Source organism: Delphinus delphis, chromosome 15 (assembly GCF_949987515.2).
Source record: "Delphinus delphis chromosome 15, mDelDel1.2, whole genome shotgun sequence".
Lineage (NCBI taxonomy): Eukaryota > Metazoa > Chordata > Mammalia > Artiodactyla > Delphinidae > Delphinus > Delphinus delphis.
The window spans coordinates 12,154,256-12,283,628 of record NC_082697.1 but is presented as its reverse complement, the minus strand read 5'-3'; the positions used below and the strand labels follow the sequence as shown (position 1 = coordinate 12,283,628).

General features: G+C 42.9%; 1 protein-coding gene and 1 non-coding gene across 2 annotated transcripts; both read left to right on the top strand.

Annotated features, from left to right (window-relative positions):
- Window positions 1–26,198: 26,198 nt before the first annotated feature.
- On the top strand, window positions 26,199–125,600 carry ARFGEF2 (ARF guanine nucleotide exchange factor 2). Its single transcript, XM_060033449.1, has 39 exons — window positions 26,199–26,482; window positions 40,861–40,891; window positions 41,554–41,677; window positions 48,888–49,034; window positions 49,974–50,153; window positions 50,512–50,746; window positions 62,007–62,075; window positions 63,704–63,855; window positions 67,531–67,661; window positions 68,845–69,079; window positions 69,709–69,808; window positions 70,526–70,665; window positions 71,942–72,050; window positions 72,766–72,949; window positions 74,691–74,802; window positions 75,375–75,580; window positions 77,972–78,056; window positions 78,160–78,331; window positions 79,312–79,463; window positions 80,532–80,660; window positions 81,678–81,836; window positions 85,509–85,656; window positions 86,792–86,891; window positions 88,785–88,825; window positions 88,928–89,097; window positions 91,672–91,823; window positions 99,852–100,024; window positions 102,231–102,391; window positions 104,304–104,434; window positions 104,584–104,713; window positions 107,796–107,931; window positions 108,785–108,923; window positions 109,032–109,086; window positions 110,266–110,380; window positions 113,510–113,640; window positions 117,433–117,601; window positions 119,224–119,362; window positions 121,241–121,358; window positions 121,912–125,600. Exons 1-39 carry the CDS (start codon window positions 26,362–26,364, stop codon window positions 122,086–122,088), a joined length of 5,358 nt encoding a protein of 1,785 aa, XP_059889432.1. The 5' UTR covers window positions 26,199–26,361; the 3' UTR covers window positions 122,089–125,600.
- Window positions 118,451–118,523, top strand: TRNAR-UCU (transfer RNA arginine (anticodon UCU)). Its single transcript has one exon. It is a non-coding gene; the product is annotated as a tRNA-Arg (tRNA).
- Window positions 125,601–129,373: the final 3,773 nt, after the last annotated feature.

The window sequence follows — 129,373 nt, the reverse complement described above, 5'->3', positions numbered from 1 at the left end:
TGTATGACAGACTCTAGGTCCATCTACCTCACTACAAATAACTCAATTTAATTTCTTTTTATGGCTGAGTAATATTCCATTGTATATATGTGCCACATCTTCTTTATCCATTCATCTGTTGATGGACACTTCGGTTGCTTCCATGTCCTGGCTATTGTAAATAGAGCTGCAATGAACATTTTGGTACATGACTCTTTTTGAATTATGGTTTTCTCAGGGTATATGCCCAGTAGTGGGATTACTGGGTCGTATGGTAGTTCTATTTTTAGTTTTTTAAGGAACCTCCATACTGTTCTCCATAGTGGCTGTATCAATTTACATTCCCACCAACAGTGCAAGAGGGTTCCCTTTTCTCCACACCCTCTCCAGCATTTATTGTTTGTAGATTTTTTGATGATGGCCATTCTGACCGGTGTGAGATGATATCTCATTGTAGTTTTGATTTGCATTTCTGTAATGATTAATGATGTTGAGCATCCTTTCATGTGTTTGTTGGCAATCTGTATATATTCTCTGGAGAAATGTCTATTTAAGTCTTCTGCCCATTTTTGGATTGGGTTGTTTGTTTTTTTGATATTGAGCTGCATGAGCTGCTTGTAAATTTTGGAGATTTGATTAGACTTTTTGAGTTGCTATTTTATAAGCAAGGAATCTGGGGTTGAGATGCGTACCCAAGATCACCCACCTCTTCAATAGCTGGACCAGGATTCAAACTCAGGACTTTTCAAAAATTATTTTCATTACGATGAGGCTGTCTCTATAAAAGAGGGATCCAGGGCTTCCCTGGTGGCGCAATGGTTGAGAGTCCGCCTGCCGATGCAGGGGACACGGGTTCGTGTCCCGGTCCGGGAAGATCCCACAGGCCGCGGAGCAGCTGGGCCCGTGAGCCATGGCCGCTGAGCCTGCGTGTCCGGAGCCTGTGCCCCGCAATGGGAGAGGCCACAACAGCTAGAGGCCCGCGTACCGCAAAAAAAAAAAAAAAAAAAAAAAAAAGAGGGATCCAATTATACCCCCAAAGTTGTTACCAGCCCACTATGCCTTTCGTATGGTACCACAGAGAAGGCGATGGGTGTGTCTGTGTTTGTGTTTGTGCGTATGTGCGTGTGTGTGTGTGTGTTGAGAGTGAGTTTTAGGAAAAGGAAAATGGAGTTATCACTATGACCAGACTTGTGTTAGGAGCTTTGGGAAACATGATGTACAGAAAAGACCCTCACCCTCTGGTCACTTATAATTAAGCCAAAGAAACAAGGAGTCTCTCTTGAGGCAGTTGAACAACACGGCAGGATGTGCTAGCTGGCAGATTGGGCACCGACGGGACGTTTGCTCTGTCCGTCTAAGAGCTGAATGCTGGAGGACACGAGCCTTAACCACGTTCCTAGAAAATGGGAAAAATTTAGAGAAAGAATGAATCTTGGCCTGAATTGGGAACAGTGGTGATTGCTACACTCATTGGACTCAGTAGATGTGATGTGAGTGTGTCACCAGGGGGCTTAGTTTAGACCGGGGTCAGGGAAGGTTTCTTGAGGAACTGACCTTCAAGCAGAACCCTGAAGGCTGAGTGGGAATTAGGCAAAGAATAAGGGAAGAGAGAGAATGGCAGGTGGGAAAACCTTGAGTGAAGCCAGAGAGGGCTTGGGCATCAGAGGAAGAGAAGGATTCCTGGGTGGTGAGGTAGAGGGTGGGGATGGAGGTAGGGAAGCCATGTGGGATAAGGCCAGGCGGTTGGCAGGGGCGAGGTTTGCAGGGACTTGAGCTGATCTGCATTGCGAAGGCAGATAAGAGGGGAAACGTGTGCGTGACCACAAGCTGGTGCCAGAGGAAGACGGCACACATATGTGACCATGCAAGAATGGCTTCATGAGCATATGAGAGGACAAGGGCAGGGCAGCACATGGCCCTGGATCAGGGGAGGTGCTGTGTGAATCGTGTGATGATTCTGAATATGATTTCCTCTGGTCAGGTCTGCAGCTAAAAATTCAAGGTTTCAAAAGGGTGTCTTGGATAGCATAACTTAAGAAGCCCTTTGCATGGAGTTTGAACAAAGCACAGAAGAGACGAATTCTAAGGTGTTTGTGGTGTGGAATAGAGGAACAGGTCAGGGAGGGATTGGCATTTGGAAGGTGTCACAAGGTGACATCTGAGCTAGGTCTTGAGGAATGAATGGGAGCTCACTAAGCCAAGATGGGGGGGAACGACACAGCAGGCAGAAGGCACAGCAGAGGTAAAGGCAGGGTGTTCTGAAAGCGTCCGATGGGTGAAGGAAACAGGTTGGAGGGTGTGAACTTAGATTCCTGGTGGAGAGGGGCACAGGGAATGCTGGGGCTTAGCTGAGGGTAGGCTGTGCAGGGCGTCCCACACCAGGCACGAGAACTGGGAAGCAGCACGATCAGATGATTCGTAATAATATATCGGGCTCACTTCTGTGCTCTCTCACCACAAGGGACTAGAACGAGACATCTGGGGCCCTTCCCCCTCTTCCTCTGCACAAAGACACACCTTTTGGAGAGGTCAAGGTGGGAGATGGGGTAACAGATCCTGTAATCCTATCCCCAATCCCTGAGTCAGGAAGCCCTTTCCCCAGCAGGCTCTAGCCCAAGTCTGCTGTTAAGACAGAGGTTGGAAAACTGTTTTTCTCATCCACCTGGACTCAGGTGGGTGGGATGGAAGCCAACCCGAGTCTCTGGAGACAGTTCTCGCTGCAGGATTGGCCCTTGGAGGAAACAGATGAAACCCGATGCAACATGAAAGATGGCAGAGGTGGCCAAGTGCTGATCTTATCAAGCTAACTCCTCCTTGGAATCAAAGAAAGGGAATAGAGCTTTCCTTGTTTTCTCTCCTTTTACCTCTTGGTTAATTGCTGGCCAGGGGTCTGTGGGATAGGAGTTGTGGGTGACTCTCAGACTGTAATCTGGCCTGGGAGGTGGGCAGGTTTCCCAGCCATCCTGGATTTTTAACATTTTCTTGTTGGAAGTCACATCCTCAAGCAAACTATTGAACACCATTTAGGGGGAGGGACAGAAAAGGTAAAAGACTGTCTTTGCGTAAGAGGGGTCTATAATCTAGATAAAGGCAGGAAAAGAGGCACAGGTTCTTCACCTATCTCACTCAACTGTGAGCTCATTAGGAGCAAGGACCTAGTCAAAACCATACTGGCATTTGTCTCTGGAAACAAGGACATAATGGGGCTCAGTATATATGTCAGCTCATCCAGAATTCTTTCAGTTGTGAGTATTAGAAACCCAGCTCAGGATGGTTTAAATGAAAAGTGGGATGTGTTGATTTATAGAACCGAGAAATCCAGGGCTAGAATGACGTCAGGCATGGCTGGATCTAGGGGTTAATCAAAGTCATTAGGGTCAGACTTTTTTCCGTCCCATCACTTAATTCTTGTGCTCTTTGTGTTGGCCTTATTTTCAAGTAGATTCTTACTAAGTGGTGACTCTCGGTGGCAAGACAGACCTTCAGCAACCCCAGTGGAAAGAGTTTCTATCCTCCCAATAGTTACGGCAGAAGTGCCTGGACTGGATCTTGCTGGACTGATGTGGGTCACAAGCTGATTCCTGATACAGTCACTGGCCAGGGGAATGCAATATGCTGATTGGCCAAACCTAAGCCCCATGTCCATTTCATATTTTTTACATGAATAAATATGAAAGGCTAAAGATAGCAATATAATATTTTACATTTGAACAACAGAGCAGCTACAGGGGTTCTTTTTCAAAACCTACATCAGATCATTTCACTCCTCTGCTCTGAACCTTCCATCTCACTCAGAGCAAAAGCCCAAGTCCTTACAATAGCTCACAAGGCACTGCATGATCTTCACCCCTGCCCAGCTCCGATTCCTCAACTACTTCCTCTCCCACTAATCTCCCCTTGCTCACTACTTTCCAGCCAGGTTGTCCTCCTTGCTGATCCACAAACCATTAGGCATGCAGTAGCCTCGGTTTCTTTATTAATAAGATGGGGATGCTTGTAGGGGACATCTGACATTTTGTCTGCCCAGCATTCCTCGTTTTCGGGCACCTCTGTGACATCCCCTCACCCCCATGTGTTTCAGGAAGTGTTGGCCCATCCCAGATCCAAAAATGGACTTGTAATTGACTAATCAGAACATTCCAGCAGCATTCCAAAACCATTCACGGAGCTTGGTTCAGGGGTGGGCATGTGACCCAAGTCAATCTAATGAGATTCAATCCTGACACTTCCACTGGAATTATTAGAAATAAAAAGCTCTCTTTATGCTAATGTTAGAAGCATAATACAAGAATTAAGCCACAAGAGCTACCACATAGAGAGAGAGTGTGCTTGACAAACACCAGGGAAAGCAGCGCAGTGAGGCTGAGAGAGGAAAACCGTGTTCTGGTGGTATCTTTGAGCTCCTGGATTCAGCCATGCCTGAATCCCACTAGACTTAAAGTTACATGCCTTAGAAGATTCCCTTCTTTGCTCAGGCCAATTTGACTTTGGTTTTAGTCACTTGTAACCAAAAGACCACATTGAAGGGCTGCTGTTGTAAGGGTTAAAGGACATTGTGAATTATACAGCGCTTAGCACGGTAAGTACTCAAAAAAACAGGAGTAATTATTAGTAGTATTTTATGATTCCATCTTCTGCACACATATTGAAATCTGTTTCCACTTTTAAAACTTTTACTTAAAAAAGTATTTATAATTCTGTGTCATCAGTGCTGATAGTCACTTGGTACAAGTATGGCCACATGGGTTATTAGAACACTGAAATATTTTCATAATGGCTGGTAAACAGCACCACTCTGAATCTCCCAAGTACTCCCTGGATCTCTAGGACACACCCAACCCCTCTCTTGGGACTCTCCAGCCCATCCTATAATCTAGCACCTAAAGGGTTAACACCAGGGCTGGCAGGAGCCTCCTGGACCTGCTCTCTGACTAAGGCTACATATTTTTGATATCACCTCTGGGTAATCTATTGACTCTTCAATATGCATGCATTAAATGGAAACCCTAAATGATCAACAGCTCCACGAAATAAGAGCCTCACCCTCCATCCCTCAAATCACCAATTATTGTCAATTGTGTAACCTCGTCTGATCCTAAAGACACCAGAGACATAGTTTGGCACATTGGTGACCAAGCAGGCATGGACACCAGGCCAAGTAACTTTTTTCTCCCTGCCTGTTACCTTGTAGAGCTCCTTCCTTTATTCTACATGATGGTCATATTTGTGATTCCCAGTGGCAATCTGATATTCCTTTGTTTTAACACACGATGGCTGGCCTTACCCTTCCTTCACGGTGAGACATATGGTCCGTTTTTGTTCAGCTTTTCAAATTTTAAAAACTCACTCTGTTGGAAATTGAATTTCCATGTGGTGCCCATCTTTCTGGTAATAAGCAACGGATTTCCTTCCTGATTCAAACTTCAGTTTTGCGAATCACAAGACGCAGTTTAACTTTTCGTCTGCAAGTGATTTTTGTTGGTGCTCTTTGAAATAAGAATCCTGGTGCCCAATTGTGTAACGCTGCCATTTAATAAATTATTTATTTTGATTCTAAGTCCATAAAGGATTTAAAGTGGTTTTTAAAAATATGTACAAGATGAAATCAATACATGAGGGAATCAGGGAGAACAAAAAATAAGGAGCAGTATATCTGACAGGTATTGCACTCAGCTGCTGGTGAGAGAGACCAGAAATAACAGTGGCCCAAACACCACAGACATTAATTTTTCTCTTACATAACTGAAATCTGGAGGGAGGAGGTCCAGAACTGCTGTGGCAGCTCCACAGTAATTGAGGATACAGGCTCCTCCTAGCATCTTGCTTCATTATCCTTAGAATGTGGCTTCCGTCCTCAAGGCCACCCCGTGGTTCAAGATGGCTACAGGAACTCCAGCCATTGCAGCCACATTTAGACAGCAGGAGGCCGGGAGGGAGAAAATCCTGCAATCCCAGCTTTCTTTAAGGAGTTTCTTGGAAGTTCCAGCCCAAAACTTCTATTTATCTCTCACTGGCCAGAATTTAACCCTAGCTACATAGGGACCTGAGAAGTACGGTCTCTTAACCGTGCACGTTGCCACCTCAAATAAAATCAGGGCTTGGTTACAAGGAAAGAAGGGAGAATGGATAACGGGTAGGCCACTAGAAATCTCTGCTACAGATAAGAAAATGGAAGAAAGAAAGGAAGAGGAAGAAAGTAAGCTGGTTCCCAAAACTGCCTACAGTCAAGATGTCTCAGGTGTCTGGTGGCCAGGTTGTCTCCAAGCATCCTAGTGACGATGCAGAAAGGAATCTGTGGCTAAATACAAAGTGTGTTATCCAAGCAAAGAAAGCAAACCCATTGCTCAGAAAAAACAGACAAACAGACAAACAAACAAAAAACAACTGGGAATTCCCTGGATGTCCAATGGTTAGGACTCTGCGCTCTCACTGCCGAGGGCCTGGGTTCAATCCCTGGTCGGGGAACTAAAATCCCACAAGCTGTGTGGCCAAAAAAAAACAAAAAACAAACAAACAAAAAATCAAAAAAACAAAAAAACTTACCTTTTCCCAATACCGAGGTTGAAAAGAAAGTCTCCCCACAGGTCTTCTTGAGGAGACATGGGACATGGTGGGTAATATCCTTAACAATATTCCTGCAGTAAAGGAACAACACGATTCTGGGATTTGCTTCAAAAATTCAGGGCAAGGGAGCGAGTGGGAGTAGAGCTAAAACCAGATGGGCCATGAGTTGAAAATTGCTGGACTGGGTGCTGGAGACATGGGAGTGTGTTATGTGTTTTCCTTTACTTTGGTATATGTTTAAATCTTTTCCATAATAAAAAAAGATTTAAACTCTGCAATAGATCCTTTCTGACAATTGCTTTTCAAAACGTTCCTTTTAATAAACTTGCTTTAAGTTAAATTGACAGGCTGTTTCTATCATAACTATTCCCTCATTTTTTTTTTGGCTTTTTTATCTACTTTATTAACTTACTTTTTGACAGCTTTATTGAGATATAATTCACCTCCTGTACTATTCACGCTTTTAAAAGGTACAATTCACTGGTTTCTCACTGAGTTGTACAACAATCACCACAATCTAATTTTAGAATATTTTCATCACCCCCCCAGAGAAGCTCCATACTTACGAACAGTCACCCCCCTTTCCCCTCCCCCACTCCACGTCCACACTCAGCCCTAGACAACCACTTATCTACTTCCTGACTCTATGTATTTGCCTATCCTGTATATTTCGTGTAAATGGAATCATACAATATTGTTTTTCATGTGTCACTAGCTTCTTTCACCTAGCATAACGTATTCAAGTTTCATCCATGTTGTAGCATTCCTCAGTACTTCGTACCTTTTCACAGCCAAGGAAGATTCCATTTTATTGATATACCATATTTTGTTTATCCAATCATCCCCAGTTGATGGACATTTTGGTTGTTTCCAATTTGGGGCTGTTACAAATAATGCAGATATGAGCTTTCACGTACAGCTTTTTGTGCAAATGTATGTTTTCATTTCTCTTGGGTATATAACTAGAGGTAGCATGGCTGGGTTAAATGGTAACTCTATGTTTAACATTTTGAGGGATTGCTGACTGTTTTCCAAAGTGGCTGCACCATTTTACATTTCCACCGGTAATGTATATCAGTTGCAACTCCTTCATAGCCTCACCATCACTGACCATGGGCTGTCTTTTTTATTTTAGTCATACCAGTGGGTATAAAGTAGTGTCTTGTGGCTTTGATTTACATTTCCCTAATGATTAGTGATACTGACCATCTTTTAATGGATTTATTTGCTATTTGTATATCTTCTTTGGAGAAATGTCTATTCAAATCATTTGCCCACTCTTCAATTTATTGTTTTTTTATTGTTGGGTTGTGGGTGTTTTTTTTAATATATTCTGGATACAAGTCCCTTATTACATGTATGATTTGGAAATATTTTCTACCATTCTGTAGCTTGTCTTTTCACTTTCTTGATGGTGATCTTTGAAGCAGAGAAGTTTTTAATTTTGATACAATCCAATTTATCTATTTTTCCTCTTTAGTCACTTGTGCTTTTTAGGTGTTATATCTAAGAAGGTTCTGCTTAACTCAGAGTCACAAAGATTTGCTCTGATGTTCTCTTCCAAGAATTTTATAGTTTTAGTTCTCACCTTTAGGTCTGTGATCCATTTTGAATTATTCTCTGTGTATAATGTGAGGAAGGGATCCAAATTTATTCTTTGGATGTGAATATCCAGTGGTCCCAGCACCGCTAACTGAAAAGATTATCCCCATTGAATTATCTTGGCATCCTTGTCAAAAATCATCTGACTGTAAGAGTGAGGATTTATTTCTACTCTTTTGATCTGTTTCACTGATCTTTGGCCTTATGCTGAAACCACATTGTCTTGATTACTGTAGCTTTGTAGTAAGTTTTGAATTCAGAAATTGTGAGTCCTCCAACTTTGTTCTTTTCCAAGGTTATTTCAAGTTTTCTGTTTCTTCTTCTTTTGCGTACGCAAGCCTCTCACTGTTGTGGCCTCTCCCGTTGCGCAGCACAGGCTCCGGACGCGCAGGCTCAGCGGCCACGGTTCACGGGCCCAGCCGCTCCACGGCATGTGGGATCTTCCCGGACCGGGGCACGAACCCGTGTCCCCTGCATCAGCAGGCGGACTCTCAACCATTGTGCCACCAGAGAAGCCCCTCTGTTTCTTCTTGAGTCAGTTTTGTAGTTTATGTCTTTTCAGAAATTTGTCCAGTTCATCTAAATCACATAATTTTTTGCCACAGTTGTTCATAGTATTCCTTTAAAACTTTTTTATTTCTTTAAAGTTGGTAATGATGCCCCCTCTTTTATTCTTGATTTTAGTAACTTGAATCTTCTCCCTTTGGTCAATCTGGATAAAGATTTGTTGATTTTGTTGATCTTTTTAAAGAACCAAATTTTGATATCATTTATTTTCTCTATTTTTTCCTATTCTTTATATCCTTAATTTCTTCTCTAATACTTATTTCTTCTGCTTGCCTTAGCTTTATCCATAATATTTAAAATGTAGTGTTTTCTAAATTATTTTCCACAGGACCAAGAATATCGTTTGGTGAAGGAAAAGGATTTTTGTTATCAAATAGTTTTGGGAAGCACTGAATTTAATAATATTAAATCATTTCTATTTTTGTTTTTAACTATGGAGCTTCCCAGAAACTCTGCTATTTTTACTAATATTGTGGATTTCCAAGAGGGACTTTAGTATTCAGAATCTTCAATATATAGAGAGTTATTCAATGAGGAAACGTTTTTTGTAAAGTAGCCTTGGATTCTGGGATTTTGTGAAACTCTAAAGTTTCCTGAAGTTTTACCATGCACAGACTTTACATGGCTAAGATGTAGACTGACCATATAATTTACCATCCAAACCAGCACAGTTTTGAGACCAATGGGTGTGGCTACTAATAATTATGATAGAACAACGGGTGTAAAACCTAAACAATCCTGGGTTTTGAACCTGGACAGATGGCCTCACAACAGAGTCAGACAACCTGTGTTTGACCTCAGGTCCATCGTATCCAGTTGTGTGATCTCAGGCAAGTTGCTCAACTTGCCTGTCTGCTTTTGTTGTCTCATCTATAAAATGGGGGAAATTATAGTAGTACTTCCTTTGAGTTAATGCATATAAAGAACAGCTTAGTGAGGAGTCTAAAATTAGCCACTATCATCATCATCACCATCAACATATATCATTTGGATCTAATAGATACAGCCGAGATAGGGACACCGTCTTGTTTCACTGTTATATCTCCAGCACCTGGAACAGTGTGTGTGTGTGTGTGTGTGTGTGTGTGTGGCATTATACATTGCAGGTGCTTAGTAAATATTTCTTGAATGAATTCATGCCAATGAATAAATGAATGAATGAATGAATGAATGAAACAGGAGTGCAGTAGGGCTTTAGTTTAAGCATGGATGGCAATAGCAAATGCTGGCAAGGCTGTGGAGCAACAGGAACGCTCACTCCTTACTGGTGAGAATTTAATGCCGCTTTGAAAGACAGTTTGGCGGTTTCTTGCAAACGGAACCTACTCTTACCGTACAATCCAGCAATCAGACTCTTTGCTATTTTCTCAAATGAATTGAAAACTTATGTCTACAGGAAAATCTAACGTGGATGTTTATAGCAGCTTTATTCATAATTGCCAAAAACTTGGAAGCAACCAAGATGTCCTTCAGCAGGCGGATGGATAAATAAACTCTGGTACCTCCAGACTAATGGCTCTATGGCTCTGTAAAGAGCACCAATGACATATCTGGCACGGTTCTGAGATTTTAAAAACATAAACTCATTTAACTCTCACAACAACCCCTTGAGGTCGGTACTATTATTATCCCCATTTACAGATGAGGAAACTGAGGCACAGAGAGGCAAAGTCAGTAGCCCAAAACTCAATCAACTAGCAGAGATCAGAGCTAGGTTGTGAACCCAAGCAGGCTGGCTCCAAGGCCCAGGCTTTTTTTTTTTTTTCCCGATATGCGGGCCTCTCACTGTCGTGGCCTCTCCCGTTGCGGAGCACAGGCTCCGGACGTGCAGGCTCAGCGTCCATGGCTCATGGGCCCAGCTGCTCCGTGGCATGTGGGATCTTCCCGGACTGGGGCACGAACCCGTGTCCCCGGCATCGGCAGGCGGACTCTCTGCCACTGTGCCACCGGGGAAGCCCAGGGCCCAGGCTCTTGATTGCTATGTATTCTACGTCCTGTGTGCACAGTACTTTACAGTTTGCAAAATGCTGTCAGGCATGCACTATCTCATTTAAGCCTCACAACAACCATTAGAGGTAGGTAGGGCAGCTATTATTATCCCTATTGGGAGTGGCAATGAGGGGATAGCGAATGAGGAAACTGAAGCCCTGAAAAGGCTGGTGATTTGCCCAAAGTCACATGATACACAGAATAGGACCTAGAGGCAGATGGGCTGGGTTCAAACCCCAGCACTGTTACTGACTGACCACATGACTGTGATCAAGTTAAAGCATACCTCTGTGCCTCAGTTTCCCCATCTTTCTTAGCATTCTTATGAGGATTAAGGGAATTAATACATTGAAAGCACTTAGAAGGGTGCCTAGAACCTGGGCTGGGACCAGAGTGAGGCAAGTGAGGAACTTGCTTTGGAGCAAAATTTAAGGGGGCACCAAAAAACTCGGTGATTAAGATAAATGATTTTTGTAATACCATATTTTTTAAAAATTAAAATGAATGGAAAAAATCCATGATGGATAAAAATATCCAACATGTTAAATAGACAGGAGCAGTACTACAGACTTTGCCTCTTGTCTCAGGCTCCAGTAAGGCTCCACGTGGCACTGTTACTGATCCTGTCCATATAGAAAACGTTGGTATTTTGTTCATTATGGATTTTTTATATTCATTTTGATTTTTGTAAATACTGTATTATAAATACCATTTCTCCCAGTCATGGAGGCTTTTTGGCACCCCCTTAAATTTCACCTGGCTTGCTTCCACCTACCTAGCCCCAGGCTTGTTTTACATAGAGGAGGCATCCATTGCACGTTTGCCATCGTTATCGCTACTGATTGCTAACTCTGCACCACGAGTTGTTGTGAAGAGTTTTATAAATATCTATCAGCTCAACAAGAAGAATAAAAACCAGAAACAAAGTTGAAAACCAAGGAACAGGGTGGGAGAAAATATTTGTAGCTTATACAAGCAAAAGATTAGTGCCAAAACTATATCAGGAACTCCTACAAATTCAAGGTAGGGGAAGAGGATTAAGAGGTACAAACTACTAGGTATAAAATAAATAAGATGCAAGGATGTAGTGTACAGCACAGGGAATATAGCCAATATTTTATAATAACTTTACATGGACTATCATCTATAAAAATATTGAATCACTATGTTGTACACCTGAAGCTAATATACTATTGTAAATCAACTGTGCTTCGATATAAATAAATAAATTAACAAATAAATACCTTAAAAAAAAGAACTCTTACAAATTAATTAATTAATTAATTTTTGGGGCTGCATTGGGTCTTTGTTGCTGCGCGCGGGCTTTCTCTAGTTGCCACGAGCAGGGGCTACTCTTCGTTGCGGTGCACAGGCTTCTCATTGCAGCGGAGCGCAGGCTTCAGTAGTTGTGGCGCGCGGGCTTAGTTGCTCCGTGGCATGTGGGCAAGTAGGATCTTCCCAGACCAGGGCACGAACCTGTGTCCCCTGCATTGGCAGGTGGATTCTTAACCACTGCGCCAGCAGGGAAGTCCCACAGATTAATTTTTTTAAAGGACAAATGACTCAATACAACAGCAGGCAAAGGAGAGAAACAGGCAATTCACTGAAAAGGGAAAACAGTTGATCATCAAATATATGAAAAACTTGAATCTCACTAGTTATGAAATACAAATTTTGAAATTGATGTTATCAAACATTGGCAAGGATATAAGGACACGGGATTATAAACTGATAGCAGCCTCTTTGGAGGGAAATTTGGCATATCTAGTAAATTAAAATTACACACACCCTCTTGCTGAGCTATTCCACTTCTTTTTACCCCAGGGAAAAACATACCCACGTGTGCAAAGATGTTTATTGAGACTTTGCTCGTAACGGTGATAAATTGGAAACACGCTAAATGTTCTTCAGGAAGAGAGCTGATTTAAAAAAAAACAAACAAAACAACGTGATATGGCCAGCAACACCACTCCTACTGGGGGGCCCAGGTCTATGGCAGCATCTCCTATCACCAGCCCTGATCTACAGAAGCCAGCTCCCCTGAGCTTTCCACCACCAGATCTCTCTTGTGCAGGTAAGTGGAGAATTCCCTGGGCCCGTTTGCAGAACAGACTGGCAGGGCGGGGTTTTAGTGTCCTCACTCCTACAAACCTGCCGTTCTGGGTCTTGGCTCCCTTCCTGCATGGTCTGCTGGGGCAGTCCTGGCATTTCTACCACACACATGTTTTCAAGCTGCCCTTCTGGGAGCATATGAGCATCATCTATCTCCTGGGGATGTGCCAAGGTGTTAAATCACAGGAAAATACTCACAAATGGTAAACTCACTCATATGTAGTATCATGTTATCTCCCTACACTCCGCCCCGATCCAGCGCCCTCTGGACCCAGTCCATCCACACTCTCCTGACTCTGGTTGGTACACGTGAAACTGATTGTGCAGCCCCTTCAGTGTCTAATCCCCCTCCTCCCTTAGCAGCCCAGCACATCCCCAAGTCGGGCTGTGCTGCAATGTGGCTCTTGGAGATGGGGGTGGACGCTCTTGGTTGGACCTCCTTGTCTAGAAGTGTTCAAGAGAGTTTGGAAGTGTCCTCGGCAAGATGGTGTCAACTCCAGCCTCTGCAATCACACAGCCCTGGGTTCAAGGTCAGGAGCTCAGCACTTCCTAGTTGTGTGGACATTCACTCATCCTCTATGAGCCTCTGTCTCCCCATCTGTGAAGGGCAGGGAGTAGCACCGGCCTCAATGGGTCTTTGTAAAGATTAAGTGAGATAACACGCGAATAGCTCCCCACAGAGTGCCTGCCTGGCTGGGCTGAGACACTTAGATGGGCCCTTCCAAACTTGAGATTCTATAAATAGGCAGACATGCTTCCCAGAAACCAGTGGGGAATTGAAAGCAGTGTCAGGCATTGGGGGAGGGGAAGAAAGGGACTTGAGGGAGAAAAGGAAACGCACACTGGGTTCCGCTGCAGCTGCGGTGTGTGCCTGGGGTTCTCTCCAGATACTTCTCTGTTGTGGGTACCATCCTGTGCATTGAGGGATTAGTAACATCCCTGGCCTCTACCCACTAGATGCCAGTAGCACTCCCACCCCACTTTGTGACAACCTCGTATCCCCTGGGGAGCAAAGTAATCCCTGGTTGAGAACCACTGCTGCAAAATGAATTAAGCCTCCCAGTAAAACCGGGATAAAAACATGCTAATACCTGCCTTGTATGGCAGCGGTACAGATTGTGGTTATTATGATGTGTTTATTGAGCACTTACTACATGCCAATGTCTGTGCTGATGCTTGGCATTGCTCAGCTCACCTAATCCTCAAGCCCATCCTACTTGCCACTGCTATCCTTATCCTCACTGTACAGATGAAGCAACTACAAACTTCTCTCTTTTCTTCAAATCCAAATTCAACCAGCGCCTCCCAAAGGCCTGTTACGTGCCGGGACCTGGGGAGGTATTGTACCTGTAATAACCTCACTGGTTTCTGGGTGGATTCTGCCAAATGGGAGGCAGTGGCTGGAGGTTGGAGGATGAAAGGAAGGGAAGATCCAGAGCATTTTTCTCCTCTCTCCACCTCCAACAGCATCTTCAGCAGCTGCTGTGTCTCCAGCTCCTGCCTTACAGCCCCTCCCTCATGGGTCCTGGCTCCCGCTGCCTGTCAAAGCTTCCAACAGGTGGCCCAGGCTCCCACGCCACCGTTAATGCCAACTCCTGTCTTTTCTCTCCCTCTACAAGGGTGGCAGCCTCTTCCTTCTCTGGTTAATCACCGAGCTGCCTAATATGCCCTGTTTGCCTTCTCAGCTCTTCCATTACCCACATGACCAATTCCCTGTATTATATTCCCTCAGTTTGAATACCTAGAGGTGTTTCTGCTTCTCTGATTGGACTCTGACTGCTACATACAGGATCTGGTTTCCTTGCATGCTCTTAGATCAGAATATTGAGCTCTTGGCAACACATGGAGTATACCTCCTGAATACAAGAATAAATGTGTTTGATAAATGTATTAATCAGGACTCCTGATTGCAAGTGACAGAAAACCTAACCCCAAATGGTTTAAGCAGCAAAAGGGAATTTATCAGCTTATGTAACTGAAAAGTCCTGAGGATGTACTGATTTCAAGCACAGTTTGATCCGGGAACCCCAATGCTATTGTCAGCATGAATGTGGATGTTTACAGCAGTGAGAAAGGCCTATATAAAGTGTAAACTGCTGTGGGAAAGGCTATGAGTAGTATCCCAGTGGCTTTTTCTCCCCTTCTTCCTGAGTTAGGCTCGGGGCTATCTGGAATCAGACTACATTTCCACAAAACAAGTGATTTGGTGATCTACATAAGATGGTCTCCTTTTTATATTGCCAAGTAAAGACTTTAAGATAAAAGAAAATTAAAGAATTCTTTTCATCATTACTTCACAAAGAAAGAACATTTTAACCACCACTACCCGCCAAAAAGGGAAAGAGATTAAACTATTAGAATAAACAGCAGTTGTTTAAGTTTATAAAATTTTCACTACATTGTTGTTTTCCCCAAAGTACCATGAACTGGTTAAAAGAAGAAAGAACAAAAACAAACCAAAAAAACCCTCCTCATTGTCTAGCCAGTTTGTGTGTGTGTGTGTGTGTGTGTGTGTGCGCACACGCATGTAGCAGAGGGATGTTGGGTAACCCAGTTCTAGAAAATTCTGAGATTCATAAAAAGTGGTTCTTGCCCTAAGGAGCTTCAGGTTCCAAGAAGAAGAAGAAAAAAACAACAACAACAAAAACAGGATAATTGCTTTAATCGAGGCACAAGCAATAAGAGAACCCAGAGAGAGAAATTAGTCCTGGCTGTGGAAAAACCAGGTGGGGAGCAGAGATCTGAGTGGGCTGAGATGAATTCTATGAGCCCATAAGTCTGGGAGATAATTTTTACCAGACCAAAGAGAATCTGCAATTCCTAGAGTCTTGGTACCTTTAGGAGCAGAGATTCTATCGCCAAATAATCTCTTCCAGTTGGGGCATTAATGAAAACAGTGGGTGGGTTTGGTCCCCTCTCCTCCTGGGCCCCAGAGGCTCTGAGAACCATCACCTCTGATAGGATCCAGCTTGGAATTTAGCCTTAAAGTGCCTGCCAGTGCCTGCCAGTGCAGGTTTGAGAGGGAAGCAGCAGCCCCCAGGAGGGTCAGGAGATATATGGGGTCCTCGCACCATCATGAAGGACAATAAGGTACCTGGGACAGCAGATGTCAGAGGACTGGGCTCCGTGAGACTCTGAGACCCTGCGGCCCCCCAACTCGTTAAAACCCCTTGGAGAATTCGGGGGCATACCGGGCAGTTGTAGGCTGAACTCATTATGAGGAGGAATTATCCTCTTAGCTTTCCAGTCCCACAGCTCACTGCTGGAAGCACAGAAATGAGAAAAGGCAACAAAAGAGAAGGTCCTAGATGGCGGGGGTGGGTGGGGGGGGTCATAGGGAGTATCAGGCAGAAGTGTCAGGGAATCAGAATCAAACCTGACTGATTTTCACGTAAGACTGGCAATGAAAATAAATAAGGAAAAGTCCCCAGACTTTGTAAGATGGGCTTATGGAAAATTGTGGTGAGAGAGATTTTTTCTGATTAGCTCTGGGGAATAAAATAAGCCGGTACCACACTCACACATGACATAGCTATTAGATGTTCTTCTGGTGCCAAGGTAGCGCATGAGAATGATTCTAAGGCAGGAGGAGGAAACAAAAACCTTTTTCCCTCCTTTTTTTCAGGAGGGGTGGAAAATAGGACCAGGTGGTGAGTCTAATCAGAACATTGGCGCCCTCTTATGGCCAATATATAAATTGCATGAAGGTTGAGGATGGAGGAGGGGTGGAGGGTCTTCTTTCCCTTTTATGAACAGAGAAATGTTAGATATACTAAGACGTTTCAGAGAGGCTGGCATTGCTTAAGAGGAATGTCCACTGGAAGGCGTACTCTTGGAGTTGGAGCCTACAATACCCTTCTCCTTCTGAAGCCACCTTTTCCTGCGTTCCCTGGCTTGGTAAATGGCCTCACCACCAGTCTGGTTCCCCAAATAAGAAAGCTGGGGGTCATCCTAGACACCCTACTCTCCCTCATCCTCACATTCAAGTAGTTCCTGAGGCCTGATCATGTAACCTTCTAAACTGGTCTTGAATCTGCCTGCTTTTCTCCACCTCTCCTGCTGCGGCTCTGGTCCAGGCCACCAACCCCTGTCAGCTAGAAAACAGCAGAAGTTTTCCTGTTTTGAGTATTCTCTCTTTGATCCCTTCTAGCAGGGTGATCTTTCCCTTTGTCATCAAATTATTTTTGATTAAATAACTGTTCTGGTTACCGAGCTACAGACCAAATCACCTCAAAACTTAGTGGCTTAAAACAATAATCATTACCTCTCTTTGTTTCTGTGGGTCAGGAATTCGGCAAGGGTGTGGTTTGGCAGTTCTGGCTGGAAGTTTCTTCTGTGATTGCAGTGTGACAAGGACTGCAATGACTGGAGCTGGGACAGTGGGAGCCAGAGCAGGTGGGGGTTGGAGGGGCTCAGCATCTTCCTATCTCCACCTGGGCTCTCCACATGGGCTGCTTGGGCTTCCTCACAGCGTGGTGGACTCAGGGCAGTGTGCCTGATTAAATGGCAACTCAGGGCTCAGGCACAAGCGTTCCCATGAGCAAAGCGGAAACTGAACCACTGTTTATGATCTAGCCTCAAAAATACATAACATCACTTCTGCCCTACTCTATTAGTTGATATAGTCTCAAAAGCCCACCCGGTTTCAAGGGTTGAGGACATAGATCTCACCTCTCAATGGGAGGACTGTCAAAGAATTTGTGGACATATTTTAAACCTGCCACAAGAATTAATACTTGGTAAAAGTTTAAAATATGATACAGATAAGGCTTCAACCACCCCCCCCCCCACATTAGTCTATGTGTTTATTATCTGTTTCTCCACATTAGAAATTTAGCTCGATGAGGGTAAGGACTTGGGCATTTTGTTCACTGCAGTGTTCCCAGTGCCTACAACAGGGTTCGAGAACCACAGGGTGATAGGACAGAAGGAAGTATCTGTTGCACTCCTCTCTGCCTAGATTAGGCCAAGGCATCCTCCACCATCCAGCTCTCTCCCTCCTCTGTGGCTCTCCCAAACTCCTGCCCCAAGTCATTTAGTTGTATACTAAGTTGCCACATCTTAAAACACAGTGCCCTATAGAGATGAGCTCAGCTGTGGGAGCCTGGGAGCCTGGATTCAAATCCCAGCGCTAATGTGAACCTGTGTGTGACCTTGGACAAGAAACCTCATGAAGCCTCAGTTTTCTCCTCTGTAAAAAGGATGTACTATTACTACTTATCTCCTGGGGTAGTGTTGAGTTAACTTAAGAAAAGCGCTTAGGGGGCTTCCCTCGTGGCGCGGTGGTTAAGAATCCACCTTATGGATTAAGTGGTTAAGAATCCACCAATGCAGGGGACACGGGTTTGAGCCCTGGTCTGGAAAGATCCCACATGCCCAGAGCAACTAAGCCCGTGCACCGCAACTACTGAGCCTGTGCTCTAGAGCCCGCGAGCCACAAGTACTGAAGCCCGCGTGCCACAACTACTGAGCCCGAGTGCCTAGAGCCCATGCTCTGCAACAAGAGAAGCCACCGCAATGAGAAGCCCACGCACTGCAACGAAGAGTAGCCCCCGCTCGCCGCAACTAGAGAAAGCCCATATGCAGCAACGAAGACCCAAGGCAGCCAAAAATAATAAAATTTTTTAAAAAAAGAAAAGCACTTAGGGACTTCCCTGGCAGTCCAGTGGTTAAGACTCTGTGCTTCCACTGCAGGGGGCGCAGGTTCAATCCCTGGGGAAGATCCCACATGCCGCTAGGTGAGGCCAAAAAAAAAAAGCACTAAGAATAGTGTGGCCTGGGGGAAGTAGCATGTGTGTTATCCACTATTAGCTCTCATATTTCTGCATTGTTAGTTATTTTTCCAGTATATTTGCTTTATTTTTAAGACAGCTTTGTTGAGCTTTAATTCACAGATCATACAATTTACCCATCTAAGGTATACAATGGTTTTTAGTGTATTCACAGACTTGTGAAACCATTACCACAATCTAATTTCAGAACGTTTTCATCACCCTCCGAAGAAACTCTGTACGCATTAGCAGTCATTTCTCATCCCCCTCTCTCTCCAGGGCCTGAAAACCCCTAATCTACGCTCTGTGTCTATGAATCCGCCTATATCCATGATATTTTTTTTCTTGTATTGTTTCCCCTTGACTGTGTCTTATTTTCCACCCCCAATTATAATAAAGCATAAGATCCAGAGACCCTGTCTTCTCCTCTTTTTTGTCTCATCCTGAACTTCAAACTGTTCTTCACCCAGTGGGTATCTACTGATAAAGTAATAAACTGGTCCTTTGAGTGAGAACAAATACAGAGCAACTACTATGTGCCAGGTAATGTGCTAGGTGTTTTATATATACATTGACTTATCCTCACACAAACCCACGAGGCAGGCACTGTTATTATCCCCACTTTACTGATAAAGAAACTGAGACACAAGAGGGTGAGTCACTTGCCCAGAGTGACACAGCCAGCAAGTAGGCAAAGTCAGAATTCCAACCCAGGGACATCCCTGGTGGCGCAGGGGTTAAGAATCCGCCTGTCAGTGCAGGGGAAACGGGTTCAAGCCCTGGTCCAGGAAGATCCCACATGCCGCAGAGCAACTAAGCCCATGCACCACAACTGCTGAGCCCGGGTGCTGCATCTACTGAAGCCTGCACACCTAGAGCCTGTGCTCTGCAATAAGAGAAGCCACTGCAATGAGAAGTCTGCTCGCTGCAACTAGAGAAAGCTGGTGTGCAGGAACGAAGACCCAGTGCAGCCAAAAATAAATTTTTTTAAAAAAAAATTTTAAAAAAGTAAAAAAAGAATTCCAACCCAGACCATTTGTATCTGGAGTCTGCACTCTTTACCATCATCATACTTTCTCTTTTGAGGCCCTTTCACTTGGAAGGGCCATCCTTGTCCTTCTGATTTATCTAAAGATTACCTGTGGGTATACATGTGCCATGCTTTTGGCCACTCTGTCTATATTTGGGGGATTTCCCACCTCAAGAGTGGAAGGCAAAGCCAGACATGGTCTCCAGCCTCCCTTGCAGCAAAGGGGCTGGCACGTGGTCTTGGCTCTGCTAATCAGCCACACCCACACCAGCCTTCCATTTGGAGGTGAGTGCCTTGAAGAAGGCCCCCCTAAAATCCATCAGGTAAGAGTAGCAGAGAGGCCTGCAGCTTGCAGAAGTGGGGGTCCTGGAAATGGCATCCCATACCCAACCTTGGCCGTGGAGCCTGTACCCAGGACAGCGGCAGTGGATCTTTCTGGTACAGCCCAGCAGTAAAATATAGACATTGCGTCCGGCTGCAAAGCCTCCAAACCTGATTTTCTGGCCCTCCCAGAGCGTCTATTAGCTTCTTGGTATATTTTAATAAAACACTTTTCTGCTTAAATTATCTGGAGTGAATGCTGTTGTTCACAATTCAGAACCTTGTCTGAGACACTCACTGTCTGGGTATTAGTTTCTTCCTGCTGCTATGACAAATTGCCACAAACTTAGCGGCAACACCAGAAATTGATCACCTCACAGCTCTGGAGGCCCGAAATCTGAAATGGGTCTCACTGGGCCAAATTCAAGGTGTCAGCAGGGCTGTGTTCCTTTCTGGAGGCTCTGGGGGAGAATCTGTTTTCTTGCCTGTTCCAAATTCTAGAGGCAGCCCAAGTGCCCTTGGCTTGCGGTCCTCTTCCATCCTCAAAGCCAGCAAGGGCATCACTCCGACCTCTGCTTCTGTCATCACATCTCCCTTCTCTGGCTCTGACTCTCCTGCCTCCCTCTTTCACTTATAAGGACACTTGGGATTATATTCAGCCCACAGAGACAATCCAGGATAGTCTTCCCATCTCAAGATCCTCAATTTATACAGCTGAAACTAACACAACATTGTTAATCAACTAGACTCCAGTATTAAATAAAAACTTAAAAAAAAAATCCTCAGTTTAATCCCATCTGTAAAGTCCCTTTGGCCATGTAAGGTTATATTCACAGGTTCTGGAGATTAGCATGTGGGTGGGTATCTTTGGAGAGTTACTGGTCTGTCTACCACCGTTGGGTTCCCCAGAAACTCATTCATTCTGAGATAAGGATTTGGATGCACATGGTTTATTTGGGAAGCGTCAGTAGGAGAGAGGGGAAGTGAGACAGGGGAGGGGAGGAAGCCACAACAGGGTGTGTGGCCAGAGTTGTCTCTTCATCACTGGGTAGCTCTCCCCAGTGTGTCAACCCACTGGCATTTCTGGCGTGCCCTAGGCTCAGCCAATCACACATATGGGTCCAGGGAGAGCGCTCAGGCCGAGGGTCCGGCATATTTAAAAACAAAAAATACCAAAACAGCATGTAGCAGACCCTGTCAGTGCTCCAGACGTTTGCCCTGGGTACTCACCTCTTCTGGCTGCAGGAGGCTGCTTTGCATAGGCCATGGGGCTTGGCCAGCCTGTGAGCAGGACACAGTATCAGAGCTGATGCCCCCAGAAGCAGCCCATAGTCAATGACGGGTGAGAAGTTGGTGAATGGATACACTTGCTCTCCCATCCCTTGGCTGGGATAACTCTGAGACATGCCTACACTGGCTCCCAGAATTCTCCGATGGGATGGAACCCCAGATGCCCTCGGTGATGACGGGCTTGATAGCACTCCTGTGTTGGCTGCATCCCCACTCCTCTGCCGCTGTGTCCTGGGATCACCTCCCCAAACACACTTGAATCCTTGTCTTGGGGTCTTCTTCTCAGGGAGCCCAAACCAAGATCCAGGGACAAACAAACAATAAAACCCCACAACTGTGGTGTCAAATATTTACATTGGGCAAGTGAACACTTTTTTAGTGCAGCTGGACACAGGGACACAAGCAAGCAACATACAATTGCTGTATACATAACCGCCTTTGGAGACAATCTTGAAAATCTACATTTGAGGCTTTTCCTAAACATGAGGCCCCAACCAAATGGTGCTTCTGCCTCGAGCCCCCTCCCCAGCCATGCCGACAGGCATCGAGGAGGCTGCACTTGGGTCTGGCCTTAAAGTAAACATGGAAAATGAATTTGTTTCCAGGGGAGCAGTGAAACACAGAGGCACTGTGGGAGCAGGGGGCGGGGGGTGGTCATCCAGGACGGCTGGGCTTATAAAGAGGCTGTGTATCATGGGAAGAAGCCAGACTGGCAGCTGGAAAGGCAGACTGCAGGCACAGCTACAAGGGCCTTAAATGACTGGTGCTTGTTACCAAGTCAAGACATTACTCAGAGGAAAGCAGGAGTCAAAGCAGACAGTGTGGGCTGCCAACTTTATCCGTTAGACTAGGTTCAGCTGCAAGAGATAGGGAACTGAAAATAAAAGGTGCTTATTCTATCTCATGTAAAAGTCAATGGGTCAGCACCCCAGAATTGGCATGGCACCCCAGAGTTGGCATGACTCTCCCAAATGTCAGGGACTCAGGCGCCTTCTCTCTTGTTCTGCTGAGAAAAACTTCTATCCCAAAGATCGCCTCCTGGGTGCAACGTGGCTGCTGGACAAAGTGCGCTGGGAGGAGGATGGCTAAACAGAATGCAACGTATCTCATTAAATTTAAGTTTCAGGTAGACAGCGAATTCTTCTAAAAATATAACTGTGTCCAAATTATTGCATGGGACCTACTTATACTAAAAAAAAAAAAAAAAAAAAAGGATTTCTTGTTTAGCTGAAATTCAAAGTAACAGCTATAACAAATGACCCCAAATTCAGTGGCTTAAAGCAACACAAATATAGGCTCTCACAGTTTTGGAGGTCAGAAGTGTAAAATGGATCAGCAGGGTGGTGTTCCTTGTGAGGCACTCAGGGCACTTGTTTCTCTGCGTTTTCCAGCTTCTAGAGGCTGGCGTGCCTCGGCTTGTGGCTCCACAATCACTCCAACCTCTGCTTCCGTCAACACATCTCCTCCTGACTCTGACCCTTCTGTGTCCCCCTTATAAGGACTCTTATTATATTGAGCCAACAAGATAATCCAGGATAATTTCCCCACCTCAAAACCCTTAACTTAATCACATCTGCAAAGCCCCTTTGGCCCTCTAACATAACATATTCACTGGAGATGAATTAGGATGAGGATAACTTTGGGCACCATTATTACACCATAGAAAAACAGAAGTTGTGCCCCCAAATAACCTGCTGATTAAATGACTAAGTTCTGTGGTCCCTAATCCAGCTCCCTCCCTCCCTGCATTCATTCATTCATTCATCCCATAAGTAGTTATTGAGCACTTCCTATGTGCTCTGGGCGTAAAGCTGTGAACAGAACAATGTCTCCACCTTCACGGATGCACACTCTACCTCCGTTAACTATTCTGAATTGAAATTCATAGATAATGAAACCTTCCTATGCACATAATTTTTTGGAAAATATAATGACCTAATAAAGATGAAACAAAAGGAAAGCAATGTGTAATTTGTAGATTTGATTTCAGTATATAAATGTTTAGGTGCTATTACACTAAGAGATATAATGAATCAGTCAGCTGCTAGAACCTAAAAGTCAAATCCCCTGGATTACAACAGCTGCAAATGCAAGGGTGCCATTGGGGCAACTCAAATACCATGGCTGGCCTAAATGGTGGCAATGTGGTTTTGAAACAGTGAACAGCATTTGGTAACGTTCCAGACAAAATACAGTTTTCCCTTGAATTATAATCACAGTTGCATTCCTGGAAAATTCAATATATATTAAAACCGCACCAGAAATGCTTTGTGTTTTTATGTAGGTTCTAGGCTGAGATCATTATCAATAGGTTTTTTCACCTCCAGGAATGTCTAGTCCAACCAAGTGGGACATGTGTAATTCTTTGCTATCTGGGAATGTCCAGCTCTCTGCAGGATGTAGACAAGCATTCCTGCGCCCCCCGTCATGACAATAAAAATATTTCCTCCACAAAATTTTAAAAATGTCCCTGGGGGTGGTACTGCCCTCAAGGAGAAGCAATGATGGAGCATAACCGAGGTACATAAGTCAAGCCCTTGATGGGAACAAAAAGGAATCCAGAATGGCCTGAGAGTCCTGACGAGGAGGAAAGGGGGAGAGAGATGAAGCCAGAGAAGTCGGCCACAGTGAGGTACTTAGACTCAATTCCAAGGACAATGGAGAGTGATGGGGAGTCACTGTAGGGTTTTCAGCAGGAGAATGACATGGCTTGACCTTGTCATGGGGGGATGGCTCAAAACACCTGTTAGTCAGTGGACTGCACTGCTTTCTTCTGCGTTTCACACGTTCATTCATTCACTCACTAATTCATTCAACACGTGAGGACTGAGGAGTGTCTCAGTGATGTATGTATTGCTGTGTAACAAGCTACCCCCAAATGTAGTGGCTTAAAATAACAATCATTTGTTGTTTTCCACGAATCTGTGGGTTAGCTGGGCAGTTCCTCTACTGGTCTCACCAGGGTTTCTCAAGCTGTTGAATTCAGCTGGTGGGTCAGCTGGGGGCTGGGCTCAGCCAGGCGTGCTGGGATAACGGGCCTCTCTCTCCATGGGCTCTTTCTTCCAGATGCTCCTGCACCTCTGAAGACCTCATGATGCCTGGGTTCTGGAAGAGCACAGCCTCACTCCCACCACATTTATTGGTCAAGGCAAGTCACAAGAGGGTAGAGAAACAGACTTCACTTCTTTCTTTCTTTTTTCTTTTGAGATAACATTTATTCATTGAAGTACAGTTGATTTACAATGTTGTGTTAATTTCTGCTGTACAGCAAAATGATTCAGTTATATATATATATATATATTCTTTTTCATATTCTTTCCATTTTGGTTTATCACAGGTTATTGAATATAGTTCCTTGTACTATATGGTAGGACCTTGCTGTTTATCCATCCTATGCAGACTTCACTTCTTAGCAGGAGTCTCCAGACAGCAATGGAATTTATGGCCATGAAACCTTCTACCTAGCTCCAGAAGAGGCCCTGGGGATGCAGTCTGCTTCTCTGTGGCCTAAACCCTAGTCAGATGACAAACAAGTCAACAAGTGAAAAAGGTCAGAAAGTGCTGTAGGGAGAGAGGGGCTACTTTAAACACAGTGATCAGGGAGGGCCTCCCTGAGATGTTTGAGCTGAGACCTGAGCATCTGAGCATGTCTGTGTCAGAAGTTTCCAGAGATTCCAAAAAGACACTGCCCTTGCACACCCAGCAGCACCATGGCTCCCTTGGGGGAGGTGGGCAGTGTGAAAGGAAGGGCTCCAGTGGACAGCACAGAGTGGGCCAGAATCTGTCTCCTTACCCTCATTGGCAGGCTGTGTGACACTGGCCATCTCTGTTTCTTCCCCCTGTCTGATGCCCCCAAGTGTCCCCACCTCGCACACTGCACTGGGAGGAACCACGGGTTTATGAAAATAGATGGATACACTCCAGAGGGAGGTGCACTCGGGATGGTCCTTTCTGGCAGCACCACGCACAGATGTGGCACTGGACACACAGAAGTTCACTGGACTGGATGCCAGGAGTCGGGTCTACTCCAGGGTCAGGAGAGTTGTGTGGAAGGTGTGTGTCTTGCCACAGGGGTGGTGAAATCCCATTTCTGGAGAGTGTGCATGAATACACCTCCTTACCATCCCTCTCTCCCCCGCCCTTTCCCTCCACCCTCCACGCCCCCCTCCTTTGCTCTCTCCCTCTCCCAGCCTGTTTCCTTGCCTTTCTCGCCTCCTCCCCCTTCACCTCCCTCCCGCACCATTTCTTTTTCCATTCTGCCTCCCTCTCCTCCTAATTCCCCCCTTCCCTTTCTTTCCCTCCCTCTCCTCCTCTTTGTTCCCCCTCTCCTCTGCTCTGCTCCCCAACTCTCCTCTTCCTCCCTGCTCTCTCCCTATCTCCCCCTCCCTTTCCCCTCACTTCTCCTCTTACCTTCCCGCCTCCCCTCCTCTCACGCCCGCCCCCCCTCCAATCCTCTAGCTTCCTCTCTTTTCTCCTCACCTCCCCTGACTCCCTAATCACCTCTCTCTCACTCACCAACTTTCTTTCCATCTTCTCTCTCTCCCTCACCTCCTCTCTTTCCTCCTCTTACTCCTTTAGCATCTCTCACTCTCTCTTTTTTTCCAGTCCTCTTGTTCCCTTTCCTTTCTTCCTCTCCTCCGATCTCCTCCACCTCTATCTCTCCTTCTTCATCTCTTCTCTGACCCTGTCATCCCCAATCTCACGTTCCTCATGGCCTTTCTCCTCACCTTCTCTCCTCACACTCCCATCACCACCCCTCCTGCCTGCCACCACCTTTCTTCCGTCCTTCACATGCCCTCCTGCCTCCACCCACTTCTACTCACCTCCCAACTTTGCCCCTTCCTTCCTCCACCCTCGCCCCTCCCCTCCTCGTCCACCAGGCCCCGCCCCGCCCCAAGCCTAGGCCACGCCCCCCAGGGTCACGGAGTCGACGGACGCCGTAGCGCCCCCTCCAGTCACGTGGTCACGTGACGCGCTCCAACATGGCGGCGCCGTGGGGCCGCGGCGTCGCTTCCTGACTGGGCGGCGCGGACGGACGCGGCTGGTGCCGGCGTGGACGCCGGGCCCTCAGCTTTGCTCGCCCGCCTGTTAGCGCCATCCGCCCGCGGGGCTTTTAGACCCCGCTGGGCCGGGGCCATGCAGGAGAGCCAGACCAAGAGCATGTTCGTGTCCCGGGCCCTGGAGAAGATCCTAGCCGACAAGGAGGTGAAGCGGCCCCAGCACTCCCAGCTGCGCAGGGCCTGCCAGGTGGCGCTCGGTGGGTGAGCCGCCCCGGCCCGGCCCCGCGCCGGCCTCCCCACGCCTGCTGTTACCCCACAGGGCCTCAGCCCGGCCTCCTGGGCGCCACTTCCCCACGACCCCGAGTCCCACCCTCCCGCCCTCCTTATTATACCGCGGGAGAAACTGATGCCCTGCCTGCTTGGGACTGGCCCAAGGTCACCTAGCAAGTTGGTGACAGCCAGGGCTGGCTCTCCAGCCTCCCAGCCCAGGGCTCTTGCCACGGCCCCTTGCCGTCCTATTTCCTGGTTCCTTCTCTCGTCACCTTCAGAAGCAGCAGCCCTTGCTCTGAGTTTTTTCTTTACCTGGGTTCTGCTGGTTGGAGTTACCCCATGTGAGCAGAGCTGCCCAACTGGTTTAGGGAAACTCCTGAGGCCTGCTTTGGAAGTGCCCAACTGGTGTATGTTTTCCTTTCATTTGGGGATCGCCCATAACTCCCTCCAGGAGGGAATGTAGAGGGTTATCCTGCACCTTCAGGTATTGTAGTGTTAAAGAGATCTGCTCTTTCCTTGCGGTCCACTCAAATAGAGGGTCTGTGAGGGCAGAGACACTTGTTTGTTTTATTCACCGCTGGATCCCCTGCATCTGCAACAGGGCCTAACACGCAGTAGATGCTGACTGAATGGACCCACAGATGATTGAAAGAGGGGAGAAGTCTGATTCATCTCTAGTTAAAACCTTGGTAGTTGATTCCATCATCAACATCCTATCTTTTAGTTTGTCACTCAACAAATATTTATCAAATGCCCACTGGGTGGCAAGCACTGAGGATACAATGGGGAATGAGACAGACAAGGTATTTGCCCTTACAGAGCTACTCTAATAGGGGAGGCAGGATAAGTAAATTTTAAAATGAATGAGACATTTTTTTGAATGCTAATAAATACTTTAGTAAAAGCAGTTTTAAAAAAATTATTTATTTTGTTTATTTATTTTTGGCTGTGTTGGGTTTTCCTTTCTGCGCACGGGCTTTCTCTAATTGCAGCGAGCGGGGGCTACTCTTCGTTGCGGTGCGCAGGCTTCTCATTGTGGTGGCTTCTCGTTGTGGAGCACGGGCTCTAGGCTTGCAGGCTTCAGTAGTTGTGGCATGCGGGCTCAGTAGTTGTGGCTGGCGGGCTCTAGAGCGCAGGCTCAGTAGTTGTGACACACGGGCTTAGTTGCTCTGCGGCATGTGGGATCTTCCCAGACCAGGGCTCGAACCCGTGTCCCCTTCATTGGCAGGTGGATTCTTAACCACTGCGCCACCAGGGGAGCCCTAAAAGTAATTTTTTCATAATTACCTTACTTCTGTAAAATTTTTTGTAAAAGTAGATGTGATAAAAAGGGCCTGAGGACTGCTTTCCATAGGGTGGTCAAGAAAGTAATCCTTTTTGAGGAGGTGACATTTGAGCCGAGTACTGAAAGGCAGGAAGTATTCACCACGTGGAATTTCAGGAGAAGAGAGTTCTAGGCCGTGAGGATCAATACATTTGACCAGAGTTGGCATCAAGTTAATTCATCACCCCAATGCCTTTGGTTTGGTATCTGTAAAAAGACCTGTTTTCCCTAACAAGTGACCACGTAAATGGAAAGTTTGCTTTTCTGTCACAGAGTTTGAGGTTACCATCACCTTTCTCCTTTCATTTGGTGCAGGGTACTCTGGGAGTCTTCTCTTGGGGCCTAGGAATGGGTTTGTGAACTTCGCATTTATTTCTCTGGGAAGAAGGCGGTGCCTCTCATCAGCTTCTCAGAAGGATCTGAGACTCCCTCAAGGATCAAGAACTATTGATACAAAGGTGGTTGTTGCTGAGAAAATCTGGAAACATACTAGTCCTGTGAAATTCAGGATCAATTAGAGGAATTTACTGAGACTTAGATTTGTAAAGCTTTTTTATTCAGGAAACCAAGGCTAACTGTTGGATATTGTTTTATCAGGAATGCAGGATAAGCACTACAAAGCAGTAGTTAGGCAAAAGCCTGGTACTTACAACTCTGCTTGGAAATCTGCCTGCATTCTATCCTCTCAGTGTTACTTTAAGTGAATTGTTGCAGAAGTTTCAAAATAGTTATTTGGCAGAGAAGTTTTCATTCCCCCTTCAGAACACTTAACATCAGATTTTCAGCAAATTGTATATCACTTTGTTGGAACGTACGTATAAAATCGTCACATGGATCATAGAGGGCCTTAACATTGAGAGCTTTTTATATATTTTTGGATCATGCCTTGTTGAGAAATTCAGATTTTTCCAACCCAAATTGTGGAATGCACATTCAGGGTTTTGGTAGTGAATTGTAAGAAATAGCCTATACTGAAAATATAAATTCTCCATTAAAAATATTTTTCTTGTCAAACAATATAGACGAGTTAAATAAAATATCCCATATGATGTTATTTAAGAAAAAGAAATAGCCGATAAAGGAAGTAATGTGACCACAGGTTAATTGAATAGCAAACTGTCATGGTGGCTCATCATCATCAAATTGAGTAATTATTACAAGGGAACCTATGTAAAGAGTTAGACTGGCCATCTTTTTTTTTTTTTTTAAGACAGTACTTGTGTGTCATTGCTGTTAAATAAAAATGACTGCAGAAGAAAGCGTATAGCAAAGTATCTGGTGATATTTCACTCTGCATCTCAAGGCCCAGTTTTGTGTCCAGTAAAAGTAGCTGAAACAAGCCTGTGTACGAAGCATTGCAATGTGGCGAGTATTTTAGAGATTGCCGTGTATAGATTATTACTCACTTTGATAAGAGGAGCTGTAAGTGACTGCTCAAAGTTGAAATGTTTGAACGATAGGAGCACTTCCAGCAAACAGCTTCTGTGACCTTCCACCAGTTGTAGCATATTAGAGGGAGGGGATCACGGATGCAGGGGCTGTGTAGTGTAGGGATTTGGAGTGTGTTCTGTGGACTCAAGACTGCCCGGGTTCAGATCCCTTGCCTTCTACTTGCTATCTTTGTGACCTTGGACAGATCTTATAGCTTCCTGATGGGGTTATTATAAAGATAAAGTTAGGGGGCTTCCCTGGTGACACGGTCGCTAAGAATCTGCCTGCCAATGCAGGGGACACGGGTTCGAGCCCTGGTCTGGGAAGATCCCACATGCCGCAGAGCAACTAAGCCCGTGAGCCACAGCTACTGAAGCCCGTGCGCCTAGAGCCTGTGCTCCGCAACAAGAGAAGCCACCGCAATGAGAAGCCCGCTCACCGCAATAAAGAGTAGCCCCTGCTCGCTGCAACTACAGAAAGCTTGCGCGCAGCAATGAGTAAATAAATAAAACAAATAAATTTATTTTTAAAAAAAGATAGTTGGCGTGTGCAAAAAACTTGACATGTAGTAGGTGCTCTGTAAAGGCTTGCTCTGTTATTTATTATTTTAAGCTGTGAGAAACCACAAGACACTCTAAGCACCCTGGCTTGATGTTAACTTAGGTTGGTTCCTCGTTCAAGAATGACTTATTGCTCTATTTGGTTTGTAGATGCAATAAATAGGAATGTAATTACACGAGTGAAAGGCTGTGTTTATTAGAGTGTTAACTTGCTAAGCTCAATGAAGACAAGAGTTGTTCCTTGTGAAAACAGTGATGATCAGGATGGAATAGGTTTGGAGTAATCTCCGGGATTCATCTTCACTAAATGCCAAATGCATAGGTAGGGTCTGCCCGATTAGAGGATCATGGCCTTCCAGCCTTTATTGAGAAATCAAAAGAGCCTGTGAAAGTATTCATCACCCCAAGGACATTGTTGCTCTTTACTTTCTTAATGAAGTTTTTATATATATTAATAGTCTTGAACCTTTCAGCCCTCCAGTTGGGGTACATAATTACATTTTTAAACCTCCCTTTCACAGAGGTTTTATTTAAGAGCCATTCTCTCACATGGTCTCTTTAAATTATATTTCTGTCCTTAAACTCTATCAAGTTTAGAGACTTGAGAAAATAAGCTGAGTGGTTTCGAATGGTGTGGAAAAATCTGGAAATCTCGAAAACTTTAACTGAATTGTTTTCACAGTAGTCTTCATATATGGTAGGAGATTCGGTATCTTATTTAATAATTTAATACCCACAAAGTGCCAAGTAGGGGCTGAGTGCTCTGTAATTGCCAGTTGTCATTAAACATACCTATGCTTTTCATATGAAATTGAGTGACTTTAATTTTTAGAGCAGTTTTAGGTTCACAGCAAAATTGCCTGGGAGGTGCAGAGACTTCCCATATTCCCCTCCCTGCCCGCCCTCGTGCATGGTCTCCGCATTACCAACATCCCTCACCAGAGTGGGACGATTATATAGTGACGATCCTAACTCTGACGCATCATTATCACCCAATTGAGTGAGTGACTTTTTTTTTTTATAAATTTATTTATTTTATTTATTTATCTTTGGCTGCATTGGGTCTTCGTTGCTGTGTGCGGGCTTTCTCTAGTTGTGGCGAGCGGGGGCTACTCTTCCTTGCGGTGCATGGGCTTTGCGTTGCAGCGGCTTCTCTTGTTGCGGAGCACGGGCTCCAGGCGTACAGGTTTCAGTAGTTGTGGCTCATGGGCTCTAGAGCGTAGGCTCAGTAGTTGTGGCCCACGGGCATAGTTGCTCCGCAGCATGTGGGATCTTCCTGGACCAGCACTCGAACCTGTGTCCCCTGCATTAGCAGGTGGATTCTTAACCACTGCGCCACCAGGGGAGCCCGAGTGAGTGACTTTTTTAAATCACATGTTATATAATAGCTATATGATATCAACCATGTACTAAGCACTTCTGTGTTTCAGGCACCGTGCCATACGCTTCACATGCAGTTTAGTTCTTACTATTATTATCCTCATCAAAGGCCTTAAGAGCTTGGCTGACGTGACTTAACCAGAAGCAGTGGAGCCAGGCTGTGAACACTGGCAGTCTGGCTCCAGAGCCCAAGATCTTAACTATTACTACCATTGCTCCTCCATACAAAAGTTCTTATGTTGTATAAAATACTCATTGGAGTCTTAAACAATCATTATATTGACAGTGAAGTTTCTATGCAGTGAACTTTTGGTGATGTTTCAGTAAGTAGAGCATTCAATAAGTAAAGAGACCGTATTTTTTGTAGTTGAATTTTGAGATGTAGTATTTGAAAGCCTCTAATCAAAAAGATCACAGCTTTTTCTCTGCAGCTTTTTACTGCTTATGTCTTTGGTTTAATTTACGGACTAACAGGAAGAAAGAAATGAAGTTAAAGAGCTGGTTTCCCATGAGTTTCATTTGAGGTATTATATCTTGCTGATTTATGACCTCTCTCTACATCAGCAGTAAACTCTTCTATTCATTCTGGAGTTGTGACGTGTGATTGATGTCCGTCTTTGGGTACGGCAGGCAAAGGGAAACCAAAGTTCAGAGGGCAACTTGCCTACATCTGCACATCCAGGTGGGCAACAACTACAACGGGTAGCTGACATATAAATCATAAAATCCACTTTTAGATTTGCTACTCTGTTTAATATACGGGATTTAGAGACATGTGGGTCATTGGTGATCTTAGCTTGAGCTGTTTTGGTGGCACGCTGAAGGTGAAAACCAGTCTGGAGTGGGTTGAGGTGTGAGTGGGAGGTGAGGAAATAGACCGTGAGCGCACGCAACTCCTTCCCAAGGTTTGGCTATGCTGTGAAGGGGAGGAGGGAGATGTGGCTCATGGGGGTTCTTTGGTTTTTTCTTTTTCTTTTTTTAAAGGTAGAAAAGACTCAAACTTGTTTAAATGTCATTAGGATGAAGCCAATTAAGGGAGTATATTCATAAATTTTAGTTGCATGTTAATATACAAAAAACATTCAGCATTCACATGTCCGTATAATATATGGTAAATGGCTTTTTCCTGCATACGATGTTGTTGTTCTTCTAACTTTGATGTGTTTGAAATAACTGTTCTCATTATTAGGAGGAATGTAAGTGCAAAATTTGAAAAATACCAAAAATATCCCTAAATTGTCATAAAGTAAGGCTTTCAATTGAAACACAAAATAAAACCTTTAATGTTAGCAAAGTCGGGTGTTTTGATTAGACATCTTGTTTATATGTGCTGTAGATTATAAAAATTTTGAGAAATAATAGGACTTGGGACCCTGACATTACTTTTTGTTGAAAAGCTTTATAGTGATTCTGCAGGAGGAGGTTCTCTGTCTAGAAGCAGCACTAAAAATTGAATTTTGATTATTGAAAAGCATTTATTTGTTGGATTGGCAGAAAATTCATTGGGAGCTGTGTTTGAAACTTTGCTTATTGATTGGTCTTGTGATCCTGGACTAATCATTTAGCTTCTCGGAGCCTTGGTTTCCTGGGATGAGAAAGGTGATAATGCCTGTGTCATAGGATTGTTGTAAAGGTTATATGAACTAACGCAATAAATAACTGACACCGTATCTGGCACCTAACAAATGACCTACTAAAATTCAGAGGCATTGGTGTTACCATATTTAAGGGAGAAGGAACTGAATACTTGTTCTTCCTGCCTCCCTTATTGGTTGGTTTATGGACATCTTTGCTGGTCTCTGACATTTCGACACTGGTGAGGCAAGTGGTTGGAAAAATTTAGAGCTCTGTCCTGTACTTGTAAATCTCAGGGGAAACCGTAAGCAGTGCTGGGGAAAACAGTGAGACCATTCTTTATGGAAAAGAGCAAACTTGTGAAAACGTGTGCTTAATCAGCAAGTACATGGAGTCTCCTATATAAATAGCTCAGAACTGTATTGAGTTCTTTTTCACCAGGCTGAGGGGGCCTGCCTGGAAAATACTTGACTTTCTTTCCAGCAAGGTTATCTTAGAAAATCCTTAACTGTTTGCGAATTCATTCCTGGCGTCTTCCTATAAGAAGCTTCTTTGGGTTTACCGTCTTGGTTGTAAATGAGTCTTTTAGCTTTTTTATTAGGTATTTCATTAGGTTTTATAGACTTGTGGGGAGAACAGCCTTCTTGTGCTAGGACCTAGAATTCTTAAATTTTCCCTCTGTCCTAAGGAGTAGTCAGTGCATACTTGTTCTCTATGTAGTCCTTCTGACTAAACCAGGGTGACATTCATTCAGAAGATATTTACTTGGGTGTCATACCAGGTGTCATGATGCAAGGAAAACAAAACAAACAAAGACCCTGTTCTCATGATGTTTGCAGTTAATGGGGAAGAAGGGGACTGTTCAGATGATCATGTCCTCTGAGTCATATTAATAACCTGACAACTCCTATGAAGGAGAGGAACCTGGTCCCACAAGGGGAGTGGACAAAGGGATGAAGGAAAACTTCCCTGAGGAAGTCTTGAGAGCTGAATGATAAATAAAAATTAAATAGGTTAGGGTGAGAGGCATTATGGCAGCAGGAGGGGGAACAGCATATGCAAACGCCCTGTGTCAGAGAGGAATATGACGGTTAAGGAAACTAAAAGATACAACAGCCTGTGAATCTGTAGTTACCTCAAAATTTTTAAAAAGCTTTAATAATAATTTTTTTAAAAGAAACTAAAAGAGGCCACTGTGTGGTTGCAGCATGGCAAATGAAGGGGGAGAGGTTTTGGGGATAAGGTGGGAGAGGTAGTCCAGGGTCCTACCATGCAAGACCTTGGAGGTTATGTTGAGGAGTTTGATTTTTAGACCAAAAGCAGTGAGATAACACTGCAGAGTTCTAAACAGGGAAGAAGGTGATGGGATAAACAGGTTTGTATTTTGGAAAGATCACTTTAGCCATTATGTTCAGAACATCTTCGAGGAAAACCAGAGGGACTGCCCAGGGACCAGTGAGAAGGCAGTTACCGTCATCCAAGGGAGAGATGCTGGTGGCCTGGACTTAAGTAGTGACAGTAGTAACAGAGTAAAGTGAATGTATCCCCACTTGTTTAGAAGGTAAAACTAAGAAAACCTGGTGATGGATTGGGTAAGAACACGAGAAAGTGGATCAGTAAAGCTGACTCTTAAGTTTCTGACTCACACAACTGGATGGATAGTGGTGCAGTTCTTTTAGATGGGGGTGGGAAGACCATCTAGGGAGAGGTGGGTGGAGGAGCTTGATCTGAGTTGGGACTTGGATGTGTTGAGTTTCACCTGCCTTTGAGCATCCAGTTGGACAGGTGGAATAGGAAGTGGATGGATGTACGAGCCTTGTGTTCATAAGGCAGGCCGGCACCGGAAATCGAGATTTGGGGGTCATCCGAGCCCAGGTGGGAATTGAAGATGCAGTTGAGGCTGCGAAGGCCTGTGGGGGAGAGTGTACAGAAAAGGAGAGGCAGGAGAGCCTGGGCCCGAGGAACCCTGGCCTACCTGGCTGGGCAGAGGAGGCTGAGTCTACCAAGGAAATGGAGAAGAGATGGGACAAGAAGCAGAGGGCAGATGAAAACGGGTGCTTATGAAGCCGGAAGTCAAGAAAATTTCCGAGAAAGTTTCAAGGAGGGGGAGGTCAGTCAGGCCAAATGCTGCAAGGAGGTCAGGTCAGATGGCAACTGGAAAATTGCCCATCAGATTTAGAGACATGCGGGTCATGGGTGACCTTAGCTTGAGCTGTTTTGCTGATGCAGTGAAGGTGAAAACCAGACTGGAATGGGTTGGGGCACGCATGGGAGGTGAGGAAACAGACACAGCTCTTTCCAGGGCTTTGCCTGGGGTGTGAAGGAGAGGATGGAGATGTGGATCGTGGGAGTTTTTGGTTTTATATTTTTCTTTGTTTAAAGGTAGAAGAGGCTTGAACTTGTTTAAATGTCATTGGGAAGGGAGCCAGTTAAGGGAGAGGTTAAATAATGCAAGAAAGAGAAAGGACAGTTTATTCATTCAGCAAATACTGAGTGCCTGCTCTGTGTCTAGGAATTCCTAGATAATGGGGATTCAGCAGTGAACAAAACAGACGGAAGTCTCTGTTATCACAGAGTTTATATTCTACTGGGGAAGATGGAGAATAAGTGAACTGATACAAAGTATGTCAAGGGTGATAAATACTGTGATGAAAAACTAGGAAAAATCGGTGTAAAGTGAAAAAATAAAGCAGGTAAGGTGGTCCAGAATCACAAGGAGGGCAGTTTTAGGTGGAGAGGGAAGGCCTCTCTGAAGAGGTGACATTTGAACAGCCATCTGAAGGAAGGGAAGAGTGAGTCTTGTGGATATCTGGGGGAGAGAGGGCATTCCAGGTGGCAGGAAGAGTAAGTGCAAAGGCCCTGAACAGGACAGGCAACAAGTAAGCTGGGGGCGGGGTGGTAGGAGGTGAGATCAGAGGGATAGCAGGGGGCCAGATGTTTTAGAGGCTTGGAGGCCAAGTTCAAGATTGTGAGTTTTTACTCTGTGAGATGAGAAGCCAGTGGCATTTTGTGCAAAGGAGCAGATGTTAATCAGATTTACGTTATGATGGTTATGGATAATCTATTTTGAGCAGATGTAATCTGATTTACATTTTAAGGGAATCCCTCTGGCTGCTGTGTAGACAAAGATGTGGGCCGGGAGGAAGGGTGAGAGCTGAAGGTGTGAGACCACTTAAGAAAGAGGCTCTTAGTCTAGGTGGGAGATGATGGTGGCTTGGTCTGGGGTAATGGGGATGGTCCAGCATATGAGAAGTGATCAGATTCTAGGTAGTTCCTCAGGAGGCAGTAGGGATGGGAGACTGCAGAGTTGGAGGGGCTTGACACTGTTTTCTAGCAGGAGAGAGTGCAGGCTGGGTACAGAAGTAGGTGAGTTTGTAGATTGGCCAACAGGAAGTTGAGGGAGTCTCCTCGTGTTGGCTTCTAATTTCTGCATGAAATAGGCTGCTCCATCGGTTGTGAGTAAAGATGAATGGTGATGACTAGGAGGGAGAGATGGGGTATTTGAAGAGAGTAGAGAAATGTGCAGTAGTCTTTGTGGAGAGTTGGAGGTGGTGAGCTTAACTGGCAGTATTTAGGGTTCCATTGTGGTTGGTGATTAGGGCCTTTATAGACCTACCAACTTGCCCTGTAGTCAGAGGTCTAGTCGTTAGGTGGAGACAGGTCAGAGGAGAGGGTCATATAATCTAAGTTTGGGATTTTGCCAGAAGTTAAGACTAAAAGTCAGAGAGAGTCAAGCCTATTGTTTGGCTGTCATTCAGATAACAATCCTGTAATGGGACCCATCCTGGAAAATGAAAAGAGGGGAAAGCTGACAAGTTCTTGGCCTTGTCAGGTCTGACAGGCCAAAGAAGGGTCCTACTGGGAGCAGTTAGTGGGTTATCTGGAAGGAAAGGAGGTTGTGGGCGGAGAACAGGCAGCAGCTAGAAGTAGCACAGTTCCAAACAGGGACAAGATTCAGAGTATGGCCAGCCACGCCAGGCTGACTTGGGGTGGAGGAGGAACTGAGGGTAGTGTTGGTTTGCATAGTAGAGAGGGGTATGCAGATCAGATGTGTGAGGGGAGGTGAAGGTTCCACGGGATGTCGTGGGGCTTTGGGGGGTTGACCGGGATGGCGTTGTTGAGCTTGGTCGTGGTCATTGTTGGACTTAGCTTGGGAGTGGAGCAGAGAATGTGAGCTGGTGCCAAAGTCATTGATGAATGGGGAGGTGTGACCCGAGGTTCCTAACTGACAGCGATGGCCAGGAAGGATTTCCCAGGAAGACAGCATGGCTTTTCAGGTGCAGCTGCCCCACCCGACTCAGGTCTGGCTCCTTTCCAGCCTGCTTATTTATTGCTGCTAATTGCCCAGTTGGCTGTTGGGAGAGCAGTGCATGTTAAAAGGCAGGGCAATAAACTGGAGCAAGTGTGCCCACTCCTCCTCCCTCACCCATCCTCCTCCTCTTTGGCTCTGGAGCAGACAGCCTGGGTGTGAATCCTGTAGTGGCACTTCCTACTGTGACTGTGGGCAGGTGACTTCACCTCTCTGTGTCCAGATTCCTCACTGTATATGGTTAGGAGATGAGTCTCTTGTCTTCCTGAGTTGTAAGGAGGACCAAATGGGCACCTGCCCCTAGCGAATGTCAGCAGTTATTATGATGATTTGTGTTCCACTGATTTTCTTCTTTCCCTTGGCTTTCCGTCATTCCACCGATGGCGCTAGAGATTTTATACTATTACTGACTCCTGTTTTAAGATAAGAGCAAGAGAACGGACATTTATTGACCACCTGTGTATGCCTGACACTGCCTTAGCCATCAATACTTTGGGTTTGTTAAAAGAATTACCTACACCCAACTGCCTAGTTACAGTCTCTGGAGCATATGGGGCTGCTTTTTATCATCCTCATTTTTTTTAGAGTAAGACATCAAGATTCAGGGAGGTTTAATAACCTACCTGGCATCATTCAGCTAATAGATGTCCATTTTCTTTCGGAACTTCCAACCCATTTCTTGTCTTTCACCACACCAGGCTATGTCAAGTGTTCTGTGGGACCCCATGCCACACACCTTTTCCCTGTTTGTTTTTTTTTTCCTTGCCTCTTTTTTTTTTTTTTTTTTGGCCACGCTGCATGCAGCATGTGGGATATGGGATCATAATTCCCTAACCAGGGATCGAGCCTGTGCCCCCCGCAGTGGAAGCACGGAGTCTCAACCACTGGACCGCCAGGGAAGTCCCCTGCCTCTTTTCAATGGAAAAAAATATTGTATTATCCAAATATATCTAGAAGCCACCTGTTGGGTCAGACTATATGGAACTACTACCCTCAAGCCGTTTCCAGCTTTCCTGTGGCTCATGCTCATCCGTCTCTGCCCCTGCCCTGGCCCCAGCCCCCACTAGCGCTTGCCTGGGTTATTAGCAGCAGCCTCTTGATTGGCTTCCCTGCTTCTGTGCTGTCCACCCTCCTCTTTATACTCAAAACTGCAGCCAGAGGGATCTGTCCAAACATAGGTCCGCTCAGGCCCCTCCTCCACTGCCCTCCAGGGGCTTCTCCTTATCTGGACCCCTACTGGGCCTTGTGGAGAGGACTTTTCAAATTTTTTTTCTTTAACAAAGAATGTTCTAGAGAGTGCAACAATTCCTCATACTTGTGGGAATACTTAAGTATAGATTAAGAAGACTAAAGGAAATCTGTGATCATGTGTTTTGTGAAGATCGCAGTTTCTTGGTCTTCTGCAGTAGGTACTGCTCACTGTGGAGGGCTATGCCCTGCCCTGCTCAAGTCACACTGGCCCTTGTTCATTCCCATCGGAAAACCGGGGTGCACCTTCCTGTGGTCCTGTCCCATCAGGCCAGAAAAAGAGGTGGGGGGATTCCAGAGCCTGGGTTGTAAATAGGCTCCCCGAGGCTGGATGAGGGATGTTCGTACTACAGAGCAGTACGAACATCACAGCATTCACGCTTTGAATTAATGATGCAAAACGAGTGTTTATATTGTTTCGCACTTATAGGTTGCGGAGTAATTCGACATGCTTATTTGAGAGCCAAGTTACCCAAGAGGTTACGAACACAGGCTTGGGAGCCTAATTTTCTGGGTTCAAGTCGCAGCTCCACCTCTCACTGACTTGTAACCTTTCTGGATCTTGTCTCTTCATCTGTAAGATATAGCAGAGTTTGGCCTCGAACCCTGGTCCTCTGGCTCCTTAGTTGCTCTTTATTCTTTGGCAACGTTTTGCTTGTATAAAACGGGGATGTTTTGTTTTCCTTGTGCTGGTCATAGTCCTTTACGCCCTGCAGTTAGTTTTCCACTGCCAGTGAATTTCTTTCTCCTTGATTCTTCCCTCTCCCTTAAGACAAAGGTTGCAAACTGGTAGTGTAAGGTCAGGGCAGCCTGCAAACAAGTTTCATTTGAGCATAATTTTTTTTTTTTTGGCCATGCCTCGCGGCTTGCAGGATCTTAGTTCCCTGGCCAGGAATGGAACCAGCACCCCCTGCAGTGGAAGTGTGGTGTCTTAACCACTGGATTGCCAGTGAAGTCCCTGAGCATAACTTTTTTAAACAGTTGAAATTACTTCCAATTACAGTTGGAGTTTTCACTTAAAATCCAGATTTTGACTTCTGGAAAAATCAGAACAACGGGCATCTCTGGGCTCAATCAGCTGGGACTGAGACTCTGCTGCACTCCATGCCCTGTTGGGTGGGGAGGGGGTCCTCCCTGCCCCTGATGTCTTACACCCACCTGTGTCTCTCCAGGAGGTTTCCTGCCTGGCCTCCATAGGTCTTTGATTTGATTACCCTTAGTGCCTCAGTGAGTAAGTAGCAATCCTGGTGATTGATTTGTCAACTGGTGGGTTGACACCAGTGGCATTCTAGAACAGACTATTTTAGAGCTCAGAGGTCAGCACAGACTCTAACAAATGCCTAATTGCTTCAGATACACTTAACAGCTAAACTTAACTCTAATAAGGTAACCATGACTGGAAGGAACCCTTGCATTTGAGTTCCGGCATCAGTGCCCCTCTGACACGTCACACGGTGACAGACAATATTACCACCAAGCAGAGTCTTGACATTATGCATGTTGATTTCTGCAAGCTGAAAGCTTGGCCACCAGCCTCCTGGGCTGGATTTCCCGGGTCACTCCCACAGCCTGGGGCCTCAGCTAGAGGAGGCCAGAGCTACTTCCTGAGTGGATTCTTGTCCCAGAGGAGCAGGAACCATGCCACAGAGCTCTCTTTAGCAGAACCTGTGTGTCACAGGCCTTGTGGTCCATGAGCGAAATGTTTGATATTAGTCATCTGGTGTTCCTCTTCTGTTTTCTTATGTGTGTAGTAAGAGAACATTGAAAGAGTGGCTTGAAGGTTAAAATTGCCACCTCTAGTGAGTCCAGTTACTCGGTTTTCACTTCCTAAAGGTCAGTCTAGAATAGAGTTGTCCAGGAAAAGGAAACTTGTCACTTCCAGAACTGTGTTCTGGGGTTGCTACGATAACTAATGCCATATCCAAACCACTGGCTCTCAAGAGATTGTGTGAAGAAGGCTGGCCTTTTGGAGGTTATCTGAATACATGGCATTCAGGTAGACATGTTTCACTGGCCTGCTTTGATAATACCGCGAGCCTGCCAAGCCTGACACGTAGGAATGCATTCGACTAAGTGGCTGTGGGGGAGTCCGGCGTGTTTAGATATAGGATGTTCTTGTCTCAATGGCACAAAATCTTGTTCTCCTGGAAATAAGATGATCTCTCTTTGAGACTGTGACTTCTGAGTGTTGGCACTATTCCATAACCGTAACCATGTAGTTGTTGTACCCTCCATGGTAAAGGTTTATAAATTAACTTTAATTCATAAAAATTATATATGACTTAGCACAATATAAATGTACTTAATGCCACCGAACTGTACACTTAAAAATAGTTAATGTGGTAAATTTTGTGTTACACATATTTACCACAATTTTTTTAAGTGCTAAAGAAAAAGTATGTATACTTACAGAAAATGTGGGAAAGAGAAAAAGATCATCATCCCCCTACTTAGATAGCTTTCAGTATTTTGTTATATTTGTTTTTTTTAATATACATATTGCATGCTCCTAACATGCCTTTCTTTCTTTCCCACCAGATGAAATTAAAGCAGAAATAGAAAAGCAAAGGTAAGCCTGGGCATGTTCTCCTTGCTGAAGTGCAGTATGAAGGGAGTAGTAGGTGGTGGCCGTGGGAACCCCTTTCTCTGCATGTTTTCCCATATTTCTGATCCTCAGGTGGCACACACTCTCCTAGCACAGCGCTGGGCACGTGGCAAGACTTTGTATGTGTTTGAACTGATACCGAGTTAACAGGTTACTGGCTCAACAACTGCATATTTGGAGGAAAGGATAAGGAAGGTCAAGTTAATGCTGTTGTACCTTCTCTTGACAGAAGAGGCAAAGCCCTTGTCTCTTGTATGTCATGCTTCCTCAGGCAGGAGGGCAGCTTGTTCTGTTAAGGGGCTGCTCCTCATCTTCATAGTAATGAAGCCAGTGAGTCCCATTTCAGAAATACAGCTCTGACGTGGCAGGTGCCAGGATTCAGTCCAGGCCGCTGTCGATACAGCTTGCTCATCAGAGACCTTGTTCTCTGCCTGTGGCCCCTTGGTGTTTTTTCCTAATGCATGTGTTTAAACTTTTCATTGTCTAGCCCCACAGATGCAGTTTGCAGGCACTTTTAATTAAATGATTGCAAGTGGGATGGGAAGTTAGAGTGGGGGGTAGGAAAAGCAAGCTCTTTTTTTTTTTTTTCATTTCCCCTCTCCGGCCCTCTCCTGCTTTTTTCCTAGGCTTGGTGCTACCGCACCACCAAAGGCAAACTTCATTGAAGCTGACAAGTATTTCCTTCCATTTGAGCTGGCTTGCCAGTCCAAGTCCCCACGGGTGGTCAGCACATCCCTCGACTGCTTGCAGGTACCATGTTTCAACTTGGTTGTATAAAGGATGTTCTCTCAAGCCACAGGTAGTCCTTTGCACAGGAGCTGTGCCCGTAACCTCCTGGTACTCAGAATGCTTCCGGAGGTGATGGAGAAAGGAGCATTTCAGCTCATTCTTTTTTTTTTCCGGTACGTGGGCCTCTCACTGTTGTGGCCTCTCCCGTCGCGGAGCACAGGCTCCAGACGTGCAGGCTCAGCGGCCATGGCTCACGGGCCCAGCCGCTCCACGGCATGTGGGATCTTCCCAGACTGGGGCACGAACCCGTGTCCCCTGCATCGGCAGGCAGACTCTCAACCACTGCACCACCAGGGAAGCCCTTCAGCTCATTCTTTATGGAGGTCTTGTGAGGGAGGGAAGAATGAGAGGTCTGACCTCTTTACCTAAAAAAGAATTCGTTTCTCTCGAAGTATTTTGTTGACCTCTCTTATGTATGTTTTCCTAAATGAAACCTTTAGCATTGATTGGAATATTTGGTACATATGCGGGTACATAAGATATTTAATGCTACTTCTTTATTGATGGCATTAATATTCATAATGCCAAGTAGAGAAATAGATATCATCGACTCTCATTATTTGTGGTGATGGTCTATAAAGTTGCTGTGAACACGGAATTAGCAAACCCTGAAGCATTGTTCCTGGAGGGAATACAGGGCTAGGTTCCTGTGAGCCTCTCTGGTCACGTGTTCATCAGCTGATCAGTACATAACTTTATTCTTTGTGTGTTTCTGTTTAAAGACACCTTATTTAATATATATTGTTGATTTGTTAGCATTGAACTTATAGTCAACAGCACTATGACACATGCCTGAACAAAGCTGATCACACGTCATTTCTCTGTAGGGCGCATCCTACAGAGACAGCACTAGACAGCACTTAGCACTGTGCATGGGGGCCATTTTAAATGGCGAAAACACCAACGAAAAGGACACTTAGCACTGTGCATGGGGGCCATTTTAAATGGCGAAAACACCAACGGAAAGGACAAAAATGTGAAAACCATGGCAATAAATAGATCACAAGAAAGACACTGTTTACGGTATGAGAGGTGAAACAAGAAGGCAGAGCGTCTCCTTGTTTGACCTTAGCCAGGAACTTGTGCATCAAGTGATTCAAATTTTTCACTGCGCTGCAGGTGTCCGCAAGTGACCACAAAAACGTCCCAAATATTGATTGGGGACTTACAAATTTTAGTGAGCGGGCAGTCACAAGTACAAACCTGTGAATAATGAGGATCGACTGTACTTAGGGCCATAAGTAACCTTGTTATAAGTTACTTTTTACTGGTGAAAAAGCAGCAGTGGAGAAATTAGGGTGACTTGTCCAATGACGTGCAGATAGTGAGGGACAGAAACAGGACTGCAACTTGGGCTTCTTAATTCCCAGTCCAGCATTCTTGTATTTTTCATAAGATCTACTCATGAAGCTTCCGGTTACCTCAGAAACATTTGTTTTTAACCCCAGTGGGCAACCTACAGCAATGAAAAGAGCTTGATAAATTTTAAAAAATACAGTGGAGAGAGCCACAATTTATCAGTACTTTCTAGAACAGGAATAGTGAATAGGTTCTATATTTTATTGCTTGGGAGCTGTGTTGAACAAATACCTGGAACCTCATCTGGATTTCTTGAGAAAGTGCCATGATTGATTGGTCGCATCTGCTGAGGAACAGGACCGCCAAGTGGCGGTGGGCATGCCACATCTTTGGCATCTCTAGTCTGATATTTACTCTATTAATTTCTCTTGTTTGATATATCTATACTTGAAAATTGGTGAGAGTTTCTTCACAGAAGCAGCTCTTCTAAATGAAAAGCCATTTTCTCATTCAGTATAATTCTGTACAGATTGTCCTATGTGGAACATGTAATGAGCCAAGCATTTTAAAGTGGCAGGCTCAGATCCTACTTCTATCCTGAAATATTTGTTGCCGTGAACATTTTCAGAGGAAATTTGGCATAATTAGCTGCTTTGTCCTCATGTTAAGGTTTAGTTTGGAAGCTGGTGCTGATAGTTAACATGATTGGTGTCCTAAACAATGCCAGTGTGTTAAGCACTCAGCCTGTGCTGGGCCCTGTGCTAAGTGCTTTGTCCCCAGCATCATGTTTAATCTTCCCAACAACCACCTGAGGTTCCTGCTCTCATCCTCATTTTAGAATCAATGAAACTGAGGCTTGGAGAATAAAATGACCAGCCCTGCCAAGTTCCCCTGGCCAGGCAGTGATGGGATTGGGTGGGTGTCTAGGACTTGTTTACCCCAAGCCTGTGTTTAATCAGGGGTCCTTAAACTATGCCATGAGCCAAATCTGGCCTCCAGCCTGCTTTGGTAAATAAAGTTTTATTGGAACATAGCTGCCTTAATCTGTTCAGACTGATATAGCAGAATACCACAGACTGGGTGGCTTAAACACGGGAGATTTATTTCCTACAGTTCTGGAGGCTGGGGGGTCCAAGATAAAGTACCAGCTGATTAAGTTCCTGGTGAGCCGTCTTCCTGATTTGTAAATGGCCAAGTTCTCACTGTGTCCTCACATGGCAGACAGAGCAAGCTAGGTGTCTGGTCTCTTCTTATAGGGCATTAATCCCATCATGAGGACCCCACCCTCATGGCCTCATGTAAACTTAATCACCTCCCAAAGGCCCCACCTCCTAATACCATCATATTGAGGGTTAGGACTTCAACATAGGAATTGCGGAAACAGAAACATTCAGTCCATAACACCAGCCATGCCCTTTCGTTGATGTATTATCTATATGGCTGCTTTCCAGCTACTACAGCTGAGTTGAAGAGTTGGAACAGAGACCATGTGATTTCACAGCCTAAATATTTAGCATGTGGTCCTCTACAGAAAAAGGCTGCTGACCTCTGCTCTTAACTATTACCCTGTAGTCTGGCCTCTTTAATTAAAAATATGCTGTGTTTTCCTGGAAGTAGTCTGTTTCTGGAACTCTGTGTATGTGTGAGTATGGTTTCTGATGGAAACATCGACGTCCTGCTGTACTTCAGCGACTTGAGTGCAGTACCTGTCTTGAGGCTTTTGGCATGTGGTTCACTCTCTTTTTCAGAATGGAAGTTCTCTGTAATTTGATAGGTACACTAAGATTTCTTTGGTTAGTATACAAAATGCAAAATGTATCGTCCTTTTTATGACAGTAGAAAGTGGCTGGGTGCTCCCTGGAATACTGAATGAAAAAATTCATTTCCTCTTGGGGTTTGTCCTTGCAAACCTGTTTGACTGGCTTTTCCCAGTGTGGGTGATGTGACTTCTGCCTTGGAAATGGAGGGCCAGTGTCTAGGAGTAAAGGTTGGTTTTGGCAGGGTTGAAGCCAGCTGCAGAGGCTGTGCCCTGGGCATTTTAAGGAGTCCCTTTTTGAGCATGGAGAGATGATGGGGTAGCAAAGGTGCTTCTGGGTTTGGTTTGCTGTGAGTACAGGGCTCAGCATTCCCTCCCCCACAGGGAGAAGCCCAGAGCCTTCCCTTCTCACTTCTCCCAAGTGACAAAGATTCTCCTTATTCCTTTTCTCCAGCACCTGGTCGCCACACGCTCCCCCAAGGCCAGGACTGGAGGAAGGAGGGTTAGTTCAGGCTTGCCTAAACTAGTGAGTGATCTTCAAGTTTTTCTGGGCACATACCAACCACAGAAATTATTTTTCAGAATATTCTCTCAGAATATTCGTATTTCTTCAATTATAAGACTATATACAGGTACTACTGTTATTAAATTATGTACATTATAAACAATACAAAAACAGACCTTTTGAAAGGGTAGGACAAAAAAGTAGATAGAAACAGACTTCTAATATTTTCTTTCTACGTAAGGCTGTAGGAAACCACTGGTCTGAGCCATCTGGTTCATACCACAAGCATTATCTTTTTTTTTTTTTAATAAATTTATTTATTTTTGGCTGTGTTGGGTCATCATTGCTGTGCACAGGCTTTCTCTAGTTGCGGTGAGCGGGGGCTACTCTTTGTTGCGGTGCGTGGGCTTCTCATTGCAGTGGCTTCTCTTGTTGCGGAGCACGGGCTGTAGCCGTGCAGGTTTCAGTAGTTGTGGCTCGTGGGCTCTAGAGCGCAGGCTCAGTAGTTGTGGTGCACGGGCTTAGTTGCTCCGCGGCATATGGGATCTTCCCGGACCAGGGCTCGAACCCGTGTCCCCTGCATTGGCAGGCAGATTCTTAACCACTGCGCCACCAGGGAAGCCCACAAGCATTATCCTTTATCTCTTATTTCTAAAAGACTTTGGATTTTTTAATGCACATTTTAAAATCTATTGTAATAATATAAATTGTACCTGACTATATTCTCTGTTAGAAATTTCTTTTAGAACTTTACAGATTAAGGCTGAAGGCCCTTGGACTGCTAACCCCAAACCCAGTTGCCTATTTAGGTGTATAATTTTCTCTCTCTTTTCTTTTCTTTCTTTTTTTCTTTTTCTTTCTTTCTTTTTTTTTAAACATAAGTGATATCATTTATGATATCATTTTTCTGTGGAGGACCACATGCTAAATATTTAGGCTTTGTAGGTCGTATGGTCTCCATTTCAACTCTTCAACTCAGCTGTAGTAGCTGGAAATTATATCATATATCATTTATACTTGTACAGATTTTTCTGTGGCTTGCTTTTTACACCAGTGTTTTTAATGCCAGAACACTACATGCAAATTGAGGGCATTCCTGTGGACTGATAAATGATGTGTTATGCAACCATCTTACTTATCCCTCCCCGTCTAGAGGGGCATTGACAAGTAGCATCCCTGTGCAAGCAGCCTCCTTGGACACAAGTATCAGTGAGCCAGCTGCCCAGAGGCCTCCCTCCTCTGCCCTTCTTCCCATCCCTGCTTCGCATCAGCAAAGAATAAGACAGGAACTTCTACTCTCCATCTCTGTCAGTCCCTCATGGTCCAAGCCACCAGCATCTCCCCCCTAGACAGCTGAGGTGGCCTCATCATGGGTGCCCAGCTTCCACTGCTGTTGCCCTCCAGCCTGTTCTGTACTCAGGAGCTGGGCGGAGCCTTTAGAAATGTATCCCATCATGTCCATCCTTTGCTTACACCTGCTAGTACTTTCTACCTCACTCACTGTGCAGAGCACCTTCCTCAAGTGAGCCTGCCAAGCACGCTTCTGCCTCTGTGAGAAAAAGGACTGTCTTATCACTGTTGTACCCCCAGTGCCAAGACAACATCCGGTACAAGGAAGGGTGAGAAGGCAGAACTAGAAAGACCCACAGGCTGCAGGAACTCTGCTTTCTTCCGGCCCTGCCTCACGAGGGAGTAAAATTATACTTAAAACCCTTTTCCATTGGAACGGTAACGTGCCCTTTAAGGAGGGCATAGAGGGGCGAATACTTCCAATCTTTTTTTATATTTGATGTAAACATCTGTAATTCACCTCCATCTTTGCTTTGCACCGTCAGTGTTGGGTTCTGTGGGGCCTGCTTTTCAGCATTCACATTTTAGGAGCTCATAGACCATCCCACTCATAACCCAGTACTCAAAACGGACTTGAGTCCATTAGGAGTAAGGAGTCAGCAGTGTCCAAAAGCAGAGCTCATTTACCAGGTGGCCGGCACCAGAGCTTATTTACCAGGCGGCTGGCGCTGCCCTCACTGGAAGCCCGCATGGGGAGCAGTGATGAGAGCAGATGAGGTAAAAGGCATCTGGACTTGTTCTTCAAAAACACACTTGAGCACCTCCCCGCCTCCGTCTGGAGCTCTCTGGGGTTGGTCTTGAGCAGCAGAGTGTGTGCAGGCCTCTCTTTTGCTCACTCGGTCACTTGATCCAGCAATGTCGTATTTGTGCTCTCAGTCACTCTCTTTCCATCTGTTTTTCTTCCTGCTTATTGAATGGCGGCGCTTTCGAGGCTAATGATGGGGAAGAGCCATTGAGAAACGGCATCTGGCCTCCGCAGGGCGGCGCATCTTCCTGTTGCAGTGGTGGCGGCACTGTGGATCGCCTCAGGAGCTGTGTCTCTCTGGGCAGGTAGATCAAGAATGTGACACGCCAGAAACCAAAAAGATAAAGAACAGAACAGCATTTGTCAGAGTCTTTACTAAGTCACTGGAAGCAGAGGGTGCCTTAGAATTCACAGATCCCAGAGGGCTTGTAGCAGATGAGTGGTTCTTTTTATGTGGTCAGCCATCAGGATAACCTGGAAGACTTGGAGAAAAACCGATTCCTGGGCTCCACCCAACAAGTTCTGTTAGAGGAAGTTTGTGTTGAGGTCCAGGAGTCTGTATTTGTAACGAGCTCCCTCAGGTGACCATGAATCTCAGCCAGGCTTTGAAACCATCCTGACCTTTGAGTTCCCTTCCAGCTCTCAGATTGTCCCTGACGAAATCCAGGTCAGGCGTGAGGTGGCCCAGGCAGGCAGGCGGCCCCTGTCCAAACTGATCTGTCACCTGACCGAGAGGGCATAGCTCAAGCAGCCTCATCTGAAGAGGCTGCCGCATGGGTGACATGCAGTTTGATAACGTAGGTACAGAAGTCAGTTAGTTTTTTTACTTTAATTTTTGGAATAGAAAATACACCAACATGGTTTGATTCAACATTCAAAAAGAATGAAAGCCTGCTCTACAAAATGTGTTAGTCCCACCCCTGCCTACAGCTGCTTAGTTCTCCCTGCGCTCAAGCAAACCATGTTATCATTAGTTTTTTATGTATCTTACTGTTAGAAAAAAAAAAAAGTTTTTTAGCAGCTTGAGATATAATTCACATGCATACAATTCACCCATCTGAGGTACACAGTTCAGTGACTTTCGTACATTGACAGAGTTGTGGAGCCCTCACCACAATCTAAGTAGAGACCATCTTATCCTCAGAAAGAAGCCCCGTTTTTGATCATCAGCAGTCACTCCCTGTTTCCCTGGGATCCCCCCAGGTCTAGGCAGCCGCTGACTACTTTCCGTCTCTATTATGTATAGTTTTTAATCGCTCCATTTTTTACACAAGTGATTTTGCGCTGGGGGCTGTTCTACACGTGCTTTTCCACCATTGTGGGCTCTTCTGCCATCGGGAGTCAGGCTGGATGCTACACTCTCAGGGTGGCTGTGCCTCCTGCACCCAGGAGAGCAGAGAGATCTGTGTGGGAACCGGAAGTTAAAGGCTGAGCCCACTGCCTGCCTCTTACTGCTGTGGGCGGCCTCAGCCCTGGCCTGGCAGAAACTTCTCATGTCTATGATTTCTGTGTTTAGAAACTCATCGCATATGGGCACATCACCGGCAATGCCCCCGACAGTGGAGCCCCCGGGAAGCGGCTGATTGACAGGATTGTTGAAACCATTTGCAATTGTTTTCAAGGCCCTCAGACCGATGAAGGAGTTCAGTTACAAATAATTAAGGTATTTCTGTCTGTCTGCCTGGTCTGGATTTTAAATGAGAAAGCTCATCGCCCTTGGGAATTTGGCTTTCTAATTTACCATGTGTTAGTTGTCTCAGGAGGTGCTGAGCTGGAACAGAAAAATGTAAGCATCACTTAGATCTTTTGTTAAGTGTCAGAACTGTTTAGCATGGACTGAGACAAGAAGAGTGGAACCAGGTGTGTTTTCAAAGTAAACAGTTCCGCTGATAACTACATAAATTGCTTGTGAATTAAATTGACTTCAAATCCTCTGCTCTTTCCCCTCGAAATTCTGGATTCCCAGACTGCCATTTCTCAGCAGGTCCTCGTGTTGATACTTTTATCACCAATTTGCCCCGTCCTCTTACCCTCCCTTTCCTTCGCCCTGTTCCATTTCTGCTGCCAGGAATGGTTTGGCATGGGGTGGTCCCATCTGCTTGTCAGAGAACCGATCAGGATGGGTGCGGTCAGTGTTTCAAATCTTAAATCCTGGATGTATTAGCTTTGTGAGGGAGCTCCCTGTTAGCCACACCTTTCCTGAAGCTCCCTTGAAAACCCACCAGGGAACTCCAAAACTGACCCTCCCCCCCATCAAAACATGTATATTTTGTGATTGGTGTAGGTGAGATCAAGTTGGAGCACTTTCCCTCCTGAGACAAGTCTGTATTTTTGCCTTTTTAAAAAGTAAGCTGATAGAAAGCCCACTTCAGCGCAACTTATGTACTTTAAATGACTTGTATTCTATGGAGTTAATAATTGTGTTTAAACTCAAAGCAGTAGGGGGTTGGTTTTTGGTACTAATCATCCAGTTTAGTTTGCAGAGCCATCTTCTTAAACCAAACCAAATTAAAAACAAAGCCAAACCGTGTAGAAAAGTTTGGCTGTGAGGGGATGGGAGGTGGGTGCTCGTGAAGGTGAAGGTTGCGGATTTCTGTTTTAGGCTCTTCTGACTGCAGTGACGTCCCCGCACATTGAAATTCACGAGGGTACTATCCTGCAGACGGTCAGGACATGTTACAATATCTATTTGGCCAGCAAAAATCTCATCAATCAAACCACTGCCAAGGCTACTCTCACTCAGATGCTGAACGTCATTTTCACCCGCATGGAAAACCAAGTGGTGAGCGGTAGCAGTTATCAGCTGCCGGGGGGCGGGACACCATCCCATGCTGTGAACTGTTTCATGTGTGGCCTCGGTGCTTGGTGAAGATTCATAGCATTTTAAAATCAATCCCTTCCTCCTCTGAGTTCTCTGCACTCTGTTTTTATCCTTGCTTTAAAAAGCAGAGAGAGAATCTAGCATGGGTTTTGAAATTTGCATTCAGAATTTGCTTTGAGTTTGCTGCAGGAATTTATTTCCTTTTTAAAATTCTATCCTTCTGTTTGGAAATTTTTTATGCAACAGGCTGGCGTATTTTCTGTTCCTTATCAAAATGCTGGATCCATTTAGATTGAATCCCTTTTTCGTTGCCTTTCAGTTGCAGGAGGCCAGAGAATTGGAAAAACCAATCCATTCGAAACCCCAGTCCCCTGTGATCCAAGCTGCAGCAGTGTCCCCAAAGTTCAATCGTTTGAAACAGAGCCAGGCACACAGCAAACCAACAACTCCTGAGAAGACAGATTTAACCAATGGTGAACATGGCAGGAGTGGTTCTGGAAAAGTGAGCGCAGAGAATGGAGATGTGCCCAGAGAGAGAGACCCGTCGCTATCAGGTACGGCCCATGCGCGTCCCTGTCCATCCTGTATCCGAGGGGCAGGTGAAAGAGTTGTCTGGAGTCATCGCAGGAAACCTCTGATAGCAGCTCTTCTATTTCTGGGCCTCCCCCTTGACTTCCCTTTCGCTTTTCTCTTACGAAACACAGCCAGTGAGGCATGGTGTCTCAGATCACTTTGTCAGTTGTGCACTTTTCTTTGGATAGTTCCTGGAATGTATTGATATCTAGCCACTGCTACTTGATGTCAACTTCAGTGCCGTGGGTTCACTTTGGAGCATTTGTCTCCCAGGAGTTAATCGTTTGGGTAGTTGATCGTTCAGTGTCTGTTTTATCTCCCAGAGGAGGACAAGGACCTCCTCTGTCTCGTATCCACAGGATCTCCGTGCTTTGCCCACTGCCGGACAGTTAGTTGCTATTTATGGACATCTGTGAAGGGAGCCAGAAGGTGGGTGGGTGGGTGGATTCATAGAGAAACAGATAAACAGGTAGCTTTGTTTTCTTCTTCTGAGACCAAGTACACTATTTGGTTGTGTTTGCTTTTTTAATTGAAAGATATATTCCACACCTGGTGATAGTCTTAAAGTAAGTAAAACATTAGGCATGAAATTTTGGACTGGGTTGTCATATATTTCTGAATGTTTGCATCTCTCTCTGGGCAATTTGTACAAACCAGATCCTAAGTTCATATATTTTTCAAGAATGTACCTTCTTGCCAAGTGATTCTGCCAAATAATTCTTCACTCTAGCTGACGGCTCTACAGTGAAGTATCTGACCCATCTTTTTTTTTTAATGTTTTTTTATTGTGGTAAAATTCACATAATATAAAACATACTATTTCAACCATATTTAACTGTACAATTCAGTGACACTAAGCACATTTCACATTGTTGTGCCACTCTCACCATCATCCGTCTCCCGAATTTCTCAGCTTCCTGAACTGAAACTCTGTCCCCATTAAACACTGACTCCCCATTCCCCTCCCCACCCCCTGGCCCCTGGCATCCATCAGTGTACTTTCTGACTATGAATTTGACTATTCTAGGTATTTCGTATAAGTGGAATCAAACAGTATTTTTCTGCACCTACTGTATATTGGGACGCATTTTTAAGGTTAACTTAATATATGTCTACAAACAGATTGTGTTGTTTTTCTCCCCGTGCTATACAGTAGGTTCTCATTAGTTATCTGGTTTATACATGGTAGCGTATATATGTCTGACCTGCCTTTATAATTGGTCTCATATCTTTTTCTGCCCCATTATTGGTAATGACGTCTGTTGATGGTATGTTCGCTACCAAAGAGACCATACTTGAGCAGTTTTTGTTCATCTGTAATTTACCAGTGCTTGGCACAGGTAGGAACAGACCAAGTGTTGTTGCTGGCATGTTGCTCTGTATCAGTTTACCCAAGGCAAGGATCAAAGAAAAAGTTGCCACAAAGAACTACATGTGTGTCTCGTGTGAACACTGTTGCAGGCTACTCAGTCCCACTGTCATGTGTCTTGGAAGGTGCTCAGGAAGTCCTGGCCCACCCTCTGTATGTGTCATCGTCTTTGCCTTATTAACTCTCAGGGCAAGGACCAGGAAGGTTTTTACTGTAACCTTTATCAGACTGTGCTCAATCAATCAATATTAATATTTAAACAGACTGTAGTAAGCATGGCTGTGCAGATGTAAAAGCAAGTCTCTCTGAGCTGTAAGAACGTCCTTCCACTACAGCCCATTTTCCACATGGCAGCCAAAGTGATCTCTTAAAAGCATGAATTAGATCACCACCACCCCTCTGCTTAAAGCCCTCTGATAATTTCCCATCCCGTCCCATTCAGAGTGAAGTCTATGCCTGCCCCATCCCCACGGCTTCCAAGGCCCTGTGTGGCCTGGCCCCACCCACCTCCCTACACCCTTCTTTTACTTCCTTTCCCCTTGTTTGCGATAGTGGTTCTGGTTCTTGAAAGTGTGGTGCTTGCTCTTGGTGCCTTCACACTTACTGTCCCTTCCTTGTCCCCCCCTTTGTCTTCAGGTCTCTCAGTTCTAACTGATCCCTCTCTCTGAAGCTCCCCATCACTCTGTCCCATCATCCTCTTTTATTTTCCTCATAGCATTTTTTTTCCATCCGTTGTAAGGTTGCTTTATTTTCCTTTTAGTCCAGCGGCAGATTTTTTAAATATATATAATTTTATTTATTTATTGACTGCATTGGGTCTTTTTTTTTTTAACATCTTTATTGGAGTATAATTGCTTTACAATGGTGTGTTAGTTTCTGCTTTATAACAAAGTGAATCCGTTATACATATACATATGTCCCCATATCTCTTCCCTCTTGTGTCTCCCTCCCTCCCACCCTCCCTATCCCACCCCTCTAGATGGTCACAAAGCACCGAGCTGATCTCCCTGTGCTATGCGGCTGCTTCCCACTAGCTATCTATTTTACGTTTGGTAGTGTATGTATGTCCATGCCATTCTCTCACTTTCTCCCAGCTTACCCTTCCCCCTCCCCGTATCCTCAAGTCCATTCTCTAGTAGGTCTGCGTCTTTATTACCATCTTGCCCCTAGGTTCTTCATGAACATTTTTTTTTTTTTAGATTCCATATATATGTGTTAGCATACGGTATTTATTTTTCTCTTTCTGACTTACTTCACTCTATATGACAGACTCTAGGTCCATCCACCTCACTACAAATAACTCAATTTCATTTCTTTTTATGGCGGAGTAATATTCCATTGTATATATGTGCCACATCTTTATCCATTCATCTGTCGATGGACACTTCGGTTGCTTCCATGTCCTGGCTATTGTAAATAGAGCTGCAATGAACATTTTGGTACATGACTCTTTTCGAATTATGGTTTTCTCAAGGTATGTGCCCAGTAGTGGGATTGCTGGGTCGTATGGTAGTTCTATTTTTAGTTTTTTAAGGAACCTCCGTACTGTTCTCCATAGTGGCTGTATCAATTTATATCCCCACCAACAGTGCAAGAGGGTTCCCTTTTCTCCACACCCTCTCCAGCATTTATTGTTTGTAGATTTTTTGATGATGGCCATTCTGACCGGTGTGAGATGATATCTCATTGTAGTTTTGATTTGCATTTCTGTAATGATTAATGATGTTGAGCATTCTTTCATGTGTTTGTTGGCAATCTGTATATCTTCTTTGGAGAAATGTCTATTTAGGTCTTCTGCCCATTTTTGGATTGGGTTGTTTGTTTTTTTGATATTGAGCTGCATGAGCTGCTTGTAAATTTTGGAGATTAATCCTTTGTTGGTTGCTTCATTTGCAAATATTTTCTCCCATTCTGAGGGTTGTCTTTTCATCTTGTTTATGGTGTCCTTTGCTGTACTGCATTGGGTCTTCGTTGCTGTACGCGGGGAGGGCTACTCTTCATTGTGGTGCATGGGCTTCTCATTGTCGTGGCTTCTCTTGTTGCGGAGCACAGGCTCTAGGTGCGCAGGCTTCAGTAGTTGTGGCTCGTGGGCTCTAGAGCGCTGGCTCAGTAGTTGTGGCACACGGGCTTAGTTGCTCCACAGCATGTGGAATCTTCCTGGACCAGGGCTCGCACCCATGTCCTCTGTATTGACAGGCGGATTCTCAACCACTGCCCCACCAAGGAAGTCCCCCTCATAGCACTTATTACTACCCCAAATCACTGAAGAGTTTGTGTTCACTTGCTCCTGGTCTAAGACCTTGGCCACCCTGTTTACCACAATATTCCCAACACCTGGTCTGGTGCCCAGCACACATATTCAGTAAATACATTTTTTTAACTTAAAATTCTGTTCTAACAAAGTATGCTTTACACCTAGTATATTGCTGTGGATTTTGTTGCCAGTATGATATACCCCGTGAGGCTTCTCCCAAGAACGTGGGCATCAGATTGCCTGTAGAAATCAGACCCAAACCTGCCAATGGTAGGTCAGAATGGAGGTGCACCGTCACCCTTACAAAGAGTGACTGGCTTCCACTTCTCCAGATGTGGCTCTAAAGAAAGAACGACACATCCAGCTCTCCTGCGGGTTCCATCCTGTGGAATGGCCGTCACGTAGCCACCCCTGGCTAGGCAGTCACTGTGCCAGGAGTGGTGCTTGCTACCTGGGTGCTCCACATACGTTGTCCTGCTTTACTGGGAACCCTTCCTGGGCCTTCTTGGGATAATGTGCCTCCCAGTGAAATATGTGTGGGTAACAATTCACCGACAGACCAGAGCATCTTTTTCCCCTCAGCAGTTTTTCATCCCAAGTTGATAAATCTACAATTTGTCAGTCTTATCGGCCTGAGCAAGAAGTGGATCAGATAGCTCTTTGTAAATTCGCAAAATGAGATTTCTGAGCCTGTGACATGCTAGCTTATGTGAATTTTAGGGCATGGCCAGCAGCCTTCCCTTGGGACCTCACCCCATTTGTCCATTCACACCCCTCCGATGGCCCAGCTATTCTCGTCAATTTTTTGAAAAACAGCTTGATTGAAATACAATTCACATTCCATAAGTTCAGCCGTTTAAAATGTACAGTTCAGTTCTTTTTAGTATGGTCACAGAGCTTGCAACAGTCACCACAATCAGTTTTAGAGCATTTTTATCACACCCAGCCCTGTACCCACGAGCAGTCACTTCCCCTTTTCTTCTAAGTTTATTTTTAAGATTCTGACTATTTAACTCCCAGCATTAGACTTTAGCATTTTTACATGTATACAGCTAATATGTAGCTGTTGTAGGTACAGAGTTACCAGTGTGTTCACAGATTTCTTAGCTCACTTTTTTCATCTTGCAACCCATTCTTTAAGGGAAAAACAACCCAACTCTTAGGTACTACAAAATAGAGAAAATGTATCCTCCCTCAGCTAGTGTGGAGGTTCTGATCAGACAGCCTGGGTTCAGATCATAACTGACCACTTAGTAGCTCTGTGACCTTGAGCAAAATCTTTAACCTCTCTGAGCCTCAGTTTCCTCATCTTTAAAATGAGAATACAACTGGTACTTATAGGTTTGTGAGAATTAATGAGAACAGTGTCTGGCACTTAGGGCTCTATAAGTGTTTGTTGTTATTATCTTTCATATAAGTTTCAGCTTAAAAAATGAGTTAGTTTAGAGAAAAAAATTACAAATATTTCAAATGGTAATCAGACTTGAAGTTAATGGGAACAGTGCAGTAGGATAACGTGAGTCTGTTTTCCATGTTAATGATACCAGATCCTCTGCTTTAGGAATTTTCTTATTTTTGTTGACCAGAAAAAAAAAGGGTCTGGGGAATTCCCTGGCTGTCCAATGGTTATGACTCCACGCTTCCACTACAGGGGGCGTGGGTTCAATCCCTGGTCGGGGAACTAAGATCCCGCATGCTGCACAGTGCTGCCTGGCCAAAAAAAAAAAAAAACTAAAATAGCTTTAAACAGACAAACAAACAAAAGTTCTCAGGCTAACTCTTTATCAAAACAACAAAATGTACCCACAGGTCCCCCTTCTTTCTGACTTGTTTTTGACACAGCCTGCTTTACAGGGAGGTTTTGCAGCTCATTGGTTTATAGCATTTTTATTAGCTGTGTAATGGACATTTATTTTGGGACAATAAGTTGTCCAATGTATTTCATACATTTGAGGAACCGTATTGGTGTGTGGCCAGAATGTGACAGCAAACAGCTTTATGCCTTGGTTTTTCCCTTTAGTTTTCTTACGCGTTACCAAATGCTTAGATGCTGGACATCACCAAAGCCTTGTTTCTAGGAAACAGGTGTATGTCATATTTCATTGTCACCACATGCACACACTTGCCCCTTCTAACTCCTGGTCTCCCTTCTCCCACTCTACTTTTTCCCTAGCATGTAGCAGAAAGTATAATTTACTTATTTATTATCCTAGCTAAGATGTAAGTACCATGAGAGTAAGGATCTTTGACTGACTAATTTTTATTTTTTTAATTGAAGTATAACTGACTTACCACCTGATATTAGTTTCAGGTGTACACCATAGTGATTTGATATTTTTAGAGGCGACAAACTGTACACAGTTATCACAATATTATTGACTGTGTATCCTGTGCTGTGCATTACATCCTTGTGACTTATTTATCATATAAGTGGTAGTTTGTGCCTCTTAATCTCCTTCACCTATTTTACCCCATACCCCACCCCCCCTCCCCTGTGGCAACCACTAGTCTGTTCTCTGTATCTGTAAGTCTATTTCTGTTTTGTTATATTTGTCCATTTGTTTTGTTTTTTATATTCCACATATAAGTGAAAACATAGAGGATTTGTCTTTTTCTGACTTATTTCACTTAGCATAATGCCCTCTAGGTCCATCCATGTTTTCACGAATGGCAAGATTTCCTTCTTTTTTATGGACTAAAGGACTCCTAGCCGAGTCACGCCCCTTCTAAGGAGCCTTCCTGGAAGCCTGTGCCATCTCCGTTACTTAGGCTTGCCCCTCATTGGCTAAAACTGGGTCACATGGCCACCCTTTCTACTAGGAAGGCCAGGAAATGTAGGCACAGCCCCTTCCAAAACAGAAATAGAGCTCTCTGAGGAAGAAGGATCTGAGTTAGGTAACTGGCAGTGCCTGCCTCAGGGGTTGTTGTCTAGCTGGCTAGGGAGGGGGTGGCAGCAAGGTTTTCTCCAATCAGAACCTAGTCAAGGTGTCTATCTTATTTTACTTGGGGACAGAGTCTGTGGAACAGGTAGGGTCTGTTACCTAATCAGTAACGGCCAGGTGGTGGCCGCTGGACTTCCCCGCAAACCAGCAAAACCAGTGTTTTTTAAGTGTACTCAGAACTTTGCAAGGATTTGATTTGATTTGGTTGTCCCACATTTTCACAGCAGGCTTGAAACTTAAACACAGCAGCCTTCTTGGTGGTCATTACACCATCCAGGAAAGCCTCTTCTGAGCCCTGCAGGCGGTCATGTCAGCAGGGGAAGCGGCCCAGGGTTCCTGTGTGGAGTCCTGCTGCTTCTGGGCCGCTAGTGGGATTCCTCAGCAACAGCGCCCTCTGCAGGAACCTTCCGCGGGAGTCTGGACTTCCTGACTCCCCACCCCTTCCTAGCCTGAGACTATTTTAATTTTGAATGGGTGCTGGTACGGATCCAGCCTGTCAAGGAAGATAGGTTAAACACTCTTATCCCTCAAAAAAATGGTGATCCTGATGCTGTTTAAATGGAAAAACAGCAGTGAAGGAAAGGGGAGATCCATGTTGAAATGGAAATTTTACTTTTCTCTGTAGGAGTGAAAGATAGTGAAGGCTTTAGCTAACTGAAAGTGCTTTCAACATGGCTAGTTGGGAAATTTCAATATGGACTTAGTCTCCAGGGCCAGGCAGATGGCAGAAACGAGAAAGCTTCTATCACCAGGGCATCGTGAATGTCTTAATGCAATTACGCTCTACACATAAAACACGCAGGCCTAAGAAAAATTAACGTTTGAGTGCTCTTCTTTTCAGGCATCATCTTAAACGCTTTACGTGTTTTATCTTATCCAGTCCTCACAAACCCTGTGAGGTAGGTGCTGTTGTAATCATCCTTGTTTACTGCTGAGGAAACCAAGGCTCGGGGCAGTTACTTAAGTTCCCACATTGGGAAGTGGTAGAGCGGGATCTGAACCAGGCATACTGGCTCCAGAGCCCTCACTCTCAATCACTGTGTTGAGGAACATTTTCTCTCTGAGGTTCTTAAAACACCCTACCCTGTCAGTCTTCCATTTTTACCGCTCTTGTCAGAGACATGCTACTAGGCATGTGTTCCTTTCCTACTCTCTGTGCTTGACCTCAAGGAGGATAGACAGTTGGGAGCGGCATGGAATGAGGCAGCAGGACATCTGCAGAGTTCATGCCCTGGCTAAAGGGGACAGCTGCTCCTGGTTCTAGCCGGTTGGGGCCAGTGTTACCAGATATTCTTTTTTTTTCTTTAAATAGAAGCGAGATCTGGATTTTTATGACATGTCTCCCAGTTTTTAAATGTTCACAGCTAATTCAGAAGTTTTAGAAAGCAGTGCATAGGCACAGCAAAGGAAACAATCAACAGAGTGAAAATGCAACCTATGGATTGGGAGAAAATATTTGCAAACTATATATCTGATAAGGGGTTAACATCCAAAATGTCATACAAGAGTAAAAAACCACAAATAAGCCCACTGAGAAATGGGTAAAGGACCTGAATAGACATTTCTCAGAAGACATACAAATGGTCAGCAGACATTTAAAAAGGTGCTCAACTTCACTAATAACCAGGAAAATAGAAATCCAAAGCGCAATGAGATACCACCTCATGTCTGTTAGAATGACTTTTATCAGAAAGAGTTGGAGGGGATGTAGAGAAAAGGGAACCCTTGTACCCCGTTGGTAGGAATGTAAGTTGGTACAGCTGTTACAAAAAACAGTATGGAGAGAAAAAAGAACAGTATGGAGGTTCCTCAAAAAATTAAAAATAGAAATATTTTATGATCCAGCAATTCTGTTTCTGAGTATGTAGCCAAAGGAAATGAAATCAGGATCTTGAAGAGATAATCTACACTCCTATGTTCATTGCAGCATTATTCACGATAACCAAGATATGGAAACAACGTAAGTGCCCATCAACAGATGAATGGAAAAAGAAGATGTGGTTATATACATACAGTGAAATCTTATTCAGCCTTAAAAAAGGATATCCCACCAGTTGTAACAACATGGATGGACCTGGAGGGCATTATACTAAGTGAAAGAAGCCAGTCACAAAAAAGACAAATACTGCATGATTCCATTTATATGAGGTGTACCTAGAGTAGTCAGATTCATAGAGATAGTGTAGAAAGTGGCTGGGGAAATGGGGAGATGTTTGTCAGGGGTACAAAGTTTCAGTTATGCAACATGGATAAGTTCTGGAGATCTAATGTACAACTGTGTGACCAGAGTTAACAGTACTGTGCTATACACTTGAAATTTGCTGAGTGTAGATCTTAAGTGTTTTCATCAGAAAAAAAAAAAGGAAAAAAATAAGGTAACTATGTGAGGTGATGAATATGTTAATTGTCTTGTTTGTAGTGTTTATTTCACAGTGTATGCATATATCAAATCATCAAGTCATACACCTTAGATATATATAATTCTTGTCACTTATAGCTCACTAAAGTTTGGGGGTGGGGGGAAGCAGGGTATAGGCTAAACAGTGCGTATCTGCAGACCAGATGTACCCGGCAGCCACCACTTCCCAGCCTCTGATTTAACTCATCAAGCCTGCAGCTCCTCTGATGAAATGTATGCATCAGGCTGATATTTCTTGGGTGTTGAATGTGTACAAGGGACTAACAGATTAGGAACTGTCATCATAATTCTGTTAAATCATAGCATAAGAGAATGTTGGAACTAGAAAGGAACTTGGAAATATCTAGCCATTTGTTTACCAAATCATGGCGTAGATGAGATCTTAGACGGCTCATAGGTGAATGGTTTTTATTTTAATAGTTGTATGTTTATTTTAACACGCATTCAGAAAGTATGATTAGCGTGTGAAGCCTGTAATTTTGTGAATGTTAGTTACTGTTTAAGGTGAGTTAAAGAGCACTGTTAAATATGTATGTATGTACCAAAATATCTACAAGTCCTTTCCTTAGTACCATTCCTTCAAATAAAGTAATTTGGTACCCCCCCCAAAAAAAAGTGTATGTAAATATGTGTGTAATAAATATAATAATATAAGTGGTGCACGAAAATGGCAAAAATTGTGAAGGTTGTGTGAGAATGACTGAAGTATGAGTAACACTGATGTAGACTAAATCATCTTACTTAGATGAAAAAACAGGTTTAGAAGATTTTGCCTGTGGCTGCGGACTTTTCTAACTTCCATTCAAGTTCTTTTTTGCCCTCTAAGAAAAGCATATAACATCAGTATTTTCCACATAAAGTTACTTACCCATTTAAATAATTATGATGGTTTTATTTGTCAATTAGCCCTCAGTAAAGCTGGGTGGTGGAGAATAAATAAATAGTTATGGTGAGTATCGACTGAAAAAAAATGCACAGTTGAGAATAAAAGTTGAGAATTATGTTTTATTGGTGGACAAACCTGAGGACTTAAGCCAGGACACAGCCTCTCTGCAGGCCTGCTCCGAAGAGGTCAGGGAGGAGCCAGGGTATAGAGGAGTTTTTGCAACAAAGACCAGGTAGTCGGAACTTCAAAATATTACTGTTAATTAAAGAAAACCAGATATCTCAAGTTAATGAATTGAGTACTTTTCTGTGTATGGGAAGATGCAAGAGTCTGGGCTCATTGAAGTCATTCCTTTGATGTGCACCTTAACTATCTGGGGCCAGTATACTGTGCTTTCCCATCCTGAGTCCCCTTAGGGTGCACCCTTTGGCGGTGGCTGCAGTGGCTGAGGGCGTGGTGTCATTTGTCTCCATCCTGAGTTCCCCCGGGGCTTACCGTAGGGGGCGACTCTGGTGGCTTGTTGGCTGCAACATCTTTTGTTTACTGATATGATATGTGGGGCAACATTTTTCTTTCACATGAGTTAAGTGCTCAATGAAAATACTTGGTGCTGCTTCTGCAGGATCTAGTGGACCAAGCACAGAACTCATAAAAATAGTGGCCTGATTGAAAATCCTCGTTAAGGAAGAATTTAAAGGGTTATTTTGGTTTTGTTTATTTAACATGATGGTCTTTTTGTCAGTGATGTTTTATAAATCAGTAATATTTGCTTCCAAAAGTCTAGTCAAGTGCTGTTTACTAGTTCTCCCAGAACTAGTTTTCTACAAAAACAACTGGTACCAAACCTCTTCCACTTAAACAGTTAACATTTTATAGAATAACTCAATTTAAAATTTAGTAAATTCTCAACTGTCACATTAGAAATCTCACGCTAAGTTCTGGGCTTACAGTGTGGGAAAACAAAGCAGCAGAAGGCATGTCATTTACCAGGGCTCTGTGGTACACGAGGTGAAGGGACAAGATGAAGCTGCTTCTTCTGTTCTGCCAGGAACTATAGCTGGATACAGTCCAGCTCCTGTCTCCAAGCCGGGGTGGTAGAGAGGGCCCTGGGCCAGCAGCTGTGACTCAGGAAGGAAGAATGTATAAGACAGCGAGGTCTTAGTGTTCCACAGAGGGAAAACCGAGTCATAGCAGATGCTGCCTCTGAGTTTCCAGATTTCCTGGGACACAATCAGATTTGGCTTTGGAGAGGGCTTATTTGTACCCTTGCCTTCCGACTGCGACTCGTAATCTCCTTCTCCACCTTCCTTAGTTTTCCCTGGAAATGCCCACACGTATGTGTTTGCATTTGTGTATTTGGTGTATGTGTAGGGATCGAAGATGGAGCTCAGGAAGTGGTGAAGGAGATCTTAGAAGATGTGGTCACGTCTGCAGTTAAAGGTAAGAACCAAGACCCCAGCCTTTCCTCCTACTCGTTCCTTCATAGAAGTCCCCAGCCAGGTATTTTAGTGCCCACCCCCAGTAAACTCATGGAAACTGAGTCTGCCCCTGTCTGCCCACCTTTCATATGGAATTCAGAAATTACTTGTCGTTAGTGATTGGCGTTATTCTCACTCGGGTTGGGTTCAAGAAGCACAGTCTGACAATGTTAAGAGTTGGGTGCTCCACATGAAGATGCAGAGGGCCACTCCTGTATACAGCCAGGTTTTTCCAGAAGTGGACGGGGAACCCTGAGGTGGTGAATTTTCCTGGCCAGCCATTGATGTATCCAGGGGACCATCCCCACGTCAGCAGGTATCAGATGCACAGGGAGGCTTTGTTCATTTTGTTAGACTTCATTCTTAACTCCCTCAGTTTTTGGTGTAGTTTCAGTGGAATTAACCTTGTATAGCTTGGAATGATTATCAGATGATTTTTCCTTTGTTTTTACCCAAAATTTCAGGTCAGTGGTTATGTGCTGAACACTCAGCTCCAGTGCCAATAAACCACTAATGGATTGAAAAGTCAATAAATTAGTGGGTTGCAATCAGCGTTTTCTAAATGGAAGAGAATAAAATGAAAATAGATGCAAGCTGAATGTGACTCATCTAGTAATGTTAAGCATTGTTTCATGAAACATGTTTCAGTGATTTATTTATGTGCACATGTGTATAACTGGGTCATGACTGTTAAAATGTATTTCTTAGTGAGGGTCATGGTCAAAGAAGTTTGACCCACTGCTCTAAGCCCTATCCTTTTATTAATTTAGGGTACCACCAAACTATATTCATAGATTTAATTATTTAACTTTTTATAGAAATGTCTTTAAAATAATACCTTTAGATTTTTTTTTTCCTGGGGCCAATGCAAGAAGTTCTCACATAATAAACACTTATCTGTCTTGTTCACTGCTATATCCCTCAGCCCCTAGCACAGAGCTGGGCACATAATAGGTGCCTGATAAATATTTGTTGAATGAATATATGCTTCAAAAACCATTATGGACAGTTACGCTTATTAAGTTGTTCGGTGTCCCTTAAATATATAATGATCCACATGGTAAATTCCTCATAGAGTTCAGATGTTCTGCTAATCATCAGATATGCTTTCTTTCATTAAATGATGGAATCTATTTAATTCTTTGTCTTTTCCTTTTCCACATGGCTGCCAGGAAGCTCAGGTCTACATTTCTTTTTTTCATGTGACTAAGGTTTTCTATCATAACTATCAAACTCTTTTCATTTACGTAACTCTTGTTCTCTAACCCCTTTATTAGTAGCCCTTTTTAAAAAAAAAATCGGTGCTTTTTATGTTTAGCTGGTTCTAATCTTCTTTGGAAGTAGGTAGGGGTGGGCAGGACTGCTGTATTGCACAATTCTGAAGGCACCACTGACCTGGGCCACAATATGAAGGAAGCCACCTGGGAGTGGGGCTGTGGGTAATAGACACATATAGCCAGAGCAGGGCAGTGGCTCAGGGAAAGGGAAAAAGCAGTAGCTGGAAAGTTATGTGAATAACTTCTTCTTGGTGTGAGGCCACCTTTCAGGGTAAGTACTAACTTGGTAATGACTTTTGCATTGTATTTTAAGAAGCAGCACAAAAGCACAGTCTGACGGAGCCTGAGAGGGTCCTGGGTGAACTGGAGTGCCAGGAACATGCCGCGCCCCCAGCAGCTGACGAAAACTCACAGACCAATGGGATAGCAGACGACAGACAGTCCTTGTCATCGGCAGATAATCTGGTACGTTGGTGATCTTCCTATCAGGCTTGTTTTGGTTTTTACTGTTTTAGAAGATGCAGAATTAAATCTCTATCAGAGGAAGCGAGTGAAAACCAACAAGCCCTGTTCAATTCTTTAGCCACACCATCCTGGCCTGATAGTCTTTGTGTTAACAGGTTCCATTCTTGGAACATGCTAATGTTGGTGGTATATAATAGGGTTGTTAAACTGTATTTATTCAGACTTTTAAAAACTTATATTTCCTGCCCTTTTTCTTTTCTCTCAAAATGGTGTATATTCATTATAGAAAAATAAGAAAATACAGAGAAGGAAAATAAGGAAATAGAAGTTATCCATAATCTTCTAACCCAGAGATAACATTTGTTAACATTCTACTTATACTCTCGATTTTTCTCTCCCTCCCATGTTTTTTACCACTTAAATGTAGTAACACAACGTACATGCTGTTTTGTAACCTGCTTTTTAAATTTGAGGTATATTAACATCCTTTCAGGGCCCCCCTAAGTGTGTCTGCTACATTATTATTATTTTTTTAGGTAGCTTTGTTGTTCTCTTGAAAACAGTATATATAAACATTCAAAACGGGAAGAAATGATATTAACATCCCACCTGAACCCACTCTCTCGCTGTACCTTTTCACCAATGTTTCTCAACCTTTTAAATGATCTGTCTCTCACACACACACACACACACACGCACACACACACACACACACACACACACACACACACGGGAGCCTTTTTATGTATTTTTCCCATTCATCACCCTGTTTCATGAAATTTTAAAGCTATTGGTAAACTAGATACCTGTTTATGTACTGTATGTATATCTGTGCTTTATACATATAAAGAATGATTTTTTCCCACACCCATTGCCCCCGCCCCCAACCAGTTTTTGCCCCTGTCTTAGTCTGTATAGGCTGCTGTAACAGAATACTATTTACTGGGTGACTTGTAAACAACAGAAATGTGTTTCTCACAGTTCTGGAAACTGGGAAGTCCAAGATCAAGGTACCAGCAGTTTCAGTGTCTGGTGAGAGTCTGTTTCCTGGCTCACAGATAACTGTCTTCTTACTCTGTCCTTCTGGCAGAAGGGGCGAGGGAGCTCTCTTGGGCCTCTTTAATAAGGACACTAATCCCATCCATGAGAGCTCCACCCTCATGACCTAATCACCTCTCAAAGGCCCCACCTCCAAATACTGTCACATTAGGATTAGGTTTCAACATGTGAATTTTGGGGTGGAGTAGGGGGCACAGACATCCAGTCTGTAGCAGTCCCCTTGGGGTTATATCATCCCCATTAAGAATGCACTTATATAGGGTTGTACTTAAATCCACACAAGGTATTTGTGTGTTATGTACTAGGCTGCAACTTTGTTCACTCAACACTGTTTTATGGGCATCTTTTTACATCAGTAGTACATATATGTCTAACTAATGTTTTTAATGGCCATGTGAAATTCTATCATGGATTACCATAATGTAACAGTTCCCTATTAGGTTTTTGGGTTATTTTCAGTTTAATCACAGGAGACAGTTCTACATTGAACATCCTTGTAGATAGATCTTATGCCCATCCTTAATTCTTTATGATAAATTCACACAAGTGGTATTGTTGGGTCAAGAGTTGGGAGCTTTAAGGCTTTTGTTCCTTAACATCAAATTAGGCGGCCAGGAGGGCAATGGTCGAATTTCTGCCCACTTGGAGGCTCTCAGCACTCATTTTCCCATTCCCTCATTAAAACTGAGCAGTAGCATTCTTTCAAATCTTTGCTGGTCTGATGGAAGAAAGATCCTGCCTTAATGATTAGTAGTAAGGTTATTTTGGTTTATCTGTTATTTGCATTTCTTGGTAAATTGTTTACTCATGCTTTCTGCCTGTTTTTCATTTGGGAGTAGGGTTTCCATATTTCCTGAAAGAATTATGAGAACTTTTTGTATGTTGAGGATTTAATCCTTGTCATATATTGCAAATATTTATTTTAAAAAAATTTTAATGTAGCTTACATTTTTATTTAAAGAAGTTTATTTTAAAACAAACACCTGTCATTTTTTCCCCCATTTATCCTGCAATAATATTCTTAGAAATACCTTTTTTACCCAAGCTAATATAAATAATTACCTATATTTGTTTTGGGATTTTTTATGGTTTAACCTTCGCTCGTTTATCATTTTAAACCACCCACACCCACTTTTTGAAGGACAAGGAACAATTTTTAGAATTGCTGTAATGACTCCCCCATAAGCTCCTGTTTTGACATATTGTTTCCTCCTCCACATCCCTCACTTCCCCATTGAATAAATACTGGGTGGGCGAAAAGGTTCGTTCAGTTTTTTCCATAAGATGGCTCTAGTAGCACTTAGTCGTCTTTAACTTCATTTGAAACAGGTTTGTTAAATTGTATGTGACAGCTGTCATATCAGCAGACATTTAAAAATAAGAAATCAAAATTGGTGAATTTTTGTGTAGCCGTTTTAATATTGAAGATGGAAGAAAAAAGCAACATTTTCATGCTTTATTATTTCAAGAAAGGTAAAAATGCATGAAACGCATGAAAAGATTTGTGCAGTATATGGAGAAGGTGCTGTGACTGATCAAATGTGTCAAAAGTGGTTTGCAAAGTTTTGTGCTGGAGATTTCTCGCTGGACGATGCTCCCAGTTTGGGTAGACCCGTTGAAGTTGATAGTGATCAAATCGAAACAATAATTGACAACAATCAACGTTATACCACGCGAGAGATAGCTGACATACTCAAAATATCCAAATCAAGCGTTGAAAATCATTTGCACCAGCTTGGTTATGTTCATTGCTTTGATGTTTGAGTTCCACATAAGTTAAGGGAAAAAAAATGTTTTGACCGTATTTCCGCATGCGATTCTCTACTGAAACGTAATGAAAACGTTCCTATTTTAAAACAAATTGTGATGGGCAATGAAATGTGGATACTGTACAATAATGTGGAACAGAAGAGATTGTGGGGCAAACGAAATGAACCACCACCAACCACACCAAAGGCCGGTCTTCATCCAGAGAAGGTGATGTTGTGTATATGGTGGGATTGGAAGGGAGTCCTCTATTATGAGCTCCTTGCGGGAAACCAGATGATTAATTCCAACAAGTACTTCTCCCAATTAGACCAACTGAAGGCAGCTGTCAAGAAAAAGCATCCAGAATTAGTCAACAGAAAACGTAATCTTCCATCAGGATAACCCAAGACCGCATGTTTCTTTGATGACCAGGCAAAACCTGTTACAGCTTGGCTGGGAAGTTCTGATTCATCCACCGTATTCACTAGACATTGCTCCTTTGGATTTCCATTTATTTCGGTCTTTACAAAATTCTCTTAGTGGAAAAAATTTCAATTCCCTGGAAGACTGTGAAAGGCACCTGGAACAGTTCTTTGCTCAAAAAGATAAAAAGTTTTGGGAAGATGGAATTATGAAGTTGCCTGAAAAATGGCAGAAGGTAGTGGAACAAAAGGGTGAATACGTTGTTCAATAAAGTTCTCGGTGAAAATAAAAAATGTGTCTTTTATTTTTACTTAAAAAAACTGAAGGCACTTTTTGGCCCACCCAATAATTTAAATTTTCATGAGATAATTACATTTATTATTTTTGAAGAGTTACCCTTTGGTTTGGACCCTTTGATTTTTCTCATGTTTGTTCTAATCTTAGGAATCAGATGCACAAGGACATCCAGTGGCCGCCAGGTTCTCGCACATTCTGCAGAAGGACGCCTTCCTGGTGTTTCGCTCCCTTTGCAAGCTGTCCATGAAACCCCTGGGCGAAGGTCCCCCAGATCCAAAGTGAGCAGACAGCAGTTCTTGGCCGTCTATAACCCAAATGACCCAGAAGGATCTTGGGGGCTCCAAGAAACCCCAGGGCCTCGTCCCCTGGTTGGTGTAAATTCAGGAATTTACGGGATGGTTTTACAACTTTTTCAGGCTCATGCAGGTCCCCTAGTCCTTTCATCATGAATTGTCTCTGTGTTCCCACCAACCATGATTATTGTGCCCAATTTTCCTTTCCTTGGTTTACGTGCTAAAAATAATCATTATATTGAACATTCATCTTCTTTTTACTGACTAATGAATTAATCTCCTGATCTGGGGGTCCACCATCAGGATGCATACAAACCTCAATTTCTTACCCTGATTGGAAACTTCTTCGTGGATACAGATTTAAGCCCCAGATTCAACTCAGAGAAGCCAAACCTTTAGAGTCAAGGATGTACCACAAGGATGGTAGTGCTGTGGAGTGTCAAAGCAGAAGTTCTGGAGCCACAGGGAGCTGTGTTCAGCCCTGGCTTACTTGAGTCCACCTTCATGGCCGTATGAGCTACTAAACCTCATCTGAAAAATGGGAATACGGAAAATCACCTCACACGATCAATGATGTGAAATGATAGAATGACATCCCAAGCATAGGGCCTAGTACTTGATGAGAGTTTTATAGTTCTATTATTATTATCATTATTAGTCATTAATAATAATCCTCACTCTTCTGTTAAGAATATGGTGACTGTTAGGGAAAAGACTCATGAAAGTTTCCCATTCTTTCCATCCCTTGTGGGCCGGGATGGGGAGCATGAGGCAGATGGATGAAGAGCACTGTTCTCCTTGTCTCTAAAGGTAGAGCGGGACAGACGTTTTCGTCTCACGTGCTGGATGTGAAGTAATTGGTTCTATTAGATTAGTTGCAGAACCAGCTTTCCAGAGTCAGTGTGCACTTATTTTGCTCCTGCTCAGTTCTGTGCTTTATGACAGAGTTGGCAGCTCTCGTTCTCCCAGGGCCTGCAGGTTCTGTGAGAACTCACCTCATGCCATCTGCCCTCATTCTCTTGACATTTAGGTGCTGTTGCCAATTCTCAACTCCCTGGCTTCTCAGAAAATCCTGCTCCACTGGTAGAGGAGTGAGACCTTCTCAAGAAACATGCTTTCTAAAATTTCACCTTTCAGCTCTGTCCTTGTTTTCCACTTCCTTCGCCAGATCCCACGAGCTGCGCTCCAAGGTGGTTTCCCTGCAGCTCCTCCTCTCCGTGTTGCAGAACGCTGGCCCGGTCTTCAGGACTCACGAGATGTTCATCAATGCAATCAAGCAGTATCTCTGCGTGGCATTGTCCAAAAACGGCGTCTCCTCAGTGCCTGATGTCTTTGAGCTCTCTCTTGCCATTTTTCTTACTCTTCTTTCAAACTTTAAAATGCACTTGAAGATGCAGATAGAGGTAAGGACTCCAAATTGACTTTTCTTTTTTTTTAAGTTTGATGACACTTTTGCATAATGTGTTAACTGCTGGCCTCATAGTCACCAGGAACTAGAGTTACACAGTCTACTTGCTAGTACCCCAAAGAAGAATTTTTTGAGCAAGAGAACACCTTTTCATAAAAAGTTACTGCCCCAAAATCTTGTATACCTTTCATTTTAACCGAAGGTTTAAATCATATGGTCTGTGTGTTGGGCTCAGTCCCCAAACATGTGCCTATAAGTTGTTTGGGATAACTTAAATTAGTTTCCAAATTGAGAAATCAGATTCTCCATGAACATCCAGTTTTGTGATTTCTCTCAAAAAACCACAACCCCGGTCCTGCATTTCCACGTAGCAGCTCTTGGTGGTTTCTCAGGAGCAGCTGCTCTCTCTGATGGGGCCGTGTTCTCGGTTCACTGTGGTCCTACCCTATTAGCTCTTCCCACCCAGGGTTCTGGTGCTGGTCAGCAGTGTGTGTGCCTCACCTCTTCTCCTGCCCGGGCTGCTTCACTCATAGGCTCTGCCTGTTCTTCAAAGGCTTTGGAGGTTTTGAGCCCTAATTTAAATTATTAATTGGTATCCTCCTTTTTCTTCTTCTTGTCGTATAGGTCTTTTTCAAAGAGATTTTCCTGAACATTTTAGAAACATCAACAAGTTCTTTTGAGCACAGGTGGATGGTCATTCAGACCCTGACAAGGATCTGTGCAGGTATTTTCACCCTGAGGGTGCTCATCTATTTGACTTGCCCAGAAATACTTCTGATGCTTTCATTCTCCAAAGTCCAGATTAAGACCTTTAACTCCTCCTTTTAGAGTTTTAATGAAGAGCTGAGGAAATCATTACCTTAAAGGCTACTGCTAGCCCAATGGCCAACTCAGACTGGTTTGCCCAGGACTTTCTGATTCTAGCATGGAAAGTCCCACGTCCTGGGAAACCCCGTAATCCTGGAAAACCAGGACACTTGTCACCCTACCTACAAGCTGAACGTGGTTTGTAAGTCACAGGGTCCTGGGTCTTGGTGCTGCCAACCCTTGATTGGATGCTAAGGTAAATGTGGATTTCCCTTACACTGTACAATTGTGTAGCTATAAACCGAGCATCTGTTTGTTATCTGGGTAACTGCATAAAAGTTACACAACTTTAAGAATTGGATCGGGCAGTTCTCCCTTTTTTTGATGAGAAAAGTGAGCTGTAGAGAGGTGGAAGCAGCTGCCTAAGATTTCAGTTAGTACCAGGGCAGGCCTAGAAAGAGGGCCTTCCATGCTCCTGGTCCTTCCAGCATGCATTTCCAGAGTGGGGTGTGTCCAGCCTGAGTTAGTAATTCACTGGGAAAAGTTTTTGACCGAGGAATCTCATTTAATAAGATAACGTAACTGCTGTCTGTGTTCAGTCAGAATTTCTAATATCCATGTGTTATTTTCCAAGATGCCCAGTGTGTTGTAGATATTTATGTCAACTACGACTGTGATTTAAATGCTGCTAACATTTTTGAGCGCCTCGTAAACGATTTATCCAAAATCGCTCAGGGAAGAAGTGGACACGAGCTGGGAATGACACCTCTGCAGGTACAAACACTGAGAGCACTCGTTTATAATTTAAAGTTCATTCATTTCAGTAAACATTTTTCGAGAGTCACCGTGTGCCAGGCACTGTCGTTGGTGCTGGGGATACAGCAGTGAAAAAAACACAAACATGCACATCCATGTGCACGATTGCTGTGGTCCCAGCACTTGAAAGCAAACAATGAAGAAGTAAGCCGCAGAGGAAAATAAAGCAGGGACGATAGAGAAGGGATGTTGGAGGTGAGGGTGGTGCCATTTCTAATGGGGCATCAGGGTGGCCTTCCTGAGAAGGTGACACTTGAGCTGAGACCTGTAGAAGCGAGTTCACTCTGTCACCTTTCCATAGATCACGTGAAAACAGGATCCCAGACTCCAGTAAAGGCAAAGGAGATTGCTTCTTATTAGATTCCCTCATTATTAGAGTGCCTACGAAGAGAATAGTATTCTTAACCTGAGGTCTCTGAAGAAACTGGTCAGAAGGTCTGTGAGCCACCTGGAATTATATATAGAATTTTGGTGTATGGGCATTTTTCCTAGATGAAGGTCCATAGTTGTCATTAAATTCACAGAGAGAGATCTGTACTATTTTAGATGCTGTTTTGAGTCTAAAATAATTTGCTTTTTTTTTTTGGCTGTGTGTCTTGTGGGATGTTCCCCCGACCAGGAATTAAACCTGGGCCCTGGCAGTGAAAGCCCAGAGTCCTAACCACTAGACCACCAGGGAACTGCAACATTTTTTAAGACATTTACAACTTGCATTCAACTTTTAAGAAATGCTCCTTAGAAGAAAAAAAAAACAGTATTTTTATTTACTTGCAGAATAAGCCTTAAAATGGAATGCTTTTGTGGGTGTTTAGGGGATAATGGTATGTCCACAATCATTCATCTGCTGGAAAAGATTCTTTTCTCTTTTTTCAGGGTCACTAGTTAAGACCCTCTTATTTATTTATTTTTTTAAATGCTATTTTTAAGTGTTTTGTTTAATTTAAACAAGCAATGAATGAGGACTTTCTTTTAAAAAATCCAGATAATACTCTGTTTTGGGAATGCACACATCCCATATTTTTGCTGCTGGGGAGTTTGTAATGAACACCTTTAAAGATGTTCATGCTTTTGCAGTGAGCCGTCAATATTTATGTCACCTGTTAGCTTTTCCTTGGGTTAATAGCACCGAATGTCAGTGCTTATCTCGTGTCGTCTCAGGATTCCCGGAGCCCTCTAGATGTCGGCACTTAATTTATCTGCTGAGTCTCTGTGTCGTGTCACTTTCGTCCTTTAGGAGCTCAGTTTGAGGAAGAAAGGCCTGGAGTGCCTCGTGTCCATCCTCAAGTGCATGGTGGAGTGGAGCAAAGACCTGTATGTGAATCCCAACCACCAGGCCAGCCTCGGTGAGAGACCCCTGCTGCAAACAACCTCCCCATCCAGCCCTCACCCCCACCACGCACAATAGGCTGCTCACGTCATCGGGGGAAGCTATCCTGATATAGGTGTCTTAGAGTTAGCAAAACACTTTCATTTGCAAACTAGGTGAAGTATTTTAAATGTTCTGTTTTCTCATCCATCTGGAATTTGGGGGAAAATAGTGTGAGTTGTGCTCGAACTCCATTTTTCCAAAAGGGGAGCCAGTTATTCCAACGTTTTTTTAGTACTCTCTCCTTCCCTCACTGATTTGAAGCACCACTGATTTGGTTTATGATATACCAAATTCTCCTGTGTGTGTAAGTCTGTTTCTGAATATTCTGTTCTATTTATTTGCCTGTTCTTGCACCAATACCACGCCTTTCAAATGCCTAGAGTTCTTAGCAGTGAGTTTTGATACCTGCTAGGACAGGTCTTCCTGTTCATTGTTCCTTAAGTGTCTTGACTGGTTTTGTACTTTTATTCTTTCATGTGAATTTTAGCATTAGCTTATCAAGTTCCACAAACAAGTAAGTTGTTAAGTAAAGTAACTGAGTGATATCAATATCAAGGTGCTCATGACCCTTACAGTACAAACTTTATTGTTACAGGTCTGGGAAAGGGAACTGCAGAGGCAGACCTCACCTCAGCTGTGTCTCTGTCCCATCTGTTTATTTGGTTTCCTTCGCTTTTATGTCATCGCAGGTCAGGAGAGGTCCACGGATCAGGAAATGGGGGATGGGAAAGGCCTTGACATGGCGAGACGGAGCAGCGTGACATCCATGGAGTCCACGGTGTCCTCGGGGACTCAGACGGCCATCCAGGATGATCCGGAACAGTTTGAGGTCATCAAGCAACAAAAGGAGATGATTGAACACGGCATTGACCTGTGAGTGTGGCTGTCACTCTAGCTGAATCTCTTGGGAACCTGGCACTGACTCCTCAAGACAAAATGCCTGTTTCCAGAGACCAGCGCTGGCACCTGTGCCCAGGCCCAATCAGGCTGGGCTGAGAGTGAGAGAGAAATTTAATGGCTTTGTGTGGTTGATGCCTGGTCTTTTTTCCCCCCCTAATTAAAAAAGTCAAACCAGTTTAGAAAATACAGAAAAGCATAAAGCAAGGATGTTAAAATCAGTCATACAATTACTACCTAGAGGAAATCACCATTGGTAACACTTTTTTCTAACTGTGTATTGTGGAAAGTTTCAACATACAGAAAAATTAACTTTTGCCATATTAGTGTTATCTGTGTATTTTTTTCCTGAACCATTTGAAAGTACTTTGTAGCCATCATAATATTTCAGCTGTACATAGTTGAAAAATAAGGACATTCTCCCATGTTACCACATCATCATTATTACAATCACTGGTAAATCATAATGTTTCTTTTCAGTTTTTTATACCCAAAAGTACATATACACACAATCTCACATCCTGTCCAACTTTTGAATGATTAGTTTTGTAAACTCAATTTGTTTTAAAAGTTGATGTTATAATACTCATTTATTAATTAAAATGTTGATCTCCTCATTTCCACTCTCACCATCCCTGCATCCCCCCCCCCAGTCTGTTCTCCCACAGCAGCTAAAGGAATCTTTTAAAAACTTAAATCAGGTCTTGTCACTCCCTGCCTACAGTCATTGCAGGTTTCCCATTTCCTCCCCACAGCCCGATCCAGCCTCCAGCCTCCCTCACTGACCTCATCTCCGTTTAGTACTCCTGGGTCACAAGGGGCGTTTCAGTCCCTTGAACACCTCAAGCTTTTTGCACTATTGCACCTTCTGCTTAGAATATTCTTGGATCTTTTTCATTCTTCGGGCTTGGCAAAGCATCTCTTCCTGAAAGAGGCCCCCTGTAACCACACTCTCTGAACAGTCCTGAGGTAGTCTCTGTCCCTGTGCCATAGTCATAGCCTGTCCTCACAGTCCTTGCCACAGTTTGTGCTTATACATGAAGATCATTCCCCAATGCATGGCCTGGTAAATAACAAGTTGAATTTATACGTCAGTTAAGTATGCCTGCCTTTAACAGAAAATCCAGAAGTAACAGTGCTTAAGCACCATTAAAGAAAATCCCAAAGGGGACAGGCTAGGACAGTTGCAGTGGCTCTTATGGACGTCAGAGACCCAGGCTCCTTTTATCTTTCTGCTTCACCATCTTGAATACAGTTTTCATCTTCAGTGTTGCCTCGTGGTTTAAGAGGACTGCTGGAGCTCCAGTCATCACACATATATTCTGGGGAAGAAGGGGAAGGAGCAAAAAATGTGCACCTCCCTGCCAAGTCAGGTTTGTTTAAGGATCCTTCCTAGAAGTATCCACACCACTTCTGCTCACCTCTCACTGGCCAGAACTTTATCAAACGGCGAGGCAGGGGAATGTAGTTCTTATCCCAGATAGTTGTGTGCCCAGCTAAACATCTAGGTTTTATTAGTGTTGGAGAAGAGGAGAATGGATATTGGGTGACAACCAGCAGATTCTGTTAAAGCTAGGTCAAAAATTAAAAGTGGAATTGAGAAAAACTACCAGGACACACACAATTCGTGGTGTTACTGTAATTTGCCTCAAATGCTAGCTTTTTTCTATCCTCCAGAGTTTGAAATAAGCAACCTGTGTCCCATCTCTTGAAAAAGGTTCAACAAGAAACCCAAGAGAGGGATCCAGTATCTCCAGGAGCAGGGCATGCTGGGAACGTCAGTTGAAGACATTGCCCAATTCCTGCACCAGGAGGAGCGCCTCGATTCTGTAAGATTGGGGGCTGGGTACGTGCATGTGGGTTCTTTCGGGTGATTCTGAGACCTTTCTGGCTTTAGCCTAGAGACTGGCCGACCCTGAGTGCAGTGCTACTGTCCACACCCCTGCTTACAGCAGGGTTGACCAGTGTTGCAAAAAGTTCTATTTATCCCTTTGGCCAGTGTTGCAAAAAGTTCTTTAAAGGGAATAAACCAGCCTCCTGACAGGTGGTTGTGTATCTGGTGGGACAGTGTCAGAGCTAAAAGTGTCACTTGGCTGCTAGAAATTGTTCTGGGTGCTCGTTGGCAGCTCACCTCCCTCCTGAGTGTGCACCATCATTCCTCCACTTTTCAGTCTCCTGTGCCTCCCCCTCTTCCTTCGTGGCGGGACGAAGGAACCTGGAATGGTTGGGTGGGTGGGCAGGCTCAGGGAGTTGCCTAACTTTTCTAGCAGTTCAGCCCATTCTGGGTGTTCAGAGCCAGGGCATTCGGGCCTCACCCCCACCCCCACCTTTGACTGAAGTGTCTTTCACTGGGTGTTCATAATTGACAATTTGTAGGTATGAGTGAGTGTGTATGTTTCAGACCCAAGTAGGTGATTTTCTGGGAGAAAGCATGAAGTTCAACAAGGAGGTGATGTATGCCTATGTGGACCAACTTGACTTCTGTGAAAAGGAGTTTGTCTCAGCCCTGCGGACGTTTCTAGAAGGTTTCCGCCTACCTGGGGAAGCTCAGAAGATTGATCGGTTAATGGAGAAGTTTGCTGCAAGATACATAGAGTGCAACCAGGGGTGAGCACCATGTTTAAGTCCCTTCTGCGCCCTCTTTTTGCCTTCCTCAGAGCACCAGTCTTAGCGTGGTTGGGGTTTAATCTGCGCCAAGCTATTAAAGTTTCTGTTCACTGTGTCTCACGTTAGGACCTCACCTCGACCGTTCATGTCCCCTCTACAGGAGGTTGAGGACCAGAGAGGCTAAGTAACTTGCCCAAGACTACACAGCTAGAGCCCACGCTCTTAATTATGACAAAAGAGCAGTTCTGTGGGTTGAGAAGAGGCACTCAGGCATCTCTTTCCTAATCAGGGACAGCTCCCTGACTTAATATATGGGGTACATCTCAAGAATTTTAGTTTTTCTTTGATTACATACTGATGAGCAGGTTACTGAAATGGCTCCGTAACTAATAAAACCCCACCTAAGTACATGATTTCATCTTGGGGCCTTTTTTCTTAACTATTACTTTTTTTTTAATTTTTAAAAAATTTTTAAATTCTTTTATTTTTAAAATAGTTTATTTTCCCTACAGTTCAGTTTTTTAAATTATTACTTTATTTAATTTATTTTTGACTGCATTGGGTCTTCGTTGCTGCGCGCAGGCTTTCTCTAGTTGCGGCGAGCGGGGGCTACTCTTCGTTGTGGTGCGCGGGCTTCTCATTGCGGAGGCTTCTCTAGTTGCGGAGCACGCACTCTAGGCGCGTGGGCTTCATTAGTTGTGGCATGTGGACTCACTAGTTGTGGCTCACAGGCTCTAGAGCACAGGCTCAGTAGTTGTGGTGCACAGGCTTATTTGCTCCGTGGCATGTGGGATCTTTCCCAGACCAGGGCTTGAACCTGTGTCCCCTGCATTGGCAGCCGGATTCTTAACCACTGCACCACCAGGGAAGTCCCTTGGGACCTTTTTTGATTAGGTAGTTCATTTTTGCGTAGGAAATGGAAATTGAAAGGAGAGCTAACCTTTATTAAACACCTCCTGTGTGCCAGCCGTGCCGTGAGTTTTACATGCATTTCATCTTAATTAACGGTAAGCCTGGGAGGTAGTATCCCTGTTTTATAGGTGAGGAAACAGGCTCTGAGATAGCAACCTGTCCAAAAATTAATCAGCTAGAAAGTAGCAGAGATTGAATATGAATTTGTCTGACTCAAGAAAGCTCATGCTCTTTCCTCTGAACATGAAGTTAAGAATGTCTGAATATACTGTGAACATGAAGTGGAAAATTTTCAGTGGAAACATTTTGAGAACAGTTTTGCCTCTTAAGTCAGCTTGGTTTTCATGTTAATTGGTCCCAATCCTCCAGGCTGTCCCCATGAGATGACCTGGTCAGAAAAGGCAGCCTCTGGTCGTTTTAACCAAATAGGTATTAGAATTTTCTGTGAAGACACAATTAGGTGTTATTTACTTTAAACATATCTCTTATGTGGACCTAGAGACCTTGGTCTGTGTCCCCTAGTCGGTAAATATGTGACCCAATTAAATGTCACGTTAGAATGTAGACCTTTTACTGTGTTCTTCAGAACTTCTCCTTCTCCTGTTGGGGGCAGTTTGGATAGACAAGTTTTTCTTTAGCCTCACATATTACAAGGCTGTGCATCCCCAAGTATTTGTCTTTCTTCTCTTGCCTAAGGCGAAAAAAGTCAGACTTCACCAGCATATTGTTTATTAAAGCAACATAAATATTTTTCTTCGTATTTCTGCTGTTAAATATTATAGTGCATAATGTAAGCCTTTTTTTTTTTTTTTTTTTTGCGGTACGCGGGCCTCTCACTGTTGCGGCCTCTCCCGTTGCAGAGCACAGTCTCCGGATGCGCAGGCTCAGCGGCCATGGCCCACGGGCCCAGCCGCTCCACAGCATGTGGGATCTTCCCAGACCAGGGCACGAACCCGTGTCCCCTGCATCGGCAGGCGGACTCTCAACCACTGTGCCACCAGGGAAGCCTGCATAATGTAAACTTTAAATGGCTAATAACTGGACAGGAGTTTTAGTCACCTTTCCACCCAGTGCCTAGCACACAGTAGGTATTCTCAGGAACAGGACCAACGTGAGGCAAGCGAAGCACTAAAGGTGCAGACTGTAAAGGGCCTCGCTCAGAGTCATGTGCTGTCGGGTTGGCACCTGGGAGTAGGGGGCGCCTCGCTTGCCTCACCCTCGTCACTGGCCCTGGAGGCTCCTTAAGGATCTTTATAAAAAATCGACTTGAAACTGCTCTATTCAAAGAAGTCTAAATCTGACACGTATTCTTAACTAGCTTTTTCTGCACTCTGGATCGTTAGTTACCATTCAGTGATGATGAAAGCATCCTGAAGAGCAGTGGGCCTGCTCAGAGAAGCACATCTCCTTGAGCACTGTACCCTTCCAGCCTCGTCTCCGTGTGTGTTCTCACATCTGGAATCGTTTTTTTTTTTTCAGGCAGACTCTATTTGCTAGTGCTGACACTGCATATGTCCTAGCATATTCAATTATTATGCTAACTACAGACTTGCACAGCCCTCAGGTAAAATATTTTAATGATACATATACTATAGTGGCTAAATAAGGAGCTTTATTTGGGCCATTGGCTGTCTTCTAAATGGGTTCTTAATTTTTTTAAATTTCAGGTAAAAAATAAAATGACAAAAGAGCAGTATATTAAAATGAATCGGGGTATCAATGATAGTAAAGATCTGCCTGAAGAATATCTCTCAAGCATCTATGAAGAAATAGAAGGCAAGAAAATTGCGATGAAAGAAACAAAAGAACACACGATTGCAACCAAATCTACTAAGCAGAGTAAGGTCTAATGGCAAATTATTTCTATTAATTCCAATTTTCGAGCGTATCAGAATGCATGATTAAGTTCCCTGGTGATAGATTTAATTTGCATATCTAGCTATCTAAATAAGAAATATGATTAAATTAGTTATTATGATTATGTTGGCGCTTTCATAATGTCACTTATCTTCTTGCTAGATTTGTAATTAGTTACAAGAGGGAATTTAAAATAATCTGAGAGCTAAATCATTCCCCCAAAATGTTCCTTAAAACTCTGCTGTAATACCAGTGGTGATTGTGCCAACCTTGATTAGAATTCTCTGAGTTAACACCCCTGTGAAGCTACCAGTTTCTTTATTTGAGAGGCAGCAGTGTGTATGGTTTAGAGCAGGGGTCCCCAACCCCCGGGCCACAGACTGGTAGCAGTCCGCAGCCTGGTAGGAACTAGGCCGCACAGCAGGAGGTGAATGGCAGGCGAGCGAGTGAAGCTCCACCTGCATTTACAGCTGCTCCCCATCGCTCGCATTACCGCCTGAGCTCCACCTCCTGTCAGCATTGTGGTGAGTTGTATAATTATTTCATTATATATTACAATATAATAATAATAAAGTGCACAATAAATGTAATGTAATGCGCTTGAGTCATCCCGAAATCATCCCCTCCCCCTAGGTCCGTGGAAAAATTGTCTTCCACAAAACCCGTCCCTGGTGCCAAAAAGGTTGGGGACCGCTGGTTTAGAGCACGGGCTGTAGAGCCATGCTGCCTGGATTCAAGTCCCAGCTTTACTGCTTATTAGTTGTGTGACCCTGAGCAAGTCACTTAATGTCTTTGTGCCTCATTTCCCACCAGTAAAATGGCGATAATACTTGTAACAGACTCATGTAGTGGTCCTCATGAGTGTTTGTGAGTTAATTGTTGTAAATCTTTTGAAACAGAGCCTGGCGCATAGCAAGCGCTTAGTGAATGTTAGCTGCTATTATTCTCTTATTTCTTTGTAGGTGTTGCTAGTGAAAAGCAGCGACGGCTACTATACAATTTGGAGATGGAGCAAATGGCTAAAACAGCCAAAGCCCTGATGGAGGCTGTGAGCCACGCCAAAGCCCCGTTTACGAGTGCCACTCACCTGGACCACGTCCGGCCAATGTTCAAAGTGAGTATCCTAAAAAGTTAGGACACAGCTAAGCCTGATTCTAGAGCTGACCAGCCAGAAGCTCACCAGTGAGTTTATAATGGTGAAGAGATTGGGGAGAGGAAAAGGCCAAGCCTGGGTGTGTCTTTCTGGACAGCAACTAAAGCAAGTTCTTCCTAGAAGCCCTGTGATGATGCTAGGGATACGTCAGCATGGGCTGTGCCATCAGAACGTCTGGTTTAAACCCTGCTTTTGCCACTTTGTCGCTCTGTGACCATGGTGAGGTTATTCAGCCTCTGTCTGTTCATCGTCTGTGAAATGGAGACAAATGCAGAGTGCTATAGGGCTGCCGGGGGATTGAATGAATTAATAATTATTCAGGCATAAGAGACAGTTTTATTGTGACATCTCATCTCAGTGGCCTCAGGGTTAGTTTATCAGATGAAATTACATAGAAGTAAAAGACAATATCCTAAGGTCTCTTTTTTAAATGCCTAGAAAAGGTACACTTTCTAAATACATAGCACTCATGTTTTTCTCTAAGATGTTTTTATAGTAACTGTTAATATCCTGTTAGTTGATCAATTCTAGATTTTTGTGAGCTTTTATTTTCAGGGAATTCACAAGAAACTTGGAGGAAAAGTAAAGTCTAAATAATTTGAATTAGGAACCTTTCAATAAACAAAGTTTATAGAACACAAGTTGCTTATAGATTTCACCTTGCATGCCGGCCTCTGATTAGTGATGGATGCCTGCTGCGCTGTGTAAAGGAGTCTCGAGCCCTGATTAGACTCAGCAGGGAGTGGGATCTCTGATTGATCAGTGATGTCTGCCATGAGCACAGATAGATATGGTGGGGGCACACTAGCCGCATGTTTGCCATCCTTCCTTTAGAACTGTACGTTTAGTAAATGGCATATCTGTAGTGACAGCTTTGACCACAGTTTAGGAAGAATTATTTTACTTTGTGAATGAATCAAAGTAGCAGTGAACTTGGCATCCTGGCTGTGTCATAACTAACAGTGTGGCCTCTAAGTGCTCTTCCACACTGAGATTCTAGACGTTATTGAAACCTTCCTTCCTTGGTAGCTGGTGTGGACGCCACTATTGGCAGCCTACAGCATCGGACTGCAGAACTGTGACGACACTGAAGTGGCCTCTCTGTGTTTGGAAGGCATCCGATGTGCGATCCGGATTGCCTGCATCTTTGGAATGCAGGTGGGTATAAACACAGCTCCAGAGATACTGGTGGGCCATTTTCTTTCAGATTTGTAAAAATTTAGAAACTATCAGACATTTCCAATTAGCCAAAAACATCTCAGCAAACTCCATACTCATGCCCACCAAGAGGAAGCCCACAGATTTGTGCTGGCAACAGCCTCATTAGGGGAAAAAATTGGAGATTTGGATTAAAACCTTCTTTGAAGATAGGTGGGGTCCAAGCTACTTAATTGGATTTGACAAAACAGCCTTCCTATCCATCTGGCTAACTGCCTGCCCTGGTGCTTAAAATATTGTTTTTCCTTTTAAAATCAGCTTATTATTTTAATTTCCCTTATTTCCAGGTCTTCTCTGGGGGAAATAAATAGTTCAATGCACAATGAATATGTCTGTAAATCTTTTGAATCTTGAAAAACTCAAATAAGCAAAATACAGTCCTCAGAATGTTAGGAAATCAGGAAGTTGTCAGTCCCATGTATCATTTGCTAAATCACTAAGAATTGGCACCCATTTATGTTGAAAAACTCAGTCTTCTGTTCCCATTTATCTTACAGTTAGACATTTTCTTTTGTACCAAGACCCCGGGCTTTGGGTTTCAAACCTCAGCTCTGCTGCTTCTCTAGCATTGGTCTAGCTAACTTCTCCCTAAGACACCCTTTATTTCCTCATTTGTAAACTTGAGAAAATAGACCTACCTTGCAGGATTGTTGGAGAAATTAGCATTTATGTAACAATCTTAGCATTCAGCAGATTCCTCCCCTACTCCCTCCGAAGGGAATGGAACGTGAACATCAGTTTGAGGTCGGCTGCAAAGGAGAGACTAGTTCTCAAACATGAGATGGGCTGTTCAGGTAGCGGGAGGATAGCAGTGTGGAGTAACTGGTGTGTTAATGTATGTAAAGCCTGTCGACGTGTGTACAGAAGGCGGCAGAGGATCCAGTGCTCAGTCCCTTCAGTGTGAAAACGGTGTTGCTCAGGGCGGGATCTCAGCGTTCCCTCTCGGTTCCCTTACAGCTGGAACGCGATGCCTACGTTCAGGCTCTTGCGCGCTTCTCCCTGCTGACGGCCAGCTCCAGCATCACAGAGATGAAGCAGAAGAACATCGACACCATAAAGACGCTCATCACGGTGGCTCACACGGACGGCAACTACCTCGGGAATTCCTGGCATGAGGTGTGTGTTTCTTTGAAAGCCTGGGGTTGCCTTTTCTTAGTGAGGATGAATCCCAGCTGTCCTTTGATTCAGAGCCAGTCTCTCTTTGGTCGATTCCATTTTTCTTGAAGTCAAGCCTAACTTTAACTGGGTTTTGTCTCATTCCTCAAATACATCATGTATCAGAAAAGTCAGACTCCCTGGGGCGTGGTGGGTGAAATGCCTCAGATGCACCACCTCACAAGGTGCTCCTGTCCCCGGTGGCCGGTGTCCACGCGGAGAGCACTTCTGGTGTGGCAGCTTCCTTCCCACTTTTCCCAAGTCCTTAGGTACCTCCTGAGAGCTCTTACCACCAGGGAGTAGATTTAAGACAAAGCCAAGGAGCCCGATTTCTCCTAAGTGTATGAGAAAAGAGATGGTCAGCATCTACAGTGAGCCATTAGGGAAATTGCCAGTGGTTTCACGTTTTTATTTAACTAAACCATATTCTAAGAGTTTCACGTAAGGATATAATTATCCATGTGCACAAACGGGTGTTTGAAAGGTTGTTCATCGAAATTTTAGTCGTTCAAGGGAAAAATTAAGTTAGAAACAGCCTAGGTGTCCCAACAATGAGAGATTGCTCTTTTTTTAAAAAAGTGTGCTGCACCACTCCTTAGAATGCTGTGTGGCCATTTAAAATAATGTTGCTGAGGGACTTCCACGGCGGCCCAGTGGTTAATACTGCGTCTTCCAATGCAGGGGGTGCAGGTTCGATCCCTGGTCAGGAAGCTAAGATCCCACATGCCTTGTGGCCAAAAATCCAGAACATAGAACAGAAGTAATATTGTAACAAATTCAATAAAGACTTTAAAAATGGTCCACATCAAAAAAAAATCTTAAAAAATAAATAAAATCAAACGAAACAAAATAAAATAACGTTGCTGAAGGGAGAGACAGCCGGACATGACATGCTCCGTGATGGAAGCACACAATACCTCCTAAGAAATGTTTTTGCCCAAAACTTCAACCTGAGTCAATTCAAGCCTCCACTGTCAGTTTAAAGGAAATGTAGGGGACAGAGGAACACAATAAATGGTATCATGAGAATGCAGCATGCAAACTCTAGGATATGACAGAGCCTCAGAGCCAGTGACCACGTTCTTCAACAAATACATTGCATGGAAAATAGTAGATGGTTGGGGGTGAGGCGGGGGCAGGCCTGTGGATTGAAAGAGACTTCAGAGAAAAAGGTAAAGATGTTATTAAGCACTGTCTAATACTGTGGGAAGGTGATCACAGTATATTAAATTGAGAAATCGTTATAAACGTTGTGAGGCTTCATCCTTCATGCCAGACGTACACAGAAAATGGATTTTAAAAGATAAACAGTAATGTTAACATCCTATCTGTGTGATAACATTATAGAGGCAATTTATTTTCTTTTTTTCCTGAAGTTTTCTAATTTCTCTACTGTCTGTACGTATTACTTTTTGTTTTAGAGAGAAAACTGTGAAAGAGTAGAGGTGAGGGCATGGAGAGTGGTGGGGACTGTGATGACCTAGAAAGAAAATTGCTGTCAGCCTCCTCTTGCCATGGGGATCATGCGGTTCAGGGGGAAGGCCTAGAGCCAGACGGCTGGCATCCAGTCTGGGTATCATCCTTTTCCTGCCTGTATGACATGGCAAGTTGCTTAGTCTTAGAGCCTCATCTTCCTCCTCTCTACAACCTTCATAGGGTTGTTCTGAGAAAAAAAGGGGGTTAACGTGGAAAAGGGCTTACAACTGCACTTGGCAAGTAGTAAGAACTCAGTAGATATTAGCTGTCATGGTCATCATCATCATGGCACATACCTCAGTCCCTTTTCACCGAATGTTTCCTTTCTCGGTCACCACTCTGGAATATTCCATATTAGAAAAGATGGGGGGGCGGGGCAGTGGTGGTGTTTTGAGTTGTGTGCTTTTTTAAGTAATAATTTCCTGTTTTCTGAGGAGTCATGATACCTAGTGAATCAATAAATAGCTGCTTTCTCTCCTAGAACTTTCTTTTTTCTTTAACCTGGGAGATATGGTGAAGGTGGGGTTTCTGCCAGTTGCCAAGTATATAGCAGCATCTGGAAATGTTAAAAATGAATCAACCACCTATTCGATATGCAGAAACCTTGAGAAATCAGGTTGGAATCAGTAAGTCCTCGGCCACAAGTGTTATTGACATACTTGAGATTCCAGCTTCTGGAAAAGGGAGGACACTAGCAGTTTACTAGTAATAATTTAACAGTATTATGCCATGTGGAACAGTCAGGGGTTGGCTCTCTCTGGCCGAATTAAGTACCTTTCTCAGTCAAGGGGAAGGCCATTTATAAGTGAAAATACTCAGCAGTGCTCAGTGGTATAATGGAGTCCCATACTCTGGGATTGGATTGTAAGGTTACCATGAAAAGCAAAACTCAGCTTTAGTCAGAAGTCCCCATGGAAATTCCTTAGGAAGGGTTTACCTAGAGGTCTATGTGCCATCGTCCCTCAGTAAGTTTTAAGCAGCCGGTTTTTGCTCCAGTAGAAGTTGAAACAAATCTCTGTTTCTTCGGGTAAGCTCCAGGTGAGAGACGGCCCGTGCGCAGGGACGCGTTGTCAAGCACCTGCACCACCCCGTAGGGCTGGGAGACCATTCCAGGGCACATTCTCATCTATTTGATTAACCAAATAATAATCACCAACTATTTTAAGCGCTGGGGATTCAGCAGTGAACAAGACAGAGTTAATGCCTTGTTGGCTCTTAAGACAGAGAACAAACAAATATCTGGCATAATGCCAAAAAGTAGTAAGTGCTAAGGAAAAAAAATATGCGTGGCTGGGGGAGGGTGTGTGATCTCAGGGCGGTCGAGGGAGGTCTGTCTGAGGAACACATGTCCGAGCTGGGAATCTAAGGGGTGAGCCATGGGGAGGAGTGTAAGGAACACGTTCAAGCATAAGGAACAGAGAGTGCAAAGGCTCTGGGGTAGGGCCAGACATGTCGAGGTAAAGGAGCAGCAGGGAGGCTGGGGAGGCTGGTGTGTTGTGTATCTGAGGGGTCGAGTGGAAGGGAGATGGGGGTTGGCTGAGTCAGACTAGATGGTGCACTTACTGAGTGGCATGGTGGATGGAATCCCCTGCTCCAATCAAATGCTTTTTCTTTCTTTATTGAGCACTTATTAAATTCGCATAACTAAACATCTGTGTTGCATAACTCTACTGTACCAGTTTTTCTTTTGCTTGTTTTCTCTTTCCCTATTTAATAGTTAAAAAAAGAAAAAAAGGGCTTCCCTGGTGGCACAGTGGTTGAGAGTCCACCTGCCGATGCAGGGGACACGAGTTCGTGCCCCGGTCCGGGAAGATCCCACATGCCGCAGAGCGGCTAGGCCCGTGAGCCATGGCCGCTAGGCCTGCGCATCCGGAGCCTGTGCTCCGCAATGGGAGAGGCCACATCAGTGACAGGCCCGCATACCGCAAAAAAAAAAAAAAAAAAGGAAAGAAAAAGAATAGTGAAGTCTGTCTTCCAGATCCACACTCAGAGGGTTGCCTAGCTGGAACTAGGGAAGCCAGTCTGAGACCCTCAGATTTTATTCTCACCTGAAAAGCTGCTTGTTTCAGAGAACTCTCTAATGGTTAATTTAAAATGATAGTGCCCTTTACAGCCAATGAAATGGGAACTCATCTTTTCACACCTTCTTTTCATCAGATCTTGAAATGCATCAGCCAGCTGGAGCTCGCTCAGCTGATAGGAACCGGTGTCAAGTCGCGCTACCTGTCTGGGTCCGGGCGTGAAAGAGAAGGGAGCCTGAAGGGCCACACGTTGTCGGGAGAAGAGTTCATGGGCCTTGGCCTCGGTAAGATACCAGGCCCCCCAGCCAGCCATCACGGACTCACCAGTTAACCGGCACAAAACCCTTCTTGTCTCATCAGGACTGTCCCGTAGATCGTCTCTTCCTTATGTGCCCGCTGACAGTATGTTTGTTGATGGAAGCGGAAGTGCTGCCTCAGCTCTCTAAATTGTGATTAAACTGTCGAGTAAATGCCTATTTTATCAACATCAGCAGGGTGCATTATGTTTCTTTCTATACATATAAGTATGTTGGAGGGAAAGCCATCTGGTATTTGAGGAGTGGGTGTGTGTATCTCTAGATTTTCAAAGGTAGATTTAACCTCTCTTCCATGTTCATCTGTTGTTAACTGGTGTTCTTATCAAAGTAGAATTATTTCTGGTGATACAGTGAACTGAGAGACTCTCTTGTCCGTGATATAACAATAATAATAGTAAAAAGGGTAAACAAACGTGCCAGGCTACATTCTAAGCACTTAGTTTATATATTTTAATTCTTTTAAACCTTGTAACAACTCAGTGAAATTGGGGCTGTTATCCCCATTTTGTAAATGAGGAAAGTGAGGTACAGAGGGTGAAGTGACTTGAACAAGGTGACATTATGAGGAAGTGGCAGAGGTAGGTTTCAAACCCAGGCCATTTGATGTGGAGAGCAAGCTTTCTAAGTCCCACATACAGCAGTACAGTATAAAAGCACAGACTCTGAAAATGGGGGAGGGGTAATAGCACCTACTTCTTAGGGTGTATATGAGGGTGACTGGAGTGAAATCCTAGAGAGCTCTCCAGACCTTCTGCATGTGGAAACCATTACATGTTCTAGGAGCTCTAAGTTAGTACTGATCAATTTGAATTTGTTTTCATAAAAAGAGACATTTAATACTATAAAAATGTAAAAGACGCTTAAGAAAGGGAGATGAATGGTACAAGCCAGGGAGCCTCTAATAAGAATGTATTCTGAATGCCAAATGCCATAACCTGAGTTTAATTTTATTCTGTCGTCATTGGGGGGTTGGTTGTTTGTTTTGCCTGCAAACCATTCTCACTTATGTTTCTTGTCTGTGCATATTGGATATCACAGGATTCTTTGTTCTAAATACTTCACTGTTTTGGAAACACCGTTGATTTTGTGCATTGTGTTTCAGGTAATTTGGTGAGTGGTGGAGTGGACAAAAGACAGATGGCCAGCTTCCAGGAATCGGTTGGTGAGACCAGCTCACAGAGTGTGGTCGTAGCTGTAGACAGGTAATGATTTTCTTCTTCAATGAAGCTGGACTACCCAGTGGCTTGGCATCTTCTGTATATTTACTGGGTATGAATGATCACTAATTTGTTTGACTGTTGTAAGTATTGTCAGATCTAGATTACTCAAACTAGGAGAGATTAAAAGTGGCACACATGATCCACAACTACTGATTACCTTCACATTCGTTTGGATTTTGATCTTGAGTTGTATCATAACCTTTTTTAAAATTATAACTGTGACCAAATTATGTCAAAAACAAGAGTTTTTCCTTGTGCTAGTGTTTTAAATCACCTTGTTTCCTTAGTGTAGAAATTACTTTTTAAAAACTTTCAAGAAGAGTTTAGGATTTAAAGCCTACCCATGAGTGAGAGTTGGCCAAGTTGACATTTCCATTTCTTTTTCCTCAAAACCTTCCCACTATTTCTGTTCACTTAAAACTTGACCTAAACATCCAGGAGAAATACAGGTATTCCCATTTGAAGATATTCATTATATATGAGGGCTTAAAATAGGAATTTTCTTAAAATCAACAAACCTCTGAAAATTACCATAGATTAATCATGTACATTAAACATAGATAATTCTGAAATGATAGCAATATAGAATTTATGACATAAGTTGTATTGCTCTCAGAACAATTTTCCTAGTATTTTAAACTCTTCATCAGCATATTTTGATCACCTTGCTCTTGTTGCTTTTCTGCTTCTCTCCAACAGGGATATTGTCTGTAATGTACTTTTGATGAGTTTTCCCTACTTTTCCCCTTAGGTTTAGGCTAATACAACAAAATGTTTGTTGTGCCATTAACCGCACATTTCTTTCCTGTTTTTCTGCCTTAGCCAGATAGTGCGCAATAGTAACTTGCCTAGCACCTTTTTGTGTGCTGTTAAATTGTTTTAAGTTGAGATATAATTCGTACACCATAAGATTTACTCTTTTTAAAATGTACAATTCAGTGGTTTTTAGTATATTCAGAGTTGTGCAACCATTACCACTACCTAATTTCAGAGCATTTTCATCACCCCCATAACGAAGCCCTGCATTTATCACAGTCGCTCCCCATTTCCTCTCCCGCTGTTCCTGTAACCACTGATATACTTGATATACTTTCTGCTTGTGTAGGTTTGCCGATTCTGGACATTGTTGAATTGTCTATTTCTCCTGTTTAATTCTGTGTTTTTTGCCTCATGATTTTGGGGCTCTGTTGTTAGATGCATATATGTTTATAATAGTTAGGTTTTCTTGACAGATTAAACTTTTTATCATTATAAAATGTTCTTTGTCTTTACTACTGATTTTAGTCTTAAGTCTACATCGTCTGATATCAGTGCAGCTACTCTTGTTCTCTTTTGGTTATTGTTTGCATGCTGTGTCTTCTTTCATACTTTTACTTTCAACCTATTTGTGTCTTTGAATCTAAAGTGAGATTGGCAGGATGAATTAAAATAAACATGATCCAATTCTGTGCTGTCTAAAGATTCAGCCATTTTTCTTGAAGGAACATTTTTACAAGCCTTTGGTAGTTTCCAGAGTTCAGGTCTGAAAAAGTTGATTTTGTTAAATTTTTGCCAGTTGTTTTGGTTGCTCTTATGGAGGAGCAGCTTCTTAAAGGTCCTCAGTCTGCCATTCCCACTGCCGTGACATTCCATGCTATCATATCTTGACTCTCCCCCATCCTTTTGTTGTGTCACTTTCTCTTCCTATCAGTATAAGCATTTCAGCTCTCAGCTCAGCTCACTGACCAGTTCTGTTCCTCTGATGCCTCATTGTTTATGTTAGTGGAAGTGCCACACCTGAAATGTTTCCTTTCTGTCTTTCCTGGGTGTTTGAAATTGAAGCTGCAGCTTCCAAGTCTAATTTTTATTTTATTATGTCTGGAATTTTCTTCCTAGAATTTTTACTGGCTCTACCAGACTGGATGGAAATGCAATAGGTATGTATTTGACTCACCTGTGACAACTACAGAAGCCTCCTATCATAACTGTCTGACCATTACTAACGATGCCTCGCGTGTGTTGTCGGGTCTGGCCTGTAGTTGACTTTGTCCGCTGGCTGTGTGCCGTGTCCATGGATGAGCTGGCTTCCCCCCATCACCCCCGCATGTTCAGCTTGCAGAAGATTGTGGAGATATCTTACTACAACATGAATCGGATCCGACTACAGTGGTCCCGAATATGGCATGTGATTGGAGATCACTTCAATAAGGTAACTCTTCAAATTCAAAAACCCCACTCCATCAATGTCCAAATAAAAGGCAGGCAACTAACTTCAAAACAGAAATGACTGAGTGTGTAGGTGCGTATAATTCACATTCCCTGTGGAGTGGAGAACAGCTCGTAGCCTACCTACGTATTGATAGAGCTCGTGGAGAATGAATTAAAAATCCATTCGTATCTAAAATACTTTAATATCCCATATTTAGGAGGTAGGCTCACACCACAAAAATCATTATAGTCACTGGACAGACATTGGTGTTTGAAAGCATTGTGAAATCCTGAAGCACCTTCTGAATGACCAAAGATTAAGTTATGTTCTTTATATCAGTAGTTTCACTCTAAATGTCACTACTTCTTGTATTCTGGCTTCCTTTGCCACCACTCTTCTAAAACCTTTGTTGAGGAAACTAACATTTATTTAAATCAGAAACAAGCCAGAGACTTCTGTGTTCTAAAACTGAAAACTATGGCGAGAAAACCAGATTTTTCTCCGCTCGAGGTTTCGTTATATACACATAGGCACATGCACATGTAAATTGAACAAATCAGAATATATTTTATGTGTATATGAATGTCTGTATCTGTAATGTCATTTGCTTTTTAGGGGAAAACTAACAGCTTAACAACACTGTTTGCTACCAAAACACATTTCATGATTTCAAAAAAATTTTCTCAGGCCTGGAGATAAAGAATTGTAATAGAGATGCTTAAAAATAGTGTTAATAAAAGACAGTTTATCCAAAAGAGAATTGCCCTCTCTACATTGAATCGGAGAAAATCATAAGAAGAAGTAATCTGTCGTTGGGATATAGAACAAGCAGTAGAGCGCTGGTAAATGATTTGTAGCGTCTGCTGATTTCTGTGGTGTGAACACCACCCCATGATCGATGGAAAGTTAGCAGTGTGATGTCACTAAATGGGAACTGGGAAGAGTTGGGTACTGTTGGCTTTTCTGGGCAGCTGGGGAACCCCACTGAAATGAGGCATTGTCACATGTAGTCTTGCTTCTAACTTGGTCCATCAGCTAATCAGAGTTCTTTGTTTACTTTGCTTTCTTATCAGCTCTAAGTAAGGTACCTCTCAGCACACCATCTGTTTAACAAACTGTCCGAGTGCCTTGTACCAGGTAGTAGACAGATGGGCTCCCTGCCCTCCTGGAGCTCACTTGGATTTTATGATGAAATAACTGATGGTAAAGGGTCAGGCAGTGCAGTGTGTCAGGCCTCTCCGGAGGTGACCTTTCTGAACCCTCAGTGAGGAGGTGGCCATGAGAGCCTGCAGATGCCCCAGAGCAACTGTTTGTTGAGTTAGTGGTAACACTGTCGTCTAAAGTAATCAGTCAGCTCAGCAACCATCTTTCCCACTATTGTGGGTAAATAAATTCTTAGTGGACATCACTGATATGAACTTGTTTGAGAGAAAAAATGTGAACCATTACCGTGACTGCACCTTGTATTCTTGTCCAAGCCTATGACAAGCTTCGGATCTAGGCTGGCGGGTAGTAATTAGACACGTCGTGGTTGTCAACCTCATTACAAATGTCCACTCCATCTCATCAGTGCTGTTAAGCACAAAGTTGTGGAAAACTCAATTGCTCACTCTGGGACTCATCATTCTTTCCACCACCTCAGGAGGATGTTCCGCTTCCCCCTGGGAGCCAGAGGACATGAAAATCCTGTGGGTTTGAAGAAGTAAATGGCCGAGTAGAGCTCTCAGGATTCTAGGACAGTCATTGGGACAGTCACATGTTTCTCTTCTTCTAAACTAGGGCACAAATATGTCCTGGGGTGTACAAAGCTGCATGGTAAGCGTGGTGTGTATTCCTGAAGCAGCCAGGGATTTTGAGCCAGGGAATAATATTCTTATTAGTCTCTAATTACATCAACATTACACGAACACTTAAAAAAAATTATAGCTAAAAGCACCTTTGACCATCAGCACCCCTCAACCAGACCCTCCCCAAAGCTAATTATTTTTTATCCATTCAGTATACAGGCCAACCTCAGAGATATGGCGGGTTCAGTTCCAGACCAAAGCAATAAAGCAAATATTGCAGTAAAGCAAGTCTCACGATTTTTTTGGTTTCCCAGTGCATAAAAAAGTTATGTTTACACCATACTGTAGTCTATTAAGTGTGCAACAACCAAAAAAAGATGTACACACCTTAATTTTAAAATAGTTTATTGCTAAAAAACGTGAACCATCACCTGAGCTTTCAGTAGGTTGTAATCTTTTTGCAAATAGTAACATCAAAGAGCACTGATCACAGATCACCATAGCAGATATAATAATAATGAAAAAGTTTGAAATATCGCAAGAATTATCAAAATGTGACACAGAGACACAAAGTGAGCATATTTTGAAAGCATGTTTAATTAAATGTGTTTCATCATTAACCTTAAAACTGTCCAGCTCATGCCAAGAAATACCTTTTCTTCCTCCTGAGGTGTGTTTTCCCAGAGCATTTGTTTTGAAGGCAGGCTGTCCTTGTTTGAGGTTCAGAACCCCATATCCACAGTTGTTCCACTGTGCCTATTTCACCTCACCTCGTGTTCCTGCTCAGGTTGGCTGTAACCCCAATGAGGATGTGGCTATCTTTGCTGTTGACTCGTTAAGGCAGCTCTCCATGAAGTTTCTTGAGAAGGGAGAATTAGCCAACTTCCGTTTCCAGAAGGATTTTCTGAGGCCCTTTGAGCATATCATGAAGAAAAACAGGTATGTACATTATTCTGGAAGACCCTTAGTCAGATCTCTGCTGGGGGTCTAAAAAGGTCTCTTAACACTAACCACACGATTCGTTTTTTCTTCTCTTGTTTGGCGGAAGCAAATAAAATGAGCGGACTTTGATTCACACCTATTATCTCTAAGTAAATCGCACTAAGATCTGCGTGTAACCTTTCCCAGAAGGGCAGATCATACAACTGCAGCTAGTAGAAGTACGTCATGCATCCTTACCGGGGGTCTGGGTGCTGAGGGAGTTCAGAGAAAGAGCCACTGCCAAAGCAGCCTCACACAGGGTCAAGAACTGTGACCTAGATTGGTTCAAGGTGGCGGAGTAGAAGGACATGCTCTCACTCCCTCTTCCGAGAGCACCGGAATCACAGCTAACTGCTAAACAGTCATCAACAGGAAGACACTGGAACTCACCAAAAAAGATACCCCACATCCAAAGACAAAGGAGAAGCCACAGTGAGACAGTATAAGGGGCGCTATCACAATAAAAGCAAATCCCATAACTGCTGGAGGGGTGACTCACAAACTGGAGAACACTTATACCACAGAAGTCCACCCACTGGAATGAAGGTTCTGAGCCCCACGTCAGGCTTCCCAACCTGGGGGTCTGGCAGCAGGAGGCGGAATTCCTAGAGAATCAGACTTTGAAGCCTAGCGGGATTTGATTGCAGGACTTCAACAGGACTGGGGGAAACAGACTCCACTCTTGGAGGGCACACACAAAGTAGTGTGCGCATCAGGACCCAGGGGAAGGAGCAGTGACCCCGTAAGAGACTGAACCAGACCTGCCTGTTGGTGTTGGAGGGTCTCCTGCAGAGGCAGGAGGTGGCTGTGTCTCACCATGAGGACAAGGACACTGGCAGCAGAAGTTCTGGGAAGTAATCCTTGGCATGAGCCATCCCAGAGTCCACTATCAGCCCCACCAAAGAGCCCTGGTAGGCTCCAGTGTTGGGTCGCCTCAGGCCAAACAACCAACAGGGAGGGGACCCAGCCCCACCCATCAGCAGACAAGCGGATTAAAGTTTTACTGAGCTCTGCCCACAAGAGCAACAGCCAGCTCTACCCACCACAAGTCCCTCCCATCAGGAAACTTACACAAGCCTCTTAGATAGCCTCATCCACCAGAGGGCAGACAGCAGAAGCAAGAACTACAATCCTGCAGCCTGTGGAACAAAAAACCACATTCACAGAAAGACAGACAAGATGAAAAGGCAGAGGGCTATGTACCAGATGAAGGAACAAGATAAAACCACAGAAAAACAACCAAACTAAGTGGAAATAGGCAACCTTCCAGAAAAAGAATGCAAAATAATGATAGTGAAGATGATCCAGGGCCTCGGAAAAAGAATGGAGGCAAAGATCGAGAAGATGCAAGAAATGTTTAACAAAGACCTAGAAGAATTAAAGAACAAACAAACAGAGATGAACAATACAATAACTGAAATGAAAAATACACTAGAAGGAATCAATAGCAGAATAACTGAGGCAGGAGAACAGATAAGTGACCCAGAAGACAGAATGGTGGAATTCACTGCTGTGGAACAGAATAAAGAAAAAAGGATGAAAAGAAATGAAGACAGCCTAAGAGACCTCTGGGACAACATTAAGTGCAACAACATTCACATTATAGGGGTCCCAGAAGGAGAAGAGAGAGAAAGGACCCGAGAAAATATTTGAAGAGATTATAGTTGAAAACTTCCCTAACATGGGAAAGGAAATAGCTACCCAAGTCCAGGAAGCGCAGAGAGTCCCATACAGGAGAAACCCAAGGAGAAACACACCGAGACACGCAGAAATCAAAATGGCAAAAATTAAAGACAAAAATTATTGAAAGCAGCAAGGGAAAAATGACAAATAACATACAAGGGAGCTCCCATAAGGTTAACAGCTGATTTCTCAGCAGAAACTCTACAAGCCAGAAGGGAGTGGCATGACATATTTAAAGTGATGAAAGGAAAGAACCTACAACCAAGATTACTCTACCCGGCAAGGATCTCATTCAGATTTGATGGAGAAATCAAAAGCTTTACAGACAAGCAAAAGCTAAGAGAATTCAGCACCACAAAACCAGCTCTACAACAAATGCTAAAGGAACTTCTCTAAGTGGGAAACACAAGAGGAGAAAAGAACCTACAAAAACAAACCCAAAAACAATTAAGAAAATGGTCATAGGAACATACATATTGATAATTATCTTAAACGTGAATGGATTAAATGCTCCAACCGAAAGACACAGGCTTGCTGAATGGATACAAAAACAAGACCCATATATATGCTGTCTACAAGAGACCCACTTCAGACCTAGGGACACATACAGACTCACAGTGAGGGGATGGAAAAAGATATCCCATGCAAATGGAAATCAGAAGAAAGCTGGAGTAGCAATACTCATATCAGATAAAATAGACTTTAAAATAAAGAATGTTACAAGAGACAAGGAAGGACACTACATAATGATCAAGGGATCAATCCAAGAAGAAGATATAGCAATTATATATGCACCCAACCTAGGATCACCTCAATACATAAGGCAACGGCTAATAGCTATAAAAGAGGAAATCGACAGTAACACAATAATAGTGGGGGACTTTTAACACCTCACACCAATGGACAGGTCATCCAAACAGAAAATTAATAAGGAAACAGAAGGTTTAAATGACACAATAGACTAGATAGATTTAATTGATATTTATAGGACATTTCATCCAAAAACAGCAGGTTACACATTCTTCTCAAGTGCTCACGGAACATTCTCCAGGATAGATCACATCTTGGGTCACAAATCAAGCCTCAGGAAATTTAAGAAAATTGAAATCACATCAAGCATCTTTTCTGACCACAACGCTATGAGATTAGAAGTCAGTTACAGGGAAAGAAACGTAAAGAACACAAACACATGGAGGCTAAACAATACGTTACTAAATAACCAAGAGATCACTGAAGAAATCAAAGAGGAAATCAAAAAATGCCTAGAGACAAATGACAACGAAAACATGACGATCCAAAACCTATGGGATGCAGCAAAAGCAATCTTAAGAGGGAAGTTTGTAGCTATACAAGCCTACCTCAAGAAACAAGAAAAATCTCAAACAATCTAACCTTACACCTAAAGGAATTAGAGAAAGAAGAACAAACAAAATCCAAAGTTAGTAGAAGGAAAGAAATCATAAAGATCAGAGCAGAAATAAATAGAAACAAAGAAAACAGTAGCAAAGATCAATAAAACTAAAAGCTGGTTCTTTGGGAAGATAAACAAAATTGATAAACCATTAGCCAGACTCATCAAGAAAAAGAGAGAGAGGACTCAAATCAGTAAAATTAGAAATGAAAAAGGAGAAGTTACAACAGACACTGCAGAAAGACAAAGCATCCTAAGAGACTACTACAAGCAACTCTATGCCAATAAAATGGACAACCTGGAAGAAATGGACAAATTCTTAGAAAGGTATAACCTTCCAAGACTGAACCAGGAAGAAATAGAAAATATGAACAGACCAATCACAAGTAATGAAATTGAAACTGTGATTAGAAGTCTTCCGGCAAACAAAAGTCCAGGACCGGATGGCTTCACAGGTGAATTCTATCAAACATTTAGAGAAGAGCTAACACCCATCCTTCTCAAACTCTGCCAAAAAATTGGCAGAGGAAGGAACACTCCCAAACTCATTCTGTGAGGCAACCATCACCCTGATACCAAAACCAGACAAAGATACTTCAAAAAAAAGAAAATTACAGACCAATATCACTAATGAATATAGATGCAAAAATCCTCAACAAAATACTAGCAAACAGAATCCAACAACACATTAAAAGGATCATACACCATGATCCAGTGGGATTTATCCCAGGGATGCAAGGATTCTTCAATGTACGCAAATCAATCAATGTGATACACCGTATTAACAAATTGAAGAAGAAAAACCGTATGATCATCTCAATAGATTCAGAAAAAGCTTTTGACAAAATTCAACACCCATTTATGATAAAAACTCTCCAGAAAGTAGGCATAGAGGGAACCTACCTCAACATAATAAAGGCCGTATATGACAAACCCACAGCAAACATCATTCTCAATGGTGAAAAACTGGAAGTATTTCCTCTAACATCAGGAGCAAGACAAGGATGTCCACTCTTGCCACTATTATTCAACATAGTTTTGGAAGTCCTAGCCACGGCAATCCGAGAAGAAAAAGAAAGAAAAAGAATACAGATTGGAAAAGTATAAGTAAAACTGTCACTATTTGAGATGATATGATACTATACATAGAGAATCCTAAAGATGCCACCAGAAAACTACTAGAGCTAATCAATGAATTTGGTAAAGTAGCAGGATACAAAATTAATGCACAGAAATCTCTTGCATTCCTCTACACTAATGATGAAAAATCTGAAAGAGAAATTAGGGAAACGCTCCCATTTACCATTGCAACAAAAAGAATAAAACACCTAGGAATAAACCTACCTAGGGAGACAAAAGACCTGTATGAAGAAAACTATAAGACACTGATGAAAGAAATTAAAAATGATACTAACAGATGGAGAGATATACCATGCCCTTGGATTGGAAGAATCAATTTTGTGAAGATGACTATACTACCCAAAGCAATCTAAAGATTCAATGCAATCCCTATCAAGTTACCAATGGCATTTTTTACAGAACTATAACAAAAGATCTTAAAGTTTGTATGGAGACACAAAAGGTCCCAAATCGCCAAAGCAGTCTTGAGGGAGAAAAAGGAAACTGGAGGAAACAGACTCCCTGACTTCAGACTATACTACAAAGCTACAGCAATCAAGACAATATGGTACTGGCACAAAAACAGAAATATAGATCAATGGAACAGGATAGAAAGCCCAGAGATAAACCCACACACCTATGGTCAACTAATCTATGATGCAGGAAGAAAGGATATACAATGGAGAAAAGACAGTCTCTTCAATAAGTGGTGCTGGGAAAACTGGACAGCTACATGTAAAAGAATGAAATTAGAACACTCCTTAGCACCATACACAAAAATAAACTCAAAATGGATTAGAGACCTAAATGTAAGACCGGACACTATAAAACTCTTAGAGGAAAACATAGGAAGAACACTCTTTGACATAAATCACAGCAAGGTCTTTTTTGATCCACCTCCTAGAGTAATGGAAATAAAAAGAAAAGTGAACAAGTTGGACCTAACGAAACTTAAAAGGTTTTGCAAAGCAAAGGAAACTACAAGCAAGACGAAAAGACAGACCTCAGAATGGGAGAAGAGATTTGCAAATGAATTAATGGACAAAGGATTAATCTCCAAAATATATAAACAGCTCATACAGGTCAATATTAAAAAACAAACAACCCAATCCAAAAATGGGCAGAAGACCTAAATAGACATTTCTCCAAAGAAGACATACAGATGGCCAAGAAGCACATGAAAAGCTGCTCAACATCGCTAATTATTAGGAAGTGCAAATCAAAACTACAATGAGGTATCACCTCACACCAGTTAGAATGGGCATCTTCAGAAAATCTGCAAACAACAAATGCCAGAGAGGGTGTGGAGAAAAGGGAACCCTCTTGCACTGTTGGTGGGAATATAAATTGATACACTATGGAGAACAGTATGGAGATTCCTTAAAAAACTAAAAATAGAATTACCATATGATCCAGCAATCCCACTGTTGGGCAATATACCCAGAGAAAACCATAATTCAAAAAGACACATGCACCCCAGTGTTCATTGCAGCACTATTTACAATAGCCAGGTCATGGAAGCAACCTCAATGCCCATTGACAGACGAATGGATAAAGATGTGGTACATATATACAATGGAATATTACTCAGCCATAAAAAGGAATGAAATTGGGTCATTTGTAGAGATGTGGATGGATCTAGAGACTGTCAGACAGAGTGAAGTAAGTCAGAAAGAGAAAAATATCGTATATTAACACATATATGTGGAACCTAGAAAAATGGTACAGATGAACTGGTTTGCAGGGCAGAAATAGAGACACAGATGTAGAGAACAACCGTATGGACACCAAGGGGGTAAAGTGGTGGTGGTGGTGGGATGAATTGGGAGATTGGGATTGACATATATACACTAATATGTATAAAATGGATAACTAATAAGAACCTGCTGTATAAAAAAATAAATAAAATTATAAAATTCAGTTAAAAAAAGAAAGTTTATAACATGAGAAATGCTTAGTCACTTAGTGAAACGAGCAGGTTATAGAATTGGGCAGTCATTGTAATAATTAAGGTTGTGATATAGTATATCTCTCCATATGAAATGCCATAGCATCATATAAAAGAATCTTTTTCTTTATGTTTTTCCCTACATTTTCTAGAACATTTATTGTCATCATTTATTACTTTTAACAGTCAGGCAAAAAATATTTTAATAAATATGTATAGTTCTTGCCAACAAGTTGCCTTTTTTTCCCAGGAGAGAAAACTGTGAATTCATTGGTATTATGTGTTAAAGTCACCTAGGTATGTAGTCAGTCCTCCATTATCTGCAGGTGGCAAATTTTCTTTGTGGACTTTCAGCTAATTTTTAACTTTCTCCTTGCCTTCTCTAAGCAACCTTTCCTATTATCAGTTAGTACAGGTCCAGCAGACAAGCATGAATGTTATCCTAAGCCAGGTGAAATTTGCAAGCCAAGTCTCTCCTAAAACCTCTCTAATGACTTTCAAAGCTAGTATGATAGAAGCATTAGGTTTGTGTTGCTTGCTTCTTGCTATTTGTGAGATAATAGTGTTCACCCCATAATCATATATGTCTGAAAGACATATGTGCTAATCTGTTGTAAATATCCAGGTCATACCGTGTTGAACCTTGCAGCTGCTTCAGAAAATGGACCATTTTTTCTGTCTTCATGTTTTATTTTGCAATAATTAAATTTATTCATCTTAAGTTATGTATGTATGCTCCCATCCAAGTGTATGTTTGCCATCCACAAATATCTCTGCCCAAAAACCTAAGAGGATATGCATTAAGAATTTAGGAATCGTTATCTCTGGGTGGCAAAATTATGAGTATATTAGTCTAAATGTTTGGGGCCAGAAAAATTGACCAACAGTGGCTTAAACCACAAGTCTATGTATTGTTTACTTAACAAGTCAGAAGCAGGCAGTCCCAACTTTGGTTCCATAGCCCAAATTGTAACCAAGGACCCAGGTTCTTTCTGTCCCTTTGTTTGGCCATAAACAGGGTGCTTTTCTTCCTTGAGCTTACTGTTTCATGATTGCTGGACAGAAACTTTAGCTCCAGGCATCATGCCGTGTTCACAGTGGGAGTGATTAAAAGAGGCAGAGCCCACCAACAGAATGGGAACAAGAGGAAAAGGGGCAGAGCCTACCAAGTGTGTTCCTTTTTTTTTTTTTTTTTTTTTGCAGTACGCAGGCCTCTCACTGTCATGGCCTCTCCCGTTGCGGAGCACAGGCTCCAGACGCGCAGGCTCAGTGGCCATGGCTCACATGCCCAGCCGCTCCGCAGCATGTGGGATCTTTCCGGACCAGGGCACGAACCCGGTGGATTCTCAACCAGAGAAGCCCCCAAGTGTATTCCTTTTAAGACAAAAGCAGAACCTTGCTAGAAATCCCTCCCCTCCCATACCCATAGATTTTCTCTTACATCTGATTAGTTAGAACAGGTCATGTAGCTCCCCTAGCTGCAAGGGAGGCTGGGAGATTGAGGTCCTGGCACATAAGACAAGATTGTCATATTGTCTTATATTATTTATGATCAGTTCCCTGAGGTCGGGCATGTTGCTGCCCAGATGAAATCAGACTTATTAAGGAGGTGGGAAGATGACTGCTGGGTAGGCAACTAACTGACATGTTGACTGTCTTACTATTTTTTCTTTTTGTTGTCTCTAATTTTTTTTTAATGAATGTAGATTATGACATGCTTTAAAAAATGTTTTTTTAAGTGCTGCTTCTAAACAATGAGCTGTATTCGTTTATCTTCCCACTGTCCCAAGTACAGATGACATGGGCTACCCCATTCTTTCCTCAGGTCTCCAACCATCCGGGACATGGTGATCCGCTGCATCACCCAGATGGTGAACTCCCAGGCGGCCAACATCCGCTCAGGCTGGAAGAACATCTTTGCCGTGTTCCACCAGGCCGCCTCGGATCACGACGGGAACATCGTGGAGCTGGCCTTCCAGACCACAGGCCACATCGTCAGTAAGTGTATCTGTTCCCTCCTGACTAATGTCCCACATGCAAGTCTAGAAGGGTGATCATTTCTTTCCCATCTGTTTTACTCCCAAGAGGGGCTTGCTTGTTTAGCTACACTGTGATGTGCTAACGTGCTAGGTGGTGTGCTGGGCTCTTGACATGTGCCCAACAACCCTAGGAAGGAAACACAGTCGACGCTCATTATTTGCAGGTTTCACATTTGTGAGTTCACCTACTTGCTAAAATTTATACGTAATCCCAAAACCAACATTCCTGGCCCTTTTGTGGTCATTTGCTGACATGTGCATGCACAGAGCAGCAAAATGCTTGTCACCCAAGGCACACATTCCCAGCTGAGGTTGAACAAGGCCTTCGTGTTTCAGATCTCTTACTGTAAATAAACAGGTAGCCTTTCTGTGGTAAAAACTTACTGCCACGTTTTTGGCATCTTTGTCTTAGTTAAACTTTGCCATTTAAACCAGTCCATAGCCCAGTGCTGAAGTGCTGGCCAGTGTTCCTAAGGGAGACTGTGGTGTACTTTATGGAGAAAAATAACATGTTTTAGGTTAACTCCGTTCAGGCATGAGTTATAGAGCTGTTGGCCATGAGTGTAATGTTAATGAATCAACAAAATATATTAAATAAGTTAAACAGAAACACACGTAAAACAAGGTTGTGTGTTAATAGGTTGATGAAAGTATTGTAACCAGAGCCTCGCAGGAACCTAACCCCCTTTTCCCCTAGGAGATGGTTCAGTATTTGCTAATTCATTGTTCACAGCGACTTTGTAGAACACAAGTACCATGAGTAACAAGAGCTGACTACGGTCATCCCTTCATATCTGTGAGAGACTGGTTCCAGGACACACCTTGGGTACCAAAATCCACAGATGCTCAAGTCCCTAAGATGAAATGGATATAATCTACACACATCCTCCTGTATACTTTAAATCACGTCTAGATTACTCATAAACACAACGTAAGGCTATGTAAATAGTTGCCGGTGCACAGCAAATTCAAGCTTTGCTTTTTGGAACTTGCTGCAGTTTTTTTTCCCCGAATATTTTCGATCTGGGGTTGGTTGAACCCACTGATGTGGATACCATTATTTCCCCCTATTTTACTGAAGAGGAAAACAGGCACAGAAAAGTAAAGTAGGACAACTTGTCTGAGGTCATGCAGCTGGGAGGTGGTGGAAGATTGACACCTGGCAGTCCAGCCTGGAGCTGGTGCAGTGTCCCTCCACTGTGCACTGACCACAGGTCCCCGGTCCTGCCTGTCATCACGTCACAAGATGTTTACTTGTCTTGGTTTTTGTGGAAATTGTAAAGCAGTGGGTCAGCTTTGATTTTTTGAGGTCGTTTAACTTTTTGTATTCTTCTCTTAGGTGGTATTTGTAGGGTTTTGAAAACCTTCAGTTTCTAAATTGCTTGTCACCTTTAGCTCACTGACTTTCTTTATCTCACTTTGTCTTCATAAGGCTCTAGTGAGGTAGCATGAGGTGTGGTCTTAGGGTGGAAACAGCTGGGGAATTAAGGGACATGCTCAGAATCCCAGAACTGGGGCCAGAGCTTTGCTCAGTGCTCAGCTTCTGTCAGGCAGACCCTCTGGGCCAACCCCACACATATCCACGTTTATATCTTATGTGGTTATGCAAGCTCCATCCTAAAACGGACACCTTGGCATCCTGGTGAAACTTGGTTTTCTCTTGGCTGTCCTCTCACTTCCTTAGGACTGCTTCTCAGAAAGGACCTCTTTACAGAGTCCCCCTTCCCTCACCACCAGCCTTTTCTATCTTCTGCCCCCTTACTCAGCACTTACCCCAGCTGAGATGATTTTACATACCTACAGATTTAGGTGATTATTGTCCATCTTGCCCATTGGAGCAAAGGCAGGAAATTTGGTTACCTCTGTGTACCCAGGGCCCACAACCACGCTTTGCATGTAGTCAGCACTCAGCAAATGTTTGTTGAATCAGTGACTGTTTAGGCCTTTACATCATTGCGTGAGCTCAGGAACCAGTGTAGTTTAGCCCAAGCTGTACTCAATGCATTCATTCCTGAATAATTTAATAAGAAACCCTGTCTTCCAGAGACACTGACATGCTTTCCTTAGATTTTCACAAAAGTAATCCTCTCTGATATATGTGTGTGTGTGTTTAATCCCCATTTCTGAATCCTGGGCTTATAAAAAATGTACCTTTGTTTCCCCAGCAACCATTTTCCAGCATCATTTCCCTGCAGCCATCGATTCCTTTCAGGATGCTGTGAAGTGCTTATCAGAGTTTGCCTGCAATGCTGCTTTCCCTGACACTAGCATGGAAGCCATCCGGCTCATCCGCTTCTGTGGGAAATATGTCTCCGAGAGGCCTCGGGTACGGTTTTCCTCTCTTCACTCATTTGGCCTGTGAGGGGGGAAAGGAGTTGTAGGCAAAAACCCCTTGCTCCTGGCAAAGACCTTTCCAGCTACTCTTTTAGAAACGCATGTTTCCCCTAAACTAGGTGTTTATTTCAGAATGCTGCCATCACAGGGGTTATATCTTTTATGTTATTTTGTACGTATGAAGTTATTTTATTCACACTGAACTTTTATATGGTATTCTACAGATTGTTTTAGTAGATGATAATAGTAGTTTAGCTATGAATTTTGGCAAAGCTGAAGAAGCAAGACATTTCTATTTGAAAGAAAACAAACCTCTCTTTTAGGAAATGACATTATACCACTGTGATGTGGTTGAGAAATCACATTTAAAGATGACCTTTTGGGCTTCCCTGGTGGCGCAGTGGTTGAGAGTCCGCCTGCCGATGCAGGGGACATGGGTTCGTGCCCCAGTTCGGGAAGATCCCACATGCCGTGGAGCGGCTAGGCCCATGAGCCAGGGCTACTGAGCCTGCACGTCCGGAGCCTGTGCTCTGAAACGGGAGAGGCCGCAGCAGTGAGAGGCCCGTGTACCACAAAAAAAAAAAAAAAAAACAAGATGACCTTTTGTTTACTTCCGAAAATGTTTAGGGTTTTTCTGTTACATCTCACCTTTCTGAAGAGGCCTGCTTGGGACTTCCCTGGCGGTCCAGTGGTTGACACTTCACCTTCTAGTACAGGGTGTGCAGGTTCAGTCCCTGGTTGGGGAGCTAAGATCCCACATGCCTCGCGGTCAAAAATCCAAAACATAAAACGGAAGCAATATTGTAACAAATTCAATAAAGACTTTAAAAATGGTCCACATCAAAAAAAAAAAAAACCTTTAAAAAATAAAGAGTCCTGTTTGGTTCAGCTGACTGTCTCAAAACACTGAAATTGGGTGGAAATGAACACAACTAAATTGATGGCCTGTATAGATCTCTTCTTAAGCATTCTTTACAGAAGTGTAAACCCCTAAGATGATATGTCTGGTCCCTACAATGGTTCAGTAAGATGTGATGGTAATGAGAGCTGCTGTTGATTTGAGTACTCACTACATGTCAGGCAACATTCTAGGCATTTTGTGTGTGTAGATTTGTTTAATCCCACATCAGACCTACGAGATGAGTAATTATATCCCTGTTGTACAGGGGAGTTAACCAAAGCAGAGAGAGAAATTGCCTAATGTTAAATAACCAGGGTAGGTTAAAGAAATTCCATTACCACAGACAATACTACTTCAAGAGTGGTTAAGGAACAGAGGGCTCAAGATCCCAGAGATAGGGCAGAAAGTAGGGCTTCCTACTCAGACTGTGGAAAGATTGCCAGCTGCCAGCTGCATGACCTTGGGCGGCTTACTTAATCTCTTAGTGCCTCAGTTAACTCATCTGTATAATGGGACCATTATTTCTACCTGCTTCATGGAATTGTTATGAGAATTGTTAATCCATGTAATGCACCGTCACAGTTCCTGACCCACAGCAAGCATTTAGTAAATAGTAGCTGCTGCCGCTATTATTTTAAGTAATACGTGTTACACTAACATCCCAGAAAGACCTAAGATATGAATCATCCTGGACATTTTGCTATCACCATTTGACCTTTATTGCTTTTCTTAATGTACCACCTCCTGCCCCCAGGACTCTTGTGGTCAGTCCCACTCAACTTATTCTAAAGCCCACTAAATTCCAAAGATTCATAGGGGAAAACTGCTCATGTGCCCTTGGAACAGGCTTGTCTCTGTCTCCTCAGGATTTCCCATCAGACCCTTGCTGAATGGGTATTTTCAGGAGAGGAAAATGTGCAGGGCTTTAATCTTCATGTAGTTCTGTTTCAGTTCTTCCCTTTCACTTGCTTAGTCTGTCTCTGAGAGGTGATTCTCACTGTAGGTGCTGCAAGAATACACAAGCGACGACATGAATGTGGCTACTGGCGACAGAGTCTGGGTCCGAGGCTGGTTCCCCATCCTCTTCGAGCTCTCCTGCATCATTAACAGATGCAAGCTAGATGTACGGACAAGGTAACCGTGACCTAGGGTGGTGCCCCTTCCTTCCGTCACTGAATGAGCCTCCAGCCCCTGCTCCCCCGGCCCCAGGCTCTCCCACTGTCTTCTCTGCTGTCCTCTTCCCCCACCCGTTCCCTCTTCCATGCTGGCTTTCTTTCCTCCAGAGGGCTCACGGTCATGTTCGAGATCATGAAGAGCTATGGCCATACCTTTGAAAAGCACTGGTGGCAGGACCTGTTCAGAATCGTGTTCAGGATTTTTGACAATATGAAACTCCCCGAGCAGCAGTCGGAGGTGGGTGATGACTAAAGCGCTGCCCTGGGGAGATGGGAGAAGAGCCCCTCCAGCCTTTGTCTGCGTCTGGTGTTGCTTCATCATCCACAGCACACGGAAGTCTTAAATACTGAGCCATTTCGGGTCTGTTTTGAAAATGGAAACATCCTTCCTGGCCTTCTTCTACCAGTATTGAGTAGTGCTAAGAAACTCTCCGCATCCGGGGAAGAGTGAGGGGAAATAAGTCACCACTGTCTGCCTACTTGGCCCTCAGGCATTGGACACGCAGACACCCCACTGGTCCTCTTACTTATTTTATTTGCTTCATATCAACTTCTGAACAGTTGGTAAAATGTGGAACATCTCTTGTCCCTTTAAAAATCCATTAAAAGGATTTTTAGTGAGGTTACAGCTGGAGATAATGTTGGCAAATATTAGGCCTTTTTTTAAAAGAATGTTTGATACATCTAGGAGTCTTTGTCTAGGGACAAGGGGGTTAGGAAAGGATGTTCTATCCCAAGATTTTTAGATGGGAATGCAACATTTTTACCTTCTTTTAGGAACAATGTTTCCTCCCTCCCCCTGGTATAAAAGTACCATATGCTTAATAAAGAATATTAGGAATATACAGAAAATTCATAATTTTACCATTCCGAAATTAGACTTAATGCTGTGGCAAACTTCCCTCAGTCTTCTACATGGTTCAGATGTGGTTGAGGTTATAGTATACATACAGTTTTCTAATCTTACTTTAAAGTAAAGTTTTCTTCCTTATAAAACAGGAAAACAAAGAAAAAAATTTAAACACCCACAGTTTCAGTCTTCCACTGGTAACCACTGTTACCCCGTCAGATAGTTCTTGTGTGTTTGTATATCTCATACCTTTTTTCTTTTGACAAAAATGGAATCCCACCTCACATACTTTTTAACTTAATACATAAGTATTTTTTCCACAGCTGTAACTTTTCTTCTACCATGTTTTTAAGGACTGCAAAACATTCCTAGTTGTGGATGTTCCATAGTCCATGGAAAATTCTTTGCCGTTTTTCCGTCTTTAAATGGCACTAAAATGAATATTTTTTTCCACCTACATTTGTATTTATTTCTTTATTTGTTTAGGGCAAGTGGCTGACTGTCAGGTTTGGGGCATGCATGTTACTGAGGCTTTTGATACATACTTCTGAGTTGACCAAATACATATGTAGTCGTTTACACTGCTGTCAGCAATGCAGGAGAGTTCGTGTTACTCCACACCCACTCCAGCTCTTCATATTTTAGTTTATTTAATCATCAGTATGATAGACCAAGAGTAAAACATTTAAAAGTTTTTTAACTGCTAGCGAGGTTCTGTTTTCCTTCACGTCACTGATCGTTACATTTCTTCTTTCACAAATTGCCTTTTCATATCCTTAGCCCATCTGTTGACTTATTCTCTTTTTTTCCTATTGATTTATGAATTTTTAGTATAAAAATAATATAGCATATCCTTACATAAATTGCAGATGATTTTGCCCACTTGGTTTTCTTTTTTGTTTTGGAAAATTTTGGCTTTTAAGTAACCCAATCTATTAGTTTTTTACTTTATAGTGTCCACTTTAGAAATCATGCTTAGCAACGTTTCCCTTTTCCTTAATTTATAAATATCTCTATATATTTCCTTTGGTAATTTCATGACATTTTTATTTTTTTTATTTTCAGTTTTCTGAGATATAATTGGCATAAAGCACTGTATAAGTTTGAGGGGTACAGCAAAATGACTCAATTTACATGTATTGTGAAATGATTACCACAGTCAGTTGAGTTAACATCCATTATCCCATGTAGATAGAAAGGAAAAGAGAAAAAAACTTTTCTTTTTCCTTGTGATAAGAACGTTTAGGATCTACTCTCCTAGCAACTCTCAGGTATACCAACACTCAGGCAGTGTTAACTATAGTCATCATGTTATACATTACATCCCCGGGGCTTATTTATCTTATTACTGGAAGTTGGACCTTTTAACCGCCTTCATCCAGTTCCCCTATCCCCATCCCGAACCACAAATCTGATCTTTTTTTCTGAGTTTGGTTTTGGGTGTTTTTTGTTTTTTGTTCTTTGGGTTTTGGGGGTTATTTTTAGATTCCACATATAAGTGAGATCATACAGTCTTTGTCTTTGACTTATTTCACTTAGTGTAATGCCCTCAAGTTCCATCCATGTTATTGCAAATGGCAGGACTTTCTTTTTTATGGCTGAATAGTATTCCATTATGTGTATATATATCACATTTTCTATGTCCGTTCATCTGTCGATGGACACTTAGGTTGTTGCCATGTCTCAGCTATTGTAAATAATGATGCTGTGAACAGGGGGTTGCATATATTTCTTCAACATAGTGTTTTTGTTTCCTTTAGGCATATACCCAGAAGTAGAATTTGCTGGATCATACGGTAGTTCTATTTTTAATTTTTTGAGGGACCTCCATATTGTTTTCCACAGTGGCTGCACCAATTTACATTCCCACCAACAGTGCACAAGGGTTCCCTTTTCTCCACATTCTCCCCAGCATTTGTTATCTCTTGTCTTTTTGATGATGACCATTCTAATAGGCATGAGGTGATATCTCACTGTGGTTTTGATTTGCATTTCTCTGATAATTAGTGATTTTGAGCACCTTGTCTGTTGGCCATTTGTATGTCTTCTTTGGAAAAATGCCTATCTAACATCATTTTTAGTATTTAAATTTTTGGTGTAAGGTGTGAATATTTAGCATAATAAAAATTTTTTGGAAGTATCACTGAATGACTTAATATTCTGTCATACGGATGTACTCAATTTAATTGCCACATTACCGAGCATTAGTTTATGTCTGTGTTTACAGTATATAAATACCAGTGTTGGTAAACATCTTTATTCATAAACCTTCAGCCACAGATCTTTGATTATTTCTTCAGGGTCCATTACTGGAAGTAATGTTATCGCATCAGTGGATGTGAACATTTTAAGACAGTTGCTACCTAGTGCTGAATTGCTTTTCAGAACATTTTGCCAATGATATGTGAGAATGCCCATCTCACCGCAGGGAGAGTGGCTTTTAAACATTATCTTTTAATTGTTTTTCCAGAAATCTGAGTGGATGACAACAACTTGCAATCATGCACTTTATGCGATTTGTGACGTATTTACCCAGTTCTATGAAGCTTTGAATGAAGTTCTTCTCTCTGATGTATTTGCACAGTTGCAGTGGTGTGTAAAACAAGGTACTCTTTATGTGGTTAGGCATCATTTTTCTTGACGTAGTCCTTAACGAGAGATTAATTTTTTCAGTATATAAAAGCATGGATATAATGCCAAGGAGTACAATGTATAATTTAATTGGTGAAAATGTGTATTTTTAAAATTTAATTAGAAAATAAAAACAGTCTCTCCACCAAGTCAGTTTATAAAGCATTTCTTTTAAGGTGGGATATAGTAAATTTTAAATCTCAGAAGATGTACCTTTGTATATTACTATTCTTTCTACTTTTGTGTATGTTTGAACTTTTCTAAAATAAAATGTTTTTTAAATGTACTGTGAGAATCAAGATCAACAGCTTCATCAATGGACGTTTTTGGTTTTGAGTACTTACGTGTTTATTTTAGTATGTATTACGAAAAATACCCGCGTAGCACATTAGACCTGGATCCCATAGATAAATGTGGCTTAGGACAAGGCGTAATTTAGCTAAGTTTTTCCAAGAGTACTCAGTTTTCAAGTAACTGATAAAATAGTTAATAAACAGCAAAAATTGGAAATGTAATGTTTGAGTGACTGAGTTTTCAGAAACACTGGTCTAATATTTTCTGTCTTACTTTACCATTTCTCGAACAAGGAGCCAGTTAGTTAAGTAGCAAAATGTTGACCTTCTTCCATCCCTAGCAATATAGCATGATAAATAATTCTGCCTCTTTATAGCCTACTTAAAATTTTACCGTCCGTACCAATGCTTCATTAATTAGAAGCCAACCAGCCCAAACAGTTGCATTGTCTCTACTTCACGATAGGACGTATCAGCAATCAGGTTGGAATCAAAACAGCATTTGAAGTTTAATGATAGATGTTTTGTTTTGCAGATAATGAGCAATTGGCTCGATCAGGTACAAATTGCTTAGAAAACTTAGTAATATCCAATGGAGAGAAATTCAGTTCTGACGTCTGGGACAAAACATGCAATTGTATGTTGGATATTTTCAAAACAACCATCCCACATGTGTAAGTGTTAATGTGATTACTACTGTTTATTTCTACTTTCAGTGGTTATTTTAAAGCTCCGGGTTGCCCTTCATATTGATTGATTTCCTTCTCTTGCATTCTCTTTAGTTTGCTGACATGGAGACCTGTAGGAATGGAGGAAGATCCATCAGAAAAACATTTGGTAGGATTTTTTTTTCAGTTGTCTTTTCTCTGATCACATATTATAGTAAAAAATTAAGCAGCCCAAAGGTTTGTGCTTTTCTGATGGGAAGTGAGTAGAAAAGGTTATAAGAGCTAAACACTATGTATGTTCGTTAAAATATTTTTTAGAAAGTACAGAAAAGTATTAAGGAAATAAGTCACTTCACTCAATAAAAACCACAAAACACTTCTAGTTTTCTTATTTATGTGACTGAGCACACACAACCCACATGCTTGCAATTTGGGCTCACTTTGTACATAATGTGTTACTTAACACCACTGTGGGCATTTTTCCATGTTCCTTTTTTTGGGGGGCCCTCTGCGTGGCATGTGGGAACTTAGTTCCCTGACCAGGGTTTGAACCCACGCCCACTGCATTGGAAGTGTGGCATCTTTACCACTGGACCCCCAGAGAAGTCCCTCCATATTCTTAAATATTCTCTGAGAACAGCTTCTTCAGTGGCTGCACATTATTGTAATTTATTTAACGAATTTTCCCTTGTTGGACACTCTCGTCAGTTCTGGTGTTTCACTGTTACAAAGATTGCTTTGGTGTCATTATCCTTATTTATTGCCCTCCTACGTAAGGAGCACTTTCCTCTCCACCAATGAAATAGTAGTTTTTATTTTTTGTGTAAGGCCCCATAAAAGAGTTCTAATTCAAGTGTCACTTTAAAATACTTTGGTTTACAAGGGGGTTTGTCTAATTAGCTTCTATTTCCAAGTACCTATAAAGCCATTAGATTTTAAAAGGCATTTGGGATATAGCAACTTAAAAATGAAGCACATTATATAAACATTCTCTGTTTTTTAACTTTCTACTGTCAACTTAAAAAAAAAAAAAGCCTATCTACCCTGCTCGTTTATTTTTGAACTTGAGCTTATTAAAAATTTGTCACACTCATCATGAACTCATAGTACGTAGGGAAATGCCGTCTAAGTTGGAATCAGAAAGTGTGAAATTTTAATGGGAGGGAGAAGTAAGTGAAATTTGTAATCTTTCCTGTGCAGCCTCTGAGAAGTGCTACTTCTATACTTCAAGCTGAGCAAGACACAGATTCAAGTTGGGCCAGCAGTGTTAAAACAGGCTCATCTCTGCCCAGGTACTGAATTGTGGACCGAGAAATGAACGTTGTGTTTCTCTCCGGTTTACTTCTAGGATGTGGATCTGGACCGCCAGTCTTTAAGCAGCATAGATAAAAATGCCTCTGAGAGAGGCCAGAGCCAACTCTCTAACCCGACCGATGACAGCTGGAAAGCTAGACCGTATGCAAGTAAGGCCACTTTCTTTATTGTTTTTGTATTTATTTATTTATTTATTTTAAATAGGTAACATGTTTACATGATTCAAATATTCAGAAGGTGCAGAACGGTAAACAGGATATAAGCCTTTCTTCACCCCTGGGCCTCAGTCTGCCCTTCCCTCATGGCAGCCAGTGTCACCAGTTTCTTATATACCTTTCTAGAGACGTTTTGCTCATATGCAAGCAGATGCATATTCACATACACAAGCATACAATATGTATCTACGCTTATATATGAATTCTCCACTCCTTTTTATACAAATTATAGAATACTGTGCATTATTCTTTTTTCACTTAATATAGCTTATAGGTCATTCAAAATCAGTACCTAAAGTGCTTTCACGCTCTTTTGTACTATTGTGTACATTGCCCCAGGTTGTAGATGTGCTATTATTTGCTTAATTCGGTTCCTACCTGGACGTTTCTGTTATTCCCAGTCTTTTCTGTTATAAACAGTACTGCATTGAATCACCTAATACATGTGTTATTTGTGAGTTTATCTGTATGGTAAATTCCCAGAAAAAAGGATTGCTAGGTTAAAAGAGAAAGTGCATTTGCTATTTTGATAGATAATTCCACACTGCTGCCTATTAAGGTTGTACTTATTTACGTGATCTCTGGGGATACGTAGGTGATATTTGGTATCTTTTGAGTAGTTTTAATTTGCAGTTTTCTAATTATGAGTGAAATTGAGCAGTTTTGCATGTGTTTAAGAACAATTTCTATGAGCTATGTATTCATAATCTTTGTTCATTTTGTATTGATTGTTGTCTTTTTATTGGTTTGGGTCGGGGGGGCTCTTTATGTCTTAGATATCCCTTTTCTGGATATGAGTTTCAAATTACTTTTACTAATTTCTCTCTTAATGTTGCTTATGGTGTGTTTCCCTGTCTGTCATTTAAACAAATAGGTTTCAGAGTTGCTCTCAGCCAGGCACAGCACTGTGTGTCCCATGTGTGTGCTCTCATGTGATCCTTTTGCTTGCCCTTTGAGGCGGTACTGTTTTACATTTGAGTGAACTGGGCCTTAGATGACATGACTTGCCAATATGTAGTAGAGTTGGGATTCAGACCCTTTTGGCTGACTGAGAAATTGGAACTTCTCAGGTATTAGTCTGCTCTTCTTAAAGTTGTGGTTCCCATTATTTTTCTTCATAGCAGTTTCAGCCTCTTCTCAACATGCCAGTTTGTAGGTGTTCACACTGACATCAAACTTCTGAAGCAGCACATTAGACAAAGCCCCGTGTGGTCACTGTTATCTTTTGAAGGCACAAAAAATATGGAATCCATTCAGGAGGTGCCATGTTGGAGACTGACGGGCTGCTCCTCTGTGTCTGCAGCATAGCCAGTGTCTCTCCAGTGTCCAGGGAGAGAAGCTGTTTCCTCATCAGCCCCAGATAAAGGGGTTGGCTTGTGTGGGAGGGGCAAGTGGACATTTCTTTAAATGGAACCACTGAGTGCAGCAAGATGTTTATGCTCTAAGAGATGCCTGGGGCTTGAGACCCCTGCCATTCCTCCAAGGAACAGTGCTTTGTTTCTCCCAGGCTCCCATCTCAGCCTCCCATCTCAGCCTCCCTTCTGGGCATGAGCTCAGTGAATAGAGCAGCAGGCAGAATCTCTTACACCACTTGTGTTGGTTTTTTTCTTTTTCTTTTTGGTCCAAGATGGTGTCATTGAATTGACATATGTTAAATGTAAATCTGTTGCAATTCCACTCTATACTTTTTCAATTAAAACTAATTCTGGGGACTTCCTGGTGGTCCAATGGTTAAGACTCTAACTGTCCACTGCAGGGGCCCTGGGTTCAGCCCCTGGTCGGGGAACTAAGATCCCACATGCCCTACGGTGTGGCCAAAAAAAAAAAAAACTAATTCTGCATGGAGAATTTTTTTTTTTTTTTTTTTTTTTTTGCGATAAGCAGGCCTCTCCCGTTGCAGAGCACAGGCTCTGGACGCACAGACTCAGCGGCCATGGCTCACGGGCCCAGCCGCTCCGCGGCATGTGGGATCCTCCCAGACCGGGGCACGAACCCATGTTCCCTGCACTGGCAAGCGGACTCCCAACCACTGCGCCACCAGGGAAGCCCCTGCATGGAGAATTTTTATATGCATATATATAATTTCACAGTCGCTTTCAAAAGCTTGAAGATGACCCAACTCCTTGTTTTTATTTAATGTTTATTTAATATTTTCAACATTCTGATTCTTTAACAAGTTGAAAAGGAAGCTCTACTTTTACTGTAGTCAAATCAGCCAACTTTGTAAGTGCCAGACATGGGCTGTCCCTGAGCCCAGGGATTGAGAAGATGAGACATTAGTCAGAGTCTAATCAGTAGGCAGAAACCACACTGATAATTTGAACAGGGAAAATTCTACATAAAGAATTGTTTAAAAAAAATGAAAATAAAAAAATAAATTTAAAAAAATTAAAAAAAAAAAAAAGAATTGGTAACTAGTCAAAGAGGGCTAACCACTGAAAGAAGTAGGAGAAGACTGAGGGATATGGAAGCAGAAAATGTGGGAAGCAGCTACTACTTCCAGGGCAGACAGAAAGTGATCCAGGAACTAAGAGCTTAAATAAGCCACACCCTCCTCCCCCTCCCCCCCACCCCACCCCTCAAGACTGAGATTCAGCCCTTTGGAGAGTCGGCTCCCGGCTACCACAGGAACCTGTAGCCTCCTGTGGATAGAACACAGTCCAGAGCTGGTCTGTAGGAGTGACCCTTCAGGCAGCAGAAAAACGTGCCAGAAGACATGGGACCTGCATCGCTGACTCCCTCCCCGTCTTCAGGTCTTTGCTCAGGGAGCTCATTTTCAGGGAGAACCTTTCCTGACCAGCTTGTTTAAACTTGCATCCCCACCTTGACACCATCCCTACCATATCCCCATCCCTGCCTGATGTCCTCATTGTTTAACATACTACATCTTAACTTAAGTAGGTTGTTAACTGTCTGTCTCTGCCACGGGAGCAGGGATTTTTGTCCAGCTTATTCACTGTTTATGCCACAGCATCAAGAACCATGCCTGGCACATAGTCAGAGCTCAGTGAATTCAGTACTGGCTGAATCATTATTAGGGTTAATCTTTATCATCTAATATAGATCAGAAACTGTTTGCCAGCCTCCTCATCAAGTGCGTGGTCCAGTTGGAATTGATACAGACCATTGACAACATCGTGTTCTACCCTGCAACGAGCAAAAAGGAAGATGCAGAGCACATGGTTGCTGCCCAGGTGAGAGTGGCCTGAAGAAGGGCATCTGACGGGAGGTTGTTCAGATGCAGTGGTGTGCTGGAGCCTGGTGATACTGGCTTGCAAGAGCCCAGCATGCTCATTCCTCCCAGGCCCACATTCAGTGACAGGGTACTAGTAACTTAAAATTGGCCACGATGGGAGTATTTACACCACTGAAATCACCGAACGCTAAAAATCAGGCATTTTCTCCCCCCACCCTCACCGAGAGCCAGTTTACCAGCATACTACTACTCAGACTGCACCCCCCACCTTGGTGCTTCAAAAAAAATGTGTTATTAATCACAGGGACTATTCCTTATAATTGATACACAGTTTAACCATGAATCACTGGGAGGGAAAATATGTGGATAAAGGTACCAATTTTTCCTTCAGGAAGTGCACTTTTTTGTTTTCTATGTGCAACCTTTTATATATACGGTTTGCTTGGAAACAGAATTTGGTGTCCAAAAGTTGGACAGTAACCTTACACCATGGGTTGCAAACTTAAGTGCTTCAGGGGCTGGGAGATGCTGTGAGTGCGGGTGGCAGGCTGGGTGGAACAATGGGAACCACCGAGCTTGAGGCCCGCCAGAGCCCAGCCACCTCCAGCTCCAGGGGCAAGTTGCTGTCAGGTAGGTCAAGCTGGGATGGTCTTCCAGTTTTTCAAGAGGAGTCAGAAATCAAGATTTTTCTCATATAGGGCATCTCTTGTTTATTAAATACTATAATTATTGATCAACAAAAATACATCTGTTGGCCAGATCCAGCACAAAGGCTGTCCTTATTTGGTTTTTGGTTTTATTTTTTAAGTATACAACTCAGTGGCTTTAGTATATTCACAGAGTTGTGCAAATATCCCCACTGTCTAATTCCAGAATATTTTTTTAACATCTTTATTAGAGTATAATTGCTTTACATTGTTGTGTCAGTTGCTGCTGTATAACAAAATGAATCAGCTGTACGTATACACATATACGTATATCCCCATATCCCCTCCCTCTTGCGTCTCCCTCCCACCCTCCTATCCCACCCCTCTAGGTGGTCAGAAAGCACTGAGCTGATTTTCCTTTGCTATGCGGCTGATTCCCACTAGCTATCTATTTTACATTTGGTAGTGTAGATATGTCCATGCCACTCTCTCACTTCGTCTCAGCTTACCCTTCCCCCTCCCCATGTCCTCAAGTCCATTCTCTATGTCTGCACCAGAATATTTTTACCACTGCAAAAGGGAATGCCCTAAACATCAGTGTCACTCCCTACTCCCTCCTTGCCCCAGCCCTAGCAACCATTAATCTATTTTCTGTCTCTATGGATTTGTCTGATTCCAGATATTTCATATTACTGGAATCATATAATATGTGAGCTTTTGTGCCTGGCCTCTTAGCATAATGTTTTCCAGGTTCATCCGTATTGTGGCATGTATCAGTACTTCATTTTTATATATGGCTGAATAATATTCCATTGTATGGCTGTACCACATTTTGTCTATCCATTCATCAGTTGATGGACATTTAGGTTGTGTCCATTGTCTGGCTATTATGAATAACGCTGCAGTGAACATTTTTATACAAATTTTAATGTGCACATAAGTTTTTAATTCTCTTGAGTATATACCTAAGAGTGGAATTGCTGGGTCATATGGTAACTCAGTGTTTACCTTTTTTGAGGAATTGCCAGACTGTTTTCCAGAGCAGCTAGACTATTTTACGTTCCCATCAGCAATGTATGAAGGTTCCAATTTCTTCACATCCTCACCAGTGGTTGTTATTGTCTTTTTTTTTAAATTATTATAACCATCCCAGTGTGTGTGAAGTAATATCTCTTTGTGGTTTTGATTTCCGTTTTCTAATGACTAATGATGTAGAGCATCTTTTGTGCTTGTTGGCCATTTGTATATCTTTGGAGAAATGTCTATTCAAATCCTTTGCCCAGTTTTAAGTTGGGTTCTTTCTATCTTTCTATCATTGAATTGTAAGAGTTTTTTATTTTTTGTGGTACGCGGGCCTCTCACTCCCGTGGCCTCTCCCACCGCGGAGCACAGGCTCCGGACGCGCAGGCTCAGCGGCCATGGCTCATGGGCCCAGCCGCTCCGCAGCATGTGGGATCCTCCCAGACCGGGGCACGAACCTGTGTCCCCTGCATCGGCAGGCGGACTCTCAACCACTGCGCCACCAGGGAAGCCCAAGAGTTTTTATATATTCTAGTTATTAGTCTCTTATCAGATAGATGTATGATTTGACCTATTTTCTCCCATTTTGTACATTGTCTTTTCAATTTCTTGATGGTGTCCTTTGAAGCACAAAAGTTTTTAATTTTGATAAAGTCCAAGTTACTATTTTTTCTTTAGTTACTTGTACTTTTAAAGTTATTTCTAAGAAAGCATTGCCTAATTCAAGGTCACAAAGATTTAGACCTACATTTTCTTTTAAGAGTTTCATAATTTTAGCTCTTATTATTTAGATCTTTGATCCATTTTTGAGTTTGTTTATGTATATGATGGGAGATAGGGGGTCTCCCTTCATTCTTTTGCATGTAGATGTTTAATTATCCCAGCACCATTTGATGTAAAGACTGTTTTTTCCCCACTGAATTGTTCTGATAGCCATGTTGCAAATCTCTTGACCATAAATATGAAGATTTATTTCTGGATTCTCAGTACTGTTCCACTGATCTATATGTCTCTCTTTATGCCAGTACCACACTGTCTTGATTACTGTAGTTTTGTAGTAAGTTCTGAAATAGGGAAGTATGAGTCTTCCAACTTTGTGCTTCTTTTTTCAAGTCTATTTTGGCTATTCCATGTCATTTACATCTCCATATGAATTTTAGGATCAGCTTGTCAGTTCCTGCAAAGATGTCAGTTGGAATTTTGATAAGGATTACATTGAATTTATAGATCAATTTGGGGAGTATTGCAAACTGTGCCCTTTTGTAACCTCTGGCTTCTAGGGAGGGTTGTGGTCTATTCCTAGAGGGCTCAACAAATATAAAATCCTTAATTATGGGGGCTTCCCTGGTGGCGCAGTGGTTGAGAGTCCGCCTGCCGATGCAGGGGACGCGGGTTCGTGCCCCAGTCCGGGAGGATCCCACATGCCGCGGAGCAGCTGGGCCCGTGAGCCATGGCCGCTGAGCCTGCGCGTCCGGAGCCTGTGCTCCGCAACGGGAGAGGCCACAACAGTGAGAGGCCCGCGTACTGCAAAAAAAAAAAATCCTTAATTATATCTAATAATCCCTAATTATTTTAGGCAACATGTTCAATAAAAATTTCTAGCATTCCATACCTATTTCTATGGTTTTTCCCTTCACATTTGAAAACACAGTTGTCAATCTTATTAAAGTTAATTAATCACCTGATGAGGCTAAAGATGCCACTTGGGCTTTGCTTAACAATTTCTTTCTTTCAGTGAGTATGTTTTGAAACTCACACCTTCTATCACGTGCACTACAGTTTGATTTTCTCATTTTCCAATTTCTTTATAAAATAAAAAGAGGACAGTGCAATCCTGTAGTGAAATAATTGGAGAAGTACAAACTCCTGTTCATGCAATGAAGGCAGTACTGACAAAACTGACACTCTGGCCAGCAAAGCCTGCCGTCATGCAAGAGCTCAGCATATTCTTTCACCAGCCAGTGAGCAGAGTCTAAATGGAAAACATTTCCAGGTATTGAGGAATGAAGTGTACCTTATAGAGAGGAGGACTTCTGGAGAGTTATGATGATCTCTGTCTAATACCACAGTGTCCAAAACCATTCCATCTTCTTTACTTAGCTCTCTTATCCTCCCCTCTCTAGCAAGACACGCTGGATGCAGATATCCATATAGAGACAGAGGACCAGGGCATGTATAAGTGCATGTCTTCCCAGCACCTCTTCAAGCTCTTAGACTGCTTGCAGGAGTCCCATTCATTCTCAAAGGCCTTCAACTCCAACTACGAGCAACGGACTGTCCTATGGCGAGCAGGTAAGGGAGGAAGCACAGCAGATGAGACAGGTGGTCACACTGGTCACTGTCCTAAAACATTAAAGCCTTTGGAAAATTCCTGGCATGGTACACACAGCTGGAATAACTTACCAGATATTTCATGCTTGAGGGAGAGAGAAGGGAAATTTCATCCTAGTACCAGGAATATTGTCTGGCACACGGGAGACTCTCAGTAAGTATTTGATGGAAAAATGAATTGGGAGAGTTTAATTGATCTAGCAAGGGCAAGAAATTTTATTAGGTTAAGATTGTACAATTAGGGACTTCCCTGGTGGTCCAGTGGCTAAGCCTCCGCACTCCCAATGCAGGGGGCCCGGGTTCAATCCCTGGTTGGGGAACTAGATCCCACATGCATGCCGCAACTAAGAGTCTGCATGCCACAACTAAGAAGCCCGCATGCCACAACTAAAAGATTCCACATGCCTCAACTAAGACCAGGCACAGCCTAAATAAATGTATGTAAAATTAAGTATGATGATGTAAAAAGTGTGGTCATCTAGGAGCAACAAAAGCATTCATACATTTTTTTGAGGCTTTTAGGGGTTTTCTCTCCCACCTGTACAAGTAAATATATAAGTCCTGGAAGTGAGTGATATGTGTGTGTGTGTAGACACACATGTATGTGCAGGGGTGGTGGTAGGAGTCTCATTTTGTGAACTGTGTACAAAAGTGATACTTTATATAATTCTTGTATTGTTACCAATTACTTGAATTTTCCACCCAAATGCCTGTTTTAATCCATAATTTTAAAATGTCATTTTTCTCTATATCTTTAAACTATCTAGGTATTTTATGTCTTTGCCTATAATAAGATTTTGCTTAGGGACTTCCCTGGTGGTCCAGTGGTTAGGACTCTGCACTTCTGCTGCAGGGGGCACAGGCTCGATCCCTGGTCAGGGAACTAAGATCCCACATGCTGCGTGGCACGGCCAAAAAAAAAAAAAAAAAAAGATTTTGCTTATAAGAGTGGTTTACACATCTCTGTGGCAGATTGGTATTGCTTTGTTTAAGAAAACTGTTCTTCAGGGATGAGATACAGAGGAAAGGATACTTATGGAAGATTGTTCTGGCTGATGTGTGTGGGATGGATTGGCAGAGGGAGAAGAGATGACAGAGACGCACTGAGGAGCTATTTCAGGAGCTGCTGTGCAGTTTTCATCTAGGGCAGTGGTCCTTATTTTCAAATGATAAAATGCTCTAATGGAGGGTCTAATTTGGAAGGCTAGAAAAATAAAATAATTATCATGTTGGTTCTCAAAACAAAAACAAAACGTGTTCTTATATGTGGTTTGTGAAAAAAATCTAGCAAGTCAGAGACATTCTAGAATTCTTAAAAGCTGTTACACTTGAGAAGATGAAATGAATGGCTTCACCAGCCAGTGAGCAGAGTCTAAATGGAGAACAACTCAGGGTGTTGAGCAAAGTGTGTCTTGTGGGGAGGATGAGATGTCAGGGCTGCCTCGTCTGGTATCACAATTGAGCCGTATTAAAAATGTGAGATCTTTCGGTATTTCCTAAAGTAACTCAATTAGTTTCCCACGTGATTTCTCAGCATTACCCTGGAAGTGTGCACTATTTATACAACTATATCTGATCTCCAGGTTTTAAGGGCAAGTCTAAACCCAACCTTCTAAAACAAGAAACCAGCAGCCTGGCCTGTTGTTTGAGGATCCTGTTTCGAATGTATGTCGATGAGAACCGCAGGGATTCCTGGGAAGAAATACAGCAGCGACTTTTAACGTAAGAATGATTTCTGATTAAATTTCTTACCTGTAATACACAGATGCTTCATAACAATACTGTGATTTGAAAAGAGTAGGAGAAAAATACCTATATGCTGACACCCTCACCAACTGTTTTCCTTTTTGTTTTTTCATCCTATCTGGTTCTTCTATTTCACTTTTCTTAATGCCCTGAAGAGGGCAGGGCCTCATTTCTTCCATTCAACGTTGTTTAAAGCACAGAAACGTAGGCAGGGAAAAGTGCTCTGAGCTCAGAGTCATCCAGCCTGGATTGAAGTCCTGACTGGGTCCTCTTTAGAGCACTGTCAGCTCTAACATCCCACCATTGCTTCTTCCCCAGAGGAACATATTAGAATCGTGTGGGTACCAGGATGTACTTACTTTGTGTGGAAATGCAGCAGTGGGCCGGCAGTGGATGGCATTGAGAGAGCCCCCTGCAAAGAACTAGATCTTTGCCACCCAGTTTCTTGGGCAACTGTGAGCAAGATGCTGTGTCTAAGCCCCCTTTCGCTCCTTTAAGATTTGAAAACATTAACATGCAGTGCTGGCAAACACGAGATAAAGACGCTCACTCTCCAATTTCTGGAAATCAGCGGGCATTATATATATATCAAGAGCCTTAAAGGGTTCAGTCTCTTTCTTTGACTCAGTAATCCACTGTTAGGGAATCAGCATTCCCACACAGAACATTCATTGCAGACTTACTTATAAAGAGAAAACACTTAAAGCAGCTCAGCTGTGGAATGGATAACTACATTGTGGTATATCCTACGATAGAATATTATGCAGCCTTTAAAAATGAAGTTTTGGGGAGTTTCCTGGTGGCCTAGTGGTTAGGATTCTGGGCTTTCACTGCCGTGGCCCAGGTTCAATCCCTGGTCAAGGAACTGAGATCCCACAAGCTGCACAGCGTGGCCCCCAAAAAATAAAACTTTTTTTAAAATGAAGTTTTTTAAAAATAATTTTCCTTGATGTGGGAACATTCTCATAATACAAGTTTCACCACAAAAAAGCAGGATGTGAAACCATATATACTTGTGGTTTTTCAGTAATGTTTTTTAAAAATCACAGACAAAAAAACTGGAATATTTCCTATTCCAGAATATTGTTATGTGTCTCTTAGGATGATGGAATTATGGGAATTTTTTTCTCTTCTATAATTTTTTGCACTTTTCAGTCGTCTTGCAATGAGAATATATGACAAGTCATAAACAGAAAAATGAATTAATTAAAGAGGACATCAGCAGCTCATTTCAATTTACATCAAGCCCAAAAGAGAACTACCTACATAGTCTCATAAAGTTTCTCTAAAGGAGATACATAAATGTTTTTAGCACAACATGTTTTAAAAATAGCCGTTGTGTGCGACGTGGGAAAAGAAAGACAGTTCATGGTTAACTGTGGGTAACAGGCTCTTGTGCTGATTGTGCTGCAAACCCTGATTGAGCCACGTGCCAGGCCTGCACTGGACTAACGTTTAATGTACTTGCTTCATTTCATCTTCACAGCAGCCCCTTGAGTTTGGTACAGTTATTTATTCCCATTTTACAGCTGAGCAAACTGAGGCTCAGGGATTTGTTCAAGATGGCACAGCCAGAGCAGGTGTTCACTAAATACTCATTGCAAGAATAAAGAGTGCTTGGGACTTCCCTGACGGTCCAGTGGTTAAGACTCCATGCTTCCAGCATGTGCAATCCTGTAGTGAAATAATTGCTGGTTGGGGAACTAAGATCCCACATGCTGCACAGCGCAGCCAAAAGATTTTTTAAAAATAAATGAATAATAAAAGAATAAAGAGTTCTTCACTCCAGTGAAATGTGAGATGTTCCTCTTTTATTTGACATCGCCCCCCGCAACCCCCCTCTGATTCTTCTAGTGTGTGCAGCGAGGCGCTGGCCTATTTCATCACGGTGAACTCTGAAAGCCATCGGGAGGCGTGGACAAGTCTCCTGTTGTTACTTCTAACAAAAACCCTCAAAATAAACGATGAAAAGGTATAAACAAGTAATGTCTCCACAGGGATTTGGGTTGGCTTTTCATTGAGACTTTGAAGTAACTACTTTCCTCATTCTTCCAAGGATGGTTACATAACTAGCACCATTCTAGATGCATCAGAGAGAAGTTAATTAATTACAAACAATGGGCGCCTGGGGTTATTGGGGCTTTTTCTCTCAAAGAGCCTCAGTGGAGAAAGGCTGAAGTTGAAGCCAGGCAGGTTGCTGTTAAACAGCTACCGTAATTTTCAGTGTGGCTTTGTTGGAAGGGAGGGTTGAGATTGTGAAACACTGGTTTAGAACTGGAAACTTGATTTACTAAAATGAAAGTTGACTTTGGTAGCAAGGTTGTCCCCAAATAGTTTGTGTTAGGAGTTAAATATAATTAAAAGAAGTTTTAATTTACAAACTTTTTGCACTTATTTTCTAATAACCAGAAAAAGCACCAATATTATTTGCAAGAAGTTCCAGGGTGAGATGAATACTTTTGAAAAACTAGTGCCAAAAAATAGTTCCATGTCTAATTTTCTCTCTCTGTTTCTCCCACCTCAAGTTTAAAGCACATGCTTCAATGTACTACCCCTACTTGTGTGAAATTATGCAGTTTGACCTGATTCCTGAGCTCCGAGCAGTTCTGCGGAAGTTCTTCCTAAGGATAGGTGTTGTGTATAAGATATGGATTCCAGAAGAGCCATCCCAGGTACCAGGGACCCCATCACCAGTATGGTAGCCCTGGCCCCTCCGGGCCACTGCTGCAGCTCTGCAGCACTATCACCTCGCCGCCTCTGCCTGGCACATCTCGGGAAGGGTCAGACCGTAGAAAGTCAGCATCCTGGAGCTCAGCGTGGCCTGGATAAAGATGGTTCCATCAGAGTCCCCGACTGAGGCATTGTGGTGTTTCCCTAAACGGTTGCGCACCCAGTTAACACAGTAGGTGGGGAGTCTGTCTCATCTCTGTCATTCCACTTTACCAGTTGAACTGCCTGTCACATCTGTCATTGCACTTGCCGTCATTCTCAAGCAAAGTCCCACGATTGGCTGTAGATGTTCCGTCAGAGGAAGTCGCTCTCCTTGAAGATACTGAGCATAGCTGTATAGGTTCGTGATTATTAGAGAGTATGTTAATAAAATTTCTTGTAACGGCTAAGTGCCACCTAAAATATGCTGGGATCTTTTGTTGTTTGAGTGTGCTAGAGAAGTTTGAGTGTTTTTGTCAGTTGTGAGTCAACTGTAGTTATATTAGTTTGGGGAAAGGTAGGGGGAAAAGGGTTGGGTTTTTTGGTTTTTTCTGTTTCGTTTGTTAACGTCTGGGTGATTTTTAAAGCATTTGACAAAAAAGATATTACTGAGGATTTGATTGAAGGCAGAGTTTAGTAATTAAGTTAGAATTAAGAGCTTGCAAGTTTTAAAAAACAAATGTAGTGCCTCCTGGCTCTCCCTGTTTTAGTAACTGGGGGAGAAAAAGTCTATAGGAAAAAGTCAACAATTGAATGAAGATGATTAGTCTTCAATGAAGTAAGTATTTGTGGAGGGGTATTAAAATTTCCAGAATACATTGTCCATCTAATATATGAAGCAGTAACAAAGTGAAGTAGTAATTTAAGAGAATTAATTTATATCTGAGTAACCCTTTCCTTTGTACCTCGGGACAGTGAGTGTACCAGTGGCTAGTGTCCCTGCTTGGGCACAGTCCCCACGCAAGGTCCCTCCAGAGAGAGGGGCTGGGGGCTCTGCGTGAGAAGGGTGGCTCCTGTGAGCCTCCCCCAGCCACGTGTCATGGGTTGAACCCGAGCAGACCTGTGCTGTTGTGGGCCAGCACAGCTGACCATGACCTTGGCAGGAGATGGCCTGTGTTCAGTGCTTCCATTAATTTGAACCAAGGAGCTGAATTCTTTGGAAGGGTTAGATTCTGGGGTCCCTATCACGTTAATGACGGTGCAATACTCTCAGCTGCAGGAGAACTGAATTCTGGTGCAGCTTGTGTAAAAGCTGGCGGTCTAGGAATACAGCCCAAGGCCTGCAAGCAGTAGATTTGGGAGCTGAATTTTATTCTGAGTCAGTGAGAAAGAACACAGGCTTCATCTCTGCCCTCTCATCCCCTGCTCACCGAGAGCAGCACTCAGCGTTAGAAGCGTTGCAGAGTTATTAACGCGTGGAGACTGCTCCCTACGCCCTGTAGTCCTGTAAATTGGGTTGTATTGATGTCAACTCTGGTGCCTTAGAAGTTAGTAAGTTGGGAACCTATCTAAACAATCGGATAGTTTTTCTTTAGAGAGAAGGATTTCTGGTGCTTTTGTTTACTAAGAGACCGATTTCTTACATTTTTTGTGTTCTAACGGCCTTGAGCAATGTTTGGTTTTGGCCAGCTGTAGTACTCTGTCTACTTTCTTCTTTCCTCAAAAGTGTTTTAATTTCTCTACCAAAGAAAAAAAAGAGCAGGTTTAGGTTTTTACATTATTTACATACATGAGAGAAGAGGGGCTACGGAATTTAGCAGGAAAGGACCTGCTAAATATTTTACTGTGAATGGAAAAGGTTAGCACGTTTGACATCCTGGTCCTGGAATCCGTTACATCTTTACCCTGAAGCATGGACCCCACACGCTGAGACGTCCTCGCTGGTACTGTGGTGGTCACAGCCTCCGCAAGTCAGCCGTCTCCATTGACATTTGCACTAAAGGTATAAATGTGGAGCATGCGGGTTTGTTCATACTTACATTTCCTGTCCAGCTGCGTCCCTAGGTGGAGATTTTTCCTTTCCTTTTGAGGTTCTCATGTGACGTTTTCTTCACCGAATGTGACTGCAAGACTTCGCCCGTGTGTCCCTGCTTCTCCTTCATTTTTGCCCCCTCTCGCAGAGTAGGAAATACGTAAGCACGTTTTGTCACTTCCCGAAACATTCAGGTTTGAATTTCTTTTCAGCTGTGTTTTTTAAAAGATTCTATATTCTGAATAAGGCATTTGAATTGTACCAGCATAGACCTTTTAGAGACTGGATGTAAAACCATTTAGGGTGATTTTTCTTGTCGGTACAGAGGAAATCCCTTACTTCAGTAGTAAGTCATTCAACCTAAGTTCTCTTTTGTGATGAATCTATTCTAGCTCACGGTGAACATGGCTTGTGCCACTCACACACCAGTGAAAGGGGTGTGGTGACCCTGCAGCACTGGGCCAGGGGCCATTCATTCACAGGGTTATGGAGAAGAGCGACACATTTCCAAGGCCTTATTTCTTTCTCAGCATGCTTTAAGTGTTGATTTTTTGTGCTGAGTCTCTGGAGAAGTTTTTGTTTGTTACAGCACTGCTGCTTTGAGCAGTTTTGTTTTTCTTTGTTGCCCTTTAGGGAGATCACCAGCTTTGGCATCTTAACAACAAACGGTGGATGGGAAATTTTATTTCTAATATGCATCTTTACACCTCAAATACACCTTTTCCCTGTTACTCCTCACATACAAGCAAAGAACACACATAGTGGAAATTGTATAATAATATCTGGAAACAACATTTTCCTCTGAGAGGTGACTTTTGTACAAAATGCAAAAAAAAAGAAAAACCCCTAAACTTTCTCGTCATTCTTTTGTGATTATGGCTATACATTTAGTAGTCTTTATAGTTATTAAAGGAACCTGCTGACAAATGCAGTATGGCCATCTCATTCAGACGTTTGTTGTTATGATGCAAATGGGTATTGGTTTAAATAGAAGCTGGATCCTTAATACTGCATTTTCTGAATTCTGTTTTAGTATTTGTGTTAAAGTAGATATAGCTTGAACTCATATGAAATCTTGGAGTTTTGCTATTGGCAGCTTTGTAGTTTGGGAAACAAAGAAACCAAAGCTGAATATTTAAAAGAATGACTATATATGGAAATCCTTGCTCTCAAAAAAAGACACTCATCGAAAGTGTAGTTTTTCTCAGTGTTCTAATTTTTAAAAAATTTTATCTGCATATTTGCATCAAATATTTCTTTATGTGCAAATGTATGTTTTACCTCCTTAAAAATGCCTAAAAGTTAGTTAATAGCTTCTTTTGTTTAATCTATACACGATGATTAAGTGCATTTAATATTGGTAATTTAATGAAAAGCATTCCTTGCCCAATGGATGTATACATTTTTGAAAGAATAAGCAGAATTATATAATACGAAATGCTATGTAAAGTTTTCTATGTAAAAATATTATGTATAATACTGTTAAAATAAATATCCCATGCTTTAATCAGGTGGTAAATCAATAAAGTTTTAAAAAGTAAAGCTGCTTTTAATGTAGTAATTAATGTATATCAAGCCATTATTTATATCAAACTTAATAATGTATATCAAGTTTTGGGTTAGTTTGTTCTTGTGGCAGGTATTGGTGGTCAAATTTGGTCTTTATGTTTAACTATTATAATTATTAATGGGAGAATATTAATTGTGGGTTTTAATTTTTTTAAGTAAAATTCCCTTCATTCACTGTCCTCCCCCCTGTGAAAGGGAAGAATATCCAGTTATGAGGTCATGAGAAGATTCTTATTTATCTCATTAATTAGTTTGACCAGTGGGTTAGTTCCCAAGAAAGACAGACATCTCCTCCTGCTGGCACTGAAGGCGAGATCACAGAGGAAGACTCACAGGTAAGCCAAGTGGGCACTGAGCCGGACACGATTCTGAGGTTCACACGGGGAGCTGGCCTAGGAAGACAGTGAGCTCTAACCTTGCCTTTCCTGCCTCCAGGTGCAGAATCCACTCCTTCTGAAATATGTAAAGTTGTAAATCATGATTATATTTAAAATAATCCACTGCTGGGAATTCCCTGGCGATCCAGTGTTTAGGACTCCACACTTCCACTGCAGGGGGCATGCATTCGATCCCTAGTAGGGGAACTAAGATCCCACGTGCCACGCGGCACGGCCAGAAAAAAAAAAAAAAAATCCACTGGTGAAATTGACTAATACATGGTTGTCTTTATTAATTCACTGGTATAAAACATCTCTCTCTGGTGCCACATTTCAGGTGCTTCCAGGGAAGAACAAAGGGACAGTGCTTTCTTTTGGAAAAGTTTTCTGAAGTGTCTTTATCTCTTCAGAGCAGATAGTGCCTGAGTTTTATCTAGAGCAGTGGTTTTCAACCTGCTGTCAACCAGTGGTTTTCAGTTCTGCCCCCAGGGAACACGGGGGACACTTGGCAAGGTCTGAAGACATGTTTGGTTGTCACAACGGGGTGGGAGTGGCTGTGCTACTGGCATCTAGTGAGTAGAGGCTAACAAACAGCCCGACCCCCTGCCCCACAAGGAATAACCCAGCCCCAATGTCAGTAGTGCCAAGGTTGAAACACCCTGAACTAAAGTGACTTCTTTCTTCTGAGTAACAGGGCTCCTTCAGCATGTGTTACAGGACCTAAAAGTCCCTTTGTGGCAGATACTTTCAGCTTTCTTTGGCCTTCCTGTTAAAAAAAAAAGTCTCTTCTGCTCGCCCCTACGGAGGGCATGCTGAGGTCACTGGTTAGGGAAGGGCCAGCTCCACCTTACTTCAAGTGCTACTTATTTAAGCTTTTTTTAAAATTAATTTTTATTGGAGTATAGTTGCTTTACAATGTTCTGTTAGTTTCTACCGTACAGCAAAGTGAATCGGTCATACGTACACATATATCCCCTCTTTTTTAGATTTCCTTCCCATTTAGGTCACCACAGAGCATTGCGTAGAGTTCCCTGTGCTATACAGTAGGTTCTCATTAGTTATCTGTTTTATGCATAGTAGTGTATGTGTGTCAGTCCCAATCTCCCAATTCATCCCACCCCCCCCCCCAAGCATTTTGAAAGGTAATTTTAGCATCATTCTGCATTTGTACCCTGCCAACAGACTGGAACACATTTTAGGCAAAAGTACGTTTCCTTTTTCAGAGGACCAGAGTGGTTCCCCGGAATTTTTGCAAACCTGTGTAACATGCCTGTTGTCCAGTTTAAGAAATCTAAGTTGTCCTTGGGTTAGTGATTTGTATCACATCTTAGGAGCGTCCAGCTCAGTAAATGCAGCTGCATGCCCACAGCGAGAGGAGGAGGGACAGGGACGGGGACTCCCCAAGGCTTCCGGCAAAAACGATTTCAGTATTTTTTAAAATGCCTATTTCTAGACACAAGCCAACCTTATCTGGTACTCAACTGACGATTGAGCCTCGGAGGATAATTTTATATAATAGTCAATTTTCATCTTTCCCAGAGACTCCCAGTCTTTACATGAAGCTTGTATAGCCTTGTCTCCTTTAACCTAGTTCAGATTTGCCTTAAGAATTTATCTTGATTTATGTCCAAGAAATACCCATATGTTCTAATAAACTCCTTAGCTTGAGTGAATTTGAGCTTAAATAATGGCATATTGATTTCCTTCTCCAGAGTGCATGGGTTTCTGAGAAGAGCCAAGCACCATGCTGTAGGAGAGGCCAGTGGTCAGATCATGGAAGCTGGAAGGAAGAATTCTTTTGTTCTGTTTTTTTTCATATCTTTTTTTTTTTTTTTGGAGTATAGTTGCTTCACAATATTGTGTTTATACTGTACAGCAAAGTGAATCAGCTATACCTACAATCCCACTACTGGGCATATACCCAGAGAAAACCATAATTCAAAAAGACACATGCACCCCAGTGTTCATTGCAGCAGCTATTTACAGTAGCCAGGATGTGGAAGCAACCTAAATGTCCATCAATAGAGGAATGGATAAAGAAGATGTGGTACATATATACAATAGAATATTACTCAGCCATAAAAAGGAACGAAATTGGGTCATTTGTAGAGACATGGATGGACCTAGAGACTGTCATATACAGAATGAAGTAAGTCAGAAAGAGAAAAACAAATATCGTATATTAATGCATATATGTGGGATCTGAAAAAATTGGCATAGACAATCTTATTTACAAAGCAGAAATAGAGACACAGATGTAGAGAACAAACATATGGATACCGAGGGGGAAAGTGGGGTGGTGGGATGAACTGGGAGATTGGAATTTACATATATACACTATTGATACTATATATAAAATAGATAACTAATGAGAACCTATTGTATAGCACAGGAACTCTACTCAGTGCTCTGTGGTGACCTAAATGAGAAGGAAATCCAAAAAAGGAAGAACTCTTTGTGTAGAAGGATTTGTGCTAACTTTCTGCCCTTTCGGGGTATTAGCACTGAGCAGGCTATCAATGTCATTCATTCATTAACATCAATGATGTTAATTAACATCATTTTTTAATTTATTTACTTATTTTTGGCTGCGTTGGGTCGTTGGGTCTCTTGCTGCGCGCGGGCTTTCTCTAGTTGCGGCGAGCGGGGGCTACTCTTCGTTGCGGTGTGCAGGCTTCTCATTGCAGTGGTTTCTCTTGTTGCGGAGCATGGGCTCTAGGTACACAGGCTTCAGTAGCTGTGGCACGCAGGTTCAGTAGTTGTGGCTCACGGGCTCTAGAGCGCAGGCTCAGTAGCTGTGGCGCACGGGCTTAGTTGCTCCGCGGCATGTGGGATCTTCCTGGACCAGGGCTCGAACCCGTGTCCCCTGCATTGGCGGGTGGATTCTTAACCACTGCGCCACCAGGGAAATCCCAACATCATTAACATTTATTGATGTTTACAGCACTCCAGACACCTTACTAAGTGCTTTGCCTACAGGAAGTCCTTTAAACCTCACCACAACCATATGATGAAGGTCGCGGCGTTAGATGAAGACACTGAGGCCCAAGAGGCCCACCGAGGCGGGGAATCACACCGTTGGGAAGTGGCAGAGCTGGGATTCTGACCCAGACTCTGTCTTCAGAGTACACACACCAACCACACTGCATCTCACTGCGCCGGTTGATGTGGTGGATGAGATGGGAAACCCAGCAGGGCGTCCAGCAGAATACAGTCCTGGTCTCTGAGGAGCTGATGTTCCAAGGCCTCTGTTTGTTAAGTTTAACTGCTTGGATATTACAAACACCTGAGTTAGAAACAATCATTATCAGATTTCTTACACTACCTTGGTAGGGCTATACCCTCAGAGCGTTTCCAGAC

Coding starts and splice junctions, on each gene's coding strand:
- ARFGEF2 (XM_060033449.1), top strand. CDS start 26,362: ATGCAGGAGAGCCAGACCAAGAGCATGTTCGTGTCCCGGGCCCTGGAG. Junction 70,666..71,941: donor TGGGAATGACACCTCTGCAG/GTACAAACACTG, acceptor TTCGTCCTTTAG/GAGCTCAGTTTGAGGAAGAA. Junction 117,602..119,223: donor GACTGTCCTATGGCGAGCAG/GTAAGGGAGGAA, acceptor TCTGATCTCCAG/GTTTTAAGGGCAAGTCTAAA.